A 139529-nucleotide genomic window follows, 5' to 3' on the forward strand; every position below is an offset into this window, starting at 1 on the left:
AAGCCAGGTCTGCAGTGGTGGCCATGGGTTACAGGTGAAGGGCTGGAGCCAGCCACTTTCCTCCACACCATGTTAAACTTTCCTAGAGGCACACATCCAGGAAAGTCCCTCTTTTGAGACAGGGATCAACATGTCCTGTCCCATCTGGGTTGGGTGACATCAGTGCCTGGGGGCAGGGATACCCAGCAGAAAGGTAGGTAGTGGTGGCACCACTGAGAGATGTTCGTGGGAGATGGAGCCACATCACTACCAAGGCTGGAGATGTCTGCTACTGTAGGACCAGGGTGGAATCTTGGGGACCCCCATCTCCATAGTTCCTACAGGCTCTTTAGGGACCCCAAGACCTGAACCTGAGCCAGCCCTATGATCTCAGGATCATACATGGAGTTATGGGAGGGGGTATCCAGTCCCACCCCTTTAAAGTAGGGTCTCCTGTCACCTAGGCTGGCCTTGAACTTAGCATGTAAACAAGTCTAGCCCTGAATTCCAGATGCTCCTCCGCGTCCTAAGCCCGGGGACCACAGGTGTGTGCACGCGCTGTCATGCCTAGCTTAGCTGTGTTTTTAAGCTACCAGTTTTGTAATTTTTCCTCATGAAAGATCCTACGGGAAAACGCAGAGGAATCTGCCAGCCACTCTCGCGCAGCCCGCGCCTGGCTCTGCACGCTTGTTCAGAATCTTGCCACACTTACCTCACAAACAGCAATTAACACTAAAGGGATCTGAAGTTACTCATGGGCAGCACAGGCCTCTTCCCTACCTAGCACACCTCACTAGGCCCTGACGGAGCCCAGTATCATGGTCCCGCCCACGCAAGGCTCGCTGCACTTGGATCAGGCTATTTACCTGACTAAAGCTTTGTTAGACCAAGCACTGATCACGCCTGTAAATTCCTCTTCATCTGCAGAGGCTCTGCACCCTCTGATTCTCACACACACACACACACACCTGAAGGTACTGTTGGCCATGGGACAGAAAGGACATGGCTGGGCAGACCATTCTTGGTACAGATGGGGGGTCTGAGGTAGCAGTCCCTCCTATGGGGGTTTCTTGCACCAAGACCCCACTGTACTCTATCAGGAACCTGAGAAAAACCCTTCTCTGCTCCTTGTATCCTCTGTCCTCTTCTTGGCTGCATTCTGGGGCCAGCAGTAGCCCCTCCTGCTCTGAGCAGGGCACTTAAATAAATCCTTCCCAGGCAGAAAAGCCCTTATGGCTGCTGTCTTGTTCGCTAGCTGCCGCTGGGAACAGCAATAAACTTTATGAACATTGGTTGTTAAGGAAGGGAACCTGCAGGCTGGTGGGGGAGGGGGCGTGAGGATTGGGACGGCATTAGGTGTTGTGTCCGCCTGCATTGTGCATAGCCATTTCGCAGCCTCTGTTGGCCCCTGGCCCTGGAGAAGTAGCAGCAGAGGCCATAAGAGGAGACAGAACCCAGTCTAGATGACGTCGGAGCTTTTTAAAGACATTCCCAGTGGGGCAGGGGAACTTCGGCTGTAGCCGATGAACTTGGGGACAGGTCCAGACAAACTCAGGATGTCCCAAGATTATGCCTGCTGGTTGTTGATGTAGAGAGGGTGCTGGCTTCAGTTTTCAGACAGCATTAATCCCTCTCTGGGCATTCCTGGCACCGGCATAGATGCTGCTGCCCTCTGCTGGGGACTTGCGAGGTGTGCTCACAGGTCGAGTCCCTCCAGAGATAGACAGAGCAGGACTCTGGTAGGAAGGAACACAACTACACCGCATATGCAGCACACGCATGCAAGCACATGCACACACACACATCACGCTCTGCCTGATTCTTGTGCTCTGACCTTTACAGCTGTTGCTGGAGACTGGGAAATGTGCTTGTCTGGTATTCACAAAGCCCAGGGTCCAGTCCCCAGCATGGCATAAATCGGGCATGGTAGCACCCCCTGGAATCCCATAACTCTGAAACTCCACTGCCCATTACCACCTAACGGGTTTCAAATGGGTTTCGGGTCCTCTCATCTCTAATAGATTGAGAAGATGCTGCCTCCGGCATCAAAAGGGCATTGAACGATACTTGTCTCAAAAGCGTGAGCATGAAGTGAAAGCAGGAAGAGCATGAATTCAAAGCCAGCCTGGACCAGAGACCCCGCCTCAAAGACAGAACCAACCCAAATAACAGCAGAACAGGATCTGTTGCTGACTCCACCACACAATGTCATGCTAGCTGCAGGCAAACCCTGTCTCCAGCACACAGACCTCTTGCCCCAGCCCAGAACCGATCCTGTTATGTGGAGAAAGGCACCAGGTCTGGGGAAGGGGCTGGGGGCTGGAGACACGCCCTGGATTTTAGCTAACAGTGTCCAGGGTCCTGGGCCCAGCTTAGTGCTGGGGCAGCAAAGCCTGCGGGAGGGGACTGGTGAGAGAGAAAGTGCCCCAGCCTTGCCTGCCTCCTGCCGTCTCAGAAGCCAGCTCAGAACATTGTAGGAGCTGCTGAGAACGTTTGTCAGAGGCTGAAGGGCTTCCGAACCAATAATCACGGTATTAAAATTGTATTCAGCTCTCAAGCTGAAGGAATGTTGGGAGATTTTAAACGTTAAGAGGAAAAGAAGGGGAAATCCCCTCTCAGAGAATGAAATTGGTGTGGAAATAAGTTTCCGGGGCTGAAGGATGGGGCATGTGTCCCCGAGAGCCCGGAAATCCTGCCTTCCTGGGAAACATGTTTCAGTCACGGCCTGGAAGCTGACGTGTGCAGCTCCCCAGAGTGCTCTCTGAATTGATCCCACCCAGTCAGGGAGCCAGGAAGTGGGTGACGCCCAGGCCTACGCCCCTGAGTTGTTTCAGAATGGACTTGCAAGCGCCATTAATTCCCCTTCTGGAAACATAAGCCTCGGTCTTCCTGGCCTGGATGGGCCCAGATAATGCACGGCCCTCAGCCACATGGGGAGCTCTGAAACTCTCCTGCCCATTACCACCTAAGCGATTTTAAATGGGTTTCGGGTCCTCTCATCTCTAATAGATTAAAAAGATGTTCCCTCAGGCATCACAAGGGCATTGAATGGTACTTGTCCCGAAACGCCTGCTCGGAGAGGCCTGTGAAATGTATGTTAGAGCTTTGGAGACAGAGGGCAGGCCATAAACCACTTGGCTTTTGAATTGTGTGGCCTGCTGGGCCCAACTGCAGTCTCTTTCTTAATAATGTCCTTCACAGAGGGCCCTTCCCCCACACCTGAGATTTTTTTTTTTAGGATGTGGTCTCTATGCAGGCCTCAGTACCTCCATAATCTGAATGGGACTGCCCCCTTCCCAGGTTGAACTAAGGCCCAGCAAGCTTGTGTGTATGTGTGTGCAAGCACACGTGCACACATGTGTATGTATGTGATTTGTGCACTTGTGTATGTATGGGTGTGTGTGTGCACACATGGAGGCCAGGGGGTGATATCAGGTATCTTAATCACCTCTGTACTTTATTTTTCATTTTTTTAAATTGTGAATACAAAGGTTTTGCCTGCTACATGTGTGTGCCTGGCACCAGCAGAGTTTAGTTAGGTCATCGGATCCCAGACGTAGAGTTATAGATGGCTGTGGCCACCATGTGGGTGCTGGGAACCTGGGTCCTCTACAAGAGCAGCAAGTGTTCCTAACCACTGAGCCATCCCTAGAGTTCCTATTTCTTCATTTTGAGACAGGCTCTGTCTATAGCACTGGCTGTCCTGAAACTCACTCTGTAGACCAGGCTGGCCTTGAATGCACAGAGCTCCACATCCTGAGTGCTGGGACTAAAGGCCACCATGCCGGGCAGCCACCTTAGTTTTTGAAACAGGCTCTCACACTAAGCCTGCATCTCTCCAGTTTGACTAGTCTGGCTGGCCAGAACATCCCAGGGACCCTCCTGCCTCTGCTTCCCTGGGGCTGGGATTACAGGTCATTGCCCCCCAGCAGACAAGGCCGGGCTCCCCCCTGCAGCCCCTTCCATTGACCATTCAGGCAGCCATAAGCCCGGCCTAGCATCCCTCCCCTCCAGGCTCCCACTCCTGCCCTCTCCTGCCCTCTCCTGCCCTCCCCTGCCCTCCCCTGCCCTCTCCTACCCTCCCCTGCCCTCCCCTGCCCTCCCCTACCCTCCCCTGCCCTCCCCTGCCCTCCTCTGCCCTCCCCTGCCCTCCCCTGCCCTCTCCTGCCCTCCTCTGCCCTGTCTCTCCCCCCTTTCACACGCACCCTCTCAGCAGGTTCTCGTCAAGCTCCTCAAGGCTAAGCCAAACCTCTCCTCTGCTCCTGGTCACTTCTTAGACACCCCAACTTATGCCTCTCTCAGCCCAATGCAGAAGCCCCCTTAGCCCTTCCATAAGGACTCCCGTTAACTATACAAATAAATAGGATTCGTTGTGCTATTCAAAGTGTGCACGTGGCAGCCCTAATCCACGCCACCCTTTCTGGCCCCCACACCACGCGTACGCTTTCAGGTCGACCTCCGTGTTGTAGGTTTCCATGTGAGAGAACAGTGTCTATTTGTGGTGCTGGAACTCGAACCCAGGTCCTCGTGGATGCTACTCTCTGTCATTCTTGAGCTATACTCTCCACCTCCAGCCGAAAGCATTCATTTTTCATCATAATTTTCCCGTACCAGTAACCACGTAGCACTCATTAGACTGCTAGTATCTGTTGATTGAGAAAACAAATGAAGGCAAAAACCTCTAGGAATCCGATAAACGCCTTTAAATGAATTTGTTCACTGGCAATTATAGTGTTTATGCATGCTTGGGAAATGCCAGGCTCCCCGAGACCTACGCATGCTGGGGTGGCCTGGTGGGGAGGGCCTTGGGGAGTCCTGGGGTCCTCACTGCTGATGGAGCCCTGCTGTCGCCACCCTCAGAACAGGGAGTGTCCCCAACCCAGCAGAGACAGGCTGGCTGCCGTCCAGCCTCACAGGGCTGCGCAGGGAAGGGCTTGTCCTCATGTGGCCAGCCATGGCCTTACTCACTACCGGCCTTGCAGCCACACCCTGGAGGCCCAAGTTAGCCCTGAGGCTGCTGGAGTGGGGCCCAGTGCTGCTTCCTCCAGGACAGGACCCAGCCAGAGGGACAGCGGCAGGGCCACCTGTCCACCTCTGGGGCAAGGGGCAGCTTGTAGCTGCACCTCTTCTCGCTGAGGGTGTCTCCACAACTGCCATCTGCTCTTGTATCCTTGCCTTTCTGATCTCCCTAAGGGCTCAGGAGAAGGAGAAGGCGAGGAATGGGGACCGTGGGGCTTCAGGAAGAGGTGTGGACTAGAGAAACCATCTCTTTCCAGACAGCTAAGGGTCTCCTGAAGGTGTGTCAGAAGGGGGGTGTCCCCTCAGGCAGCCTTCTTGACTTCCTTGCATCCCAGCTACTCCGTCGTCTGGGGAGTCACTTGTGCTGATGCCCACGTGGAAACTCCACAGAGTCTTGCAGGCTCCATCCTCTGAACCTTGTGACAAGGCCATGGCCTCAACACACTTGTGTCTATTACCAGCTCATCCTCAGCCTCAGTGAGCGTGTGTGTGCGTGCCTGCGTGTGTGTGTGTGTGTGTGTGTGTGTGCGTGTGCGTGCTGGCGGTGTCATGATGGATCACAGGAAGAAGAGGCCTGTGGGCCTAGATGTAAGGCCCAGGCAGTTAGATCTAGTCATCTGGGACTTCAGGAGAGACGTGGGAAAATGAGGCCACCTCTGCCACAGACCCAGAGGGCTGCAGGCCACATACAAAGGGAGCAAAAGGAAAAACTTCAGACTCCTTGGGAATACAAGGTCCCGCCTCTGAGGGGCAGAGCCACTCTGCAGCTGACTCCGGCTCTTCTGCCGTTCTCCCCAGCTGCCTCAGAACTGCAGACTGCGCGACCCAGGAACAGAGCAGCCTTGAGAAGTTTCTTGACCTAAAATCCAAGGCCTGCAACAGCAAGTCCCTCACTTTACCTGGCCGTCAAGTGCTGTTCTCAAAGACAGGCTGGCTTTGAGGAGACTATCACTGCCCTAAACCCCAGACGCAGGGCCAAGGCTCTGCCCTCCCAGAGAAGGTGTAGCCAGGCCCGAGCGTCTCAACTCTGGGAGGACAGGAAGGAGCGGCAGGCTGAGGCAGGGAAGTCTCTACTGACAGAGACACCCCCCTACACAGGGGGAGTGGTTCAACCACCCCACCAGGACAGGCACATTCGCCCACTGAGGTGCAGGGACCGTCTAGGTTTGGGGGACAGTCAAGCTTGTCCCAGAACCACCTGTCTTACAGGTGACTCTGGCCAAGTCCCAGCCTCTTTGGGCCTCAGTTCCCTGACATTTAAAGCAGAAAAGGGCATCTGATGGTAACAGTTCTGGCCTCAAGCGAGCTGGGAGCCGGTGAGCCTTGGTTCAAATCCCTGCGTTTCTCACACCAGCTGGTACACACGGGAAAGCCTCTTGACTTCCCTGTGCCTCAGTTTCCTCAGCTGGGAAGTGGGCTGGTAGCACCAATGACCTCGTAGAGTGGTTGTGAGATTTAAACAATCCAATTAAAATACCCCAAATGTTACGTGACACACGGCAAGGGCTGTGTGTGTGGCAGTGTGAGAAAGGACACGGAACCAGGCAGTGTGTGTTGGCAGGCTTGAACTGGCATCTGAGAGCCACGCTTGGGGCTATAAATGAACTCTACAGCTGTACCTCTAGTTACTCTGGGTGCCACTGCCTGGGGACAGGTGAGTCACCACAGGCTGACGTGCAAGTTAGGGGAACTGTATTACCTTAGCCCGTGTGGTTTGTGGGCCTTCCCTCATCTGTCCACATACATCCCCAGGTTCTCTAGGGTCCTGAAAGGCTCCCCCGACACACGCCAGAGGTCTCTCTCTATCTGGAGTTCCTGGACCAGTCCCTCGCTTTAGACCTTTGCCCTTACCTCCCCGAATGCCTCACCTGCCACCCCAACATCCTAAGCAAATGTACAGGTGCTAGGCAAAGCCTACATCCCTTCCCCCTCCAACAGGAATCCACTGTGTCCTGAAGGACATGGGCAGGGAAGGGGAGCCTGTGCGGGGACGGGGATAGCCGACTTGGACTTTCCATCCTGTGGCATGCTGGCAGGCCGGGCGCTTGTCGAGCCTCTCTGAGCTTAGGTCCTGAACAAAGTGCTAGGCAGAGCCATGTGCAGAGCCAGCCAGCCATGCCCGGGGCCTGGAGTGAAGGTCAATTAGAGGGTTAATGATGCCCAGTACTGCCCAGTCGCATGGTAGCCAGGAGTCCAGCAGAGGGAGAAAGGTATTAATAACTGTGGTGAGGGCCCTGCTGTGGGAATGTCCTCTCAGAGGGGACAAACACTCCACAGAAGAGCCACCCCTCACCGTCTCCTTGGCACTCTTCCGAGACAAAGTCACAATGACTTTAGAAACTGGTTTTCTGGAGTTCCAGGTGAGGCAAGTCCAACTTAGGGAGCACAAAGAAGATGGTGGCACTGGGTTCAGGGACCTGCCTGTGTCCTTGTCTTAATCCTGCCCCTGACACTACCTCCTGTCCTTCCGCACAGAGAAACTGAGGCCCAGAAGGCTTGGTAACCTGCAAGTCATAGCAGTCAGCTGTGTGTGCCAATCATAAAGAGAACACAAACCACTCGAGCATAGCACTGCTCTAGAGAAATAAGGCAATCCTGTTGGGGTGGACACCCAGCTGCTCTGCTTCTCCCCGCCCACGCAGAGATGGATGCTTCAAGTCAGGACTAGACCCTGAGTCTGGAAACTCAGATTTGTGTGGGTTGTCTGATAGTTTTAATATTTAAATTCAAAGGGCACAAGGTTAAAGTCTCCCTCTCAGTCTCGATCCATGGAATCAGACTACAGTTTCTCATGACTGATTATTTCAGGAGCAGTACATGCCTATGCACCATCTTATTTTAGGGCTCATGGGTGACACACCCATCATACTCCCTTCTCCATATAATTTCTGTTTCCTTTTTTTTTTTTTTTTTTTTTTGCCAGAGAAGTGGCCTGTCAGGAATCACCCGTAAAGCTGTAAAGGCCGCAAGACAGCCGGGGACCACGGACAGCCCACCTGGTGGTGGCAGCAGCTTCTGTCTCTTGCCTCCTGTGGGCGGACTTGGCGGTGCCGGTGCCATGGTGGTGCTGCACAGCACCGACACGGGGAACAATGGGGTGTGTGTGCCGTTGGAGCCCTTCCTGCACCAGGTTGGCGGCCACCTGAGTATGCTGCAGTACGATGCACACACAGTCTGCAAGCCCCTTAACTCCCAAGAGCAGAAGTTCTACGAGTCCCTGCCCCTGGCCATGAAGTGTTTCACCCCACAGTACAAAGGTGAGTGGTGGGGTCCAGCCTCGGTGGCACTCATAGCTGCTGTCAACGGGCACGGGGTGTAAGGGATGTATGAGAACAGTCCTCTTTCCGACTGCCAGGGTCCCTGTGCTAGCGTGTCTCAGAATTCCTCCAAGATCATGAGTGGTAATGACTTTGGGGATAGGTCAAGTCATGCCACATCCAAGCATTGGGAACGGTATGGAAGGATGCCCAGTCCTAGTGGGTCCTGATGGCATATTCTACTCTGCTCTTTGGGAGTGTGACGTGCTTGACAGTGGCTAAACATAAGACCAAGTAAGGCCTTGGCCTCCCTCTGGACACCCAGGCTAGACCGGCCATGGAGAGTCTGGTACATGACTTGCTTAGAGTCCAGCATGTCCACTCCATACAGGCAGGGCAAAGGCCAGGCTGCCTTCCAGTGTGTAAGCTGGGGAAACTGCAGCATGGCAGTGCGTGTCCTGGAGCCAAGCACAAGGTGGTTGTGGGAAGAGCCGTGCCTGTTGGCTTCCTTGTCTGATTCCCCTGCCCAAATCCAAAGGTTTGGGATTTGGTTTGGTCCCCCACTTGGGGGTTGGTAAATGAGGTCCTGCAAAGTTGACGGCCAGGTGACCCCAAACAAACACACCAGGACAAGACCCTCTAAAGAGTCTTAGTTTTTCATGGTACCTGCAAGGCCATCAGAAACCCGCTGTGGGGACCAGTGACCAGTGACATGCCTCAACCTGCCAAAAAGTGCTTGCCTAATACGCATGCAGACCTGGTCTCCATCCCCAGCAGTGCACCAACTGGAGCGTGGTGGCACATAGCTGTGGTAGTCTTTCTCAGGAGGTGGAGGCAGGAGAACCAGAAGTTCAAGGTTACCCTTGGCTATACAACAATTTCAAGGCTCAGAAAAGAAAGAAACCCATTGCATTCAGGTGTTCGGAACAAATGGGAAGGCCGGATGCATCTGCAGTAGTCTTTCCAAGCATGGGCTTCATCAGGGCTCCTGGGTTCCATTCCAGACCTGCCGAGCAGGACCCAGTCAGGAGTCAGGACTAGGCATCATAGCCATCATGGACCTGAATGGGAAAGTCTGCTAGGCATGACCAGACCACAGGCCTGGCTGTGACTTCTGAACCTTGTTTCACACTGGGTCTCTGGAGAGAGAAGAGGACATTGGGCTGCCTCTGGAGCCCCCAGTCTTGCCTGCCCTGGCCTTTCCCACGGCTTCCCAAGGCCACTTATTTTGTCAGAGAATCCACTGGAATTAATGTCTGTCCCTCTGTAACTGAACTCAACATAGCAAGGTAGCAGGTCCTGCCGGGAGCATTTCACGCTTGCTCGGCACAGCTCTGGCGCTGAGAAAGACTGTGGGGCTGCCCCAGGCAAAGGGGAGTCGGTTCAGGTCCTCAGGGGCCCCTACCTTGCCATGACTCTGGGGGATGACAGGGTGCTCTCAGGTCCTAGACACCCATTCCAGACCTCCACTTCCGGGGGACACCTCCTGAGGGCTCTTCTATTTAGGGCACTAACTCTAGTTACAAGACGCTCCCTGGTTAGAAAAAGGTTACAACCCCAAATAATCATTGTAAGTTTAAAAGACCGTAAATGAAAAATGCATTTAATAGACAGAATCTACCTCACACCCTAGCTTAGCTTGTGGTGTACCCCCGAACCGACTGGGAGTGACAGTCTCTGCCCGGCGTCCTGAGGGGCCTATGTCGTGTAGCACTAGTCCAGGAAAAGATCAAAACCACACAATCAAAGGCTGTTTTCTCCCGGATACATTTCACTCACGCCCCTGTGAAGCTGGGAACTTGGAGGTCAGACTACCCCGCACTAAGAGCTGCCCACACCTCGAGCCAAAGGTTGTAGCTAAATGACGATCCACGCCACAAGATCTAGGTCAGCCTTGCCTTTGGGGTGCTTCTAAACACAGTGGGGGTGAGCCGGGGCAGAGGACCTCCTGACTCCCTGGATAATGGATGACTGCCAGCCGGCCTAAGAGAGGGCTGGGGTGGCACCCCAATGCCAGACTTTGATGAAGAAATAGTGACTCACTCTCTGGCAATGTGAGGAACCCGGGAGGGTACTCGGTTCACTCTTGGGTGTCTGCAGTAGAGCTAGGACAAGGAATGGAGGTGGCTGGTTTTAACCAATAAGAGCAGTGGAGGCAGTCAGTCCATCATGAGTACCCTGGGCCGTTGCAAGAGGTTTCCACATCCCGGCTTACCCAAACCTCACAACTCTCAGAAGCAGACACTGATGGGGAGAGATGGCTCACCCGCAGCTGTGAGAGGCTGGGCCGGGATTTGAAGCCCTGATGTCTAGATCTCAAGGATGGGTTCTTGACTCCATCAACCTCCACTCAGCTACCTGGAGTGTCCCCAGGAGGGAGGAGACAGTCTGCCTCAGAACACCCTATCAGCAGGACAGATAACCTTCTGCTCCCACCTAGGAATAGCTTCCTCAGAGAAGAGGGGCCGTGTCTGAAGCGGCTGCAACACGCCATGGAGCCCACCCTATGCCTTCCCCACCATGGCTAGGGTGCCATTCTAAAAGGAAGTGTCACTTGTCAGTGGCTCGCCGTAGACTTTAGCTAGGTTCACAGCATTGTCACCTTGGGGCTGTGTCCCTCGCCACTCAGTCGGCTTTGTGGGCCTTGGGTGAGTAAAGACAGGCACTTGGGCTCAGTTGGCGGAGGGCTTGGCCAGATTCATATTACAGATGGTGGCGGTGAATGTTCTCATAAACTCAAAAATAAACACATGATACGCTATCTGCCAAGGCTCAGGAAACTGCTTGGTCAAACCGAAATCACTGAGATGCTCTAGGCATGCCAATCGTGGCAGCAAGCACTCTGTCCTCCCAGCTGGCAGACCCTCAGGCTGAGGTGCATGGGAAGAGAGGGGGCAGGCCCTGAGGCTCTGGTAGGGCCTCAGAAAACAGATCTCAGAGCCGTGCGGTGGTGGCGCACGCCTTTAATCCCAGCACTTGGGAGGCAGAGGCAGGCGGATCTCGTGAGTTCGAGACCAGCCTGGTCTACAAGAGCTAGTTCCAGGACAGGCTCCAAAACCACAGAGAAACCCTGTCTTGAAAAATCCAAAAAAAAAGAAAAGAAAACAGATCTCAGGACCCCAGAGTCTAAGCCTTGACTGTAGGGCACACATCCCAAGCCCCAGAGACGCTGGGGTCCCCTGGGTCAGGGGCAGGCAACCCAGCACAGTTCACAAGGGAGATCTCAGGGGGTCAGCTCCAGGGAAGTGCTGTGCTGGGTGAGAGAGGAAAGCGGGAGGAGGGTAGGGTGGGGCTAGGAGACAGCAAACCGTGAGTTCATCAGTGGCTAAGACTGAGCGGCAGGAACGCTGTGCCCATCGTGAGGCCCTGACAATATGAGAAATGGAAATGACTTTTGCATTTTATTAGTTGGGGGTTCTTTGCACCTCCACTCGCTGGCATTTATGCAGGCACTCAGAACCGATGAGATCAGACAGGAATGAAGCCTGGAGCAGTCAGGGGAAGGTCACATTTCTCGTCTCTCTAGGGAGGCCTCTTGGGCACAAGCCGCAGAGAAATGTGTTTTCTGGCAGGCATGTCACCACAGGCCCTCAAGTAGAAAAGGCCAGGGGCTGCCAGATGGGAGCATGAACTTTAAGAGACCCCAGAGGACACTGCTTTTGGCTAGTGGGGTTCCCTGGACCCACTACGCAGCTAGAAGGGCACAAGCTCCCTCCAGGACAGGCACAGGGCCGCTAGCGCTTTAGTCAGAGAGGCTTCATGTTGAGATCTGGAAGGTTCTCCTCCCCAGAACAAACACAGCAACCTCCTGCCCAAGGACCCAGGACTGGAAATGCAAAGCTCATGCCCTCTGTGATGATGAGGCTCCCCTGAAGGCTCCACAGAAGAGACTGGCCAGAGCTGTGTTTCTGGGACCACAGCAGGAGTGTCCCTCTTGCATGCAGAGGTGAACACAGCCTGACTATCTCTGTCACTCCGTGGAGTCCTGGGCAATGTGTTCTAACACGTCCCTTCTTCAGCGCCCACCTGATCAGTGACTCCATCCCACGCTGGCTGTGTGACCTTGGCTCAGACTTCCTGAGCCCTGCTGCACCATCTTATGATGTGTTGTCATTTAGAAGTCACAAGTGAGATGAGGCAATGTCCCCAGCTGGCCACTCTCAGGCACAGCACAGATGAATATGACAGGCACGATTCAGGGTGAACACCGTCGTCAGATAAACGCAAAAGCCAATAGCATTATTACTACTGCTGAGATGTCTAAAGGATACAGGGGCCTGGGAGGGGCAGAGGAGAAGCAGTATTTTTCAGGAGTCTAACAGAACTGAATATTCCTCCTAGGCTGCAGAATTAGGTCACTAGGAATCTGAGATGACGGGACTGGCCCAGGCAGCCCACTGGGCTAGTGTAGAAGACTCTGGAGAGTCGCATGCTGAGCTGCAGAGTGACCCTGGGAACAAGGGTCCACAACAAGGGCTGGGCATGGATGCAGGCAGGAAGATCAGCAGCACCCCCTTGCCTACTCAGCAAAATAGCCACTCCTACTCGGGAGGTGACCAAGGGGCCTGGGGAGAAAATAAATGTTGAACACAAAGAAACACGACCCCACCTCCTCTCCATCTCGGTCAGTAGGAAACAAACCGTGGTCGAGAGAGTTTTTATGAGGGACTAGTTGCAGAAATTCAAGCAAACTTGAGGGCACCCTGAAAATGTAGCCCCTCGGGCATGCAGGGCAAGAGGGAGGAAGAGGAAATCCTATTGGAACATAGCAGTGCCTGACTCACCCATAGATACATGGAGTGGGGGCACAGATGGCTGAACAAGTACCTTCCTTCTCTTACCCTCCCACCCCTGCCAGGGCACCACTGGCCCGAGTAACTGGGAAAGAGAGTGCAGGAAGCCATCAGGGCACTGCCCGTGATCGGCTCCTCAGCACCAAGGGGGTGAAGATGCTGAGAAGTGGGTAAAGAAAGAAACAGCAGAGGACAGGATCAACCAGTGCTCTGTTCTCAAAGAACAGGAGGCTAAGTCTGTGGTGTGGTACCAGGGTAAGGCTGGATGCTAAGTCTGTGGTGTGGTACCAGGGTAAGGCTGGATGCTAAGTCTGTGGTGTGGTACCAGGGTAAGGCTGGATGCTAAGTCTGTGGTGTGGTACCCGGGCACAGCCAGGTAGTGCTGGATGCCAAGCCCCACAGAGGGAGGACACAGAGGGAGGCCAGGCCCTTCCACTACAACACGGACTCTACTGCCTGTTACTGTGCAGTGCTAATGCCCAGCACAGATAGCTTTGTGTCCCACCAGTGTCTGAGGACAATACAGAGTATGTGGTAGATAAGCTTTGGGGAGGTTTTCGCCAGCACAGCCAGTGATTTTCCTGCCGTAATTGCTGGCTGTGGTGGCAAGAGATGGAAACCTCATGTTAGGGAGACCTCAAAGACTCTAGAGTTTTCTCTAAGAACCACACGTACCCCAGTTCTCCATACGCTGGCTGATGTATACAGCCAAAGACGACAGCTGTGCACCAAGGGAAAAGGCAGAGGAAAAGACTGAGGGGAGAGTCCTGAGTCCAGCCGCTGCCTCAGGAAGGCTTCCTAGAAGAAGCTGGCTAGATGATGACAAACGAGAAGAAAGAGATGTGGCGCCCCCCTGCAGGTGGGGAGCAGGGAGGCTCCTTCATGGAGGACTAGCTCTGAGGTCTCCCAGGTTGGCGTTGGATGGATTGGTCCTGGGGTGACTGGAAAGGAGTGCAGGCAGGAGTCCAATTCTAGAACAATGTAGCAAAGTACGAGAAGAAGATAAAGAAGACAATCCTAGGTCACCCCCAGGCTACTTTCTGCAAGCTCCAGGGGGTGGAGGGTGGGAACTGTTGAGGACCAGGATCAGGTACAGGCAGAACCACCCTGGTTTTGACTCTTGAGAGAGGAGCTAGGGAGAGAAGGACGCCGCCCAGGGCCACCAATCTCAACAGTATTGACTTACAACATGTGACTCTGTGTGCTCTTTCTTCTGCCCTGTGTCCTGTAGGTACCATCACGGTGCACCTCCGGAGAGACAGCAGAGGCCATCTCGGCCTGGTCGCCAACCCACTGAAGGAGAACTTGGAGCCTCTCCAAGTCTCCCCAGATTCCAGAGCCGTAGCCATCTGGCAGACACTTCAGCAGCCAGCCAGCAATGGGAGCAGCCCCCATGCCCTGGCTCAGCTGACACACTCACTCAAGGAAAGGTGAGGACCACTGGGCAGGGGACAGAGGGTTGGTGTCAAGAAAATGAGAAACTGAAATGAAGGCTTGGTCTAGAACAGCCAGTGTTGCAAAGAAAGGGGGGGTCTCTTCCACCCTTTCTTGGGGGTTGGGTGGACACGTGTTCTAGCTCATGGACCAATACACAGGCAGGGCTTGTGTCCAGAGCTTGTTTAATTAAATACCTGCTTTGCTGAGACCGCGCAGGTCTCTGGGGGAGAGTATGCAGCTGGAAACCTTGGAATAGTTTATGGAGAGGAAGTATGCCTAATTTCTCTCGAAAGTCGGGTTTTTTAGCCAACTATGGGGAAGAGACAAGAAGAGTGAGTCCCAAGGGACAAAAGAGGCCCCCAGGGACCTAGGGACTCTAGAGAGATCTTGGGTGCCTCTGCTAATGTCAGTTAACCTTTCCCAGGGTCCCTGAGGGCTTTAGACATTTATGGAAGCAAAGGGAAACAGTGACAGCAGCCTCTTCCCCAAGCTCTGGGCTCAGCGTCGCAGCTGGAGCCGAAAGGCAGAGAGGGCTCTCACTCTGTGCGTATGGACTATGTACGGCACTCTGAGGTCTCAAGGATGTAGCCGCGCACCAGGGCATGAATCCAGCCCCCCAGCCTTGAGATTTCAGGTGACGCCATTATCCCTATTCTTTGTCCCCTGAGAGGACCTAAATGGCTCTAACTCTCTGAGGGTAGCACACTTAAGAAAAGCTCCCAAGAGGTACCTGGTGTGATCTGGTGTCAAGTACCCACCCAGTTTGGGCAGGGATGTCCTCGGAATCCTGTGATATCTCTGGTGGCTTGGTAAGAGAGTCCTATGCAGTAGTCTGGGTGGTCTTTGCTAGAGGCCATGCCAGAGAGGCCAAGCAGTGAGCCACAGGCATCCTTCCTGCCTCTGGCTACTGCTGCCCCGGCTGTCTTCAGACGCTTCCCTCCACAGCACAGCCAAGGTGCTTCTGAGCTCTGATTGCCACCTCAGCATGCAGGCCTCCCCACAGGAGGAAAGTGCCAATGGGAGCCAGGTGGAAAGAAGGGGCTTTAACCCTTGGGGACTGCACTGTCACCAAGCCCACCTGACCCGCCTGTGTTCTGAGTACCCAGAGGACAAACGGCACCGTATCCTTACCACTCTTGCAACTGCACACAACTACCTGGTACAGGCATGAGCAGAGGAGGACAGAGAGGCAGAAACAGATAGACAGACAGCAGACACACACAAACATACACAGGGACAAGGAGAGAAGTAGGGTGGGGAGGGAGGAACAGATGTGGGGTGATTTGAGGGTTTGAACCTACAAGCCCAAGGTCTAGAAGAAAACAGATCCCTTCAAAAGAAGACTCAGAGAGAGTGGGGACACCCAGCTAGTGGCTAAGCTGGGCCCTGGCATGCGTGTCTCTGGCACTTCAGCAGGAGGGATGGGGCAGGGTTACTGGGGAGGCAGAGAACGTGATGCTAGCTCGGTTGGAGTGTCTCCACCCCACTCCAACATCTATTCTGCCGCTTCTGTTTCTACCTGCAGCCCAAGAGCCGTGGAGGGTCCTGAGGGGAGGCAGGCCTTTCCTACCCTCCCCACACGCGCGCACACACACACATACACACACATACACACGCACATACACACACAGTTTAGTCATACACACGCACACACAGACACATGCACACGCACAGTTTAGCCACATACACACATGTGCGCACACACAGTTTAGCCACACATACACACAGTTTAGCCACACACACGCGCCCGCACGCGCGCGCATACACACACACACACATAGTTTAGCCACACACGCACATACACACAGTTTAGCCACACACAAGCGCGCACACACACCCCAGTGCTTCCTGCAAACAGCAGCTGCTCTTGCAGTATTTACTATGACACATCTGCCGCCCTAATCCCTAAGAAGCTTTTGAAGGATAATGACTCCACTGGAATTAATATTCCTGCAACTTATCTCCGAGGTGAACATCAACCCCCTTGTCCCAGGAGGTGCCGGCCCGTTCAGCGGACTGGAGGTCTCAGCCCTGTGATTTTCTGTCCTAAAATGTAAATTGGGCATGGCCTGCCAGGAATTGCATGCCTGCATTTAAATTTCAACTCCAGAGCAAAATGGGAAAAGGTTCTCATAAACTCCCCCTAAATAAATGGACTTATTAGAGCAGACTGCCAGTGAATATCTCACATTCTTAATAGCCAGGCTCGTGGGAAAAGCTGGAAACAGGAGGGAGGGGCGAGCGGGAACCTCAGGTGCTCTGACTGATGACCCGGGCCTGCCGGGGCGCTCCTTGACTTAGTGCATCCAGGGTTCTTGCTCCTGGAAAACGTGGTATCACAATACAAGCAGCCCTGCATCCTGGATCTAAAGATGGGGACCCGGCAGCATGGGGATGACGCGTCAGAGGAGAAGAAGGCCCGTCACATGAAGAAGTGTGCGCAGAGTACTTCAGCCTGCCTGGGCGTGCGCATCTGTGGCATGCAGGTAGGTCGATGCAGAGGGCTGACTGGCAGGGGTCGGAAGCTGGCATCCTGGTAGGCCTGGGTGCCACCCACACCTCTGCTTCCCTGCAGAGCCCAGGCTCTAGGGCACTTTCCAAGCAAGGAAGCCTTTTAGGCTAAAATGCTGGGTGTCGGTGGTGTTTTGTTTTAAGATAGGATCTCAGCCCAGGTTGCTTCACACTCCTTAAGTAGCCAAGGCTGACCTTGAACCCCTGGTCCTCCTGCCTCCTCTCTGGAGTGTTGAGATTACACGGGCGTTAAGTTATTTTTGTTTGGTTTTATGGTGCTGGGATGGAACCCAGAGGCTTGGCAGGGGAGGCAAGCACTCTACCACTGCCTTGCATTCCCAGCCCACATGCTGGTTTTCTAAAGAGCACCATGGAAGATTGTCCAAAACTCAGTCTCACTATTTGGGGCAGCTAAAACGTTGTGCGTCGGTCCTGTGGCTCCTACCCATATTGGGAGGGGCTTTCAATGACAGCGTGGGGGCAGGGGTTGGAGAAGAGCTGAGAAGATGCATCTGGTGGCTCACTGAACCCACATGTGCAATAGAGCCGAGTCCTGTCCCCTTTGGGTGGGGTGCAGAACTTGCTCTTTTGAATTCTCATTAGCTAGTCTCTCGTCTATGTTCAGCCTTTCTGCTTCTTTCTGCTGCGTGGTTAGGTTAACCAAGGAAGGTCAGAACCACTGAACCCAGGGGTGGCTTGTCCCCTTACTGCCTGGGTGCCACACCTCTGTACTGAAGAGGCTGCAGCAGGACTGCAGGGAGAGAGGCGGGACTTCACCCCGGACAGCGTGTCTATCCAGTACAAAACCAGGCTCTGCTTTGACGGCAAACGTTATCGCTTTCCTTAATTGAAGCTGCCACCCCTTGAAGCTGGAAGTTGAGTCCATAAATTCATTGCACAGATGTCCCTGGGAAGGCTGGGAATGCAGTCCTCGGAGGACAGAGGAGGATGATTTGTGAAGTAAATGGAGTCTCTCTGCGGACCTCCAACCTTCTGCAAGTGACCTGATTTATCTAGAGAGTGACGCCTGCCACGTGTTTACTAAGGCTGATTTAGCAGCCAATCTCCGGTTCCCCAAAAGCCTATTATAGCCTCCTGATTAAAAACAAACAAAAAAGCACATTATGTAACATGAAGACAAGACAGGCCTCAGACAGTTAGTCAGGCACAGGCGGCCACTGGCTGTTGAGGCTTTGTCTCGGTCTCTGCTCTCCCCTGAGCTGTCTGAGGACTGGGTGTGGCCACCATGGGGTCCCCATCAGCTTATCTTTCCTATCTGCTCCCTTCTGATAGCCAAGACGTGGCAAGGGCAGGAAACTGAGACTGTGGAAAAGAACCGTCCTCTGCAGAGGCAGGCTCTGGACCTCTTTCTGCTTCCTAGGCCCCCGCAACAGGACTGGCTGCCCGCAGGCCCCACCCACACCTGGTCCAGTCCATTTCTTTACCTCTGAGCAATTCACCTGGATGGTTTGGAAGAGCCACCCCGAATGCTTAAAATCTGTGAAAAAGGACCCAAACTTTGTTAGAGAGAACTTAATCGAACTGGCTCTCCAAGTCCGTTGGCCCGATTTCAGGCTCCTACTGAAACTTTCCAGTTTGGGTTTGCTAATATCTGAATTGAAGACTGCCAGAAGCCAAGAATTAAATCACGACTTGGAAGTTGACATCGGAAATTCACAGGAGAGGCGATCCAAACCTTGGAGCGGTGCGCTGAGGGTCACCTCTGCGGGTGAAGGATCTTTGGGCCTTGGGTTGAGAGACCAGACCTGCAAAGAGAATACTTTAAAATGCCGCACTGGAGCATGCATAAGACCGTCTCTTATGCATCTCAACCACTCTTCCCCAAATCACCCGGAAATCACTTCACATACTACGGGAATGTGTGGTGAAACCACCACTGGACCACGGGCAATTTTGATTTGTTTTAGCACAGGTTGGCCTTGAACTCAGTAAGTAGCTGAGGGTGACCTTGAACTCCTGATTCTCCTGCCTCCATCTTTTATATTGTGGTTTTATAGACTTGCACCACCATGCCCGGTTTATACAGTACTGGGGATTCAATCCTGCTAGGCAAGCTCTCTACCAGCTGAGCCACATCCCCAGCCCCCAAGGCATGCTTTTTATTATTATTATTATTACTCTCTCTCTCTCTCTCTCTCTCTCTCTCTCTCTCTCTCTCTCTCTCTCTTCCAATGTAAGGTTTATCAAACTGATAAGAAGAGTTTTCTCTGCAAAGACAAGTACTACGGAAGGAAACTCTCGGAGGAGGGGTTCAGGCAAGCCCTTTCCCAGTTCCTCCATAATGGAACCCGCCTACGCACAGAGCTCCTCGAGCCCATCCTTCGCAGGCTGCAGGCTCTGCTCACGGTCATCCGGAGCCAGAGTTCCTACCGCTTCTACTCCAGCTCCCTCCTCATAATCTACGATGGGCAGGAGACCACTCAAGGCAGCCCATCCGGTGCCCCTGCCAAAGTTGATGTCCGAATGATTGACTTCGCTCATGCGACGTACAAGGGTTCCTGGAATGAGCACACCACCCACGAGGGACCAGATCCTGGCTATATTTTTGGCCTTGAAAACCTCATCGGGATTCTGCAGGATCTCCAAGAGGGAGAATGAAGGTTCTTGGAACTTTCTGGAATCTTCTGGGCTACAGATTTTGCAAAGGGACCTAAGCTAGAGTAGCCTAGCTCTATCCCCTGTAGGTGTCTTCGTAATGACCATATCTACCTTCAAGGGCCATCTCTGTGCATGGCAAACAGCATTGACAGTTGCCACAGGAATCTGCTCCGCAGGCATCTGCCCCTCACCGGGCATCTTCTGCAGTGCAGCTCCTCTTGGAGCAGACAGTAGAAGTGCCACCATTATCAGTACACAGGAGGGGGTAGCCTGGGTCAGAGGCCAGCACTGCAGCGATGCAAGGTGCCTGCATTCCAGAACGCTTGCTTTTCCGTTGCGCTGCATTCCCCAACAGCCAGGAGGGAGAGAAAAAAACAAACCAATCTCCTGGAAGAAGTCTGGAGGAAAATTCTGCTTGTGGGGCTCGGCCACGCCACAGGCAGGCACAGCTGATGCCTCCCACCTCCTACGAAGAGATATAGGTGGGACAGGAGTAAGTGAACCCGTTAGTCCATCCTGCCTGCCTTGTACTCAGGTTCTAAATGGACAAGAGCACTGGCGGGGTGTAGTGGGGTAGCTCAGTAGGAGGCTGAAGCTTGTGTGCAGGAGCTCCTGGGCTCCACAGGGCCTAGAGTCACAAAACAAGAATAACAATGATAACGAATGGGTGAACAAGGATAGTCCCAGGCAGACCCTGATCCTGCCCCCCCCATCCCGCATGTGAGGGGAGGTGTCCCCACAGACTTCTGGGGGGCATGGAATGAGCAGGTCTGCCACACTGTGATCACAGGATGAGCCTGACCTGGAAACGCAGCTTCCAGTGGAGGCGGAGTACACCAACAGAGGAGCCAACAGCCTGGATCCCCCGTTTCTATTTATTTATTTTGGGTGTGGGTAGGGGGAACCCAGAGCGATGTTTACAAGAGCAGTGCAAGCGAGGAAACCAGAGCAAACAGGTCCAACGACAATGTCCTTCTTCTGCAGCATTGAAACTTATTACAATGCCCTGGAGCCCACGGCAATGCTATGCTCCCCAATTAAGGAAATCAATTTGTTAATAAAATTGCTGAGGTCACCAGTGATTATTGGTGTGCCTAATACCCTTTCTGTTTGTTCATTCTGGTCAGCGCGCTGTCCAGTACTTCCAATTTATGAGACGCTGGAGTGTGAGGCAGGAACAGTTCACCAGCTTCCCCAGTCCCTCAGGAAACGCGGTAGCAGCGGGACTAATGAAATATTCATATTGGGCGGGGAGGAGGAGGTTCCGAGAGACCCTGAGTTCCATCCCCAAGACTGCACTGGCTGGCAGGTGGTGCTTGTAATCCCAGGGGAGAGGAGGCAGAAGGATCAGGCGTCCAAGGTCATCTTTGGCTACAGAGTGAGCTTCAGGCCAGTTTCGCCTATATGAGACCCTGATTCAGAAAAAACAAAACTGTATGTGTCTGCAAGCAGGCTCCCAAAAAAGGAACATTGAATTTCAAAACCCTCGAGGGCAGAATTAAGGCACCATCAGGCTCTAATGATAAATGTGATCTTTCCAGAATCCACTCCGAGGAAGAGTAGCATGGACCAGAAAACTCGTTTAGTTGTGCGGCACAGTGGTGCACACCCTCAATCCCAGCGCTCTGAAGGCAGAGGATCTCTGTGAAGTCAAAGCCAGCCTGGTCTACAGCGTGAGTTCCAGGCCAGCCAAGGCTACCCAGTGAGTCTGCCTCAAAAAGGAAAGGAAAGGAAAGGATGGGGATTTCAAAGCAGGTCAGCTTTCCAAATTAACATTTTGGCCAAGGTAACGATGTCATTAATTTGCAAACTCTATGCCCTTGGCAAGAAAATGGAAGCCACCCTGAAACAAAGTATTTGCCAGTGACAAACTGGATCCCTGAAGGTTGCTTCTCTGGTACCACAGCAGCCAAGTCCACGGTTCCCCATGCAGCTGTCACCCTCTCTCAGCTGAGTGACTGGCCTGGGCCACCACCACATAATACCTTCCTCCTACCAAGGCTGGTTTCACAGCGTGCCCTTCCTCTGCGTCTGTTCAAGGCCCAGACCCAGTTCTTCTCAAAGTCAGCCCCAGTGAAACCAGTTTATGATAAGAAAGGAACAAAGCCGGGTTTAGTTTTAGGCCGTGCTTCTGGACCCAGAGTGGTGGCTGTGGTCTGGAAACTCGTCCTGGCTCTGCAGATTTCAAAGCTCAGTGGACCGAGCCTGCCCGGCCCAACCAGGGAAGGAAGAAAGAAAAAGAGGAGAAAAGGTTAGATGTGTCTGTCCTTGGCATCTGAATTTACTCAGAACTAACCCAGGAACCAGAGCACTTAAGGAGCATTGAGACCGATGTCCTAAACCACACGAGACAGCAGCCAGTGAAGCTGAGGCCTAATTTGCAAGGTACAGAGGACTAGGAGGTTAACTGAGAGGATCGGCCTTATTGGAGTTCTGCTGCTGTGATGAAGACCAGGAAAGCCAGGGTTTGCTTGGTTTACCCGGCCAGGTTGCAAGTCTCACTGTAGGAAGGCAGAGCAGGAACCTGGGGGTAGGAAGCAAACAGAAGCCCTGGAACGCTGTTTACTGCCTTGTTCCTCAAGGCTTCTCCAGCCCTCTTTCTCATAGCGGGCACATAGTACCACCCACAGGGAGTTGGGCCTTCCCACATCAATCATCAACCAAGAAAATGTCCTCAACCAATCTGGCATTTTCTCAGCTGAGGTTCCCTCTTCCTGAATGACTCTGTGTCGAGCTGACATAATGCTAGCCAGGCATCCCAGAGTCTGTGGGCGGAGACCTGACTAGCGGTGGAGGGCTGATAGTTAAGGCGGTAGGGAGGTGCCTATGCTTATGGACAAAGTTTAGATGTGACTCTGAGGTGGCGAGTGTCAGAAATAAGGTACAGACCCAGGTGATAGGGACACTTCAAAACCTGGCCCAGGGCCTCACTCATTGCAGGTGATTTCATTAACTAGTCCTTCCTTTCTCTCCTACTGCCAAATGCTTACCAAATCCCTAGACCCTGCAGACCGTGCTGCCTGTGAAACAGGGAGTGTGAACATCTTGATAGTGTCACTAAGAACTCAATGAGTTCACAGGACAGTTAGAACCCCACAGGAGAAAGGGCCATCCGTTCAGATGTCACCAGGAGTTGCAGAGGCAGCGAGGGCCTCACCTCAGGGCATGCTCCTGGAGGCAGCAGCTAGGATGAGCCTGGAGAGTCAGGTCTGCAAGGTGCTGGTCAGGGCAGGTGGCTCCATCCTGGGTGACTGGCAAATTTGAGATGGGGGAGCAAAACCCAGGGGTACCGAGAGTGCTGAGGAGCAGGAGGGAAAGACCTAGAACCTGGAAGATGATGAGCCCAGAGCTAGCTCCCTTCCCGCACACTTGTGGTTCAAGTCAGAGTGGATTGTGATTCTCATCAGCTGGGACCAGTCAGCAGCGAGTCTCAGCTTAGTCATCCGGGACCCAGGCTGCTACTTGCCTGGGGCACCATGATCTTCCCCTCACTGTCCAGACTGTTGCTGTTGACAGGTGCAAGGGAGGCAGTCAGAGGAAGGACATGCCCACACCCCACAGACAAGAGTCATGAGGCCCTGCCCGGATGCCAAGGAGCTGACACGGGCAGGGAGGGAGGAGGGTGATTCACTTCAGAGTCGGAAGTCTCCCTCACTTCTCCATCAAGGTTTTCCAACTTGTATTTTTCCTCTGTTCTTCCCCCACCACACCTCTTCCTCCTCCTCTTCTCTTTCCTGGCCTGTGATTTCTTCTTTTTCATTTCTTATTCATATTCTTCTAAAGGATGCTTTGGTCTGAGAGTCTTCTCTCCAAATTCACTGGTTGGGATGCAATCCCCAGTGCAGTGATTCTCAAAGGCTGTTCAGTGCCCCTTTAAAGGGTGGGATCGGGACTGTGGGGGAGGCCCTGGTGGGATGGCTCAGTGGGTAAAGGTGCTCACCGTGCAAGCCTGGTGAGGTAAATTGGAAGGAGAGAGTTTGCTTTGACCTCCCCGCGCCTCGTGACACATTCCCTGTCATGCACACACATTGGCACAGAAAGGCTGGTGGCGTGCCTATAACCACGGCATTTGAGAAGTTTTCGGGCATCCTTGGCTGCACCGCGCTCTGACAACCAGCCTAGAGGGGCTTGCCCGCCTCCTCCCCGGGAGCACACACAGCATCATTTATGAAGAACTGACTTCGCCAGACAGAATCTGATAGCACTTTGATCCAGCTTCTAGAATTATGAGCAATAAATTTCTATTTATGAGGAAACTTACCCAAAGAAGAAATGATTTTGATGAGAGCCCAGCCTGTCTTTACAATGGCCTCGCTCTCCATTACCGTCATGTCGATATAATACTTGACATGAAGAGATGAAGAAGGAGGGTAAGCAGGGCATGAGGGGAGGCAGGGGCTGCACTACCTCCGGGCAGGTTCTGACTAGGCTTCCTCTAGTTAAATCCTCACACACAGTAGGCTGCAGATATGTTAGGACCACCCACCTCAGTCATCCATGAGACCCTAATGAGGTCCCAAAGATAGGTGACATGAAACAGCATTGCGGGAATACCTCTCCTGGGAGGCACGAGCCCATAAAGTCCCGGCTGCAAACCAAGGCAAGATGCCACCAGAGTTTACCCTGGGAACCTAAGAGTTTATTGGGCTCACTTATAGAGAGCATGGTGAGGGGTTATAGTCACGAGTGTGGGTGACCCCCAAGAAGCCATGCTGCTAGAAAATGTTAACCCCAGTCTGGTCTACAGAGTGGGTTCCAGGACAGGCTCCAAAGCTATACAGAGAAACCCTGTCTGGGGATGGGGGAGAAAGAAAAAAAGAGCAAGTGTTAACCCAGCATGAATGGTGGGGCTCCCCTAATGAACTTCCCCTAGCCTATACACTCCAGCATTCCCTGAGACCCTAAGGACTTGCAGAATAGCAGAATTGAGGACAGCAGTGTTTGCAACTGACTGCTAGGAACTGGAGGGAGTCTGGGAACCCCAGAGGAGGGCTCAGCGGCCCCCCCCCTCCTTCTCTAACCCAGATGATCCCTTAAAAGCAGGCAGGGCTGTTTCCGCACAGAAGATCAAACTTTGCCACAAAGGGCAAACCTAGGTCACCCCAACTCACACAGCAACCTGCTTCTCCCCGGCCCCTCCGCCTGGGCAGCCCCAGAGACACTCGTCTCCAACTGCCCCTCTGCTGTCCCCGGGTGATTAAAGAGGAGGTGGAGGAGCAGAACGTCATTACAGCTTTTTCATAATGCGGTGTTGTCAGGGAGCTCTGGGCCTCTGGGCACGGCTCTGGCAGCCTCATCTCTCTTCCTGGCTGCCGAGGCTCCTAGGCTACTCAGGGAAGGGCAGGCTGCAGGCTAGTGAAAGGAATGTCCCGGCAAGACAGCTAGCTCATCAGCCGCTCCTCAGAATGATCTAAACATCTTCCTTTGGATTTAAATCTGCGCCCTCAGTGGCCAGACACATAAAGCAGAAGATGAGAGAAAGAGAGAGCCAAAAAGAGCACTTGGGTGCCAAGAACTAGAAGGGAGGGAGGGGCCGGAAGGCTGCACTGGGATTGCTGAGTGAGCTCCCACCAAACCCCAGCTTCCTCCTGGCTGCTGTGCACCTCTCACCTCTTCCTCCATAGCTAAGCTGTCCGGAAATGAGGAGAAAGTTTGAGAGCCTACCTAAGAACAAACTCAAGAGGCCTCCTCCTCCCGGTACCCACTGAGCCTCCCTCAGACCAGCGTCGTAGGGGGCCGGCCACAGTCTGGTTTTCTCTTTCGTCCCATTTACTCCACACTCTTCATTACCACAGTTGTTAGGAGCAGAACCTGGGCCCTGCAGAGCTTGGGTCCCGCACTGTCACCAGCCCTCAACAGGCCAACTAAACAGACATGTAGCACCGAAAAGCAAGAGAGGGAGTTATTCGAAATGCTCACATTGGGAAGAGGAGCAAATAAAAGGCCCAATGGGCTCCCCACCCCACGTTTATCTCTTGGAGTCCTGACTGGAGATTTAGTTGTAAAAAGAGACAGGGAGAATGCAAACCCAGCAATCTTGGTCACCATGGTCACTGTGGTCCTGCCCATCACTGACCAGTCAAGGTCTCAGCTTCAGTCTCTCCTACTAGGTGATCTGACAAGCTGTCAGGACTCTATGAAGTCTTTCTGGGGAGATGTGCTCCCCCTCCAACTAGTGTTGGGCTTCAGTCTCTGGGAAACTCCCATCGTGGGGTAAATGGTTTGAACTGTGACTGCCAAGGGGAGAAGCGAGTGTCACTCTAGAATAGAAGCTGTGTGTGTCTGTGTGTCTGTGTGTGTGTGTGTGTGTCTTTGTGTGGTGTGCATCTGTGTGTGTGTCTGTGTGTTGTAGAGGACCCAGGTTCAGTTACTAGTACCCATATTGATGGCTCACAACTGCCTGCAACTCCAGCCAAGAATTGTGCTACCTCTGACACTTGTGCTCTTTCAGGTCAGGGCAGTTATAGCTCCATTGAGTGCCTACCTACTGTGTGCCGGGCTTCCAGACAGCGAGCGCCTACCTACTGTGTGCCGGGCTTCCAGACAGTGAGTGACCTGTTCTAAGAGGCAAATGGTGACATGTGTTGGGACTGTTGCTGTGGAAGAGCAAGGACAGTCTCAGCAGCAGAGTGTAGCACCTCTGGATGCCCAGCCTCTCCAACCTACCTGGACAGCCCAAGCGTGTTTAAAGGTGCCACCCACTGTCAGCTAGATCTTCCTTGGGGACATGAGGTGACTATTCCGATACCTATGCAGGGTCCCTCCCCTTCTCTGGTAACATGTCTGTGTATTGGAGCCAATCCTCCCCTCAGTGGGTTAGGCTGAAAGAGGAAATTGCAGCTAAGCATTTAATTCCCTTTTAATGTTTACATTATTAACACCGGCATTACAGAACGATATTTTTACTTTCACACGATTTAAACGTGCAATTCGATGTCTAGATTACCGGGATCATTACAACTTGGAACGGGAAGCTGCGTCCCTGCTCACAGCTTTCCTCCCTTGCTAATGCCTGGTTTCTATAAAGAGCGATTGGGGTTCCCCAAATACCCATTCCAGAAGGCTGGGGAGGGGGGGCCCAGTGGGGCTGCATTGGCTGTGAATGACTGACAGACAGCAGGTGGGTGTTAAAATGGTCATCAACTCCCCACGAGGCCAGCACCACTGAGCTACATTCCAGGCAGTGCCCATTAATGTGCCCAGAATGGCTCTGGGTGATTGACAAGCTACTGAGCCCAGAATCTAGCTCAAACCACCCACAGAGAGGAAGGGAAAGGGCTCTAGCTAAGACAAGGTCAAGGGGGCCCTGGGGGCCCTTGGAACAGGATCTATAAGAGCCCCCGCCAGGTACATAGCCTAAGCCTGTGGCTTACAGTTACACCTCTGCAAAGATGGAGGGGTTCAAATCTGGACTCGGCCAGTCCCCAGCTGGTGTCCCTGGCCAGTCTTAGTCTCTCCGTGCCTCAGTGTCCACCCCTGGAAAAACGAGGTAATAGTGGCACTTGAACCATCATGGAGGCTAGAAGTTTAATCTGTGGCAGTGTTTGATGCATAGACTGGAGTGGGCGGGCGCTACATTAATTTATCATGTATTCCTGTTTTCTCTATTTATGTTGAGTTTATTTGTCAATTAATTTACTTATTTTGAGACAGGATAGCACTATGTAGCTAGTTGTGGCTGGCCTGGAATGTACTATGTGGACCAGACTGGCCTTGAACTGACAGAGATCAGCAGCCTGCCTCTGCCTCCCAAAGGCTGGAATTACAGGTGTAAGCACCAGGCTCAGTTTATATGGTGTTGAAGATGGAACCCAGGGGCTCATACGTGGTAGGTGAGCGTTCTATCCACTTAGCTGCACCCCCGGCGCTCTTTGTTTGTTTATTTATTGGCCCATGCTGATCTCAAACACACTGTGTAGCTAAGATTGGCTTTGAGCCCCCGACTCTCCCGGCTCACTCTTCCCAGTCTGGGAATCAACCAATAATTCTTGCTTTTAAGATGAAGAGACTTGAGCTCAGGACTGAGGTGTAGCTCAGTTAGCAGAGTGCGTGGCTAGCATGCAGGAGGTGCTGGTTCGATGCGCAGAATCAAATAAATCAAACCTGGTGGCACTGCTGTAATCCCGGCACCGAGGAGGGGAGCCAAGAGAATCACAATGTCATGACTTCCAGGCCAGCCTGGGCTGCACGAGATCTTGCCTCAGAACAAGAAACAAAGAAAGAGGGGCCTCTGGAATGGTGGGCAAAGACACTTGCAGCCAAGCCCGAGGAACTGCGTTTGATCTCCAGAACCCACGACGTGGGAGGAGAAAACTGACGCCCGCTAGAAGGGCTCTGACTTCAATCTGTGTCCCCTACAACGCAATCAAGGAAAAAGGGAAGCTGAGGCTCCAAGCAACGAAAACAACAAAACACGCAAGCCTGGTTGCTGCCCATGGTCTCTGCTGCCCCTCTGCCCGGCAGCCTGCCTTGCCCATCCTCAGGTGGTGTTCTCTGGCATGACTCAGGTCTATGCCAACAACAGCCCCTCAGGGACTGCCCCTCCTAACAATGCCCATTCCATACCCATCATGGCAGGGAGCATGGTGGCACACAGGGAGGCATGGTGCTGAGGAGCAGCTGAGAGTCTACGTCATGAGACTAGGCCTGGCTTGGGCTTTCAAAACCTCTAACAAGGCCACGCCCACCCCAACAAAGGCCATGCCTCCTAACACTTACAATCCTTTCAAACAGTTCCAGGCCCTGGTGACTAAATATTCAAAAATACGAGCCATTTTTATTGTGGGGACCATTCTTATTCAAACCACTGCACCCATCTCGCTAAGTTAGTACGGAGAGAGCGCTATTGTCACCATTGTCCTAGGTTTGCTTGACGGCTGCCCGTCTCCTCACATGGTATGAAATGCACAGGAAGGGGCCTTCAGCTGTCCCCTGCGGTCCATGGCAGTGTGACCTGTGCCATCACCAACACCATACTTCTGCGTTTGTTTGATATTCTGCTGTTACTGTTTTTTTTATCTTAGTTTTCCTAGACAGGGTTTCTCTGTGTAGCCCTGGCTGTCCTGGAACTCACTCTGTAGACCAGGCTGACCTTGAACTCAAACATCTGCCTATTTGCTGCACTTTGGAGGCAGAGGCAGAGTAGAGGGTTCTCAAATCTGAGGCCAGCCTGGGGTATTTAGCAAAAACATGAGTACTGGGGAGATGGAGCCCCGCTGGTGGTACACACCTTTAATCCTAGTACTCTGGAGGCAGAGGCAGACAACCTCCGTTAGTTCAAAGCCAACTGAGTCTATATAGCAATTTCCAGGACAGCCAAGGCTACACCCAGAGAGACCCTTTCTCAACTCCCACCTCTCGACCCCCCAAAAACAAAAAATCAAAACCAAAAAAACCCCACAGAGAATTGGATTTGATTCCCCAGCACTCACAGGGGAGCTCACAACCATCTGTAACTCCACGGGGATCTAACGCCACCAGGTACACACGTGGTGCAGAGATATTCATGCAGCCAGGACACTCATACTGACATGATAAGAATACCCTGGTAAAGTCAAAATGAAAACATGGAAGAAAGGGATGGTTCCATATAGGAGGAAGGTTCGCACCGCCTTAGTGTGCAGTCTCTGATGTTCTCACTACAAAATCTCCTGATAATGCTCTTCCCATGTTCCCCATCGTTAAGCAGAGCTTGGCTGTATTAGGCGGCACTGTGGAGCACACAGAAAGAAATATTACCCACTGCGGAGGGAAATGGGGGAGGAAGAGCAGGGGCGGCTTGGCAGTGACAGGAGGCAAGCCTTGGGCAGAAGTGGGAAGGAGGCAGAGGGAGGGGGTTGATCTGAACCGATCGGTGGGTGGTTTAAACAGAGAACAGTTTTCCACAGCTCCAGGGGTGAGGTTCAGAGTGAGGAGTTATTGAAAGAGAACTCACCTTAGCTGGGGCGCTATGCCAAGCTGAGGTGCTAGGTGGTTCAGCCCCCAGAAAAGTTCCCTGATCACCCCGTCAGGTTCCCACCCCTGCCATAGCTTCACCTTAGCACTCTGGCTAGCCACAAAGTTGGATGGCTTTATTGAGGTCAAAGGGCAAAATTGGTCCATTTACTCCTGGGTTCCAGGCACTGAGGGGGTGTGGGGGGGCTAGAAACCACAAGGCCGACCCCAGGTCGGACTTTGAAGAGCACTTGGCTGGCTCAGCTGACCTGGGAGGCAGGGGTAGGGAGACCTTCTGTCTCAGGCACTAGGAAGAGTAACTTGACGGCAGTGAATGGTCTCTCGTGTCACTTGAGGTACAGGTTGAGAAAGGCCAGGGAGCCAGGGGAGTTTGAGCTGCTCTGCCTCCTTCTGTGGGTTCCCTTCCTCTACCTGCCACATACACAGCCCTCCTATGTTGTTCCCTTTGTTGTGAACGCTGAGGGGTCTCAGGTCTGACAGACGTAGGTTGGGATGTGGTTTTGTTCATTCGTTTATTCAGTCACTCCATAAACACTAATGTCTAGGAGCCAAGTGCAAAACAAAATATGTGAAATTCCTTGTTAAAAGTATGAAGAGGAGACAGGTGGTGGTGGAACATGTCTTTAATCCCAGCACTCATGAGGCAGAGGCAGACAGATCTCTGTGAGTTCGAGGCCAGCCTAGTCTATAGAGTGAGTTCCAGGACAGCCATGGGTACACAGAGAAACCTTGTCTCAAAAGGAAAACCACACACACACACATGAGGGAGGGAGTTGGCCAACAAGATGGCTCACCAGGTAAAGGCACTTCACTGGCGGTATACATGCCTACAATCCTGGGAGGCTGAGTGAGGTGGAGGATCTCTAAGTCAAGGCCAACCTGGATCACGTAGCCAGCACCCTGTTGCTTAGATGGTATAATTGGGATTGAAGAGATGACTCTGCTGGAGGAGGCCGCTAGTTTCTTCCCAGCCAGCCAGAACAGAAACAATCACACAGGAACTGTATTAATTAAATCACTGCTTGGCCCATTAGCTCCAGCTTCTTATTGACTGACTCTTCCATTAATCTGTGTATTCCACGAGGCTGTGGCTTACCAGGTAAAGTTTCCAGCATTTGTCTCTGGTTGTGGCTCCATGGCTTCTCTTGACTCCGCCCTTCTTTCTCCCAGCATTCAGTCCAGTCCTCCCCACCTAGCCCTGCTCTGATATAGGCTCAAAGCAGTTCTTTACTAATGGTAATCGCAGCACACAGGTGAAAATCCCACATCCTGACTCAGTGGTTAAGGGCATTTGCTACTCTTGGAGAGAATCAGGTCCGGTTCCCAAAACCAACACATAGAAGGGATGCACAGCCATACATACAGGTAAACACTCACACGTATAAAAGTAAAATAAATACACTTTTTAAAAAATCTTTTTTTTTTTTACGTTTTCCAGGCTGAAGCAACCTTTCTGGTACTACGCAGGAGATCTATGCATGACGCGAGGATTATTTTGGAGAGGCTGAAGAGAGAGCAATGATAGCTGAAAAACTGTAACAGAGATGTAAGTGGCAGAGACAAGCACGGGGCAAAGTGTGGGAGCAGGGCAGGCATGTGTGGATGATGACCAGTGCCTGCCAGAGGTGAAGTTCAAACACATCTTCATCCAGTAACAACCAGTATTTACGTGCAAATGTTTCTCTTAGGCAAAACAGCGTAAGTCTCGGGGGAAGCTTTTTTAGTCCCGAGCTTGTAAAGTCATTGAGAAGCAAAGCTGTCCCCAGGGTACACTGAGTCTGCTTTGCCCCTGGGAGCTGGGCGAATTCCAGGACGAAGACTGAAGAGCTCAAGGCTCGCACTCACAGGTGAGCAGCGCCCCTTCCTGGAGCGCAGCGAGCCGAAGGCGAAACTGCGCATGTCCGCCGTGGGGGGGGGGGGAGAAAGCCAGCGCGTTTTACTGCGCACGCGCCGCACGCGGCCCCAACTCCTCCCCCGGGGGCGGGGCAAGCGGGGCCCAAGATGGCCGCTCTCCGCTACCGTCGTTTCCTTAAGCTCTGTGAGGAATGGCCAGTGGACGAGACCAAACGGGGCCGGGACTTGGGCACTTACCTGCGGCAGCGGGTAGCACAGGCCTTTCGGGAGGGAGAGAACACCCAGGTGACCGGCGGGAGGGAGGTTGGAGGTGTCGGAGCGGGGTGGGGGGGGCGGCGGGGGGAATCTGCGCATGCGTCGGCCCCGTGACCGGCTGCACGTGCGAGGTGCCCATGTTCCCGCTAGCTGCGGAGTGCGACGCTTGCGGCTCCGTTTTCTCCTTTGTCTGCACCGTACAGTGGCCGGCGAAGCTCCCCTAAGGTCCATATGCCGCCAAAGAATCAAATTCTAAGGCGGGGTTGGTTCTTCCGTAACCCTGTTAATTTGTTTGCCAGCCGAGCCCGCCCCCCAAGAACCCCAGCAGGACTCCGGCCAAACCGTCCTGCCACTCGCCCCCGTAAAACTGCAGGAGCTTTGGGCCTTCCACTCAAGTCCCTCGTGGGAGTAGTAGGCCCCCCCAGCGGAGGTTCCCTTATCAAGCACAGTCATGTGCCACAAACATAGTAAGGTTCCAGCGAGACCGCAGTGAATTAGACAGGGTCTTGCCCCATGTGGCTTTTTTTTGTTAGATTTTTTTTGATTGATTTATTTATTACATGTACAGCTTTCTGCCTGCATGTATTCCTTCCCGCCAGAAGAGGGCACCAGATCTCATTACAGATGACTGTGAGCCACTATGTGGTTGCTGGGAATTGAACTCAGGACCTGTGGAAGAGCAACGGTGCTCTTAACCGCAGAGTCCTCTCTTCAGCCCCGCCCCTCGTGACTTTGAGTGGACAGGACACAAGGAACAAGTAGAAACATAAGACAGTCCCGATCGCAGTAAATGTCACGTTGTAGTGTTCCTGGGGCATAGGTGAGGCTCAAGGCATGAAGACAGCCAACACCCCGTATTGGGAAGGGCGTCCAGGCACTGCCTAGGAAATCAGACTGGCACTGTAGAGAAAAGCAAGCCAGAATGAAGGGCAGTGGAGGCGTGTCCACGACCACTCACAGGAGCCGGGCACCATACAGTGTTTTTGTTTTGTTTTTGTTTTTTTTGGTTTTTCGAGACAGGGTTTCTCTGTAGCTTTGGTGCCTGTCCCAGAACTAGCTCTTGTAGACCAGGCTGGCCTTGAACTCCCAGAGATCCCCCTACCTCTGCCTCTCGAGTGCTAGGATTAAAGACGTGCGTCCGGCCAGTGTTTTTGTTTTAAATGTGTTCAGGTGTTTTACCTGTATGTGTGTCTGTGTACCACGTTGCTGCAGTACCAACGGAGACCAGAAGAGGGCGGTGGATCCCCTGGAACTGGTTTCTGATGGTTCTGAGTCACCACGTGGATATTAGGAATTGAACCTGGGTTTCTTTTTTAGCCGCTCAGCCACCTTTCCAGTCCTCCCATTCAGTCTTAAAGGCTCTGATGAATCGGATCTTACCATAATGCCTGTGAGAAACCACTGGGGGTGTTTAGTCAGGGGTCTGACATGGCCTCATTTTAAAAGGTTATAGAGGGTTATAGAGGGCAAGAGAAGTGAGGAGCTGCAGAGAAGCCTGCTGCGGTACCCAGGAAGAGATGCTGGTGGTTTGGATAAGGGTGGCTGCACAGGAGATGGAAGTAACTGGAAATAGTTTGTAGCGAGCAAGTCACTCACAGCATGGACGTGCTGGATGTGGGGTAAAAGGGAAGAGGAACCAAGGACGGCACCTAGATTCTCCCCCTTTTCTTTTTTTGGTGTGAGCAGCTGGGTGCCATTTACTCAAATGGGAAAGACGAGATGAGGAACAGGTGGGGTGTGGGAAAAACATCGCACGTTTGATGGTAGATGCTGTAAGCTTGTGATGCCAAGTAGACTGGCTTCCAAGTGGAAATGTCAAGCAGGCAGGAGGTTATGTGAGCATGGGGCTTAGGCAAGAGGTCAGAGGTGCCAAGTGAGGTGCCCAGCACACATACTGGCCACACGAACGACCTGTGAAGCCAGACCGTGACCTGCCAAGGCAGGGACCGGGGACACTGCAACTCATCCCAGTCTGGCTGAACCCGCCCACCTCAGTGAGCTAGCGCCACTGCGACCTCTGACAAGATTGCTGTTTGGAACGTCTGGCCCAGGACTCCTAGGAGTCAGGAGAGGTCGCTGTGTGCACAGGATCCTCAGAGCCTAGTGGTCTGCACTGCCCCATATCATGCGGATCTCGAGGCAGGCCCGTGGGCTTTCTAGGGCTGTGCTGCGCTCTGACTTACGGTACGAGCTTCCTTAGACCAGAGGTGCAGCCCCACCCCCACTCATCCACCATGTCCGTGTGGTTCTTGCTCACAAAAGTGTCTGGTGAGCATCTGAATGAACAAGTGATTGGCTGTGGTTTGTGAGGCTGGTCGTCTGCAGTCCGGTGGCACGTGTAGAAGTCGCTGGAAGAAGCGGCAGGATGAGAGAGGGCCGACGCACGTGACAGACTCCGTGGTTTGACTTTCTGTTGTTTGTGGAGTCCCAGGCCCTGCTGCCCCAGGTGAGACCTGCTCAGCTCCACGCAGCTTAGAGTTGGACAGCCAGAGGCTGGATGTCCAGGGGAGAGGCTGACCCTCACCTGTTGATTGTTAGCGTAATTCAGCCAGCCCGATTGTTAGCGTAATTCAGCCAGCAGGGCGGGGAGAGTTGTCCTTTGTCCTCTCCTAGGGACAGGTTCTGATGAGCTGAGGCCCACACAGACTTGAGTCATAGCTGCAGATCTATGTCAGGGCTGCGCCAACGGTTCTGCGACACTGATGGATGTGTTCTTGGTAGAGCAAAGTAGGGAGTCATGGGGGCAGTGGACACATTACTCAGGACCTTTGTTGTAGCTCATCCTGATGCCACCTGAAATTGAGCCTGCCTGGGCTTAGTAAATCTTGGTGATAATCTTTGGAGGGAGCAGCCCTTGGCTGGAACAGCAAACAGTGAGTGAGTCACTCCCAACACCTCCCCCGGATCACTTATAAAAGACCTTGAGAAAGAAAGGTGGTTCTCAGAGACGTGTCATTAAACCGACAGCAGAAGGTGGGATGAGACCCCGGGGGTGGCTGATTGCTGTGTCCCCCACCTTTCTGCCGCTTGTCCAGAAAGTGGAACTGGAGGAGGTGGAGGCTGCTGTGTCGAGCATCCGGCATCCCCTTGACCTTTTGGCTTCCTGTGGTCTAACCAGGGCTATGAAAGGTTCATAGAGCCCTTGGCACAGCTCATCTGATTTTATCCTTTGTGCCACCAAGTGAAGTAGCCATTACTGTCCTGATTCTTACAGATATTGAAATCAAATCAGAAAAGTAAAACCACTGATCCAGGTCCCTTGACAGTAAGAGACAAGTAAAAAACAGGCCAGCCACGTGCCCTGGTCTGCGTGGCTCCCAGGTGTCGGCAGGTCCCCCGTTGTCAGTCCTTTGGAGACACTCCTTGTTAAGTTTTTCTGTGAGCATCAAGTCCCTCCTTCCCTCCCATTCATTGTTGGAGCAGAGAATTAAACAATTCAGGCCCCACTTGTCTCCTTCGCCTGATCTACCTCTCCCGTGAAACAAGAAGAAAGGTGGCACTCGGTGGGACGCCAGCGCAGAAAGGCCAATTAATAATTCAGGCTTCAAACCTGAGCACAAACCCTCTGCCTCTGTGTAAGCCCTTCAGGAGGAGAGATGGCAGTGGGGAGCTGGAACACAAGGAACACTCTACCACCCTGCTTCCTGTTCCCTTTTGAAGCTCATGATTGTGGGTCTTGTCTGCTTTGAGTAGTTTCCTTAAAGGAGTTCTCATTCCATGCAGCACCAAGAGTCTCAGTGTGGGGGTGGAGCAAACAGCTGTGCTGATTGAACAGCAGGCACAGAGCAGGTCTTTTCGGGTGCAGGGTGGCTCAGGGCGGCTCTGAGAAGACTGGAGATGCTGTCGTCTATCTAGCATGGGCTGTGACTGTGTTGTGTGAAGGGTTAGATGGGGCCAAGGGAAAGATGTTGGGCTTTGCTGGGTTTCTAGCAGAGAAAACAGTCCCGGCTCCTCCTCGAGGGGAATCTGAGGCCTGATCCTCGACACCTCATTGGGGCAGGCAGCTTGTTACCCAGCCGCCTGGCACATGGCGGCCACAAAGAGGGCATCTTGGTGATGTTGGTGTGTATCAGGCTTTAGGGATGTGGCCTAAGGACAGGTTGTGCTCTTTGTGACTCGGAGGTGCTACAAAGATGGGTTGTGAGCAGAGCGATCTCCAGGACGGACGGTGAAGTCATTCGTTGTCTTTCCTCATTGAGAGTCTGCTCAGAGTGTTTGGGGCAGAGAGTTGCACTGGTGCGCACGTGTGTATGTGCATGCATGCTTGTGCACGTGCATTCACACACATAATCAAAGGTGTGGCTGTTCCCTCTCAGAGGTGAATGGCTGCTTCCAAAACCCGCCTGCTGCCTCCTAGGCACTGGTGGGAACTCGGAACCTTCAGTGCTCAGCAGCCCTTGGTACCCAGGTCCAGCCTGGCTTCCCAGCCTCAACACCCAGCACAGTTGCAGACTCAGCGCCCTACCCTCACAGGCCCTTACTTTGCCTTCAGAGCTTACGTCTTTATTAATCTTTGAGACCTTGGTGACTTTGAACTGCTGTAGTCCACATCAAAAGCCTGAACCCAGCTTGCCAGTGGTCTGGTGGCTCCTGGCCACTGGAGCCCTCTGTCCTGAAACAACTTGTCCCCCGCCTCTCTCTGCTCTCCTCCCATCTATGATGTGCTACTCCGGCTTGGACTAACTATGGACTGTGTCTGCTCTGGCCCTGTGTGGCACTCCATCCTCACTGCACACCTTTCCTCTTCAGTCTGCAGTGCTTCTCTTCCCTGCCTCTGCCACCCAGCCTCCTGCTTCTCCTTTCCACCCCTCACAGTCTGCTCCCTAGCAGCCCTAGCAGCATGCTCTCCGTAGTAGGTGCTCAGGAAATGGCCGTCTAATTGCATTGACAGGAATGTGCTCCGCGACACATCTTTCATGTCAGAAGTTCATTTCAGAGTCAGGAAACCTTTCACAGAGCCTCTTGGAGCAGAGCCAGCGCGACCTTAATTAGCAGAGCAGTCTGCGCACCCTCCCCAATGTGCTTATGCGTCCCGTGTGGGGCTGGAGTAGGGGCTGCTGTACAAATTGCTGTCACCACCCAAAATTCAATTTTGAAAATTGAAATCAGTGCCTACGGCACTGGTGTAGATTTGTATGTATAAAAGTTTAATATGGTAAAGAGAAATTTACTGACGGCTGAGCAAGGGGATGCAGAGGGAGCGATGGGGTGGTAAAGGGCGCTTGCTTCGGAGCCTCCATTTCATTCGTGTTCAGGGAACAGCCTTGAATTTTTCATAACGTCCCAAAATGTCCATAATCTCATTAGGTACAAATGCAAAACCCAGGTAATTTAAAGCTTTGTGTGTAGGAGTCTTTCCTAAAACCCCGAGGACATCTCATGAGAAATACTGGGGGTTCCTGGTGTTTGTGCTGGAATCTGAAACTGGAGCGTAAGGTACAGGTGGGTGTGCGATGAGGCTTCAGGGTTGAGGCGGAGATCCTGTTGATAGCTGATAAGTAGCAGTCAGAACTGGATTTTAATTGCTGGGCTAGAGTTGGCTATAATATGGGTCCTGGAATGGGCCATGTTCTTGCTGTCTCTCCTTAGTCAATAAGGCTTTGTTAGAAATCGGCATATTGCAAACTCCCACCACCCCATTAGGGTTGTGCAGTCTTCTGTAATTGTGCACACCTGACCTAGTGGGAAATTAGCTGACAGGCAATTTTGTAGTGTTTACTAGACCCCCCAGGATGGCCTTGAACTCCCCATCCTCCTACCTCCCGAGTTCTGAGATTACAGGCTTGTGCCACCATCCCTGGCTCCAAAACATGAACACTGAGGGACAGAGGGCACTGAGGTGGTTGAGGTTCCCAGGGTCACTTCATTTCTGCTCGAGGCCCTGTCCTCTGTGTGCATGCTGTCCGTGCTGCTGCTATCAGAGCACGTGAGCTGAAGACAGGATGAGACTCCCTGGTTGCTGGGGTCACAGAGGAGCAGGGCAGCCTCTGTGGAAATATCGGCAGGGACTCAGGTCTGGTTGGAGTCTAGGTTTGCCCAGAAGAGACCTGGGAAGGAGGCCAAGTGCAGGCTGTCCCTGCTGGGCTCTGGGAAGGCAACCTGGTGGTGGGAGGGGTGTGTGCAGATGAGCAGCCATGAGAACAGCCTTTGGCCAATCCCCCTTCACTCTCCACGGATGCTTAGTACCAGCTGTGTCCACTCTGACCAGGTAAAGCCTCCGTGGTTCTTACCCTCTTACCCCCATCCCCAGTCAAACTCCTGCCAGATGTGCTGGCCACTCGGACCCACTCCTTGGTCCTTCCAGTTCTGTGCTCACAACCCTAAAGCACACTGGCCCCGTTCCCTGACGTTCCAGGACAGGAGCTGCCATGTCACCCCGCACGCCACCTTTGGTGGTAGGGGCTATTATCACTTTTTGTTGTTGTTGTTGTTTGTTTTTTGTTTTTTGAGACAGGGTTTCTCCGCAGCTTTTGGTTCCTGTCCTGGAACTAGCTCTTGTAGACCAGGCTGGCCTGGAACTCACAGAGATCCACCTGCCTCTGCCTCCCGAGTGCTGGGATTAAAGGCGTGCGCCACCACTGCCCGGCTATCACTTCTTTTAAAGTCAAGTTCACCAGTATACCTAAAAAGTGGCAATATAGCTGGGCGGTGGTGGTGCACACCCTTAATCTCAGCACCTGGGAGCCAAAGGCAAGTGGATCTTTGTGTTCAAGGCCAGCACAGAGAAAAACCCTGTCTCGAAGAAACCAAAAAATAAAAAAAGGTGGCAATACATGGAAGATAGAGACAGGGTGAGGTCCAGGGTGAAAGGTGATTGGCACAGGACAGGGGACCACAGAGGTTTCCCCAGACAGTGGCCAGGACTGGGGTGCTTGCACGGATTGTTAGATAATGGTATCGCCCCAGCATCAGTTGTCCTGCAAGACGACACGAGAGAACATCTGGATCCCAGGAAGTGCATGCCTAATGTGACAAGAGGACCTGTGAACAGCCAGATGTTCACAAGAATGGGTGTGAGCAGGGTGTGAGAAAGGAGCGTGGCAGTTTTCTTCAAGCGAATGGACAGAGGGTCGGTGACTTGCCCAGAATCTACAGCTAGTGAAGAGTGGTGCCAGGATCTCCAGGGCGGCTACCCCAGTGTCCTGCAGCCACAAAGGCCCCTGCTCACACCAAGGCCGGGCATGCAGATGTCTGTGTAGGGAGGGTTTGTAGGCAGGCAGTCATCACAGCTGTGGAGAGCACAGCAGAGGGAATGACCTTTCCTATTGGAATTTAGATGTTGGGTGACTGTTGTCTGTGAGTGTGCAGCTGCGTGCATGTGTGTCCGTGTGCGCACGTGTGCACATTGCACATGTACATGAGGAGGTCAGAAGACAGCTTCTGATGTCTTTCCTCCAGTACCATCTACCTTTTTCTTTCTCCTTTTCTCCCATGGTGGGCACCACTAGGGAGGTGGAGACAAGAGCGACATGGCTGGGAGGAGAGAGGAATATAAAGGGGAAGAGACGGGAACTCACTGGAGCGTGGTGTCTGAGGACTCGTGCAGACAGGATCTCGCCCTTTGGGTCTGAAGATTTGGTAGAGGTGAAAGGTCTCTCTAGTGGTTGGCTGCTTTGCTTTTCTGGTCTTGAGCTTGAACCCCAGTATCTGTGCCTGGGTTTTTATTATTTGTGCAGCATCTCTACTTATTTATTTTGAGGCAAATTCTCTCTGCCCTGGAACTCGCTGAGTGGGCCAAGTAGGCCAGCCAGTGAGCCCCAAGGATGCACATGTCTCCATCGGCCGAGCACTGTGGTTAATTTTGAGTGTGTGCTTCCCTGCCCACGTTTACACAGTTCTGGGGATGGGACCTGCATGCTCGTGCTTATTGGTGAGCCGTTCACCAACAGAGCCGTCTCCCTAACCCTGACACGGGAGACAGGGTTTCATTCTGTATCCGTGGCCCAGAGCTTGTGGTTTGTGTGCTGTGTTCTTCTGTCCTCTGAGTCGCTGTCACTCACGCCTACTCTAGAAGCAGTGTGCCAGCGGTCTGATCCTGACATTCAGAAGGCAGAGGCAGGAGCAGCCCTGTGACCTCACTGTCATCCTGGTTCTCCATAGATCCAGGACAGGCAGAACTAGAGACCCTGTCTGCACCCCACACCCTCAGAAGCATCAGGACGCAAGTGCTCCTCCCTGGAGAGCACGGCTGCTGATCTAGTCCTGCTAGCCCTTGTCGGGAGAACTGCCCAGGGAAATGCCAACCCCACATTTTTCCTGTTTTGTGTCCTGTGATTAATGTCTTTGTCACATAGCTGACCCCAGTCTCTATCAGCTTTCAGCCCTCTCCCCGGGTGGCCGTCCTTGCCGACCTTGGCAGGGGCTATGTCTGGTAGCAAGGGAAACAGGCCTGGTGCTGCATCGGCTGCGAGCTGGGCCTCATCTGACACAGGCAGAAGAGGGCTGCCTCGCTGAAGTGCTTGCTTCACTCCTGATTTATTTATATGCTTGCTCTGCAAGAAAGGATTTAGTCAGAAAAAAAGCCATCATTTGAATTCTGGGAAACTATAAAGGAGTTTTGTTGTGGAGTGTTTAGAATCCCTGGCAGAGAAATGTAACGAGATGCAGAGACAAATGGCAAGGGTGGAGAAAGAAAGGGTTAAAGATGGGAGGTCTGAGGGGCAGAAGACCCATCTTCTAGCAGAGGCCTGCCTCCCTCATTGGCCGTGCAGAACGGGCACAGGCTGTTCCCCTCCTCTGTGCTCTGGCTGCACATAGCTGGCGTCTGCCTTGGTCCTGCTTGGTTCACCTGTTTTGCAACATGGCCTCCTTTTCCTCTGGAGACAGTGTCTCCTCCACAGGCCAGGGTCGGCTGGAGCTCTCTGCGCAGCCCAGGCTGACCCCACCCCTCCCTTGCCCAAGTGCTGGGGCTGCAGCTGTGCCGTGCATCTGTCTTTCCCCCTTGAGGTCTTAGCAGCCCCTTGCTTAGAGAGGAAAGTGCTGGAGGTTTCGTTTGTTGTTTGGTTTCCATCAGAGAACATGTAATCCACTTCATGCTGGTCTCATTTCACAGAGCTGTGTCTCCATCTCATGGTCCTGAGCCTCAGGCAGACCCCAGCGCTCCCTTGACAACACCCTGCATCCTCTCCTCATTTACATGGTCCCTTCCAGCCGGAGGACTGTTCTTCCCTGCCATATCTTGAACTTTCCAGATCCCTGGAGCCCACACTGCCCCCAGCATGTCCTTTGCAGCCTGCATCTGGCATGGTGCTTCCCAGGGTGCAGAGAGCTGCTAAACACTTGTTTGCTTGTTGAGGGTCTGGGATCCTGCAGATTGGGGGCGAGTGAGGTGGGGCTTTTCAGCCACTGAGGTGGCTTCTCATAACAGAAGCTGGAGGGAGGTTTGCTTCCCACAGAGCTGAGGCTCCTGTGCCCTCCTCTGAATGCATTATTACACAAACCCTCCCTTGAGGTGTGGGGGCACCTCCTCCACTCACTTCTCTCGGGGTACGCTGTCTTTCAGGTGGCAGAACCTGAGGCCTGTGATCAGATGTACGAAAGCTTAGCACGACTGCATTCAAACTACTATAAACACAAGGTGAGTGGGCACGGGCTTTGCTCTCAGCCTCCAAAGGGAGAGCTGATTATACAGTGTTTAAGTGTAACCAGTCAGCTACGCCAACAATGGTGCCTGGCAGAGGCCTTTAAAGGTCTGCTGAATAAAAGCCACGGCTTGTGTGTGCGAGCGCGTGCTCCTGTTCGTATTTCCCACTCAGTGATGGAACTGATGTCACACGCTGATAAAGACAGAGTACTGGAACAGTCCTGTCACACCAGGCTCTTCTCCTCCTCAGCCTTGACATGATTACTGTCAGAATGCACGTAGCGTGGTTTTCCAGACTGGAAAAATATGTTCAGTAGCTCCACAAACAGACATGGCCAAATGGAAGAGCCTGTGCAGAAGGGAGCCCTTCCAGATGCCACCTACCAAGTGTGATCCTTAGCCCCACTGTGGGTGTCACCTGGGAGCTAATGGCTAAGTGCAGACTTTGCCTCCAGGTGGTGCTGCCCCTCACATCATCAGGTCTCTGGCCTCTGGTGCCCAGGTACATTGCAGCCAGCCAGAGCAAGGCTCCTGTCCTGCAGAACTAATGTGTCCCTTCTCTCCTGCCCCTGTGCCAGTACCCTCGCCCCAGAGAAACCAGCTTCAGTGGCCTGTCCGTGGAAGAATACAAGCTGATCCTGTCCACAGGTAGGAGGCATGACTACCCTCTCTGGTGGGCTCGCTGTGGGTGGGAAGACCTAGGAGAACTGCCTAGTAAGACAGTTGTGCATGATGAGAACCCTGAGGAGCAGCTCAGAGAAAACCCTGAAGCTGTGTTTAAGCCACAGAATACGGAAAAGGTCAAAGGCATTACTTAGAAAATCATCTTTAGTGCTTTTAATTCAAGGCTGGTGCCTGGGAACAAGGGACTACATATTTGCCAAATGGAAGTCATTGGAATCAGAATGGAAGGAAAATAATTTTATTTTTATGGTCCTAAGAGGGCTTTATAAACAATGAGTCTTTTAATTAAAACAAAAAGCCATTCAGTAAATGAGTGTGGGGATATCCGCCTGTGAGTTATCTGTCCCAGGAGATGTGGTCTGCAGGTTCGATATGCGTCTAACGAGGTCTGTTTAGGAGTCCTGACTAGAACCCAGTTGGTAGGAAGGAAGTCCCTGCCAGTCAGCCCCTCCCTACTTCCCCATTTCCATTGTCACTGAAAGGGGTGGCAGGGGTGGGGGCAGGGTCGGAGCAGGTAGGTACTGGAAAATTGCTATTTTTACTGCCAAGGATATTGTCTATATAAAAATAGGCTGGCTAACCTTTTCTGGGAGGGCATGGCCCTGAAACATTGGCTGGCACTCTAGAAATTTTTCCTTCCTTTTGGCAGTGGAGGTTTGACCTTCTAGAATTCTTACCCTTCTGAGCAGATGGGACCCCATGTTGTCTGCTATGTGTCTCAGGAGAGCAGCATCTCTTCACTCCCACATCACCAGCAGTGAGGGGTCCAGAGAATGAACTGACCACGGGCTCAGGTTCCCGCTATCTTGTGCTTGTCCCTTCTGCCAGACCTCAGGAAGCCTTTGTGCGGGTGGTGGGCAGCGTGGTTACTACAGGCCTGTGTTTTTGTTGCAGCTCTGGAGCCAGTACTACCTGGACCGTACTGCCTCCACACACAGGACCAGCCGGGCCTGCAGTGTGCCCACTTGGCCTATGGAGGCCTTGGTGTGTGAGAGGACAGGGACCCCAGCGTCACACTTTGTAAAAGTCACAGAATAGGCGGTTGTGCTGGTGGCTGCCATGCAGTGCCCCAAGCTAGTGTGGAACCACTGCCCATAAGCAGTAATCCAAGCCAGCACTTTTGTTAAAATTGAATCGTGTCTGAGTTTAGTATCTGTGAATTATAAAATGAGATGCCACGGGCTCTCGGCTCAGGAGAGTTCTTGGGCTACTGACTCTCTGCTAGGAGCCGTTCTGTGCCCCACAGATACGAGCCATGTCTGGAGATCCTTGTGGTTGTCACAGTTGGTGGGGTGAGAGCCATGCTGCCTTGGTGGGTAGAAGCCAGAGTGCTGTCGGCTGTCCTGTAGTGCACAGGACCACCCTGAGAAAGACCACCAAACCCAGACTGTTAGCTCAGGGAAGAACTGCTTAGAGCATGTGTGCGTTGGGGTAGTGGTGAGGGGCAGGGTCCAAACAGAGTTTCTCTATGTAGCACTAACTGTCCTGGAATTCACTGTGTAGACAAGGCTAGCCTCAAACTCCCAGAGATCCTCCTGCTTCTGCCTCTGAGTGCTAGGATTACAACTACCTGGCTCGTGTGTGTGGTTCTTAAATATGGCTCTTTGCATGCAAATGTGCACATACATGCACCCCCTGCCGCCACTGTGAGCAGACGACCCCTCCCAGTGTCACCACACCCAGCTGGGGAGTCTGTGCTTTTGTCCTAGTTTTGCAGTTAAACTCAAGGTTCAGGGATTGGGGGTGGGAGGGAGGCACCCATCCTCCCCCTCCAGCTGCTAAGTCTGGCAACTTCTCCTTGTCTTGATGCATCCAGAACCAGGGGTTTGCCTCCCTCTACCTCAGGGCCTATAGCTGGTGTAGACATTAGAGTGGGCCCAACTTGAGTTGGGGCCATTTCTTTGCAAGGTCATGTGGAGTGGGTGAGGCAGTACACATCTGTGGTGCTGAGGGCTGGTCAGGGAGCCCTCGTGGGTCTGCCCCATCACCACCAGTGTGTTTCGCTGTAACCATTGAGCACGGCTTTTCACCATACGGACCCAGTGTCTGGGGCACATAGAAAGCAAAGCGTGCTCTTCTGGGGACAGCCCTGTGACGTCAGCGCTGTCTCTCTCTCCCTGTGCAGACACCCTGGAAGAGTTTCAGGAGATGGATAAGAGCATGTGGAAGAAACTCCAGGAGAAGTTTGCACCCACAAGGCCAGAGGAGAAACATAAATCCTGGACACGGGTCTTGTCTCGCCCACGTACCTGACCCTCATCAATAAAGCTGTCCAGTTTCTCCACTCTTCCAGTTTGGAATTGACTCATCGGCTCCATCGGGGAGGCCTGCCCTGTCTGCCTGAGCAGAGGGAAGGTAGGGCCCTCGCAGCCTGAGGATTCACAGGCTTCCTGTTGTGTCGTAGAGCTGGGGAGATGCCAGGATCTGCAGTTAAGTGTGGAAACGGGCACTGTAACGGCACCAGGTGAGAGGCCGAGACTGGGCATCCTGCCTGGCCCTCTGCCACAGAAGACACCCTAGGTCTCTCACTCCAGCCCTCCAGAGGTACGCATGCCCAGGTAGGACAGCAAAGCTGTAGCCACGCTTGAACTGGGCGCAGCGTGTCAGCATCAGGTAGGTTCTGCGGAGGGCTACAAGCCATACAGGCCACCTTAACTGCTTGAATCTCATGTTCCTATTAGGTCTCACATCCCACAGCAGCCTAGGGGCTGGAGCCCAGTGGAACCAGTCAAGTAGCCAGAGATCTGGTAGGCACTGGGGTACAACACATGGCAGTTAGGAGCCTGAGCCTGAGGGGAGGCCAGGCTGCCAGGGCACATTGGCCTCTGTGGCACCAGCTATGTAGGAAGCAGAGTCCCACTGGTGGACTTGGATTCTATTAATTTATTTAAGGCAATTAACACATTAGTTCTCAGGACATAGGACTTATAAAACATGACACCAAAAAGGGAAAAAAAAGAACAAAATACCACTTTCACACGGCCAGGCCTTGTCCCCGGGGCTTATGGCTCTCGCCTAGAAAGCCGTCCCTCTGAATCCGACTACTTGGACAGGGCCAGGAGTCCAGCACCCTGTCCCCAGCAGGCACAACGGGGTGCAATGACCCCGGAATAAGTTAAGTATCAAAGCCCTAAGTAGCTAATGACAGCAGGCTAGCACCTTCCTGAGGCGGGAGGAAGGCAGAAACAGCCACAATGTAGTGCTTGGAGATGAGAGGCAGCCGCTTGTAACCCCTGCGAGGACCACTGAGGAGTGTCAGTCACCGCTTCCAGGCGCAGTGGTCTGGAGGACCTAGTGTCCTCTAAGGCACTAAGGTAAACCGAGTCTCCTCAAGGGCTCTGAGCAGGACTGTCGGCTGTGTAGCACCCCTGCTGGCCAGGCAGTGCATCTCCTGTGGGCTTCAGTGGCTCTCCTCAGCGGCTCATGCAGTTCTGCACATCCACAAAGCCCAGACGTTGCCTCCGTTTCCGCTGCTCTGTCATCTGAGGTAAACAAATCTCATCAGGTGACCTAGCTCCCTTCTCCACGGCACCATGAAGGACTGCATCTTCCTCCAAGGGCCCAGCTGCCCTTCAGATAGACACCCCTAAACCCCAGGGTGCCCTCCGCAGGTCGAGCCCTTGACTATGCACAACTGGTAAATCACTAGAAGAGCTATAGGGCAGCTGTGGCTACGTGTAGAGGAAGACAGTTACTGCCACACTGAACCCTTGTAGGCCCGGCCTGGCCGCTGCACAAAGGGCCTCAAGTGGAGACGCTTAGGACCCTGAGGTCATGAACTCACCTGCTCCTTGAGCTCATTGAGCTGGGCAGTGAGGTGGGACACCAGCTTCATGGTGGAGCCAAGTTTCTCCTGCAGGATTCGGATCTCATTCTGCTCACCCTCGCCCTCGCTGCTCACCAGGGACATTGCACGCATCCGTGGAAACCAGTCCAGGTTCTTGTTCTGGAACAAAGTGCTGGGGTCAGGACCAGTGAGGCGCTGCACAGGGAAAGCCACACCCTTAACCAGGTGCCTAGCAGGGAGTGTGTCATGGGTCCTCCAGGTCCAGCAGACAGGAGGAAGCCAGAGGTGGGCTTCCACTGCCACAGCAGGCTACCTTTTGTGACGTGGCCCTGTCCACTAGTGCCATGTGCTGGTATCTCTCATCTGCCCACTCCCTGCCACAGCCAAGGCGCAGGAAGGCCAAGACCAGATCACTTCCTCATGCAAGGAAGATAGAGCAACACGGACGACAACAACTGTGCATGCACCATGCAAGGAAGATAGAGCTATGCGAGCCAGGCCCAGCTAGGGAGGGTTAGCACACGTGCCGAGGAAGGAAAGCCATTGTTTCCCAGGAAGGAGGCATTAGCCAGGCAGTTTTCTGGTTCCCTATCACAAGTTGTGAATTCTCAGACCAACAGATAAACCTCTGAGACAAAACCTCACTGCTGCCATGACTATGGAAATTGGAAGGCTTATATTTAATTCCGCCAAGCCTCGTATCTTTAAGCTTCTCTAGGCTTTCTCAGATTGGGACAATGCTGGCTTTCGGAAGCCATTCTCCCTCGCTGTGCCTTCTAAGAGGCCCTGTGGGGCTCAGCATCCCTCAGTGGGGGCTCCCCACTCCACGCAGCTCGGCACTGCTGTAGAGCAGGCTCCTCCAGGGCTGACGGGTGCCCTGCATGTTCTGTTTCTCCTCACACCAGCAGAGTGAATCCCATGGTGGCTGGCTGTGAGCAAGGTTGTGCGCACAGCCAAGGGCTGGCCCCAGCTGCGTCTCCCTTTTTAGCCCAACAAGCGTCAGCAGCTGTCAACCCCCACTCAGGCAGAGGCCAGCAGATGTCACATCTCCTCCCAGGTTGTGAAGCGGCCAGGCCTGGGGTAGCCCGGACACTCACCTTGATCATCTGGGCCACGTAGCTCTCGGGGCCCGTGTAGTCTGTCTTGTTCTTGACGCGGACCAGCACGATGAAGTACAGGTAGTTCCACATGTTGTGTTCCAGCTTGATGTGCTCCTCGAAGGACACGGTCTTGTTGTCAAACTTGTCCCTCTCCAGACCTGGGGCACAGGGAGGAAATGAAGCCACCGTGGTGACGGCTTCCCATGGTTCACCCTATTAAAGCTCCCACTGCTCGGCCAAGGAGATGCCACTGGGCTCAAGCAGCTGCTCTGCAGGAGGGGTGGCAACAGGAAGGAGTCTGCCCTGCAGGTGACCCCTACTCTTTGGACGCTGGTCGCTGGGTTTGGAAGGAGCAATGGACCGAAACCAGAAGCCTAAGACCACAGTGGCCTCAGGTTCCTCTTGTGGAGGCTCAAGGAGTTGAAGCAGTGGTTTCCCAGGTCCTAGCACAGCTGGCTCTGCTCCCTCTATCCTGGGATGGGCCAGCAGCCATCCACCCGTGCGGGAGCCTCGGCAAGGGTGGAACTGGGGTGCCAGGGCATCAAAGGCTCCAGCAGTGCAGCGGGAAGCAGCCAGGAGAGGAAGGGGCTCTCACCACAGATGAAGCACGTGGTCTTGAGGATCTCCTCTTTCTTCTGCTTCTCGCTGCGGAGGTCAGCGAAGGTGTCGATGATCACCCCAAAGATGAGGTTCAGCACAATGATGATGACGATGAAGAAGAACAGGAGGTCGTACACCACCCGGGCAGGGAAGAGGGACTCCTGCACAGCGAGGGGCACCGTGAGGACAGTTCAGCAGGGAAGGTGTGGCTCTGGTCACGCCAAGCCCCAAGAGAAAAGTGTGGGAGCCTAAGGATGGCAGTGACATCATCTGTCAATAGGAGGAGGCCGCGTGGACATTTGGGAAGGGCTGTTGTGTGTGGCGGTTTGTCCTACAGAGTTTGTTCCTGCCTTTAACTTGTTAAAGGGAAGGGCGGCCTTCAAGATGCCGAGCCTCACACATTCCAGAACCTTTGTCGAGCCAGAGACTTCTCCCAAACAACTGGGAGTTGATGGCCTATGCAGCCAACAGCCCTGTGTCCAAGTCCTGAGACTCTTCACGGCTGACCAAGTGTCCTGCTCCACCCTGCCCGCCCTCTGGTCTGAGCAAGCTGGAGAATGATGCCTGGTTCACACCTTTCCAAGCCTCAGAGCTAAGACCAAGGTCACCAAGATGTCCCTTGTCCACAGTGAGCCCAAGTGGGCTGGGCAGCCAATAACTCTGGACAGTGTCACAGAAACTGGCTGAGCATGGGAAGGAGGGACCATTCACACAAGTGGGTGGGATGGTCTGCACGGAGGGAGCCCAGCTGCTGCCTGGCTGGGGCCCGAGGGCAGGGCAGGTTTACTCACATCTTTGGAGGGCTTGCGCAGGATATCACCCACGCCACCACCATTGCGCAGTCCGTGGTTCATGACGGTGACGATGCACATGAGCAGAGTGTCACAGGCCCGCTCCGTGCTGTCCGGCTCCTCATCCTCTGTGGGTGGTCAGTATGCTCAGACCTGGGCTGCCCATTCTGTCCCATCCCGTCCTGCGGGTGTCCCAGCCTTACCGTCTAGGATCTCAGGCACCGAGACCTCTGAGACACAGTCTATCTTGTCCCCACTACATGTGCCCACAAACGTGGCAGCTCCATGTGGCATTCCCAGGGTGCTGGCTGGAGGGGACAGGAACAAGATCACAAGGAGATACAAATGTCTGTCTGCTCTTAGCATATCTCTAGTCTGTCCTGAGACATCCCTGGGAAGTACCCCCACCTACTGGCTCACACTAAGGCCAGGGAGGGACTCTGACTCTAGGCCTGACACCAGGTTCTGCATGAATGGCCAGTCTCCCCTCAGACTGCAGTGAACTAGAGCGTGCCTAGGGATGCAGGTTGGTGTAGGCTAGATGCTCCCAAAACCCGACAGGAAGGCTGAATAGGCATGCCCTGTCTGGTGCCGACAGTTACCTGTGCATGCCCACTGTCACCCACACACACCCACCCCAGAAAGGAAATCCCCAAGACCTCTGGAGTGGTTCCCAGGCAGCCGGTCCACCTCCAGAATGAAGTCATCCTTGAGGAAGAGGAACCCCACGATGGAGAAGAGGTAGACTAGGATGAGGGCCAGGAGGGCAGTTAGCAGGATGGAGCGGCCATTGCGGGTCACGCTCTTGATGACATTAAACAGCGTCTCCTCACGGTAGATGAGGTCAAAGAGCTGCAGGAACAGTTCCTCAGTAAGTCAGGCCCTGCCAGTGGGGTCAGTGCTCAGGCTGAAGTGGAGCAAACTGAGGGGTTTCTAGAAGAATCTGGTTCTAAGCAGGAGAGAGTGAGTGGTGTCACAGATGAGTGAGTGGTCAGCAGCCACTCTGGAAGGACAAGGACGGCAGCTCTTGCTGCACTTCCAGGGAAGCACTGTTTCTCCCGGAGCTGCTCATTGCCCCTGTGGTTCTAGGAGGCTGAGCTGTTGTGAGGCACAGGGCAGAGAAGAAACCTGCTTGGAGTTACACACTGTTCAGGTCAGGGGTTGGGGAACAAATGCCTGGACTGGCCGAGCCCAGGGCACAGGTTGAGGCTTGCGAGAGACCAGAGTTGGGAGCCCCTGTCCCAGCCTAGCTGCAGGCTCACCAGAATGCTGTAGAAGAGCTCATGGGCAAAGAGGCCCAGGACGCTGGTCAGGATGTAGCCTACGTGGTACAAGAACTCCATGTCCATGACCATGGCCTTGTAGCCACGGATGAAGGTGCCACGGTTGCCCACGAAGCTCACCACAAACACAATCTTGTTGGTCAGCTGGATGGGAAGGGCAGGATGCGACGGTCAGCACCCCATCCTCAGCCCTGCCACTGAGCCCAGCCCAGTGGCTAGACCTGCAGCCAGCACCCCATCCTCAGCCCTGCCACCTAGCCCAAAACAGACGCTAGTTCTGTGGCATGAGAAGTGCTGGTCCCACTTGTGAGAGGTGCGGTATCCAAGAATTGGCACACGGGAAACCTGTCCTGTGCACTGGCGGGCAGTGCATGGCCAGCACCCTGCATTTAATGCCCAAGGCTGCCCGAGTTGTCGGAGAAGCACAGAACAGGCCCAAGAATGGTAGGGGTGAACAGGGGGGCCAGAGGACCCCACGGCACTCACATTGAGGGCACCCAGGATGTTGAGTGTGGGCCCAATGCCCAAGTAGTAGATGGACCGCAGGATGAGCGCCACGATGAGGGGGCGGACACTGTAGCGCTTGGTGAACAGCGCCGCGATGGAGAAGCAGATGAGGATCCAGAAGAGCAGCGAGATGAGTGGGGAGCCCAGCACGCCTGGAAGCAGTGGGCAGGCGTGAGCTGGCCCCCGTCTGAGTCCCGGAGCCCTCCGAGCCTCCCCTAAGGGCCGGGTAGACCTGCTGCACCCCGCCTCTGGCTCACATACCCACAGACCATCTCCCAGGAGGACAACCCGTCTGTCCCGTGAGCCACACTTGCCCCATGACATGCAGAGGGCTCACCTGTGGACGCCCCCTCTACGTAGGGGTAGAAGAAGGCGATGATGATGTTGATGAACACAGCCAGGTTGAAGGAGATGCTGCCCCACAGTGTCATGCGGCGGGAGAACCAGTAGATGAGCGGCATGCCTGTGGAGACAGTATGGCGTCGGGGCCCAGATGGACAGCCCCTCTGCCTGTGGAGACAGTATGGCGTCGGGGCCCAGATGGACAGCCCCTCTGCCTGTGGAGACAGTATGGCGTCGGGGCCCAGATGGACAGCCCCTCTGCCTGTGGAGACAGTATGGCGTCGGGGCCCAGATGGACAGCCCCTCTGCCTGTGGAGACAGTATGGCGTCGGGGCCCAGATGGACAGTCCCTCTGCCCCGGGGCGCCCCAGGAAGGGGAGGGTGCCCCCGGTCCTCACTGCGAAGCCGGCGCTGCCACTCCATCTCATTATGCAGGAACGAGGACTGGTCGAAGAAGTCGCTCACTTTGCTTCCCTGCTCGTCCTGCTCAGTGGTGGTGAAGAGCCGGTGCTTGGTCTCCTCTGTCAGAAACTGGCAGATGCCAGGCACGGGGAACACAATCTGCTCCATGCTTCGGTCTTGCCGCACAATCTGATGGGTCAGGCAACACCTGGTCACGCTGGGAGAGGCCCTCACTGTCCCCAGCTCACGCCCAGCGTCCTCCGCCTCACCTCAATCTGCGAGGTATGGTTCTCATAGTATGCCAGAGGGTCTTCTTCCTCCTCCTGGGCAGGCACCGAGGACTTGAGCATCTGGGACAGCTGCTTGTTGTTGAGACTGAGCTGGGGGCAGAGGTGGGGACATTGGGTCAGCCCTGCAGCCATCCAGAGTGCTGTTCACAGGGGTGGCCAGTCAGCCGGCCCAGACATAGCTCACTCAACCGTGATGGGGGAGTTAGTGCCCTCTTCAGCCCTGCCTGAGGTTCTGTTAGAATATTCCAGACATGCCCCAGATGCAAGGTCTTGCTTTCCCGTCTATATCAAGGTTACAGCACCACACCCCAATCTAGCTGCAAGCCCCACTCACAGCCTCTAGGCTGGCTTCAGAGGAACACAGCTTGCTGTCTCTAGCCTGCTCCTAACTTATCCCACATTCCTGCCCCCAGGACACAGCTCTGTTCCTTGGCAGACACCAGTCCATCCAACCCCACCAAGGCAGGCTCCACCCCCAGACTCTCAGCCCGCTACCTGCCGTACCATGGAAGAGATGCCCTCCGCCTCCTCCTCCTGGATGCGCCTCACCGGCTTCAGCAGGTGCTGCAGCTGTTTATTGTGCCTGGAAAGCTGCAGAGGGCAGGACAAGACAGCTGTGAGCACTGCTGCAGGGGACAGGACAGCTGTGAGCACTGCTGCAGAGGGCAGGGTTGCAGGGGGCGGGGCCTGGTACCTGAAGTGCTAGAATGTAGATGTTGTGGCCCACTTCACGTGGGCTCACCTCTGAGTTCTCCCGCTCCTCCTCCTGCAGGTAGGCCTTCTTGATCACATCCACCTGCAGGGGCAGGGAACAGCAACACTTGCTGTTTGTCATGCCCACTCCTGGGGTGCTGACCCCCATCCCTGTACCACCCACACAACCCTCTCCTGCTGCCAGCCTGTCCTCACCAGCTCCTGGGGCCGCAGGCTGATGAGGATGCGTTCTGCATTCTCACTATCATGCCGACTCTCCATCAGAGCCAGGAGCAGCTTGGAGGCGTTGTCCTGGGCGGGTACAGGAGGCAAGCCGAGTCTGAGAACCCCATCATGGTCCCTTAACCTCCTCACACTTTGCTCTGAGGCGCTGGTATGCTGAGAAGTCTCCAGTGTATCAACCCCAGCCAGCCTTACCCGCCCTGGGCAAACATGTTTGAGCTCCCAGACACACACAGGAAGTCCTCAGGGGAACCCAAGATGACTATGATGTCTGTTCACACATGTACCCCGTGTAGCCAGTGCAACCTGCACACGCACAGAAGAGCCCGCCCCCCCATACAGCACAATCTAGCACATCTGCTCAGCACCCTTGTCACTCACAGGAGCTCACCACCGGGCCCCACCTTGAGCTGCAGCACCAGATCCATGCGGTACTTGCAGAGCGGGCTGATGTCGTTGAGAATCAGAGCTGTTATGATATCGATGCCGTTGGACTCATGAGTCACAATGCAGGTCTGACGGGAGGCGGTGGGAGACGCATTAGTGTCGGGGTGGCCCTGCACCCCCCGCCCCCTCACTCAGCTCCTTCACAGGCACCACTGCCACCATGAGGCTGCTCACCTGGTTCTCGTGGCATGGGCCCTGGCAGTACTCTGTGAGGGTCTCCAAGGTCTGGATGACGAGGCCCACGTTGTCCTCATTGATGTAGAGCCCCAGTAGCCCCAGCCCTCCTGTGGTACTGCCGCACATGATGTCCAGGAACTGGAGGGTCTCACACACCAGGTTGTAGTTAGTCTTGTTGTTCTGACAGCGCAGGAAGTTCTATGGAGCACAGGCAGGGTGGGCGTGGCACAGCAGTCATACCACCAGGAGGACATCAGTGCCAGCGGCTTTGCCAGGCATGCTGGCTGACTGGAGTGGGGGCAGGCGCGGGCGGGGCACTCACCTGGAGGTCACGGTTGTGATTCTCACACAGCAGCTGCAGGAAGCGCAGGATGGGCCGCATGATGAGCACGGCCGTGCCCATCTCGTTGCTCTGCACGCGCTCACCCATCTCGTGCCCCCGGTGCAAGCTGGGGCCCAGTGAATAGCGGGAGGAACTAGGCATGGAGAAGGATGCCACACGGCCTGGGGGGCAAGGCTTGATAAGGCCGCGGCTACTGGAAGCCTCTCCCTGTCAGTGAGACCCCTGGCCCCTAAGGTCTCGTCCTGGGTCCCCCACACCAGGTCTGCCTGGAGCTCACCTTTGGTGGTGGGGTCTGCTGGCTCACGGTCCTCGCGAGGCTGGCTGCCCAAGTCACTCATGTTGACAGCAACTGTGGACTTGGTCTCCTGCTGGGCTCGCTTCATGCGGTCATGCAGCACCTTGAAGAAGCGCTCCGACTTCTTGTCACTCATCATCAGATTGTAGAAAGATTTCTGGAGGTGGAGGGGAGGTGGCAAGCAGCCTCAGCACTGTGCCCGGCTCTGGGTGGCCATGGTGAGCCTCACAACCCTAACCTGCAATCGAGTGGTGGCCGAGTGTAATCCTAACCTAGGCGGTGGCAGCAGGAGCATCAGGAATTCAAGGGCCTCCTTGGCTACTTACTGAATTTGTGACAACCATCACTCAACGCCGAGGAAGTCTGTGAGGCACGTGTACCCTGAGACCCCAGCAGTTAATAGGGGAGGCCAACCCGCTATGACCACAGTGCTGGGGAGGGAACACTGTGGGCTGCCTTCTGCCCAGCCCCTGCTGGCCACTGCCTCCAGGAGCTGCCCTGCACTGCAGCAAGAGGGATCCCTTAGAGGCCTGAGTCCTGTCCTTCTAGTGCATGCAGCCTTCAGTGGCTCCGTCTTCCTCGGAGGAGAAGCCTCAGCCACTCAGGGTCACGAGGCCATGGGAGAGCCTGTAAGGCCCCAGGCCTTCCCTCCTCCGGCCCTTCATGGCCGCCCCACACATTCTTCTCCCCAGGCCTGTGCCTCTGTCCCCTAGGCTTGTCATCACTGTTTGTTGGTTTCCCCTTCTGTGCTAAGGATGAAACCTAGGTTACCATACACTAGGTCACCAGCCCCATGGCTTATCTTTTAATTTTTTTTTCTTTTGAGATAAGTCTCAGCATAGCCCTGGCTGTTTGGAACTCGCTACAGACCAGGCTGGCCTCCAGCTCACAGAGATCTTGCCTGCCTCTACCTCCTGACTGACCACTGGGTGGCATGCACAGCCACCTATTGTTTCTTTATACTAAGGACAAGCATGAATGTCAGTACCCAGGCTGCCTTGAAGTTGCTCTGGAGTCCAGGCAATCCCTGAGCCTGGGATCCCCTGCCTCGACATCCTTAGTCGCTGAGATGGTAAGTCCATCCACTGGGCCCAGCCTATGGCTCTCTCTAACCCAGCCCTGTGTCCCGCACTCCATGTCTGCTATCTCAGGTCCTGCTGCCCACTGTCCGTGACATGTTTGCTGCTGAGTGCTGAAGAGACAAGTGTGAATGAATGAATGAGTGAATGAATGAATGGGGTCAGAAGAGTAGGCAAGTATGAATGACGGAATGAATGAATGAATGAATGAATGAATGAATGGGGTCAGAGGAGTAGGGACTTTGGAATAATGAGGCCTGGGCTCCAAAGCTGAGGAGGATGGAGAAGAGGCAAGGACGAGCCTGAGCAGACACCGAGATGCCAGAATGGTGGCCCTAGTGGGGCAGGACAGAGTCGGTAGGAGGCAGGTCTGGATAGACTCAGAAGGTGGAGCGCCCCACTGTTTATCCCCAGCACCCAGGCCTGCAGCCTCAGCACCGCCAGAGAGGAGGCCTCTCTGCTTCAACCCCGCACCTGGATCTCAGTGTTGCCTCCGTCCAGCAGGCGGATGGCCAGGCCGATACTCTCCTGGAAAATCTTCTCATTCTTGGTGCTGGTGATGAGGTCGCAGACCAACTTGGTGGCCCCCTCCTTGTCCAGGCGGCACTGGGTGGCTGCGATGGCCGACCAGTCCTGGTCTGGGCCTTGGGGAGACGCTCGTATGAGAGGCAGTGGTTGGAGGCAGGAGCCAGCACACAGGGCAGGACAGGGCAGGTCCATGGCACTGACCAGAGCCTGTGGGGTCAGGGAGCTCGCCCCGGGAGCTGGACTTCCGGTTCTGGAGGTAATTCTGCAACAGCATCTTCCGCAGCTGGTTGCCCTGGAAGGTAAAGACAAGGTGCTTGGTGAGCAGCATCCTACATCCCGAGTCCCCGCTCCGGCCTGGTGCTGTCAACACTCACCCGGTCCCCATACTTGCTCTTCTTCTGCAGCATCTGCTGCAGCGTGCGCAGCACCTTCACACACAGCTTCTCCTCTGACTCCATGAGGCCCTTGGTGTGACGGATGAGCCTAGAGCAGAGGCAGAGGCTTAAGGGGCCACCCGCCCCAGGGTAGCCCCAGACCCAGTCACCACACCCCTCCTTCCCTGCTCACTTGGACAGGAAGCCCCCACTCTCGCAGCGCTGGTAGGCCTCACTGCCCTCCAGAAAGAGCAGCTCGGGCCAATGCAGCATGTCCACCAGCACCGAGAGCTCAGCCTGCACCAGCGGCTTCAGCCGTTCTTCTAGGGCCGTGATGATGTCCTAGGAGGGAGGGCAAGGTCACCACCTGGTCAAGATGACCAAGGTGTGACCATATCCCATCCCCCAAACACTGTACACCACCCCCTCCTCCCCAGAGCAGGCCCAGACTAGGGGCCCAGGTAGCCACTCCCACCTGCAGCTTCTCGATGATGTTCTTGTAGTCCCACTGGTTGGCGGTGGGGATAACACGAGGGAAGGTCCTCGTGGCCGTCTTGTAGTTGGCAGCACTGCGTTGAGCTGCGGCTGCACAGCTGCCCCCACTGCTGAGCAGGGCACTCATGTGCGCATCCAGATCCATGGGCAGTAAGATGGCCCGGCTCTTGGCTACGAGAGAGGGTAGAGCTGGAGGAAAGGAAGAGGCAGGCAGGCCAGAGTGGGGCAGGCATGAATATCGCCTGTACCCCCTCAACACACAGGGGACCCAGCACCACCTCTTGCCTGGATCACTTGTAAACACATCAGCAAAAGAAAACGAGCAACTCCAGCTGGCCACGACCGCCCTGGGTGATGTTCACGCTCAGGGATAAGGTGGTAGCTATGGGGTTAGCGTCCCTAGCAGGGCGCACTGGGAAAGGTCCGGCATGGGTACTCACCCACCATGGCGAGGGTGCGGACACAGGCCTCCACGGAGCCTTTGTGTTGCTGCTGCAGCCACGGACACTCCAGCAGCCGCGTGGTGGATTGCAGCAGCTGCACCACAATTGTCTGGTGTGTCTGCAGGAGAACAGAACTTGAGGCAGCTCAGCCACCCCACTAAGGTGGGGCACCGGCACCCTCACTACTACCGTATGCCTTTGGTCTAGACAGAAAGTCACCAATTGGTTTAGCACTGAACAACCTCCCTGACCATACAGGGCCGCCACGTGAGAACTCCTCCACAGCCACGCACGAGACTGAACACAGCGGCACACACCTTTAGACCCTGCTCTCAGGAGGCACAGGCAGGCAGATCTGTGAGTTGGTTGACCCAGTCCCAAAATACAAAGTACAATTAAAAACCAAACAAAAAATAATAAAAGAAAAGATAGACTCTGGGCCAATGAGATAGCTTAATAGCTAAAGGTGTGTGTCGTGCAAGCCTGGTGACCTCAGTTTGATTTCTAGAGCATAGGGAAGGCTAAAAAGGACCTGCCTCACAGCATTGTGTCCTGACTGCTATCTGCTCACCCCTTATCCAGCACGCACGCACACGTGCACACACACAATAATACTGATACATTCTAAAGGTCTATTTTAAATTCTACTTTGTCCCATTCTACAGCTAGTCTGAGGCTGTGGGGGAACACATACTTTTTTTTTCTTTTTGAGACAGGCTGGCCTTGAACTCAGAGACCCACCTGCCTCTCCCTCCCAAGTGCTGGGCTTAAAGATGTGCGCCACCACCGCCTGGTGTTCCTAACCTTCTATTTACTCCTCTCAGAGCTAGCCTGGTGCCATTGCTGGTCTTGAACCCATGGTTGCCACTTCCACTGGGTTCTTCCCCATCCTCTGGGTTTATAATTTAGGCAGTGCCTTGGAGCCTTCCTCAAGGAGACCTGGGACTCTGCCGTGGTTCTCTGTGACCCAGGTCAGCCCCTGCACGGTGATGCCAGTGAGACACGGGGCTGCCTGCCTGCCCAGCACCCATGGACAGTGCAAGGGTTCTGCGGCCCTGGGCAGCGGTCACATGCACCTGACTGAGGGATTCCTGTGTTAATCTTGTCAATCCCACGGGACCTCCTAAGTCAGTGTGGAGTGTGTCCGTAGGGTTTCCAGAAAGATGGAAGACCTATCCCACACATCCGCTGCACCCACCCATGGGGTAGAAGCCCAGCATGAATAAAAAGGAGAGGGTGAGCCGAGTGCCGGTATTCATTGCCCTTTGCTTCCTATGTGACTGTGGATGAAGTGTGACCAGTCACCCCTGCTCCTGCTGCCAGGATGGACTGCACCGCTCAAACAGCCAGCACTGCCCCCATTCCTTGGATTGTTCCTAGTCGGTTACTTTGTACTGTTCCCACTGTCTATCCTGACCCACGTCTGGGGCGTTTGTTACATGGAAGATGACTGATATACTGTATTTTGCTGCGTCTTCTCGTGCTCATGTAAGCAAGGCTGTGCTCCACGGGAGAGCCATGAGAGTGGCCATGTTTGATGCGGGCTGCTCACCTGCAGCGACGTGCTGTTCTCTGAGAACGGGGAGCTGAAGAAGGCACTGATGGTGTCCAGGACCACAGTGAGCACGTACTTCTCCAGGGTGGGGTCCGCCAGACGCTTCTCCCGTTTGTTGCAGACCTTCGGAGGAGTCATACGGGGAGATAGAGCTACGTACAGGTCATCCCTCCACCCAGAAGCCCAGCCCTGGCCCCCGGAACAGACCAGAGCCATGTCCAGGGTGAAGTTCTCGAAGAGCGTCCAGATGTGGTTGCTGGTGTAGATCTCCTTCATCTCCACCTCCGTGTCCACATAGCAGTGATTCACGAAGTTCACGTACGCCATTTTAACCTGGGCAGCAGGCAAGGTGTGTCAGCAGTGCCTGCCCAGACTCTCCCCTCTGAACCTGCCGACTTCCCCACAGTCCCTGTCCTCTGCCAGTCCCCCAGTGTGGCTACACCACAGCCGTCTCCCGGCTCTGCCCTCCTCACAGCCCGAGTACGCACCTCCGTGATGCAGTCCTCATGGGTCACCACAGACACCACATCCTCCAGAGGCAGCAGGGAGGTGCACTTGATCTCCGTGTAGACATTCTTGCCCTCGGCACAGGCTGCCAGCAGGTCCACCAGGGAGATGTGGTACATGAGGGGGCTGTGGTCCTCCACGCCATCCCGGGCTGCCTTCATCATGTCCAGCAGATGGGCCAGGGAGGCCTTGTCATTGTAGAACACTACCACGTCGTCACCCGCATTGGTCAGCTGCGATGGGAGACGGTGCGAGTCAGAACCCTCGCCCAGCAGCCCCAGGCACCACCACTGTCCTGTGCATGTCGGGGTAGGCGGAGACCATGACCCCACGACCTGATACCCATTTTGAAAGTTTTGGCTTCTAAAACAGTTTATATAACCCAGGGTAGCTTTGAAATCACTATGTAGCTGAGAATAACCCTGAACTCTTTTATTGTTGGTTTTCACTTATTTTGTGTATATGGGTGTTTTGCCTGCATGTGTACAGTACCTACAGAGGCCACAAGAGGGTGTTGCATTCCTTGAACCTAGAGTTACAGATAGTCTTGAACCCAGGTCCTCTGGGAGAGCAGACAGTGCTCTTAACTATGGAGCCATCTCTCCAGCCTGTTCTGAATTCTTGGTCCACATCAGCCTCCTAAGTGCTGGGGTCACAGGTGGGAGCCATCTTGCCTGGCTTCCTGCCTAAGTTTCGGGTTCCTTGACTGATGTGTCCAGCCCTCTTCCTTCAGCAACCTTGGCCGTGGATCCAGAAAGTGTTCAGATCCCCTCAGCCTCCAGAATGTGCACTGGACTAAGACGGGTTCCGCCTCTCTCCTCTCCCTCAGTCAGCGCTACCGTGGCCAAAGTAGACTGCTTCAGCTGTAGGTCTCATGTGACATCACCGTCTGTCCCTGCCCTCCCCAGCCCGCTGTGAGATACTCCCAGGGAACAGTCCTCCCAGACTGGGATCAAGGCTCAGCCCCCGCTCTCCCTGTTTTGGGTGAGCGGATGTTTGGGCGTTCTCACCATGCGCCAGGCCCAGAAGCCCAGCTTCTTCCGGCCCCCGGGACCCCCCGCCCAGCCCCCTGTGGCCCAGGCCGCCCTCACCTCGGTCATGATCATGTCCTGGCACTTCTTCACGTACTTGCCCTCGGCTTTGATGACCGTGTGCAGGAAGTCCAGGTACTGCACGTGGCGCCCGTGAGTGGCCAGCAGGTGCACAAAGTGCTGCAGGACGGGCTCGCTGATCTCGGAGCACAGCTGGTAGTTGTTGAGGAAAATGTGCTGCATGGTCTCTGCCTCCAGGAGCTGTGGGGCGGCAGAGGCCATCAGAGAGGGGTGCGGCCCATCAGGGACCCTGCGCAGGCGCCCGCCCATCCGCGCATGCCTCACCCCAGGCGTGAGGAAGAGCTGCAGGTGCTTGTGCAGCAGGGCCTGGTTGCCAGGATTCCCGGCGCAGAACTTCTGCAGGAACTGGTGTGTGTAGCGCAGGATCTCCAGCATCTTGTTGTCACTCTGTGTGCAAAGAGAGGCTGCTGGGCCGCCAGGGACGGACGGACGGACGGACGGACGGACACACACACACACACACACACACGTGCGCAGGCCTGGGTGGCTGGAAGTGGTCAGGACCCAGTAAGTCGCTAGACCAGGGTTAAAAAGCACAGGGAATGGCAAGTGTGGTGCACGCCTTTAATCCCAGCACTCGGGAGGCAGAGGCAGGTCAGTCAGTGTCCGAGTTCAAGGCCAGCCTGGTCTACTGGTTCCAAGCTATAATGGTTGTTATGGGTAGTGCCAGCCTGAGCAGGTGATCCTGGGTTGTATAAAAAGCAGGCTGAGAGAGTCATGGAAGCAAAGGCAGCAAGCAGCACGCTTTCCTAGCCTCTGCTTCAGATCCTGCCCACTTCCTGTATGATGGGAGATCACATGCATCTCCTATATGCTCTGGGATTCAATAAACCCCTTTCTCCCCAGGATGCTTTGGGTCCCAGTCTCTGTTACAGCAAGAGAAAGCTAACTAGGATGCTTCTCTAGCCTGGGGTGATCTGGGTTTGACCCCTGGAACCCATGGACAGGTGGGAGGAGAGAACACTTGTCTGCTGCGCGTGCATGCACACACACATTAATTTAAAAAAGTCAGGGTAGCCGGGCGGTGGTGGCGCACGCCTTTAATCCCAGCACTTGGGAGGCAGAGGCAGGCGGATCTCTGTGAGTTCAAGACCAGCCTGGTCTACAGAGCTAGTTCCAGGACAGGCTCCAAAGCCACAGAGAAACCCTGTCTCGAAAAACCAAAAAAAAAAAAAAAGTCAGGGTGCAGCCTGAGACTTGTAAGATCAGCTCAGGGGCCTGGAGTGATTCCCAGCCATTAAGGGCACATGCTACTCTTTCAGAGGACCCAGGTTCAACTCCCAGCACCCAGACCAGATGGCTCACAACCACCTATAAATTCCATCTCCAGGGGACCCGACACCCTCTTCTGAACACTGAGCATGTGCACACAAACACAATTATTAAAAAAAAAGTCAGCCAGGGTGAGGGGCTGGGGGTCAAAGACAGACAGAGGCTAAGTGAGGGAAAGAGACGGACAAGGTATCATGGACCCACTGGGATAAGGAGCTGAGGGGCAAAGGGCCAGAATTGGGACCCTTTCCTAGCGCTGTGACCTTTAACACAGTTCCTCATGTTGTGGTGAGCCTCCACCATAAAATTATTTTGTTTCTACCTCATAACTATAATTTTGCTACTGTTATGAATCGTAATGTAGATGTGTTTTCTGATGGCCTTAGATGACCCCTGTGAAAAGTCCCTTGATCCCCAACACAGAGAGGGGTCAAGACCCACCGGTTGAGAACCACTGGTCTAGCTGGAGCTAATAGACAAGGTTAGCCCAGGAGGGGAAGGAGGCTGAGGTGGTGGTTAATCAAACTCAAGGGCTGTGTAGCTCAGAGGAAGGATGTGAGCCTTACATGAGCAAGGCTCTGAGTTCGATGCCCAGCTCCACTGAGAGGGGGAAGGGGAAGAATCACAGCAAATCAGAGCAAGAGGTTGGGGGAGGGGCAGTATCAAAGGTTGAAGCAACCGAGGAGCAACTCAAAAGAGCAGGTGGGCAACAGGCTTGGCTGAGGCTGGCCCGAGGGCTGCGGTACATTGGTCTGGAGCAAGCGGGCTGGACGCCAGTCACCTTGTCATAAGGGATCTGCAGCAGGTCCAGCATGACCTTGTGGGCATCCATATTCTTCAGCAGCCTCTGCTGCTTCTTCCTCATCTGCTCCCCGACCCCGCACATCTTGTTCAGCCTCTCCAGGATCTGTGAGGGAGACAGGGAGATGGGAGCCGGCTGCCTCCTCCTCAGGGTGCCTCCTCCACCTGGTCTGCCGCAGGGACAGGAGAGGGGAAGGCCTCTGGGCTGCCGCTGCTGAATCAGGTCATCCCTGCAAACCAGCGAATCACTGAAATCCCATCCCGCCCCTAAAGTGCAGTGCAACATGGCCATGAAGCGGAATCTCATTAAATTCCTTCGGCTTTAAAATCACACTCGGGGCCTTGGCGGGGCTGTTTGGAACACGCCAGAAAGCTGAGAGGAGCCCCTTCTGAGTCAGGTTGGAGCCAGCTGCAGGACACTTCCCGCCCCTCGCCCGCCCACCAGCACCCTCGCCACTCACGCCCTTGACAATCTGGTAGTTCTCACTGCTCCTCTCCCCATGCGGCTGCAGAAATCCCTCCTCATCCGAGGGCCGCTGAGGACACAGAAGACAGAGTCATCCAGGTCCCTCACTTTGGGGCACCCTGTTTGGCTCCCAGAAGCCAGCTCACCTCCTTCTTGTCCTTGGTGGCACCCGCCTCCCCCTCCTCGCCCTTGCTGCTGCCCTTCTTGTCCACCCACAGCTCCGACTTCTCCACCATCGTCCGCAGCCGGTCCAGCTCTGACTTGATCACCTTATAGTTCTCCACATCCTGGGCTGAGATCAGCAGCTGGACCTGCACAGGGAGGGTGTAACCAGGCTCGTGGGGCATATGTCCCCACGTCTGCTGTCATGCAGGGAGCTACAGTGCCTCTCTAGACCAGGACCGCACCCAAGCGTCACATCCACCTCCACCTGTTACAGCCCCCTCCTCCAGGAAGCCCGTACTCCCCGCCCTGTGCTAGCACATGGACTGGATATGGTTACTGAGATTCGGGTCACACACCACTGTGACCTGTCACTGGGCCACTCAGATGCCGAACAGGCAAGGGGAAGCGCTGTTGGGTCACTGAACCCTGAGCGGAGAGACCCAAACTCTAAGGACCAGGGCCTGCACTGGTTTCTCCTCCCTCTCCCTGGGCCCAAGCCTCATGGCCTCTTCTCACGTGGGGCTGGGAGAGGGCGCTGGGCCATGTTCTTTTCTCATGCAGGGCTGAGGGGGCGTCACGTTACTGAGAGAGTTGGGGAATTCTGGAGAATTGAATACGAGCTGGTGCCAAGGACCAGTTCATGAGCACTTGCTAAATGCCTACCCTGATCAGCAAGCATCTTGCGGGAGGCTGTCAAGGGGCCATGATGCCACAGTGACAGACACCAGGCAGCTCAGTGAGGGAAGCCTGCAAGCCAGACTTGGTAGGGGATGGTGTGCCTAGAAATGAGTCGGGCCCGGAGGTGCCAAAGGTGGCTGAGGCTGGATCCTCCCCTGCAGGATCTGAGCAAGGCTAAAAGTCCTCAGGTGAGCCCACTGTCCTGTCAAGCAATGAGCAACTAGATCCCTGTGGCCCCTCACCTGCTTGAAGGTGTGCATGGCCTCCTGGCGCTGGCTGAAATGCTTGAAGAGCAATTGCAGGGCACCGGAGACAAGAGGTGCGTAGTCGTGCATCGTCAGATGCAGCAGCACACGCAGGAACATGCGGCCACCTTCATCATCCACTTCTAGCATGCTGCTGGTCTTCCTGCCAGCACGGGTGGGCAGGAGTGGGAACCAGTGACCGAGGGCATGGGTGTGCCCTGCCACTGCAGCAGAACCACATCCCAGGTACCACTCGCTCACCGCAGCTGCCTTTTCCCGCCCGTGCGCAGAGAACCCCCACCAAGGGATCCTCGTGTCTCCTGGGCATCCTCAGGATAGCCCCAGCCCAGGCCCGGATTGCAGGAACCCCTAGTGTGAGATCCACAGCCTCCTCCCCCGACACAGAGGATACCAGCTGAGCCTGGGAGATTGCTACCAGTAAAAACCAGATATTTCTGCATCACCTCAGAGTTGTTAATGACAATTGTGAATTACCATTTCTGTTCGCTGCAAGCTGAAGTCACGCTGCTAATTACACCCACCCGTGCAGCTGCTACTTAACGCACTAACAAAGAGCCACACACGTAGCTGCTACTTCATTTGCTTCAGCATTTTGATAACTGTTTCAAGGCATTTTTCCTTATAAATTTGTGAGCTTTATTTTATGAATCTATTATGTACTATTACTAATGTGTTCTAGTTTATCTTTTGAGACAGGATCTCATGTAGCCCAGGCTGGCCTCAAACTCACTCTGTAGGGAAAAGTCCCCTTTGGGCTTCTGATCTGTCTGCCTCCACCTCCTGAATGCTGGGGTTACAGGTGTGCAATGCCACACCTGGCCTATGTGGTTCAGGGGATTGAACCCAGGACTTAGGATTGCTGGAATCAATCCTAGCACTCTACCCACTGAACTCAATTCCCAGCGCCTATCTTATGAAGACAGTGGAGTTCGGAGAAGAGACCCACTGTGTGCGGGAGATGCTGAGGAGGGCTGGCGCCCAGGGGCGGAGGTTCTCGATGACTCATCCACTCCAACACTGAGGGGTGGGGTGGGGAGCACCATGCTGCAACCCCCATCTCACCCTGCTGTGAGACAGGACAGCTACCCTGCACGAGGTGGGGAAGCTACCAGAATGGCTAGGACCTGAACTTACCCTATGCCATCTATACCATAAATCAGGGAGGGTCAGAGCCTGTAGCGGGCGAGGGTCTTCTGGGGGACACAGTGGAGGCAATGACCAGCCCTCAACCTCAGGAAACCCAGGTTGTCCAAATAGGACAACCTGTCCCCGACCCTGAACCTGAGCCCACCTCAACCCCAGTCTCACCCTACTCCAAACATGGCCTCTGCCTGCTCCCCGATGCGGTCCAGATTCATGTTGGCAGCTGTGGGAAGAGTGACAGATGTGGGCTAGAGAGAAACCAGGCCCAGACGCTCCCGCAGTCCCTTCTGCTTGTCCCCCCCTTTGTGAGGGCACAGAGCTTCCAGACTGGGAGCATAGGGCAGGACACTTAGCAGCCCAAGGAAGCCCAGGCCCTGGCCAGCTCCTGGTGGGATATGACCAGGACCTTAGTCAAGTCCTGGCTTCCCCACTGAGGAAGGGTCTCTCTCCTGCTCCTCACTGTGGCTTCCCCACTCGGGAAGGGTCCCTCCCTGCTCCTCACTGAGGCCATCAGAGGGACAATGGAATGCATTTGGGGAGGGGAAAGGATGGGCTAGGAGCTGCAGACAGCGGTGGTGGCAGGACACAGGAGAGGCGGCAGGAAGCAAGGCTCACTGGTGGAGTCGAAGGCGGGTGCCGTGCCGTCCGCCCCGCTGTCCTGCATGGGAAACACCTCCACAAACTCCTTCTTGAAGACCGACAGCAGGTAAGAGATACGGTAGTCCAGACGCACATTGAGGATGAACTAGACAGACAGACAGACAATGTGAAGACCAGTTTCCCGGGGAGCCCTGCCGCTCCAACAGGGGTGAGGGGGCTCCAGAACGGACTCTAGCACCCCGCCACTCAGGATGCTCCAAGGCACTGAGACAGAAGTCCTCTCCCTGGTTCCTGGCCCAGTGATGGTCGCCTCCTCTCGGCATGGGGCAGTGAGCCCCTCATCTGCTGCTCAATCCCCACACACCCTAGGCCAGACAATGACTGGACACACATAGAGATTCCCCAGGTCAGCTAGCCAAACTGTCCTTCCAGCTACTCTGCCAACGGCCTCTCCAGGAGGGAGAACGGAGGTACAAAGACAGGGTTTGGGGACCCATGACTAACCTGTCTTCACAGGACAGAAACCCCACCCTTTCACTTTCCTGCGGTGTTCGCTCTGCCGCCCTCATGGCCTCTGGTCACCAGGACCTCGTCATTAACCCTCTATAGGGAGCAATATGTCTGTGTGGGGCTCAAGTCCCCAAGTAACGTCAGTGCTGCTGGTCCAAGAAGAACCTTGAGGACCAGTGGGCTGAGCTAGAGCAAAACCCTGTGATCCTGAACACCAAGGGCCCTGCCCTGGGACCTCCCACCCACCTGCCCAGCACCTGCAGGATCTCCAGGATCTTCAGCTTGGTCTCCATCACCACAATGTCTTCATTATCCTCAAACTTGCTTCTGTCCAGCGGCTCAGGGACACCCGCTCCGGAAGGCAGGCTGGAGGCACCGAAGACAGACTGCTTGCGGCTCAGCACCATCGTAGACACCATGTGTCCCACGCCCTGGATGGACCTCCGCACGTTCTTGCCTGTGGGTCACAGAAGGGGTCACCGGGGTCTCTGCTGAGGGACAACGGCTAAGAAGGGACAGGGTCAATCCAGGCAGGCTTGGGGGGGGGTTACACCGAGTCTGGGAAAACAAAAAGCAAGTGGGTAGCGTGGAGAAGGGGAAATTCTGTGTGAAGCTGAGAGCCACTACAAGAAAGTGCGAGGGACTGCGGGGACACTGTGCCAGCAAGGCTGAAACCAGGGACCAGACCCCAGCATGGTTCACATGACTGTGTCCTGGCTATCAGGGAGGCTGCAGACAGAGAGCCCCTGTCCTCTGCACGCCCTTCCCACACGGTGATTGGGCTGCACCCTACTCCACTCCAAGGCTAAGCAAGACCCCGGAGTGTCAGGGCACCTGGGCTGGAGGATGGAGGGGGCTGGTGGCAGGGCCAGGAAGCAGGTAGCGCCAGGGGTACCAGGAAAGAACTGAAGGGGGCCACGCCTCACCACCGGGCTCCTCGTAGGCCTGCAGCATGGCCGGGGGTGCCTGGACACAGTCAATGATGCCCAGCAGAGTGCGTGTGAGCCGCAGCAGCTCGCTGAAGCTGTAGAAGCCGAAGTAGATGAGATTGTGCGCCAGGCTGACCACCTGTGGAGGGGTGGGGCCAGGTGAGGGTGAGCAGAGGCTTTGTGGAGGGAACAGACCAAGGCATACAAAGGTGTGGCTGGGGGCCGGGGGGGTAAGTGGAGCCGGTGCCCATGGTGGCAGTGGGGTGTGTGTGATTTTGTGGGCACAGATCAACACATCCAGAGGTGTGGCTTTGTGGGGTTAGAACAGTGTACTGGGGGCCATGGTTTTCAAGCTGGTGATTGTTCAAGGGCAGAAGTGTGGCTGTTGGGGTCCAGACAGGATGGAAAAAACCATTATGTAGGGATGTCCGGAGGATGGAATTCCCAGAAGGGCAGCGCCCGGGAAAGGCAGTCCCTGGCTGATGGGTTGAGTGGATTCAGCCTAGCCGCTCTCTTCTGGGCACTGAACTCCGGGGAGTCTGTCCACTGGGGGGCTTCAGCTATCTACAAGATTCCCTGGTAGGCGAGGGCACCAGGAAAACGGGGTCATGGATCCTACAACCCGTCCCTGGATGTAGACCAAGGCCCAGGGAGGTGCAAACCACAGCCCACTACCCGCCAGTCCCAAGCACCCACGCCCACTACCCGCCAGCCCCAAGCACCCACGGCCCACTACCCACCAGCCCCAAGCACCCACAGCCCACCTCAAAGGTGAGTGTGTTCTTCTCCTCGTTGGCAAAGGGCACGGCCTCGCTGACCACATTGTTAAGGTAATCTTCCACAAACTCCATGGTGCTGGCAAATTTGTTTTTCTTGTCATCTCGGGAGGCGTTGAGATTGGAGTCATAGCTAGAGATGGAAGGAGGGGGCGTGAGGGTCCCTGTGCTCCGCCCCACCACCCTGTGCCTCTCCCCTGACCAGCGACTCTCACTCCTTGATTGTGATGGCCGTGGGGATCTCTGTCCAGAGGCGGGCAAACTTGACGGGCGTCACCAGCTCCTGGGGGTCACGGTCCACGTGCACATGCAGCATCAGGTGACAAAAGGAGGCCCGCAGGTCGAAAGGCAGCATCTCATCCGCCATGCACAGGAAAAGCAGGTCCACGCCCAGCTGCTTGGAGATCTCGTCGATGGCCAGATACTGGCGATCCAGGCACATGCGGGCAAAGAGCTTCAGCTGGTACCTGCAGGACACAGTGGGTCAGAGAACAGCACTGGGCCAAGGGCAGCAGGCAGCTGTTGGCCCTGGGGAGGACTCCACAGAGTGGCAGAGGACCAACACCTGACAGAGAGGACCTCTCCCCCTCCTGGTAAAGGAGGCAGATATTTTCTGACTCAGCTAGGACAGGAAGCAGCTGGCTGGGAGATGGGAAGAGCCTGCTAAGCCAAAGGTGTACGACAGAGATGAGAACGGTAACAGAAGCTTCGCTCTGGGTGGCGTCACGCGTCTTCCTCCTCTGCACACTGCGTTCCTCTTGGGGTCCTGGAGCCAGGCCACCCTGGGTGGGTGTGCACCGTGGTCATACCCCGGGAGAGCCAGGCCACCCCCCTGGGTGGGTGTGCACCGTGGTCATACCCCGGGAGAGCCAGGCCACCCTGGGTGTGCACTGTGGTCATACCCTAGGAGAGCCAGGCCACCCCGGGTGTGCACTATGGCTCATACCCCAGGCTAGGCAGGCCACCCTGCGTGTGCACCATGGTAATACCCCAAGCTAACCAAGCTACTCTGGGTGTGTGCACTGTGGTCATACCCCAGGAGAGCCAGGCCACCATGGGTGTGCACTGTGGTCATACCCCAGGTAAGGCCTTGCAACCTCTGTGCTTATTTCCCAACTTTACAGGGTCAGTGTTCCCCACTGCCCAGGGTACCAGGTGCGAGTAGTGCCCTGAGAATGGCCTTCAGTACCCAGCACAGCTTGCAGTTAGCAAGAGTCTTCTGTGCCACTGTGGAAGACATGTCTGGGTCGGGTGTGGTGGCTCACGCCTATGATCCCAGCCTGAGGGAGGATGAGACAGGAAAATCCCCTTGAGCTGGTCATCCGGGGCTAAAGAGTGAGACACTTTCAAAAACAAAAAAGCCAGGCGGTGGTGGCACACACCTTTAATCGCAGCACTCAGGAGGCAGAGGCAGGAGAATTTCTGTGAGTTTGAGGCCAGCCTGGTCTACAGAACAAGTTCTAGGACAACTAGGGCTACACAGAGAAGCCCTGTCTTGAAAAAGAAGCAAAAACCCCAAACAAACTAAAATACAGGCCAGATGTGATAACTCATGCAGAGGCAGGAGGACTACCATGAGTTAGAGGGTAGTCTGGTCTACACAGTAAGACCGTGTCTCAAAAAAAAATAAGGGAACTGGAAAGATGGCTCAGTGGTTAAGAGCAGTGGCTGCTCTTCCAGAGGACTCAGGTTCGATTCCCAGCACCCATGTAACAGCTCACAACCACTTATAATTCCATTCCCAGGGGATTCAATGCCTTCCTATGGCCTCCACAAGCACGAGGTGTGTACAATACACACAAGCAAAACATCCACATGGAAAAACATAAAATAAAAAAATAATCAAGAGCCAGTCAGATGCTCAGTGGGCAACGGGTGCTTGCTGCCAAGTCTGAGGACCTGAGTTCAAACCCAGAAACCACCCCTGATCTTATGTGGAGAAAGGCTTTGTTAGGGCCAGAGGGTGAGGGCCAGGCCTGCACAGGCAGAGGCCCCGACAGCACTGGAACTCGAGGGGAGGGGCTGGGGTCCACTGCCCCCACCGGCACCTGTAGTAACTGAGCACGTTCTCGTCATGCGCGTTGCCTGCCCGCGCCTCCTGGGCCAGCTGCCTCACACTCTTCTCATGGTGTTCGTTGTTCCTGTCGGTCCACGTGAGCCACACTTCCTCTTCTGAGTACTCGATACTGAGGTACTCGTGAGACTGGGCCATCTCCTTCACGGGCCGCAGCCTGCAGCCAAACACCACAGTCAGGGGAGCACCTCTGGCCACCCAGAGCCCTGATGTCCCTTATTTACTTTTTGGCACAGGTTCTCACCAGATCTAACCCAGGCAGGCTGACCCCAGGTGCCCACGCCACCTTGTGTGGAGGACAAGCCGGAACTTTTCAGGATGGGGCTATGGCTCATTCCCCCCAGCCTCCCACACCACCCAACACACCCTGTGCCGGGCACCAAGAAGAGGGGTGCCACCACCAGCCTGAACCCCAGTGAGCCCTGGGGATGGGGTGCCACTCACTCCGTCTGGATGAGAATGTCGCTGTTCTTGGGGTCCAGCACACACTTGCAGATGAGTTCCTGGGTGACAGGGATGGCGATGTGGTTGGACACACACAGGTCTGAGAGGTAGTCCAAGAACCTGGGAGGGCAACAGACTCAGGTCAGAAGCTGCCCTGGAGGTCAGAAGCCTAATCGCCTTCCTTCCCAACTGTCCAGGGGCAGCAGCCCACGGCACCTCCCTGGGACAGGGCAAAGAGATGAAGTGCGGGGTTGGGGAAGGCACAGGCTAAGGTTGACATTCAAAATATTTAACAACCAGTTCAGGCAGGTACTGAACGACTCAGTCGCCAGGATGGGTCTGGGGTCTCCATCCGTACGGGAACTTGTGTCTGTCATGGCTACACTGAGCCAAATCTGAGAGTGTTGTTCATTTGTTCGCATCCCGTGTTCTGTGCCCCACCCCCCTCTGGCACTGGAGACAGTGCACACAGTGCAGGTGTCCGGCAGCTACCAGCACCAGAAGCCTTTAACCTCAGCACTCGGGAAGCAGAGGCCAGCCTGGTCTACATAGTGAGTTCCAGGACAGCCAGGGCTACATAGTAAGACCCTGTCTCACAAAAAACCAGGGCTGGAGAGATGTCACTGGCTGCTCTTTCAGAGGTCCTGAGTTCAATTCCCACAACCACATGGTGGCTCACAACTATCTACAGTGGGATCTGATGCCCTCTTCTGGCATAAAGGTGTACGTGCAGATAGAGCCCTCATATAAAATACATCTTAAACCAAAAGCCCAGCAGTGGGGCCTGGAAGGAGGCACAGGAGAGGCCGGGCGCAGTGGGGCACCTGGGCTCTCGGTTCTTGCGCACAAGGCTGACGAAGGTCTCCACCTCCGTCTTGGTAATATGCTTCTCTAGCAGCTTCCGGTTGTTGTGTAGCAGGGCAGTGATGGTGTCCTCAGCCAGGATGTCATAGCCAATCTGTGACTGCATCATCCCAAACTGCTTGGCGATGTGCTCCTGGGGAGAGGCAGACGGGACGGGGCGTCACTAGGGCTGTGGACGAGGGACGAGGCTGCTCTGCTGCAGGGCCTTGACCCCCACACACCCCAACTTCCAGATCAGGACCAACACAGGCAGGGGCCCTGACTGAGCTGGATGAGAGCCTGGCATTGCCTCCTGTGTAGCTGGGGTGACATCCAGTCCTCCTGCCTCCGTGTCAAGATGCTGGGATAGCGAGCATTTGCCACTGTGCCCAGTTCACATGGTGTTGGGAATGAACCCCGGGGGTTGAGCCATGCTAGGCACACACTCTACCAACTGAGCCTCCTGTTGCCTCTGTCCACCTAATCTCGCAGCCTTCCCTCTGGAGCCCAGGAACCCTAGACCTGACCCATCTTTGTGATGGGACTGAAGCAGTCCCCAAGCAGCAGGGAACCTGCAGGACAGGTCACCCCTAAGATAAGAGCAGTTATCTAGGTGGCAAAGCTACACCCTCGACCAGACTATCTTGTAATCTATTGTCGGGCCTGGGCTGAGTCACCAGGCAGGCCCAGCTATGTGTCCCAGTTCCTCCTCCATTTAAACCTAGAGCTCAGCTTGGCAGCCAGAAACAGACTTGGGGAGTCACTGAACCCTTTTATCTATCTTTCGTCCTAATGAGGCCACAGTGACTATATCTGTTTGTCTATCTCTGCTTTTGACCATCACTGGTCTCTTTAATAACAGAATAGGTCACTGAATCTAGCTTGTCGAGGCTGCCAGAGCCAAGCGTTTCTTTTAAAAATCTCCAGTTATAGCCGGGCGATGGTGGCGCACGCCTTTAATCCCAGCACTCAGGAGGCAGAGGCAGGCGGATCTCTGTGAGTTCAAGACCAGCCTGGTCTACAGAGCTAGTTCCAGGACAGGCTCCAAAGCCACAGAGAAACCCTGTCTCGAAAAACCCAAAAAAAAAAAAAAAAAAAATCTCCAGTTAGGACTTTGGTGAACTAGACGGAGTCTGTGCCCTAAAGAAAAGGGCAGAGTTAAGGCGGGGAGGGCCAGGCTTCTGTCCTGTGCTGTTATCTCATGAGCCCGAGTGAGCGTCTCTACACCATAGGGAAAATGGATCTGAAAAGCCCATTTCAGGGTAAGCCGCGATCAGAGCAGAAGGGCGTCTTGTCTTTACATGGTTTCTGAGCTGTGCTCAGGGCCTTGTCTGCCTAGAGAGACTGGCTACATGGTACAAAATAGATAGCGAAAACATGGTTCAAAAATGAAGAATTTTGGGGTAGATAGTGACATGCCTTCAATCCCAGCACTCAGGAGGCAGAGGCAGGTAAATCTATGTGATCTATATAGCGAGTTCCAGACCAGCCAGATCTACATGAGACCCTGTCTCAGTAAACCAAAAAAAAAAAAAAAAAAAAACGAGGAAGAGGAAGCAGTAGTATTTTAAGATAGCAACAGCAGAGCCCAGGGCAGCCTGGGGTAAGCACCCAGCCACACCAGAAGCCAGCCCCACCATCTGGTGCCCTCCTGTACCCAGGGCTGCCAGCCTCTGTGCCCAGTGAGGAGCGAAGGCAGGATACACGCCCAGCAGGGACCGTCCTGCACTCACCTGGTTCTTGCGGTAGTCCTCCTGGGAGTGCCGCAGCACCCGATAGCAAAGGCGGAACATGTACTGGTAGGGGGCATTCTTCTGGTCGGACAGTTCCTCCAGCCGCACCAGCGGGCCTTCACCCCCCTTGTCACGGAACGGAGCCTTCAGGATGCCGAAGATCTGAGGGGTGTAGAGAGTGTTAGGGACTCTCCCATCCCACCTGCACCCCGCCTCATCCCGGAGCCCCAGCCCTGGCTGACTCCGTCCTGTCACAGGAGCCCAGAGCTGTCCAGCTCAGGACTCCAGCCTCTATGGGCTTCAATATAATGAGGGCCACAGTTCTGCAGGAGGGGGTCAAATGAGGCGATTCCTATAAGGTGCCCACGGCTCAGATACATCTTTCCTCCAGTGCTGGGTATGGCACCTAGGCCCTTGCCTTGAATATGCTAAGTGAGTGCTCTCCCACTGAGCCAAATCCCTACCTCCCCACTGGTGGGTCTAGGCAAGGACTTCCTTCCTAATCCATACCCTGAGCCCCTCAACTGGTAAACTCTAGCACTTACCACCGATCTATGCTCTCAGTTCCTCACTGATGTGTGCTAGGCAGGTGCTCTCCCGCTGAGCCACGCCCCTCCACGATCCCCCCCTTCAGTAGAGGCCCCTGGAGAGCACCCACAGGCTCTCCTGCTGAGCCACGCCCCTCCACTATCCCCCCCCTCACTTCAGTAGAGGCTCCCCGGAGAGTACCCCAGGCTCTCCCGCTGAGCCACGCCCCTCCACGATCCCCCTTCAGCAGAGGCCCCTGGAGAGCGCACACACCTGCTTAAGTATGTTCTGTTCCCGCATCAGCTTCTGCCGCTCTCGGTTGGGCTTGGTGACCATGATGTCCAGGACATTCTGCCCATTGTTGGGAACATCGCTGACAAAAAACACCAGGTCCTCCAGCAGCTGGATAACAAACCTGGCCAAGGACAACACGGGAAGCAAGCATGATATGATGAGCTGAAGGCAGCTCCCCAGGGCCCAGCCAACATGTGCCCACACAGGCTAGCAGCTCTCTCCAGAGTCACTCACTGGTACTGCTGCCCAGCCCAGCATTAGCCCAGCCCCCACCAAACTGTTCTTAGGAAATGCCTCACACCCTACCTTCCCTGAACCCCAAACTGCCCCAAGACAAAGCTCAGAACATTGCAGAAAGAGGTGGGCAATGGGAACTGGGGGCAGTATGTTTGCTATGAAGGGATCTGAAGTGTCCTGATTCTACCACTCAAAGCTATGTGACCCAGAGGACATCTGACTCCTCCGAGCCCCAGTGGCTCCATAAGGCTACTTCTGGGATGATGTAAGCAGTGAGACTGGCTCCCTACGCCAGGATGCAGTGCTAGCCTGCTTCCCTGGTTTCTGGCTTGCCGCTCCTCTGTAGCCCTAGAGAGAAACTCAGTCATCTGCCAGGTTCCATGGTCTCCTGCTGCCCCCCACAACTCCATCCCTTGCTGTGGAATATTTCCTTAACTATGTAAAGATGTGTTTAACTATGAAGAGGTGTTACGTTTGAGTGTTACATTTGTTTCTGCTCCATTTGTTTAACTGTGTGAAGAGGTGTTACATCTGAGTGTTACATTTGTTTACACTGCGTTTCTTTAACTATGTAAAAACATGCTCTTGTTTCTGCTGCATTTGTGTGACTATGTGAACATGTGTTGCATTTGTTTCACCTTGCCTGCCTAAGGCACCTGATTGGCCTAATAGAAAGCTGAACAGCCAATAGCTAGGCACCCGAAGGATAAGTGGGGATGGCAAGCAGAAGTAGGAATCTGGGCTCCAGAGATGAGAATGAGAAGAAAGAGGGAGATGCCTGAGGCCAGAGAGACAGACACAGAGGAAGCAGGAAAGAGGGACATAAAGAATGAAAGGTAAGAAGCCCCAAGGCAAAACGCAGATGAAGAGAAACAGGTTAGATTAAGCTATAAGAGCTAGTGGGACAAGCCTAAGCTAAGGCGGAGCTTTCATAACTAATAAGAAGTCTCAGTGTCTATATATGGGAGCTGGTTGGTGGCCCAAAGATAAAGCCTACTATATATGGTGTCCAACATGGGGCCCAAATTTCCGCATATAGCCTGAGAAAGCTAGGAAAAAGAACAAAAACAAAAATCAAAAATGGATATGGATCCTTTGAGGGGCTCTGCCATACAGCAAGCACTCGAGCAGCCAGCATGTTAAGTAAAAACAAAAAGCTAAGTAAAAATGCCCGCCACAATGTGGGCACCAGCTTCCTAGAACTGGGGCAATCAGGTTAGATGAAGCTCTCGACCAGACAGACACACTGGCATTAGACTGGCTCTCATGGACCCAAGAAGGGGGGGAGGAGGCAGAACCAGACACCACAGCCGCGGCAGAGGGCCTAGTTGCCACTTAGCAGTTTAAGGTTTGGCTTATGTGGTCAGAAAAGGCTAGATGGTGTGGGAGAATTGTCTGTATTCTGTCAATCATGTCATAAATAAATGCTGATTGGCCAGGCAGGAAATATAGGTGGGAAAAGGAGACAGGAAGTAGAAATGGTGTAATGAGAACAGGAGAATTCTGGGAAGGAGGAAGTCGATTCCTCCCACTCCTGCCCAGATCACCGAAGCATCAGGATGTGATCTGTCCCACTGAAAAAAGGTACTGAGCCACATGGCTAACATAGATCAGAAAAATGGGTTAATCAAGATGTGAGAGTTAGCCAGTGAGAGGCTAGAGCTAATGGGCCAATCAGCTTATAATTTATGGAGACCTATGTGTGATTTTCTTTGGGGATAAACAGTTGTGGGATACTGGGCGGGACAAAAACCACAAACAACAAGAGGGCCTGGCCCTCCATGTTACAAAATGGCGCCCCCCCCAACAACAACAAACAGGACCCCCGTTCATGTTACAGCTAGAGACACACAGTAAAGACAGGTCCAGACAGAAAAAAACCTCTGAACAGGTTACAGTTTGCTTAAAAATGTGTGTAGGCTTAAGAAAGGAGAAAATGGGTACAGACAGGCACAGGAAAAATGTTTAAAAATAATACTCTTTAAAGAGTAAGTAATCTAAAAGAAAGAAGCCACGTGAAGATGGGAAATACACAAGGAGTCTGGATCCTGTGTGGTGTTGTGATTGTAAAAGGAACTGCTGAATGAAACCAGCCTAGATACTTTAAGGATGTCTTAACTTTAAAATGGAATTCAGAAAACATACTGTGTTGGAGGAGAGGTAAACAAAACCCTGTGGATTCCTTCAAGTTAACAGAGACCAGGTTAGATGGGGGGGGGGGGGCCTCCTGAAAATCTTGGCTACAGATTAAACCAAGAAATATTATTAAAGATTATTAAAGAAATAAACCAAGCAACTACAAGACAGATGACCTATTTACAGAGCCTCTGCATGGCCACAGTTCTGAGACTGACAGCAAATGTTACAACTAGTTTTCCTAGGGCCTGACCATTATCTCAGTCTTCTCAGGGTCCCCTAAAGATGTCACTGCCCTCAGAAAACAGGAAGCAGTCTAGAGAACACGACACCCACATTCCCAAGAGGTAAAGTGGGCGGGTTTTGGTCATTTGAGGGGATATAATGTTTGTGATTGTTTTTAGGGGGGTATAGGAATATAGAATAAAAAGATAACATTAACCTCAAATTTTTTACATTGGTATGGGTTTTGGTATATTGATATAAATTTAAAGTTACTTTTGTTATGCTGTATGTTTCTACTCCAGGGTATTGGGTCCATGCCAGCTCATTTAAAAATGTAATGTATAATTAAAAATTCAGGTTAGTAGTTAGTCATCTATAATAATCAAACTTGTAGTTATATTAGGTATGTTTTCAAGGTTAAACATATATATTTTAGATAGGTGATCTTCAAATGCTTCAGAGAACTACAGAATATGGCATTTAAGATGTTTAATAACATGGCTTTTCGTGACAGTGAGACATGTCTGCTCCTGACAGTACCAATTTACTTCAGAAAGAATGATGGGTGGGCTGGAGAGAGGGATCAGCGGTTAAGAGCACTGGCTACTATTCCAGAGGTCCTGAGTTCAATTTTCAGCAACCACATGGTGACTCACAACCATTTGTAATGAGAACTGGTGCCCTCTTCTGGCATGTGGGCATACATGCAGGCAGAACACTATACACATAATAAATAAATCTTAAGGGAAAAAAGGATGATGAGCATCACTGTGGCAAGGCCAGCCATTTGGACAAGAAACTGTGTTGCAGAATTTCCTGCTAGTCTGGCACCAGAGATTTAGCAACTAGCACCAATCCACACTGGGCCATACCTGGCCTAGCTCTGGAGTTAGCACACAGCCCTAATCCATCCTTGTGTTACTGATACCTTTTGTTGCCCTGTGTGAATCTTGTCTGAAGGTTTCCCATGGATACAAAGCCTATGCAAAACTTGATTAGGGGCAACCCGGAAAACCACTGTACCTCCTGAAGAAGGTGTTCCCACCAGGCATTGTGGGTTTGGAAGCTTCATTCAGGTTGTTTTGAGCATAGGGAAATCAACTGGCAGAAGTGTAAATATGGGAAAAGTAAAAATGTCCCGGGCAAGGAAAAGTGCTTCAGTTCACTGAGGCTGGGGACCCCTGCGGTTGGTTACTAAGGCTAAATTCATTCCCAAAGTGTCTCTGAGTCTTAATTTCACAGACCCATGTGAACCCATACACCCACACCTCAACATCTGCAACACAACTGTCCTTGCCTTGACTGCTGACAGTATGCTGTACAAACTGGACAGGCAGGACACAAAGGAAAAAGATGTCAAACTTTGCCAAAACAAGGCTGACAGTCCTTCATAATTCCTGCTTCATAAAAAAGTCTCAAATATCCTAGGCCTGTAGGCCAAAGATGGACGCCCCAATGCTGCAAAGGAACCTTGTGTGACTGTCCAGGCAGCCAGCTGTCTCTGTGATTTCTATAGTTTTGGAAGTTGCTTGCACTGCACTTCCTGTTTACCAGGTAATATATCCTTCTGGGGTCTTTGATGGAGTCGAAGACTAGATTACATTTGTTTATGTTGAAGAGTATTTCTTTAACTATGTAAAAATGTATTAATTTGTTTATGCTGCATTTGTCTAATTGTGTAAAAATGTGTTGCCTGCCTAAGGCACCTGATTGGTCTAATAAAAAGCTGAACAGCCAATAGCTAGCCAGTAGAGGGATAGATAGGTGGGGCTGTTGGGCAGAGAGAATAAATAGGAGGAATCGAGGCTCAAAAGAGAACTAGGGAGAAAGAGAGGAAGACATCTGAGGCCAGGAAAGGACATGAGACAAAACAGATGAAGAGAAAGAGGTTAAAGTCACAAGAGCTAGTACGAGAAGCCTAAGATAGGACCACACATTCATAACAAATAGTAACTTTCCATGTTGTGATTTGGGTCCAAGAAATCCTGCTCCCAACACACCTGCGGTCGTTCTGGCTGATGAAGCCATCATTGAGTTTCTCCACAGCGCTGGCCAGCATGGAGCTGGCATCATTGGCAAAGTCCAGGTCACGAATCTCAGACACGGGCACCGACACAATGGCAAAGGCCTCCTTGTCTTCCTTGGTGGGGCACGTGCCCAGCTGTAGAGACAAGGGTCAGCAGGATGCCAGGGACCCTCCAGCAGGACCCAGCCCCACCATGAGGTTCCGCACCATGAGCCGGATAGGCCTCTCCTCTTCCACGTCGATGGGCGCATTGGTGCTCTGGATCCATGTGTTGGTGCAGAGGTGCCGCAGCCGCACATAGGAGTTCCTGGTGAGAGGACACAGAGCCAGTGAGGGAGGGTGCCACAGACGGCAGGCACTCTCAGCTCACCAGTCCCCAATACCATCCGCTTGCTCTGCTCTCCATGGTGTGCACGCCGCACCTCCACAGCGTGGGTACTGAGGATGGGTGAGCCCTGGCCCTACTGTGGTGTACCCCTAAACCAATGTGTGCTGATGGGCAAGGGGCCAGCATTCACCTGAATAAACCAAGCCCCCAGGAAGTGTCAGGTTAGAGACTAGGGGCTAACGGTTCCTCCATTATTCCCCAGAAATCCTAGTGACAGACCTTGCTGTTCCCCTTTACAGATGGCAGAATGAGGCAGCATGGTGGACACATCTACCTGAGGTCTCATGGCCAGAAAACACTGAGGCCCGGATGACTCGGGATTTTTTTGCTTCGAGGCATGCACATGTGTGTACAGACTTGAGTGCATGTGTGTGCTCAGAACTGGAAGTTAGCATCAGGCCATTTCCTCCACCGCCCGCCATCTTTTATATGGAGGCAGGGTCTCTTGTTGAACCAGGAATGCGACACGTTGCAGCATCTAGCTAGCCGTGCCAACTATGGAGATTCCCAGTCAGCAGGCCTCACTCCCACCCAGCGTTCACGTGGGTTTTGGGCATCCGGACTCTGGTCCTCATGCTTGGACAGAAAGTGCTTTATCCGCAGAGCCATCTCTACACCCCTGTGATATTTTCTTCATTTCTCCTGCAGCCCTGGCTTCAAGCTCACTACGTACATAGTAGAGGAGAATAAGACTGTCCTCCTGCCCCCATCTCCGGCATGCCGGAATCACAGGTGTGAGCCGATGCCCCGGTCTACACAGTGCTAGATACTGAGCCCAGGCCTTCGTGCCTTCTACCAGCCAAGCCTCAGCCTCGGTCACAGGAATGTGACAGCCTACATTCTCAGGGTTGGTGGGACCTTACAGGCGTGGCAGTCTGACCTCCCAGACAGCATCTGGGTTCTCCAGGTGCCTGGCTGCGACAGACCAGTTCACTCTTTGTGCTCGAGTACAATCAGAGGGTGCTCTTTCATTCCCAGCTGCCTAGACCTGAATAATCACATAGAAACTATTAACTACAACACTGTTCAGCCTCTTAGCTCAGGCTTCTTATTAACTAACTCTTACATCTTAAATTAACCCATTTCTATTAATCTGTATATTACCACAAGGCTGTGGCTTACTGATAAGTTTCTGGGCTGTCTGTCTCCTTCAGTAGCTACATGGCATCTCCCTGACTCCACCTACTCTCTATATATACACCTTGCAGCCTGGCTCTACTCTGCCTGCCATAGGCCAAAGCAGCTTTATTCATTAACCAGTAAAAGCAACACATATACAGAAGGACCTCCCACAGCACTCGAGCGCCTGCTGGACTGGGCCAAGAGGCTGAGAAGCAGCTCTGTAATAAAGACAGGGCAGACCCCAGCACAGCAAAGGAGGCTGTGCCTGCACACAAGCCACAAACAGCTCTCAGAACGGCAGACCCAAGAGGTCCCAGGAACAAAGGGCCTCAGGCAGATGGCGCACACCTACCGGGGCACGAAGGAGTCCGTTTTCTGCAGCGTGGTGGGGTCCAACTCAAACAGAGAGGCAATGTCGTTGCCGTGTGGCACGGCTACCAGGCGGTACTTGATCTTCTCGCCTGCGTTCCTGCGGCCTGTGCGGCCCTGGGCCCCCTGGGAGGAGGACCCCCGGGTCAGGCGAGATCCCACCTATTTCCCAGGTTGCTTGGCCTTGCCTCCTGTCCCACACCACTACCGCCACCCCCCTCACCCCGCCACTACCCCCCTCCCCCAGCCCAGGCAGCCGCCCTGCTCCACTCCTCACCGGTCCTGCTGCTTTGGGATCTGAGGCATCGCCTTTGTAGCTGGGGTTTTCCTGAACAGAGGTGCAAGGTGAGGGGGATTACTATGCTATCAGCACACACACCCCCAAACACAGGATCAAACCCAGAAGGCACCCCAAGATGGTTAGCCCAGGCCACATGACTCCTGGAGGAGCTGTGCAGAGAGCCTCTCATGGTCCCTTCTCCATAGGCACACACATGAGCAAGGTGCACATGCTCCCTGTGTCCAGGCACACACAGATGCCATGCCCACGTGTGAGCAAGCGTGAACATGCTCCTTGTGTCCCAGCACACACACACATGCCATGTTCATGTGTGAGCAAGCATATGCATGCTTCCTGTGTCCCCGGCACACACAGATGCCATGTCCACACATGAGCAAGGTGCACATGCTCCCTGTGTCCCTGGCACACACAGACGCCATGCCCATGTGTGAGCAAGCGTGCACATGCTTCCCGTGTCCCCAGAACACACAGATGCCATGCCCACTCCACCCCTCGCTCACCTCAGCAGCCAGATAGTTGCCTGTGGCCAGGTGCTTGAACCGGTACAGACCGTTCCAGTGTCCCGCTCCTCCTCGGCACGGGTCATGGTGGACCACCTGGGGACAGGTAAGGGTGAGGTGGGGAGGAGGGACCAGGACTGAAAGGGAAGCCCAGACCCTGGGAGGCCTGTGGGGATCAAAGTGCCCAGTCCTCCCCGGCCTCTTGGCGATCATGGGGCCAGGGGAAGGATGGGACAGACATTCCACCCTCGCGGGTACCGGGAAGCGAACACAGTGCGGGCTCTGACCTCCACCTCCCAGAGTGCGTTGGAGCTGGTGGCTGAGGTGGCCGACTGGCGCAGCGTGGTTCGCAGGAACACCTGCAGCTTGCCCTTGTACTCGTCGCAGGTGAGGAACTTCTCCTGCTCCGCATGGAACAGCCGCACCACGTCTCCCTGGGGGCGGGGTGGGGGCGGGGTCAGACGTTTCTGTACTCCAAACCCTCCTGGCACCTCCTCGCTCCTGGCACCTCCTCCCTCCTGGCACCTCCAAATGCCTCTGTCAGGAAGGCAGGAAGGAGTCCTGCTCTCAGGCTCCCAGCCTAGGGCCACCCCCTCCCTCCAACACCCCCCACCCCACCCCCCCACCCCCCCACCCCCCCACCCCCGCTCCTTTTACTCTCTGTGGCAGCTGGAGGGTGGTAGCCATGGCTTGTTCACCTCTAGATCTTAGACAAAATCTTGCTGCCCCATGCTATGAGGGGTGGGATTTTTTTTGGGGGGGGGGGCTCAAGATAGGGTTTTTCTGTAGTTTTTTAAGCCTGTCCTGGAACTAGCTCTTATAGACCAGGTTGGCCTCAAACTCACAAAGATCAGCCTGCCTCTGCCTCCCAAGTGCTAGGATTAAAGGTGTGAGCCACCACCACCACCGCCTGGCCTGATATATTCCTTATTTGTCTATGAGCCTCAGCTGTGCCTTCTACAGAATGGAGCCACTCTGGTTTCGGCAGAAACGATCACAAGTTTTGATGGAGTACTGGAGTACCACTGCGCTACCCAGGCAGAGAAGGGAGGCATCCTGCCAAGAGCCACGCAGCCCAGCCCAGAGCAAGTGGGAGAGTCCCTGCCTCAGTCCCAGGGCCCACACCTTAGTCCCGCCTTCACACTTGCTCCCCCTGCGGCAGCCACTCAGCAGGTTCTCGGAGCATGGCTGTCATCCCACGATCATCTAATGGCAACTCTCTGTCTTCCTGCATTGAACCTGGCTCTAGACGCAGTGCTCAGGGGACCCTCGGGTGGACATGGAAATGAGCTATGCATCCGCACCCAGACTGCATCAGTCCCTACAGCAGAACCCAGAGACACTGTGTGGCCAGTGCAGGGAAGGCACAAACAGACGGGCTTTGAGGAGAGTGCCTTGCTTCTAAGCCTGCCTGGAGCCTAACCCCAACACCATGACAGCCTCGCCAGATCTCACAGGGAATGGCGGAGAGGGGCCCGAAGCGAGCTTGTCTAATACACGCTACCCAGAGCAGGGACTAGCATGTGTCACTGGGCAGCTTTGGGGAGGGGCACCTGGGCTGGACTCTGGCTGACGCCTGGACAACATGAAGGTTCCGTGAATAGAGGGAGAAAGCCTTTGAGCAACCCAGGCTGATGGGGGCAGCCGGGGCAATCAGAGCGATGAGGGAGGCATCTTGGAAGAAAAGGGGTGAAGGGCGCCCCTGGGGCTTCTGAGCAGGGAGCAGGCTGGCCTCCTCATGGTACCTGCTTTGAGGCCTCACACCCTCACACCCAAGACTATTCTAGCTGGGGTGCCTCACTCTTCGTTACCCCACCCCTAAACTGCCTCTCCATCAGAAGCTCGGCTTTTAGATTCTCAGACATTCTCCCCTGTGCCTCAGTATTCACTACAGGGGCACTGGCTGCTCTGCCTGTTGGGCCAGCCCCTCCCCGGCCTGGCGGCCACCTCCTCTCCCAGTGTACACACTGGCATGTCTGGAGACAGGGAAGAGGCACCGACCCCCATGGCAGGTGGGCAGGCACTGACTCCTGGCAGCAGGCAGGAGCAGCCTTTTCTTGCCAAAGAAAGCTCAGGGCACAATAAGGGGCCCACAGAGTAAAAGTCAGAGACAGGAAAGGGTGCTCCACGGATGTGGCCACCCTGAGGTGGAAGACAGGGTAGGGAGGTCTCTGATGTCCCTCTGCAAGAGAAGAAAAGGAGGAGAGCCAAGAGGGGATGAGACAGCTGGACACATGGGGGACTTCTGGGGGCAGAGGGAAGCTGAAGGGAACAGAGCTGTCATTTGACAGCGAGAGAAAGGGGCCTGCTGGGAGGGACTCGAACTTACCCCCTTCAACACCTCCTCCAGGTGGTCCCGGAACTGCATGAATAGATTGATCTTCCAGCTGGTATTGCAGTTGACAGAGTTGACCTGCGGGGGGGGGGGGGGGGAGGCAGGCTGGTGACACAGCTGGTCTGCCAGCTGCCAACCATGGCCAGCGCTGAAGACCAAGGGGGGGGGGAGGGAGAGGGGAAGGGAGAGGGGGAAGCCAGCCCAGCTCCTGTTGTGGCTCTGGGTGCTTCCCGAAGCCAAGATGCCAGACCTAGCCAGGACCCTTGTGGCAACTGGCCAATGGGGTGAAGGATGAGACTGAACACTGGGAGGCAGAGCAGGGAAGCAGTGAGGCCCAGGGTTCCGGCCAGCACCAGAGGCAGAGATGTGCAGGGAGGGCCACATACATACACACACACACAGCCGGGGATCTGGCTCAACCCCAGGACACGCCCCTCGTCCTGCTCACCTCCTTGCAGCCAGCATTGTCACTAAGCTCATAATTGCTGGCATGTAGAGGCTGCCCTGCGTTGACAGGATTCAGGATCACCTTGTCCCCCACAACCACCTTTGGGACAGGACAAAGTGAGGCAAGAAGATTAAAGCGTTTTCCAGCAGGGTCTCCGCCCTCTGCTCAGTCATGCGATCCCTCTGGAGGGTGGGCCACACCTCTGCCCAGCCCCCTCCTGCCCTGGTCTTGTGCTCACATTGTCCCCATTGCTCCGCAGCTTCCAGAAGGGCTGGATGAAGAGCCAGGAGCCCTCATTGCCTGTAGCATCCAGCGTCACCCGCATGGCATTTTTCTCCAGCAGCGCCGGCAGCCGCTTGTTCACGGTCAGGTACTTGTTGCTTTTCATGTGAAGGAGCTGAGGCAGAGGTGCGGAGGGAGTGAGGCCAGGCCCTCAGGGAGGAGGTCACACAGGACGTCAGACACACTGTCGCAGGCTGACACGCATCGACACACACACACCTTGTCACAGAGAAGCAACTCGTCTCAAAACTGCATGCCAGGTCAAAGTGAAGCTCAGCAGGAGACGACCCGCCAAGCACGCACCTCCACGAAGAAACAAATTATGCACATTTTAACTGGTGTCATCGCTTCTCAGACACAGTCCAGGATGTCTGGGAGTTCTGACCCTCCTGCCTGCGCCCCTCAGTGCTGGTCTGCAGAGATCCACCTGCCCCGTTTATGAGACTCCAGGGTTTAGCCCGGGCTCTGCGCTCGCCAGGCAAGCACTCTACCAAGTAAACTCCATCTACAGCCCTAGCTAATCTTACACAGAATCTTACAATCCCACAGGCAAACAATGAAGGGTTAAAGTCTCAGGTGGGCTGAGAGGCTTGGCACAGAAAAGCTGTGGACTGTTAGGGTCCCAGAGGCCTCTGGTTAGAGCATCGGCATATCTCCCAGTGGCATCTACACTCTGAGATGGCAGGGGAACTGACGTGCAGATGAAACCTCCCAGCCCCTTTCCATCTGAAGCCCAAGCACACTGTACAGACTTCTAGAGACTTCAGAAGTTAGAGTTAAAGGAACAATTCTGCTTCTGAAGGTGCCTGTCTGCTTTTGTTTCCACGTCACCTCCGTGATCTAACAAACGCTATCACTGGCCTGCTTTAAGATTTATTTTTATTTTATGTGTAGAAAGGTATTTCCTGTGTGTATGTATATGCATTGTGTGCATGCAGTAGCATGCAGTACCCACAGAGGCCAGAAGAGGGCACTGGATCCCCTAGAACTGGAGTTAGGCAGCCCCATGTGGTAGCTGGAAATCTAACTTGGGTCCTCTGCAAGAGCAGCAAGTGCTCCCATCCTCTGAGCCATCTCCAGCCCGACTGGCCTGTTCACCAGTGAAGTAAACAGGGAGTTAAGGAATTTGTCTGAGGTCACCACACTATTGAGATCAGAGCCTAGCTAAGTATGTGCTCATAACCCTGAGTTAAAAACACTCCCCTGGGGGGGACTGGAGAGATGGCTCAGTGGTTAAGAGCATTGCCTGCTCTTCCAAAGGTCCTGAGTTCAATTCCCGGCAACCACATGGTGGCTCACAACCATCTATAAAGAGGTCTGGTGCCCACTTCTGGCCTGCAGACATGCACACAGACAGAATATTGTATACATAATAAATAAATATTTAAAAAAAAAAACACTCCCCTGGGCACAGTACAGTATGGAAGTGCAGTTGAAAAGGTGGTAGCAGCCATCCACCGGAAATATCACACACACACATTCACTCACACATATACACACATTCACTTGTGCACACACACACACTCATATGCACACACACACTTGTACACACACTCGCGCACACACAGGGGGGCAGGGAGTGCTCTGCACCAAGGCCACACCTGGATCACACTGCCGTACTTGACCACGTCACCGTGAACCTTCTTGTTCTCCGTGTCATTCTGCTTCTGCTCCATCTGGGCTGCATGCTGCAGACATGGGGCGGGGGGGGGGGGGCTCAGAAACTGCTCCAGAGGAAGATGACGCCACCATGCATGTGTGTGCGTGCACAAACACACTCACCCACCCATCCTTGGCCCTCCTTCCTCCCACTAAGCAATGGCCTGAGGTCTCAAATGCAGAGGACAGCCGGCGATCTCACGGCTCAGCGTGGCCGAGAAGTCTGATCCCACCCTAAGGACCTTCCACGAGGACCTTGAGCTCTAGAGCTCTCAAGCCTTTGACACATCCAGTGACTTAGCCTGTATCTACTCCTTACTCCCATTCTTCAGACTAAGCTGGGCAAAGGCCACTTGCCATCCCTCCCCGACCCCTCCAGAGGATCCCTTCCCTGCTGCTCCAGCTCAGATGGCCTCAAGGATAAGTAAGTTCCATTACCTCTTAAGGGAGCCCCTATAAACTGGGCCATCAACCCAGACCCTTGATGAGCTACAGTGTGAGGCTCTGACTCGGGAGAGGAAGCCGGGGATAGCCCACCCTGAGACCAGAGCTCAGGCAGTCCCTTCTGCCCTCCCTCCACGGCCTGGTCACAGCTATGAGATGGGGGTCCACCTAGCTATTCCAGTCCCACGGCCCCAGGGCAGGGGCCTCAGAGGCTCGCCACAGCTGCTGCCCCTACGGGCGATGTCCGCACTGGGCCACACCTGAGCTATGCTCAGAGGACACTCTGAGTGTGTGTCCACCAGGCCAGTGCCACAGCACTGTGCATGTGTCCAAGAAGGGGAGTCAGAGTCCTAGGGGCTGCCTCGGCTCAACCAGACCCACAATATGGGAAGATGGGTCCCAAGAGCCTCAGGCTGCAGCTCTATAAAGCAGCGGGAGATTAAGACGAGACCCAGTGTTCTCCGGTGAAGTTCGCTGGAGCCACCACCTCAGGAGCCACTGGTAAGTCCGAGTACAGTTGTTTGGGTTGCCCGCATCTAACTACCTAGTCATGTGCCCTGGCACAGGGTTAAGCCCATCTTGGAACTGGCAGGAAGGATTTATACAGACATTGGGTTCCTAGACGGGCACTCCACTCCCTGTCTGCCCCAAATCGTGGACTTTTACACCAGTCTTCCCCATTAGGGTTTTCAAAACGCTCATCTCATACATGAAGCTGCCACTGACTCTGAGGAGTGGAGGCCCTGTCGTATACCCAGTGCCATGCACCCAGTCCCTAACGCCCCTGTACCATGTGCCCCAGCCCTATGAGCCCCCGTACCATGTGCCCCAGTCCCGTACACCCCACTGCCTTGTGCCCCAGGCCCATGCGCCCCACTGCCTTGCGCCCCAGCCCCATGAGCCCCCGTAGCACGTGCCCCAGTCCCGTGCACCCCACTGCCTTATGCCCCAGTCCCGTGCGCCCCACTGCCTTGTGCCCCAGCCCCGTGAGCCCCTGTACCATATGCCCCAGTCCCGTGCGCCCCACTGCCTTGTGCCCCAGCCCCGTGAGCCCTTGTACCATGTGCCCCAGTCCCTGTGCACCCATGCACACACCTGCAGCTTCTGCAGCAGTACCACGTCTGCGATCTTCTCTTTGTCCTGCTTAGTCTGCTTGGCTTTCCAGTACTGTTTCTGTGCCGAGTAGCGGTTCATAGGGCAGACTTTGAAGAGGCAATCTGGGTATGACAGGAAGAGATGGGGACTCAGAGCTCCCTGGCAGAACCCCAGTCTCCACCTCCTGCCCACTCTGTGGGACAGCACAGAGCTAGAGACCCAGGGGCTGAAGACATGGCTCCGAGCTTAGGTGCTTGCTGAGCACTCATGAGGCCTAGAGTTCAGCTCCAAGCACCCATGTAACAAATGGGGCAGCCACACAGACACCTGTAACCCCAGCCATGAGGCAGGGGGAAACAGAAGAGCCTTCCAGCACAGCTGAAACACAAGACCCAGGTCCAAGGGGAGCCTCTGCCTCAAAGGAATGGGTGAAAGCATAAAAGGAAGATATTAAGTGCCACCTTCTGGCCTCCATACATGTGCAAACACACACACACACACACCTTCTGGCCTCCATACATGTGCAAACACACACACCTTCTGGCCTCCATACATGTGCAAACACACACACACACCTTCTGGCCTCCATACATGTGCAAACACACACACACACCTTCTGGCCTCCATACATGTGCAAACACACACACACATGAAATAAAACTAAATCTTAAGAAATTTGCCAGGTGTGGTGGTACACCTATAATCCCAATACTCGGGAGGCAGAAACAAGTGAATCTCTGTGAGTTCAAGGCTAGCCTGGTCTACAAAGTGAGTCCCAGGACTGTTATACAGAGAAACCCGGTCTCAAAAAACAGAAGAAAGAGGAAAAAAGAGGGAGAGGGAGAAGAGGGAAAGGGAAGAAGGAAAGGAGGGAAGGAGAAAGGGGGAGAGGGGGAGAGGGGGAGAGGGGGAGAGAGAGAGAGAGAGAGAGAGAGAGAGAGAGAGAGAGAGAGAAGAAAGAAAGAAAGAAAGAAAGAAAGAAAGAAAGAAAGAAAGAAAGAAAGAAAGAAAGGAAGGAAGGAAGAAAGGAAGAAAGAAATTGGAGCCTCCAGGATTCTGCTGAGTCAGTGGTGAGGTCTCAGAAAACTGGGGTGTGAGGTCTCCCTTTTCCCTCTAGGGAAGCTATCAGGTTCTTCACCTCCAAGGCCTCACTCCATGCCGTCTGTGCCGGCTTTTGCAGGTGTTGACAGATATTCCTCCTGCCGTATTCCTTACCAGATTGCCCTGCCTCCCTGGCTCACCCCACCTCACAGCTGACTTGGACATCACACAATCCCACTGTGTGAGGGACAGCTCACAGCCCCAGTCTGCTTTGGGGTGAGGCTAGACCATTCGCCCAGGCTGGACTGTTTTCCCAGCACCACGTTCTGCTCAGCTTCTTCCCACTGCCCCCAGATGACAGATAAGAGTCCCCCACACACACTACAGTCCCTGGGGACCCTTATACGACAAGCTATGCTTCTCGGCCTCTTGATCTGGTCAGAACAGAAATCAAGGTCCAGAAACAGAAATCGCGACTGAAATTTTCATTTTGGCCAAGAAACAAAATACCTGTCACTTCTGTAAGTCCAAACTCCAAAAACCGGTATCCTAAATTTCTACTAAGCTAAAGGAGGCCTCGGCTGGAAGAGCCTGAAGTTTGAGGGGGAAGAGTGGGCTCCGGGGACGGATGGGCTGTGCACACTGGCGGTGTGAGACAGCAGCCCTGTGCATTGTGAACACTCCAACATGGCAAGAGTCATAGCCTCGAGGGAAGCTGGCCTCGGTTGCCCCAAGAACCCTCTACAGCTAGGGCTGAGCATCAGACTACAAACTCTGGGGACAGGGCCAGCAGAAGACATGAATGGGCCAAGTGCAGGGGGTGGGGGCAGGAGACAGGAAGTCACGAGGACAGGATCCCCCTCCCTCACCCATCATGCTCTCCCTATGACCACATCCTTCTCGAGGTTAGGGCGGGCTATCAGGGGATCTATAGCAGATCTGATCTCCCATCAGCCTATGGGGTGCAGAGGTCCCGGAACTGTTGAGGAGAAAAGTCAGGAGAGGCCAGTGTTGTGGAGGAGGAGACCAGAGGGGCAAGCAGCGATTCTAAAACAGAGAGGCCTCCAGGGCTACGCACTGAGCCCATCTTGCACCCCAGCATGAGGGGTGGCCCTGCTACAAAGATGCTCCCCGTGTGTTTGAGGGCTCTGCTCAGTCCTTGGGGTGCAGCTGGGGTCTTCCTGCTTCTCCAGGCCGTGCTGAGGCTCCACCTCACCCCAGGTCCCCTGTTGTCAGGGTTGGTGGCAAACCCCTCTCCACACTGATCTATTCCCCAGGGGATGGCTACACATGAGTGCAGTTCCTGAGACTGCCAGAAGAGGGCGTCAGATCCCCTAGAGTGGGAGTCACAGGCAGGTGTGAGCTGCCTGACATGGGAGACAGGCACTGACCTCCGGTCTCTGCAAGAGTGGTGCGCCATCCCCGGCCCCTTCCCCAACTCTGATGGTTGCCTAGCCCCCAGGAAGGGTACATGTCACTAAAGAGTCAGAACCTGTGTGGACACAAACCATCTTTGCACCCAAGAGAGGAGAAGTGAGGCACCTTCACACCCTGGTCCTGAATCTTCCCTGGAAACCCCCAAAACTGTGAGGTCCGTCCATTTGTCCTACACGGAACCTCCCCAGAGCCCTACCCATACTCTATGCCGCAAGGACCTATGGGACAATTTCTGTGCACTGTGCTTTGCCCAAAGGCAGATGTGTCAGAACCCGAGGGATCCAGAAGCTTCTCACAGCATAGGTGACAGGAGCCTACAAGCATCACAGACCACAAGGAAAGGCTGAGGGTAGAGGAGTGTCCAGGGGACACAGGGCACGGCCCGCTGCAGAAGGCCAGGCAGAGCTGGGGGTGTGACTCAGAGGGCAGAGGCTTCCAGGCATTCCCAGGGCCTGGGTTCCACAGTCCCAGCACTTAGGAGGTGGAGGACCTGGGGCTACAGCGGTTCTACAGCCATCTGTCCACATTCACCCTTCACAATTGTCCCTGGGATGAGGCAGCCTCAAGCTATGAACACTGCAGGTCCCAGAGGTCTCAGGAAAAACCTAGAAATACACTCTTCTGTGACGTCTCTCAGGAAGGAACCCAGGGCCCCACACTCTGCCTGAGCCACATCCTCGGCCCTTGGGATAAGCATGTTTTAAACATTTTTTTATTTATGAGCATGTGTGTGCCCTGTGTGAGGGGTGCCTGTGGAGGGCAGAACTGGAGCATCAGATACCCTGACCTTGGCTTTACAGGCAATGGCTGTTGGAAACTGAACTTGGGTAACCTTAACCACTGAGCCATCTCTCCAGCCTTGGAAGGGGAACTTTTAAAGTTGGGTAGCCAGGGGCTTGGAGGTGGCTCGAGAACACTTGCTCCTAGGGGGACCCGGTTTTGACTCCAGCACCCATGCAGCAGCTCACAACCATCTGTGACTCCAGTTCCAGAGGTCGAATGCCCTCTTCTTACTTTCTTGGGTACCAGGCACACTCCCAGGGCACAGAAATGCATGCAGGGAAACACTCAGACATATTAAATAAAGCAAGTAAACCTTTCTTTAAAACAGAAGGGCGGCTGGAAGGGTCCGGGCTTAGTGTGAAAACAGTTTACAGCCGCATGCGGTGTTGCTGGGGGCAGAGCAGGCAACACAAGTTCTCAGCCACCCGACAGGCCCCGAACATGAACTGTGGTACAGCGATGGGAAAGCAGAGCCTTCGAAGGCGCAGGCGACTGGCAGGAGGCGACAAGGTGGTGTGCTTAGGCTGCTGTGCTGGTGGGGTGTGGAAGGGGGCGTAGTACAGAGAAACTTTGGGTGACTGTCCAGGCAGCAAGATGTCTCTGACATTTCTAGAGTTTTCTTATTTCTTGTTTACTTAGGTAATATTATATCCTTCTGGAGTCTTTGATGGAGTTAAAGAATAAACAGATGTTATAGTTTTCCTTAGTTATGATAAAAGATAAAGTAGATATAAATATTGTAACTGTAATTCTTGCTTGATAATTGTTTTGTTATATGTAATTTTACTATGTTAAAGTTAAAGCCTTTCTTTTTTGTTTAAACAGAAAAAGGGGAAATGATGGAGGAAGGTCATCCTTCTATCTGTTGCTTTCATTGGTTAATTAATAAAGAAACTGCTTGGCCTCTGATAGGGTAGAATTTAGATAGGCGGAGTAAACAGAACAGAATGCTGGGAGAAAGAAGAGTCAGGAGTCGCCATGATTCTCCCACCCGACACAGACGCAGGTTAGGATCTTACCGGTAAGCTACCACATCGTGGTGGTACACAGATTATTAGAAATGGGTTAATCTAGATGTGAGAGCTAGCCAATAAGAGGCTGGAACTAATGGGCCAGGCAGTGTTTAAAAGAATACAGTTTCCGTGTAATTATTCCAGGTAAAGCTAGCCGGGTGGTGGGAAGCAGCCCCGCCGCTCCACACAAGTGACAACACAGATGGAAGCGGGGTGTTCTCCACATTCTGTCACCCCGGATGGCACCACCACAGGACTGGTGTCCTGAGCGCAACGGGACAAAAAGATGGAAAGCAGCCCGTGGGGCCCCCGGTGGGTACCCCGAAACAAGTCACGTTGGAAAGGCACAGGGAGGCCACACAGCAGTGGGAGAAAAATGGTTTCAGGTGACTGTAGCACCATAGGGAGGGAGGGAGGGAGGGAGGGAGGGAGGGAGGGAGGGAGGGAGGGAGGGAGAGGAGCAGGGAGGGAAATGTGGAAGCTCTGCATGGAGGTACATGGTTGTGATGCCAGCAGTTCACAGGCTGAGGCAGGGGGATTGCTGCCAAGTTGGAGGTCAGCCTAGGCTACACAATGAGTTCAAGACCAGCCATGAATACAGAATTAGGACCTGTGTCACAACAAACAGAACCCCAGACAGGGAGAAAGAATGAGATAGAGACAGACAGAGACAGACGACAAATATCCTGGCCCTCACCACACACACGACACGGATGGACCTATAACCCTTCTATATGCTGTGACTATATGCTGCTCTTGTTGGCTGATAATAAAGGCTGCTTTGGCCGATAGCGAGGCGGAATATAGCTAGGTGGGAAAGCCAAACTGAATACAGGGGGAAAACAGAGTCGAGGGAGACACCAGACAGCTACCCAAGAAACAAGACGCTAGCAGACCAGTAAAATCCACAGCCACGTGGCAATACATAGATTAATAGAAATGGGTTCATTTAAAATTAAGAGCTAGTTAATAAGAAGCCTGAACTATAGGCCAAACAGTTTGTAATTCATATTAAGCCTCTGAGTGATTATTTAGAAACAGCAGGACAGGGCGGGGTGAGAAACCTCTGATTACACCTTGAGGACATCACGCCAAGTGACAGACCGGGCACAAAAGGGCATGCTGTTTCCACTGACAGGAAGTTCCTAAATGGCCAGAGTTGGTGACAGACCGGGCACAAAAGGACATACTGTTTCCACTGATAGGAAGTTCCTACATGGCCAGAAAGCAGAATCGAGAGTGGGGTGACAGCAATGGCTGCACCGTGACATCTGGAATGCCATCAAACTAAATGCTTGAAAATGGTTAAGATAGAGTGGGGCATGATGGTGGCTCAGGTCTGTGACTTGGGGAGTGGACAGAAGGATCAGAATTCAAAACTAGCCTTGACCATCCCTCTAAACACACAAATACACAAGCACATGTGTCCACGCGAGCGTGTGCGCGCACACACAGAGCATAGATCTTTTTTTCCTTTTATAGACTTTTTTGGTTTTTTGAGACAGGGTTTCTGTGTGTCGCTCTGGCTGTCCAGGAACTCGCTCTGTAGACCAGGCTGGCCTCGAACTCAGAGATCCGCCTACCTCTGCCTCCCTGTGTTGGGACTGAGGGTGTGCTACCAGCACCCGACTAAAGATGATGTATTTTTAATTATGTGTATGGATGTGTGCACGACTGCAGGTGCCCACAGAGGCCAGAAGAGGGTGCAGGGCCCCAGCGCGAGAATTATAGGCCATGTGAGCCGCCCACCATGGATACTGGAAACCCAGCCCTTAGAGCAGTCAGTGCTCTTACCTGCCGAGCCATCTCTCTAGCTCTAGCAAGATTTTTTTGTTATGTAAATATATATAATATATATTTCGAGACAGGGTTTCTCTGTAGCTTTGGAGCCTGTCCTGGAACTAGCTCTTGTAGACCAGGATGGCTTCGAACTCACAGAGATCCACCTGCCTCTCCCTCCCGAGTGCTGGGATTAAAGGCATACGCCACCACCACCCAGCATTAAGTATATTTTACCACAATTAAAAGTAATTTTTTTGTTGTTGTTGTTGTTTTGAGACAGGGTTTCTCTGTGGTTTTGGAGCCTGTCCTGGAACTAGCTCTTGTAGACCAGGCTGGTCTCGAACTCACAGAGATCCGCCTGCCTCTGCCTCCCGAGTGCTGGGATTAAAGGTGTGCGCCACCACCACCCGGCTTTAAAAGTAATTTTTAAAAAATAATTAAAGCTATGAAATTTTAGCCAGACAGTGGTGAATTGTACAAATACTATATTCACATCATTTCCCAAGAAATTGAGCCAAAAAGAATGAATTTTTAAATGAAAAAGAGAAAAGAGGAGCTGGAGAGATGGCTCAGCAGTTAAGAGCCCTGGTTCCTCTTGCAGAGGAGCTGGGTTCAATTCTTAGCACCTACATGGCTGCTCACAACTGTCTGTAACTCCAGTTCCAGGAGATTTAGTGCCCTCTTCTGACCTCCACAGGAACTGCACACATGCAGTACACAGACAAGCATGCCGGCAAAACACCCCTAGACAGAAATAAATCTATCAGTGGCAGGTGCCTTAAATCCCAGCACCTGACAGGCAGGGGCCCACGGATCTCCATGAGTTCAAGGCTAGCCTGGTCTACATAGAAAGTTCCAGGCTAGCCAGGAGCACATAGTGAGACTGCCTCAAAAATAAATAAGCTAATAATAATGATGATAAATATTTAAGAGAGAGGAAAAACTGAACTTTTAGGAACTGAACCCGGGGTCTTACAAATGCCGGGCAAGCAGCTGTCCAACTGTGGGCTTCTGGGAGGCAGCTCGGTGGGAAAGTCCTTCCACACAAGTGTGAGGACCAAGTTCAGTGCTCAGCATCCACGCCAGGCACAGCAACAGATGCCTGTAATCCCAGCCCTGGGAATGCTGAGACAAGAGGAGACCTGGGGCGTGCTGGCCAGCGAGAGTAGCCAAACTCAGTGAGAGACCCTATCTCAAAAGGCAAGGTGGGGACCAAGTAAGGAGCACACCCAGTATCGACCTCCAGCCTCTCCATGTGAATGCAGACCCCGCACTAGAGATCTGAAAAACCAACTCAAGCCCAATATGGATGACGCTTGCAGCCACGGCATGCATCAGTAGTCTCTGACATGGCCTTCTGAAGAAGGAGCATGGACGGAGGCATCCTCGGGCAATGGAAAGCCGACTGTCCACAGCCTAGAGTGGACAGAATATAGTATCACCCAGCCACTCCCAAGAGTGCGCCCTCTACTGGTGGGGTGAGCCCTGGTACCTGGGTGCCCCAGGCAACTAGTCAGGTAGGGTGTCCACCTGTGATCTCAGCACTAGACAGGCAGAAACTGGAAGGTCGCAAGGTCTGGGCTGGCGTGAGAACAACCTTGTCTCAAAACCAGAGTCCAGAGATCTGATTCAAAAGTCTCCCAAGCACGAGTCCACGGGGTCGCCTCAGAGAAAGGCTACAGGGTCATTTCTCAGGACCAAGTCCCCTCATGGGAACTCAGAGAAACCCTGGCACATGAGCCAAGGAGACAGGTATGGAAACTGAGCTCAGCACTTACTAACAGGCTAGCCCGTCACGGAACACTATACAGCAGCTAGGCTGCGGCCTCATAGGACAGCAGGACAGGCCAACGGATCGGCACAGAGGGCACCGTCAGCCCAGGTCAAAACTGCCCTGTGTGTTCCCGCTCTATCCCGAGGTCAGAATGGCAAACACTTTAAACCTGGCCCCCGAACAACAGAACCAACTTCACAAGTGCGTGTATGTGCGCGCACACGTGTGTGTGCACGTGTGTGTTTTCATGTGCGTGTGAGCTAACTCATGTGGTGACCAGAGCTAGTTATCCAAGTCTTCCTTGATCATTCTGGTTTTTTTTTTTTTTTTTGAGACTGGGTCTCACTATGTAGCTCTGGCTGGTCTGAACTTGCTGTTTAGACAAGGAAATCAGAGATCCGCTTGCCTCTGCCTTCTGAGTGCTAGAATTAAAGGTGTATGAGACCCATGGTCCACTAGTCTTAACCTCCCGAGTACAGGGCTGGAGAGATGGCTCAGTGGTTAAGAGCATTGCCTGCTCTTCCAAAGGTTCTGAGTTCAATTCCCAGCAACCACATGGTGGCTCACAACCATCCGTAATGGTCTGGTGCCCTCTTCTGGCCTGCAAGCATACACACAGACAGAACACTGTATACATAATAAATAAATAAATAAGATTTAAAAAAAAAAAAAAAAAAAAAAACCTCCCGAGTACAGAATTACAGATACAGGTCACTTCCTCTGGCTTTGAAGTATGTTTTGTTTTGTGACACTGAAGACTGAGCCACTGCCCCCAGCACGCTAGGCATGCGCTCTACCACTGTGCTACCTCATCAGCTCCCGAAGGGCTTGGGGGTGCTCTGAAAGAGCAGGGGTGAAAGCTGGAGGAGGGGCACCCAGCTATGCAAGCAGAGGAATTGTCACTGCAGCCCCTCCTCCCACCAGTCTGAGCAATGAGGTGACCTCAGCACACTAGTCCAGGTGTCTGTGCCCGGAGGCCTGCACTCTGAGCGTCCCGAGCTTTCCCAGAAGCTCCCACACTGGCCTCGCAGGAGGAGCAAGGGAACACACCATCAACACCCACAGCAAGAACAGCCATCAGGGGGCTGGGCTGGGGGGAAGCACCACTGGCACCCGCAGACTGGGCCTCCCAGGCCCTTGCCAAGTCTGGAAAGAATTCCCCAGACAAGCTGAGGCTTGGGATGAGGCAAACAGTGGATGGAGTTGAAACCACAGAAGCCAAAGTAGATGAGGGCTCACGGGAAGGTACATGGGGCAGGGACTGAAAGGCACTGGGCAGTGAGCTGTGGGCAAGAAAAGTCAGCAACGGCTGGGCTCATCCCAGGATGGGAGGGCGGAATACCTGGGGATCCCAGAACAAAGTCCATGAGGACCTGGCAACTTCCAGATACCTGCCATGGCCCCACACCCTGCCGTGGGAGGGCCAAGGTACTGCAGGGAAGGAAGCCAGGGAGCCAGCAAATGGCAGGCCTCGGGTGGGAGGCACTTGCCTGAGCTTCCGTCTGCAGAGGCTGGAGTCCTGCATCTAATGTTAGTCCCAGGATCTAATGTTCCAAACTTGCACCTGCCAGCCAGAAGCTGCAGAGCACGGATCCTTTCCAAGGCTGCTGGCATCATTCGGGCCCCAGCAGGACCACAGGGACATCTTGCACCCCCCCCAAAGCACCCAGAAGGTGGCAGGTGGACTCCGGGTCACTCTGTCATACTTCACTGTACAGATCAAGAGGACCTCCAGGGGTCCTGTAACCAAGCCTTGAGAAACCACAGAGAAGGAGCTGGAGGCGTGGGAAGAATGCAAGAAGTCAAAAGGGTATTTGTTTTACTAAGTGGCTTTTTGTTGTCAAAAATTGGCCCCAAACTGTCCACTGGACGCCAAGGGCATATCTTCCCCTACCACGCCCACTTCCCTGTCACCTGCCAGTCCACACAATCCCTTCCCTACCCTGGCAGCTGCCAGGGGCCCCAAGGGACCTTCACTTTTCTCTGCCCTCTCCCATCTCTCTCTCTCTTTCTTCTTCTCCACCCCCCCCCCCCCACTGAAACAAAAAAGAGCTAGGAGGCAGAAACTTCCACTAAAACTAGAAAAAAAACCCTCCCTGGGAGAGCCAATGTTCTGGTAAGGGGCACAAATGACAGCCAGACTGGAGTTCAATCCCAACCAGGACAGAAGATCCCTAGACGCTGTTCTCAGACCTCCACACGTACACAGTGACCTGCAGGCGCCTACACATACAGTGGTCGAAATCCCAGCACTCGGGAGCTAGAGCATTTGGTTCAGAACCACCTTGGCTACACAGTGAGCGTGAACTTACCGAGCTAAAACCCCGAGAGAGAGAAAGAGAATAAGCAAATCACACGGAACACAGAGCGCGCTGGAGTCAAGCTATGCAGAAAACTAAACAGGACCTGGAGCCAAGAGTCAGGGGCGGTCACACTGACACCAGGAACAGCCACTGACACTGAGGAGAGCAGGGTGAGGTGAGGGTGAGCAGGGCGGAGGGCTGACCAAGTGCAGAGGTGAGGGGTGGCTAGTCACTGGGGGAGCAGGAGGTGCTCGGCCTGAGGGGAGAGGGAGGGAGGGCAGCCCAATGCAGAACCAGCATGGGGCAGAGAAAGGCTGGTTGGCACCAGAGGTCATCCCACACAGCTGCTGAGACACGCCTCAGCCTATGGCATCCGCTTAGACAAAGCCCCGACTCAGGGGTCATGACGGAAGCATGGATGGAGAAGCACCGAGGCAAGGCCCTCTGGGGCCAGGAACCCCTACCACTCCCCACTACATCCCCGACAGATAGCAGGCCGCCACCTCCACCCCGGCAGCAGTCAAAGGATGCCATCTAGGTCTCTTAGCCCCACCCCTGCCCAGCATTTAGACAATGACGTCTCCCATCAGCCTCTCCCAGAAGAGCAACCACACTGCAGCCGACCTGGTGGCATCATCTGGCATGTTCTTGCCTGCTCCCACCACGCCCAGGCTCCGGCTGTCTGGTGCATGTCAGCCTCAGCCCTCACAGGCAATCCCTTGCTTGGCCTTCGTCCAGCCCTGTTACTGCCGGGGCTGTGGAGCCCACTACCAGGGAGGACAGGAGGCCCCTCAGGGACAGCACTTGACTGGGTCGTAGAACACGGTCATGTCTGGGCTCTGGGGTTCCATCCAGCAGGAGCCACACACAGCCCAAGGCAAGTAGATACCCAGGATTAAGATGTCCAGTCCCTTCACCTCATGAATGGGGAGACTGAGGCACAGGGAAGGGCTTTCCCTTGGCCTTCTGAGGCCTGAGCCATTGTCTTTCCCTGCTTTATTCCCTTTAAAAAAAAGTCACACAGACAAAGAAAGCCCTGTGAGTGGCCAGGAATTCGGGGGAAATGGGCTTCTGGCCAGAAGTGGGTGTGCCAGGGGAGGGATGTGGTCTTGGAAGGAAAAGCAGAAATGTGCCAACACCAAGACGATACAGTGCAGGCCAAGGTCGACGCGGACCAAAGAGGGTGGTCTCAGGCAGACTGGAGGTGACAGACCCAGGTCCAGGACCCTGCGGCCCTGGAGGGGATGCTAGTGTGGAGGTCTTACCTCGGAACTTCTTGGGGGGGTTGTCCAGGTCCCCAGCTGCAGGCTCCACCACACAGCGGTCATCCACCAGCCTAGGGGACAGAGCAGCCCAGTTAGAGGGAGGAATAGGCACCTCTCCCTTGGAGCAGGGAACTCCGGGAGCACCAGGGACCACCCCTGGTATTGCTTCCATCATCCACCAAGGGTCATTCTCTTTCCTGGCACGGCCACTAAAAGGCAAGGTCTCTGAACTGCAGCCACCCTCTGGCTCACATCTGGACTCTCAGACAGTGCAAAGGTAACTCCTAAGACCCTGCAGCCTGGGCAGGAAGGACAGGGAGAGGAACGGAGGTCAAGAATCAAAGACAGTGGGAGGTGGGAGCCGATGAGGGACAGAGCACGGGAGAGAAGGTCAAAGGCAAGAAGAGTCTGAGAAAGTGAGGACAAGAAGCAAATGTGATGAGAGACTGCAGACAGACAGACAGACAGACAGACAGAATAAACCTCAGGCTTCCCAGATTCAGCCAGGACCTAAGCTAGGGTCTGAAATTCCCTCTTAGAACCATGGCTGGGAACTGAATCCTGAATCTCTGGGGGTGGGGGTGGGGTCCATCCATGTGCCAATCCTCACCTATCCATCCATGCACTCACTTACCCATGCATCAATCTATCCATGCATGCGTCTATCAATCCATCCTCTACCCACGCGCCTACCAACTATCCGTGCATCCACCCATGTGTTGACCCTACTCTTCATTTACCCGTGTTCCCACTCATCTATCCATCTACCCATCCATGCACCTACCCAACCGTCTCCCCATTCACCCGTGCAACTACTCATCTACCTGTCCATGCACCCATCCATGCACCCACCCACCCATCTCCCCATTCACCTGTGCAACTACTTATCTACCAGTTCATGCACCCCTTCATGCACCTACCCAATACATGCACCCCTCCATGCACCTACTCAATACATGCACCCCTCCATGCACCTACCCAATACACGCACCCCTCCATGCACCTACCCAATACATGCACCCCTCCATGCACATACCCAGTACATACACCTGTCCATGCATCTACCCAATACATGCACCCATCCATGCATCGCATCCACCTGTACATTAATCCATGCACCTACCCAACCATCCATCCATCTATGCTTCAAGTTCTCCATCCCAGTCTCCAGGAAAGAGATGGTCATGGACCACTGTCAAGACCAGCTCTATCTCAGCACTGTGTAGCAATTATTCCTGAACTTCCACCAACTTCCCAGTGAAGAACTGGTCATTGGCACCATTTCACCAAGGAGAAACCATCATCTAAACATTAAATGACTTCCTGAAGTCATAAGGCAAGTTTCAAAGCCCACTCCACTTCTGCATACCCTGATTGGCTAACCAGGTCTTAGGATATGACCTCCACAAATTCTCTCAGGGGCCTGTTTCCTTGCAAAGCCCCACGTGATCCCGGCATCCCTAGATACTCTCATCACTCCAGACGTGGTCACTGCACTGTGGTTTTGAAGGTTCCTACACTTCAAAAACACCACTCTGCCAAAGCCACAAACCGTAAGCTTAGGAGCCCTGATGGCCCAGTCGGCTTTCTAGTGCTGTGACAAATGTCATAACCAAGAGCAGCTTGGAGAGGAGAGGGTTCATTTGGCTTACACTTCCCTGTTACAGGCCATCACTGAGGGAACTCAGTGTTGGAACCGTGGAAGAATGCTGCCTACTGGCTTGGTTCATAGCTCATTCACTTTCTTTTTATACAATCCAGGATGACCTGACCAGGAGCAACACCGCCCACAGTGGACTAGGCCTTCCAAGATCAATCATTAATCAAGAAAACGCCACACGGACTCGCCTACAGGTCAGTCTGATGGAGGCAGATTCTCAGTTAAGTGATATCTTCCCATATGACTTGGGTCAAGTTGACAGAAACTAATTGGCACACCTACATTCTCCACCCTGGTTCTTCTCTAAGCAGCCAAGGCTTCCCAGCCCCGCCCCGTGGGCATCTCGCCCGTGCCCATAGTCCCAGCAGTCGGTGCCCCATTGAGCTCCGTGGGAAATCTGCACATTGCTGTCCTGGTCCTTACTGATAGGAAGAACCAATATAGGAGCTTCATTCCAGCTTCCGGTGACAGCCCCAACCCTAGCACCTTCGTGACTGGGGCAATGGATCACCTTTATTGTCATATTGGATTCTGCCCTGAGTCTCTACCCAAGCTCCAGAGCCACAGGAATGGCAGGAGGTCGGTCAGGTACCACGCCTTTCACCTGGATTTATATTAATGACTTTAGGAAAGCCCCTGAGGATGAGTCTGGGAAACCGTCCTGTGGTTAGAGACAGAAAGTGCAGCCCTGACTTCCTCATGTGTTCCTGGAGGAGGAGGGGGCACAGAGGGTATTGATGGTCAATCAGTGATGTCATCAGTCATACACTGATGGGTCAATACAAAAGGACTGAGCTCAGGGAGTGTCGGTCAGTGGTGACCGGAGGCTAGCGTGACCTAGAAGGGCATTTCTTCGTCCCATCCCACACCTTGCCTTACCTATCTCTCCTGCTGGCTGATCTGAATTACTCTCTCGTTTTCTGACACGGGGTCTCTCTGCATACCCCTGGCACAGACACGTGGGGCCAGAGGATATCTTACTGAAACCATTTCCCTCCTTCTACCACGTGAGTTCAAGATCAAACGCAGGTCATGGGGCTTGGTAACAGGGACCATTACCTTCTGAGCTATCATGCTAACCCTGCAGCTGTGTTTTGTTTAAATCTTTCTATGTGCATATGTACGTGTGCAGGACACATGCGGAGGGCAGAGATCGACTTCCACCTTCTGGGAGTGGGTTCTCTCCAGCCACCATGTGGGCTCACTTCTCAACTAAGTTAGCTCACCAGACCCTTAAATCAGTAATTATTAATTAAAACACTCCCCTATTACATTTATTAACTCATCATGTGTGTGTGTGCGCGCACATGTGTGAGGCAAGCACCTTTACCGACTGTGCCTTCTCACTGGCCACAATAAATAGCTCTGCTGAGTTCTATGAGCCAATGTGGCAGGTCACCAAACATGAAGGCCCGTTACAGGGTCCCCAGATTCACAGCTATCAGAAAAGCCAGAGGCCCGGACCGGTGACTTGTCTGACATCGAGAGTGGGAAAAGGACCCTCAGCCCGTGTCGTCTGGCACTAACGCCATACAGATGGTGCAGGAGTTCAGTCAAATACTAGGCCGCCCTGCCGGTGGCCCGGGGAGCTGGAGAGCTGCCTGACGTTTGCATACACTATTTAATTTTCTAAAACTGCTTTGCTATTATTTCCATTTTGCAAGCAGGGAGCCGGGGCATGGAAGGGTAACAGAGCTGGCCCTTGAAGCCAAGCTGCCCAGTACTAGCAGGTGCCAGGAAAGCCCTCGACAGCACCAGGCAGGGAAGAGGGCACAGCCTCCCGGCCTCGGGCACTCTCTGCCTCCCCATCAGCACTTCTGTCACGCCGGCCACACTCACGGCCCCAGAAGGGCTAATATGTTCCCTGGCAGTTCCTACACTCCTGTCCCAAGGACACTCTCTTCTCAACCCAGCCGCTCTCCTCAGAAGTAAAGGCACGGATGGAGTCGGCACAGCTGGGCTCCTGTTCGTCCACCAAGTGGTCCTCATGCTGTCCCCATCACGACAACCCCACCCTTGCAAGCTCTTTGGCCAAAACTTCAGACCAACCCCAGCGGTGGCATGCAGATCCCGTAAGGACAGGGGTGCACATGTGCCCTCTGCATACCCGGTGCCCAGACCTGCAGAGCAGGCCGCATAGAACACATACTGAGTAGGCGAAATAATTCCTTCTACCAGCTGTGGAGAGACCTGAGCCAGGAAAAGACGGGGTCCCTGCCTCAGGGAGTTAAGACTCACACACTGAGACAGGTAAGGACAGAGGGCATGTATGCACTGGTGCCAACTGGTGGCACCACTGCGGTGGGTTCTGTCTGGACCCGGGATGGGGAAGGTCAGAGTGCAGCCAACAGACCAGGTGTGTGAGGACCTGGGAGCCGCTAGGGCCTTGAATAATGCATAGAATTTTCTGTAAGACAGCGTATGAATCAGGCCAGCTGGCGGGCTCTCAGCAAAGCCAGAAGGGAGGGGCACAGACATTGTGGCAGGAGGGAGAGACACTGACCAGGGTCTACACAAGCCCTGCCAAGCATTCTAGAGCCTGCAGGATATGTGAAAGGCACAATCAGGGGAGCGTATGGCCAGTATACAAGGCCTTCTGGGAAGGGAGAGTGGAAAAGGTCCAAGCACCCTCCCTCAGTAAAACCTACCTTGACCCAGGACCCCTCCCTTCATCCCTGAGACCCCACCTGGGTCACTCCAGCAGGCTATGCAAATGAGCGTACACACGTGTTTGTCTAGTGGGCGGCACAGATCAGCCTGGCTAGTTTACATGGCTGTCTATCTGTCCCTGTCCCCATCGGTCAGCTTCTGAAGCCCACACAGAGCCTGGGGTCTTCCGAGCAGGGAGAACACATGAGGCCGCTCAGAGCCACACATAGGCAGAGAAGGAAATCAGCCCAGAAGCCAAGGGCTCGGGGCCAACAGCAGCCGTGGAGACACAGAGGAGGGGCAGGGGATCTTCAGGGCGAGAAGCCCAGCACCCTACTGGGATCCATCAACACCCCCCACCAGAGGCATCTCGGGGATGGTGCCCTGCTCTTCTCGTTTTAAGATTTATTTTATTCATTAGAGAGATAGCTCAGTGGTTAAGAGCACTGGCTACAATCCCAGGTTTGATTCCCAGAACCCACATGGTGGCTCACAACCATCTGTAACTCCAGACGCAGGGAATCTAACGCCCTCTTCTGGCCTCCACTGGCACCAAGCACACAAGTACTACACAGACATACATGTGGGCAAAACATCCACATACATAAAAATAAGTATTAAAAACTAATAAAAATGCCAGGGGTAGCACACGCCTTTTATCCCAGCACTCGGGAGGCAGAGGCAGGCGGATCTCTGTGAGTTTGACGTCAGCCTGGTCTACAGAATGAGTTCCAGGACAGCTAAAGCTGTTACACAGAGAAACCCTGTCTCTAAAAACCAAATTATAATAATAAGCTCATACGTATGTGTGCCACGTGTGACCGTGTGCGAGCTGTGCCACACATGCGCAGGTGTGAGCGTGTGCCACATGTGTTCAGGTGAGAGCTGTGCCACATATGCAGGTGTGAGCTGTGCCATGTGTGTTCAGGTGTGAGTGTGTGCCACTTGTGCACAGGTATGAGCTGTGCCACATGTGTGCAGGTCCCACGGAGCCCGTAAGGGGGCGTCTGACCCGCTGCAGCTGCAAACCCAGGTAGTCGTGAGCCTCCACATATTCATGCTGAGAACTAAATCCCCATCCTCTGCAAAAGCAGAGCACACTCAACCCACTGCTGAGCGTCTCTCCCTTTCTATTTAAAGGGCTTCTACAGGCTCCAGAGAACCCCAGAACCTCTACAAGCCTCACCTCTACTCTTCTTGAGCAGTACAACTGAAGCACCCCAAGCCAGTGCTACCTGACCAAGCGGGAGAGGGTGAAGTCACTAACAGATAATCCGGAAAGCCCTTATCAGATGGGCTACCGGGAAACCGGGGACCAGAAGCAGGCCTGAAGACACCAGACAGGTAATTTTGGTGACAGACGAGAAAAGGGCCCCCAGATTGCCAGCTGGGCCTTGGTTCCACACACCCCACCCAGTTGCAAGCGAAACTCCCCACGTTCAACCACCCACCATCACTGAGGGAGGTGAGCATGGCCTCGCCCCAGCCTGCCTCAGCAGCTACAGCCAGAGCACTGAGCCTGGGCTGGATGCCCAGAGTGGGTGGAGACCCACAAAGGCTCCCCTACTTCTCACCCAGTGGTACTGCAGCTCTAGGTGCAGCACCCGTATCCCCTCGTGGGGGGCAGCTGTGTTTATCACACCAGTTCAGCCACAGGTGCATCCCTGGCACCAGAACCCATGCCAACTCCTCAGCTGCCCTTCCTCCCCCAGGATCCCTCTGTCTGAGGTTCCCTACTCTCCACCCTGATCTTACTGTCAATCCCCCTCACTTAGTCAGGAGTCTCCTCCAATCCTGCCCCCTCCACGGGCTGAGCTGGACCCCTAACACCCACCTACCCTCAAGCTGGCAGCCGACAGCACCCAGATAAGGTCACATCAGATCGACCCTCCGATGTGCTGAGTTCTATAACCTACACATCATTTTTACATTCGGTTTCTCACTCTTTGTGCCATCCAGGGTGGCCGGGCAGAAGCCACCTGGGCCATACAGTTGGTGAGACCGATGACGGGGTGCATGCGTCCACACACAGACAGCCAGACTCTATTCATCAACAAAGCCTTGGTGAGAGCCATGATGTGCTTGGTGGGTGTGATCTACCCTCAGGGAGTCGTGCCCACCCCGCTAAGTGCCCAGAGGTCAGGATGCCCATGTCCACACCTGCTCATCAGACCCCGACCACACAGAAGCCCTAAAGACAGGCCCTGCTGCTAGCCTTCATCCACAGGGCAGCACAGGCCTGCCTGGACACAAGACGGAGGGGCGGGGATCCTAGGCGGAGGCCCACAAGCAGAGCCAACCCTGGACCCAGAGAGGACCCAGCTTGCTCTAGAAAGTCAAGAAAGCACCCCCTGAAATACTCAGGGAGCCTGGACCCCAAGACCTTGGTCTAAGGGAGGAAGGCTTCATCTCAGGACCTGCTTGGCCCATTTGGCACACAGTGGACTTTGAGATCCAGGTGGAAGCCATGGGAAAGGCAGCCGGGTGGGTCAGAGCAGGCTGGAGATTAGATAAGGAGGAGGAAGAGCTCCAGAGAGAAGTAGGGCAGTGCCTGCCTCCCTGGGAGCCTGACTCAAAGTCTACACTGACCAGCTTAGCCACCAACAGAAAACAGCACAGGCAGCAGGAAGCCCCCAAGAGCGCCCCCCCCATCCGTAGTGGACCCAGGGAAGGAGAGAACCATAGCCGAGCTTCATATAAGGTACACACAGTGGCAGCTCCCAGCCCAGGTGTCCTACACACAAGCCCAGGGCACTAGCTACCCCTCCAGAGCCAGTGGCGCAGAAGGCCACTTCCATCAGCAGGTAGCTGAGACCATCCAGATGGGTTGTAGGGATCCGGGGAGATCTGGGGAGCCCTCTCCAGTCAGAGCTGTGCCTGTTGGATAGGATCTGATGTTGGAAGAGAAACTCAGACTCAAGCAGGGCGGTGGTGATGCACGCCTTTAATCCCAGCACACGGGAGGCAGAGGCAGGCGGATCTCTGAGTTGCAGGACAGCCAGGGCTACACAGAGAAACCCTGTCTCAAAAAAGCAAGAAAAAAGAAAAAGAAACTCAGACTCATTGACTGGAGTCTTAGACTACTTCTCTCTCTCTCTCTCTCTCTCTCTCTCTCTCTCTCTCTCTCTCTCACACACACACACACACACTCTCTCTCTCTCTCACACACACACACACACAGCATCTCTTTCTTCACCTACGCCCATCAGCACAAAAGAGCCACCCTGTGGCACGTGAGGGGCCAGGTAGTATATGGAACTTACAGAATTCAACATCAGCACAGCTCAGGGCTTCAGGGAGCTCAGGGACAAGAGGGGACAATAAGCCCTGAACTCTTAGTCTTCCCAGAAGGGCCACAAAGATGGCTGAGCTTGGCTCAGAAGTAATAATTCCAGTCAGGGTTCCAGCTCTGAGGGCTCCTCTGCCACGGGCCAGGGCCGCTGTGTGCACAGGAGGGCACAACTATGAGGGGCACCAGAAGGAAAATGGGACCACAGGGAGGAGGGACTCTGCTGGCCTCTCCTCAGCTCCGAGCCCTCCGGGCCTGCAGTCCATCACTCAGGAGCAATGCCCAGCTTACCCCATCTGCAGAGTAGGCTGAGGGTGCCTCAGCAGGGCAGAACTTCAGGCCCTGCACACCCCCTCCAGACCGCCTCAGAGTTCTCTGGGAAACTGACAGAGGCATGGAGCACAAAGCCAGATGCTGGGGACTCAACGGCAGGTGGGAGGCATAAGGGCCAAACACTGACCACGCAGGATCCCGGGTGAAAGCGGAGGTCCAAGGCACACTGAGCGACTGGACCATGAACTGAGATCACGGGATGCTGTTAGGACCCAGCACTGTGGGTCCATATGAATATAGAAGTTTATTTCTTTTGAGACATGGTCTCACCGTGTAGCCCTGGCTGGCCTGAAACTCAGAAATCCACCTGCTTCTGTCTCCCGAGCGCTGGGGTTAAACACAGAGGGGTTTTGGTGAGACGGATCCGTGTAACACAGCCTAGCTGCAAAGGCTGACCTAGAACTCACGGTCTCCTGCCTCTGTCTCAAGTGCAAGGATTGCGGGTGTCACCACACCGTATTTTCTAGGGTGCTGGGGATGGGACTCAGGGTTCCACATATGCCTATAAGCACTCTACCATCTGAGCCACACCCCCAGTCCCACCTAGAGATAGCTTTCCCTAAAATGTAGGTGGTTCTCAGCTGCTAGTGAGGGGCTCAAGAGACGGCAGAAGCTATCCATGATTGACAGCCCGTGACCACAGTCATCCACGTCACTGGCGTCATCCTGAGGATATCTGACTTTCCTTTTCCTGACCCATGTCACCAAGTTATCTCCTACTGGACACTTGGAGACTGGTTGTCCCAAAGACTGGAGGAAGGGCCGATGGCCAGCTGGCTGAAGGAGAGATACAGGAAGGATTTGCTAACCAAATAAGCACCTGCAGCAGCTGCAGGCTGAGATTTGTTTGCTGCCCCTGCCTCTGCCCACCTGCCGGCTAAAACCTACTTGCAAATAGGACCGGGCCTGCAGCGGGTTCTCCTGCCACCTCAAGGACAAGTCTCAGCAGCGAGGCCCCACCCGACAGCCTCCACCACAGGGGGGGCTAATGTCACTTCTGCCCCCACCAACTCCTCTCCCACAGGCCCTGCAGCATCCCTCTGACGTCACAGCCTTACTACCTGACCCCAGGCTCCCAACAGCCTGGCATCCAGGCCCTGGGCTGGGCTGCCTGCTGGCTCAGGGACCTCAGAGCTCACACTCCTCAGAGCTGAAGCAATAGAGATTCTTCTCCCTCCCTCAGGCCTCCACCCCTCCCTGCTCCCAGCCCCTGCTCCAAGGGAGGGGCCCCAGCTGTCCGCAGAAGGCAGGGCTAGAGGTGGACGTCCCCACAGATTCCAGCTGTGTGTACAAGATTATCGAAACCCAGAAACCTGCCCCCAAGCTGAAAACTGGTGCAACCCCACCCTTCAGTCCGGCTTCTCTCCCCACCCCCAACCCAAGCCACCACCCATTGGGCCGAGCCAGGGAGGGGACATGGGGTCAAGAATGTAGGGCAGGGCAGTGTGGGCACTGACTAAAGCAGAATTTCTCAAGGTCAAGCTGCTGGCTTCGGTCAGAGACCCTGGAGTCGCCAGAGACCCTGGAGTAGCGAGGCAGAAGTGGGGGCTGCTCCATGTTCCACAGATCCCTTTGCCACCCCGCAGGGACACTGCACTCTTGTGCCGCTGCACGGGACCTCCACCACACCCAACCAGGAGGGCAGAGGCTTTCACTCCCCAGCAGCCACGCAGCAGTCATAAGTACATGACATGAAGTGGGTCAGACTCTCGGTGGCACAGGCCTGCCTCCGCCACCAGACAAAAGCATGGCACGAAGCTAGGAGCTGCGGAGAGGCAAAAAGTAGGCCTTCCCTTTGATCTCTGTCCAGCTAACTGAACAGGTGTCCAGACATGTGAGCTCCAGGATGCTCAGGGCAAAATCTGAAGATTCACAGGCAGCTCAGGTGGTTGATACTGGGGGGTGCTCTCCCGAGTTAGGGCCCTCCTAGCACAACAGAGTGCTAGCTTGGGAGAGGGCAGTCATGGCCACAGAAGTCAGGGTACAAAGCAGGGGCTCAGCTTGGCTTGTTTGTAAATGCTTCGAGCTCACAAGCTAGTGGCCCAGAAAGGGCGCCCATAAGCCACGGCAGCACCATTACAGACAGCTCTTAATTTGAGTTGTTTCCATTTTCTCCAGGGAACAATTTTTTTTCTTAAATCAGGAAAAAAAAAATGTTTGTTTTTTTTTTTCTTTCAAAACCCAAGTTTGCAAACATGGGGCTGGCTGAGGCTAAGCCACTGCCTGGGCCTAGGAAGTGTAGTACCTCCTCCCAGTGGAGTCAGGTCTGAGACACACCTGGGGAACACAGGCAGTTTGGGGGGACGTCCTTCCTCCAGGAATTATAAGGCCTCACTTAAGGCCCAAAGGGCCCAGGAAGTTATCGTATCAGCTCAATGCTACACAGGATGCAACAGGCTAGAACCTGGTCCAGAAACAGTACCCGGCACACAGTAGGCACACAGTAGGCACACAGTAGGCACCTTGATGAAAGCTTCCTAAACGGCTTCATGAAGTCCTCCAAGAGCAAAGACTGTTCTGAGCTGAGGAGCGGGGCAGCCCATGCGGACAGGCTCCTCACAGCCTGTTTAGGGCCCCAGGGACACATGCAGGAAACTGGGCAGGACGGTGCTCACCTGAGATCCCAACACATGGGCGCTCCAGGCAAGAGGACAAGGATGAGCACAACTTTAAAGTCAGCCAGGGCTATGCAACAAGGCTATCTCAAAAGACAGTCTCATCTAAGGGGGTCATCTGTGCTGTGCTCCTCAGTGACGCGACCCAGTAAGGGCTTCAAATAATAATAAATATAAGTAAAAAATAATCCCAGGAGTCTAAAAGCTTCAACAGTACCCACAGTTGAGTACCCGTCATGGAGCTGGGACAGACTGTGGAGCTGGGAGCTGAACCCTGCACTCACTTGGCCAGCATTCTCCCGCCAAGCTGCAGTCCCAGCTGCCTTTCACCTTTGACCTTGCAGTTAGTCCTCCTGTGTCCATCTCCTGCGGAGCTGGGATGACAGGCCTGTGTCACCATTGCCGCAGCTGGGAGCTAGATTATCCAAGACAGTCCCAGGTACAGCCTGAGCACCTTAGGGAATGTGCAGGGCAGAGCTGCAGAGAAGGCCCAGCAGTTAAAAGTGGTACTGCTCTTGCAAAGGACCCAAGCTCAGAGCCCAGCACCCATACTGGGCAGCTCACAATCTCGTGAACTCCAGCACCCACGCTGGGCAGCTCATAATCACGTCAACTCCAGCACCCACCCTAGGCAGCTCATAATCACGTTAACTCCAGTGCCAGGGGATCCAATACCCTGTTCTGGACTCATATGCATGCCCCCCCCAATGCATATACACACATTCATTTATTTTCTCTCTCTCTCATAATTAAATCTTTTTTTTCTTCCTTATACGGAGCCTCACTATATAGCCCTGGCTGTCCTGGAACTTGCCCTGTAGGTAGACCAGGCTGTCCTTGAACTCACAGAGATCCGCCTGCCTCTGCCTTCAGTGCTGGGATTAAGGGTGTGCGCCATTACACCCGGCATTAAATCTTTTTTACAGAGAAAGAATAGATACACAGGGTGTGCTGGGGATGTAATCCGTCTGTCAGAACCCTAGCATGGGGTCTGATCCCAGAATGGGGGTACAGGGGGTTACTCTGAGAAGGCAGAGTTGTGGAAATACCCAGTTAGTGAGAGGTCCCAGTCCAGGAACCATGTAGGAACCTGAACTCCCCACTCACACTTCTCCTCCATGCCTTTTAGGGGCCTGATTTCCAGTACCCACACTCCCAAGATATGTTAGGTAAGAACAGAAGGGACAGAGGCTGCTACAGGAGGGGCCCTCAACCTTATGTGCCGACTACCCCACGATGGGATGACCCAGGTGCTGAGACCCCCCCAAATGACCCCAGGCCTTTCATGGGCAGCAAAGGTTCCCTGACAAACTTCACCTGCGTCCCAGCTCAATCCCTGGAGGCCTGCAGCCACCCCTGGGGACCTGACATGTCCACCCTGCATTCTCACGGCAGCTTTCTTGGCAGCTGGCCTGCGGCCTCGCCAACCCTTCCCCCTCCTCCTCCTGATTGGCAGCTCTGGCCTGCGCTGCCTCCACCTGGGTGAGGGGCAGGCCAGCCATGGCCACGCTTCCCTGCCAGGAACAGGTGTGGGCCGCTTCCCTGAGTCTCTGCCTCCTCCAGGATCCACTCCCCAGACCCCTCCCAGCCTCCCAAACCAGTTAATATACAATCTTCATGGGACCTCTAATTACCAAGAGGTCTGAACTGGCTGTCTGGAGTGCTCAGGCCCAAACCCCATGCTGTACCTCAACCAGAGCTCCCCCCAACCTCCCCAGCCGGGGCTGCCTGTCTTCAACAAACTCGTTCCGCAGACTAACAGAAAGACAGACACTGGGCACTGAGAGAGGCCAGGAGCTCCGTCATACCAGTCCCAGGGGTTCAAGACCCTGGGCACCGACAGCCTTGGGAAAGACTACAGGACCAGAGTTAAGGATGGAGGCAGAGAGACCCTGAGTGAGACAGAGAGCCTCTGGGAGCCTTTTCTAGCCCTGGGGATGTAATGAAAATGCAGTATTGAAGCCCAAGGTACAGCTCGGTGGCAGAGCATGGGACCCTGCCTGACAAATGCACCTAGCATGCACACTTAGCATGCCTCAGACCAGGGTCCACATTCCAGCACTGTGGAAAAGGCACCAAAAGCATGGCGATCCTGGTTTAGTCAGACTGAACATGCAGGCTCTCAGAGTCTGTCTACTAAGTTCGACCTTTTAGATTGCTGCTGTTTCTGTTTGCTTGTTTAAGGACAAGCTCTTTATAGCCCAGGCTAGCCTTCAGCTCCTTATATAGCAGAGGCTATCTTTCAATTCATGATCTCCCTGCTACCACTTCCCAGGTGCTGGGATTACAGACCCCACTCCACAGGACTACGCAGTTCCTGGGATGCTGCGGCCTGGGACTGGAGAGTCCGCTTTGGGTACAGTGAGTGAGTTAGCTCATTCTCCATTGCGAAGTCTCCATCAGCTGTAAGCCCGGCTCTCTTCTTCACAGGTCACCGGCACGGTGCAGCCTCTGGGATGGCACTGCCAGCGCCCACCCTGCGCTGCAAGCATTAGCCAGGCCTATGGGGAGGGGGTATCGGGGGGGCTACAGGCAGCCTGATTCTCACCAGGGAACAGCTTGAAAATGTCACAGAAAAAAAAAACAGGGTTAATTTTGCCCTAGAAGGTGGGGTCTCAGCTCTTTCAAAAGAGGCCACTTTGGGTTAGGTCTCAAGGGTGGGACAGATTTACTCAGGTGGCAGGCACACTGGAGCAAAGGTAAAGAGACCAGGGGGCGGTTCCAGGAAATGCACCTGAACTTCTGGCCAGGTGAGCGCAGATTAGGCCTAGGCTTGCACACCAGGCAGGCAAGGCTAGGAAGGCATTTGTCCATCTTCTGGGGGGAGCTGCATAGGAAATGGCACCCTGGGGTCAAGGCTCTCAGATGTCCCTGAGGTCCAGGTGGACTAAAGGTAACAGTTTCTGGGGCAGGAAGGGCTGGCGGGAAGAAAGTGCCCGGAAATGGGAGCAGAGACTGAAGGCATGGCTCAGAGCTTAAGAGACCAGCCTCTCTGGCAGAGGACCTGGGTTCATCACCAGCACCCACAAAATGGCTCACACCCATCTGCAACTCCAGTCCCAGAGGATCTGACACTCTCTTCTGGCCTCCACAGCCACCAAGCAGCCACATGGTACATAGACATACATGTAAGCAAAACACCCATACACGTCAAATAATTTAAAAGAAAGAGCAAGCATACAGAGGGATTTCCAAATGAGGGAGACAGTCTGAGGGTGGGAAAGGGAGCTTAGACCCTTCTCTTGGCTCCGTTAATCTTCAAATGCTTTAATGCCATCCACTCAGTGCTAAGTCCTGAGCCAGACACATCAGTAAAAGAAATAGCTATTTTTCCAAAATGCTGCAGAGTTCGGGGGGAAGGGGGCCTGTCCCACAGATATGAAATGCTGACTGTGGACCTCTCCCCGCCCCCCAGGGCCCTGGCACTACTTTCAGCCAGGCCCACAAAGATGCCGGCCCAGATGTGGCTCCACCCCTCCTCTCCCGGTAACTTCAGAAGAGAACGCTGATGGGGAGGTGTGTGTAGGAATCTACGCTGACCCAGGAGGTGTGCAGGAGAGCCTGAAGGATGCTGGGAAGGACAGGAATGTTGGAACTCCCATCTCGGCCTCCTCTGGCAGAGAGGCCCTTGTGGTTTCTCCTCCCTGCAGCACACTGAATTCCAACCACGAAGTGGAGAAACCCAGTGAGCAAGGAGCTTCCCACCTGCTAGACCAGTGTAGGGCTAACCTCGGATTGAGGCTAACCCCCCACACACACACTTCTAAAGCACCCCCAGAGGAGTCACCCTCGGGCAGCTGGGTGTTGCTGGGAAAGATGAGACCACAGAACATTCTCCCCACACACACTCCCCGTGAGCACTGAAAATGGGCGAAAGAACTAGACCCTGGCCTGCACTCCCCTCCAGCCTCCAGCAGCAAGGTGCCCAGGGCTCTCCCAACTCTCAGGCCTTGCCCCAGCCTGGGTCGGAATCTGTCCCTGCTTACCCAGCGCAGACCCTGGGGGGTGGCAGCCAGAATTAATTAATGTTTGCAAAGCGCTCTAGAGAACCTGGGACCAGGGGCGCCAGAGTTGCTGCACAGGAAATTGACGGGGAGAAGGGGGGGAAGAGAGGGCCAGCTGGCCAAGACCTGGGTTGCCTGGACCGGGAGGGTAAAGAAAACACTCCCACGAAAGCAGGGATGGGGCACAAGAAGAGTAAGAAGGTGCTACCCATCAAAAACCGATTCAGGATGGGGCCATAGAGGTGAGTGCCAGGCTCCAGCCTGAAGCAACCCTTGTACCCCACCCCCAATCCCAACCAAGCACACCCAGGCCCTCTCCAACTCAGGCCCCAGACACCTGCCACCTGCACCTCCCCGGGACCACTTGCCGAGGAAGTTCAAATCCGTCGGTCACCGGTAAAGAAAAGAAGTGTGCCAGAAGTGGCGGGCTTAGTGGGCCCTGATGCCTACTGAGAACTCCCTAGGGCGCCAGACTGCTACCTGAGCAAACAGCGCACTTCCTTTCTCCAGAGAGGGAGGCCAACGTCCCCTCGCTTCTGGAGTCTGGGGCGCCCAAGCCCACCATCGAGGGGCAGAAACTGGGCATCAGGAGACACGCAGCTGGTACAGTGGCCCCGACGCCCCCCTCTTTGCCCTAGGCTCACTCACCCCAAAGTGCTGATGAAGCCATTGACTGAGCCCTCGGCGTACAGAGACACTATGTCCCCGATGTGAAGAAAGCTAGACATTTCGTTCATGGCTTCGGCCCTCCGGGGCTCGAGGCGGCAAGGTTGCCCACGAGCGAGCTGCCAGGCTCGGCGCAGAGGACTGCAGCGCGCTGGGCGGAGAGGGGCGCAGTGCCACCACGCAGCCCGGCGACCCGGACGATCGGGGCGGCCAGGGCAGGCTGGCGGCCACCGGAGCGCAAGGAGGCGCGGTGCGGCCCGGGTCCGGGTGAGGAGGTGCCCGCGTCTCTGCGCGCCCGGAGCCCTCCAACCCGGCCCGGCCCGCGCGTACCTGCAGCTGGGAAGGAGCAGGAAGTCTGGGGCCGCCACACACATGCAAATCCCGCCCGGGAGGCGGGGAGGCCACACCCCGGCCCGCCCCCGCTGCGGCTCCCACGTGCACCCGCCCCTGGGGCTTTGCCTCCCCGACAGCCTGCGCGCGCGCCTTGATCCCCAAAAGCGTCCCGCGCACTGCCGGAGGACCCCGGGATCTAGCGTGCTCCCTAGACGGCTGTCCGCCCGCACCGCGCTGCACTTCGCGGCTCTCCACCCTCGGAGATCCCCAGAGCGCCTCTCCCGTGGCCCACGCGGTGGAGCACACCGGGAACTTGGCCACGGTCACCCTGCGGCAACCGCACCCAGCTGAAAGCCGTCTTGAGCCTGGACGCACGCTCAAGCCCTTAGCGTTGCAAATCAGGATTCATTTCTCTCAACATGAAAAGCCTTTCATTGCACAATAGAAAGTGCTTGGACTTGGAGGGGAAATGAACCAAGGGGGTGGGTTTTATTTTTGTTGTTGGGTTTTTTTTTTCCTCTCATTCTGTCTCCCCGCATTCCTGTGTACAAAGAGATTCAGCTTCCGAATCAGTTCCCCTCTCCAGGGGAGAAATTGGCTCCAATTTCTCTTGACTCCTGTCTTTTTTAAAATAATAGTGGGAGGGGGAGAACATTATCTCTTCCAGTTAAAAGTGCACCCCTGCGCCCACAGAAACAAGTTCCCGCAGCCGGCTGGCTGGGGCAGCGCGCCAGGCCCTTGCTCACAAAGTTCGCCCTCAAACTCATCCCCAAGTCGCCTACTTTCTGTTCTGCTCCCGCGGAAGCTGGGCGTTTGCTTCTGAACCTTTCGTATGAACTCCTGAGATAGGAGTGCCCCCTGCCACCCCACTTCTGTCACGTTTGCTCCCTCTCCCCCCCCACCACCCCGTATTTCCTGAAGGGCGGGAGTGGGGGCGTTGGGAGGAAAGAAGGAGGGGACTCGAGACAGAAGCAGGAAGAGACTCTGGAGGGGTGGAGACAGCCGCCAGCCGTGAGACAGCTGCTGATCTGGACAGAGACTCCTAGAGCGGCCGTGAGATTTTTACCAAGATGTTTAGAGCCGACAACAGTGTTGGGGAAGAAGAGGCCGGAGGACCAGAAATTCATGGCCACGTAGTAAGTTCGAGGCCACCTGGGCCACTTGAGACTATGATTCAAAAAATAAAAACAGGGCCTGTAGAGAGGGCTCCCCCGGTTAAGAGCACATGCAGAGAGAGGATGAGGGTTGGGTTCCCAGTAATCACATGGCAGCTCACAACTGTCTGTAACCCCAGTTCCAGGAGATCTGACACCCTCTTCGGACCTCAGCAGGCACTAGGAACACTCCTGGTACAAGACCACGCATGCAAGCAAAACACCCATATACATAAAATAAATACAGTTTATAAAAACCCCAAGAACTTGAACAGGGCACCCCCTCCAGGATTTCTGAGTCCCGATTCACTAGCGCCCACAGTCCCATCAGAGTTGCCTCTGCCTTGAGGTACATCTGAAACTATTTTTACAAACAATAGTTTGAATGTTTGCCCTAACCTACTAGGTTGCTTTTTTAAGAAAACAAAAATCAAGGTCTCAGTAGTGAAGGCTGGTCTCCAGCTCTGGTCTTCCTGCACCGACCTCCAGGCTCAGTTTATGCCTTGATGAGAACGGGACCCAGGGCTTCAGCGATGCAAGACAGCTGTGCTTCATTCCCAAGCATATTGCTCTAGTTTGCTTGTTTTACCGATCCAGGCTTTCTCTGTAGCTTTGGAGCCTGTCCTGGAACTGGCTCTTGTAGACCAGGCTGGTCTCAAACTCACAGAGATCTCTCTGCCTCGCCAATGCTGGGGTTAAAGTCTTGTGCCACCATGCCCAGCTTCTAGTTTGCTTTCTGTTGCTGTGATAAACAACTCAGGGAGATTGGAGGTGTTTATCTAGCTTACAGGTCACCCTCGGTCCTAGTGGAAAGCCAGAGCAGGAGCTGAAGCAGCGGCCATGGAGGAAAGCTGCCCACTGCCTCACCCATACTGCTTCCTTATAACCCAGGCCCATCGGCCCAAAGGCGGCACTGCCCACAGTAGCCTGGGCCCTCTCACATCGATCACTAATCAAGAGAGTGTCCGATAGGCCAATCTGATGGAGGCATTTTCTCAACTCAGGGTTCCACTCCCACATGACCCTGGCTGTGTCAAGTTGTCAAAAAAACTATATGGTACATGCGTCAAATAAGTTGTAAGCTAGTTTGGAAAAAAATATTATCTAATGGGCTTTCCCAAAAAGATGACCACAGGTCAGAGAAACACCAAACAGCCCAAACACAACAGGTTTCTGGAACTGGAATCAAAGCTAAGACCCATTACTCAGCAGTGTCTGGTATAGCCAGGGCTTCTGGGTTCTCAGACTGTGACATGATGGGAGGGACCAGCCCCTGGGATGGCTCCTCTTAGCTCACACTCTTCCCTGGGGTTCCAGAGGGAAGATATACATCCCTTCCAGAAGCATCTGTTGGATTCCTACTGTGGTTCTTTGAATAAAAATGGACCCATAGCTTGGTGGTGGTGGTGGAGGCAGCGTGGCAGTGGGCAGTGCACACCTTTAATCCCAGTACTCCAGAGGCAGAAGACAGATCTCTGTGAGTTCAAGGCCAGCCTGGCCTACAGCGTGAGTTCTAGGACAGACAGAGTTTCACAGAGAAACCCTAAGTCAGGAAAAAAGAGGGAAAAAAAAAAGAAAAAAAGAATGACCCCATAGGGTGGTGCTGGCTCATGCCTTTAGTCTTGGTACTCAAGAGGCAGAGGCAGGCAGATCTTGGAGTTTGATGCCAGCCTGGTCTACAAAGCTACTTCCAGGACAGCCAGGGTTACACAGAGAACCTAGCAAAAAAAAAAAAAAAAAAAAAAAATAGCCCCATAGGCTATTTGAATACTTAGTCACCCGGAGTGAACTCTTTGGTAGGATTAAGAGGAGGAGGATTAGGAGGTGTGGCCTTGTTGGAGAGAGTTTGTCACTGGGGGTGGGCTTTGATGCTTCAGAAGCTCAAGCCAGGCCCATCTGTGTCTGTCAGCCCTCGATTGAATGCTTTCTTTTATAAAGTTGCCGTGGTTGTGGATTATCTTCACAACCATAGATGAATGTTAAGACACCTACTATGTGCAGGGCCTCTGCTCCCCATCAGTTCCTGATCAAGCCCACCTTTTTCTCCTTCCCTGAGCCATGAGGATGAAAAGCCGTGGTTGAACACTGGCTCTCTGGCGACTCCAGACTCCCACCTCCCCCGCCTGGTCCTCTGGAGACTCCGAAAGATGTCACTACAGCTCCGTCACTGTCTCAGAGCAGGCAGAGGACGTGCCTCCATGTTGGCCTCCAGGTCTCCATCAACCCCAAAAACATGGCCAGGGAGCACTCCTCGCCACCCCGCTGAGGAGGAGATGGGCTGCCAGCCTCCTACCATGCCTACATTCCAGCTCCTAGGAATTCTACAGGAGCACCCCAGCGCTCGGGCCAGTTGCCTGCTCCTGTCAAACCCGCTCCACTGTGAGCTCTCTAGTGAGTTCTGAGGTGGTAAGTCTTAAAGAAAAGTTCGGCCAATTTTTTTAAAAGGCTATAGATGGTGGGGTTGGAGTGCAGTTGAGTGGTAGTGTGTGCTAACCTTCTGAGAGCCCAGCCCCCCAAAAAACCCTCTTTAAAGAGAAACCAGATGGACTCCTGCTAGCTTGACCCATGGCCCTGCAGCTTGACACTCTCCAGAAATTCCTGCTGCCCACAGAACAGGGTCTGCAGAACGAGCCCAGTGGCCAGACGTTCAACCCCCCTCCCCAACTGTCTCTCCCTCCCCAGTGCAGAACCAGCCCAGTGGCCAGACGCTCAATCCCCCAATTTTCTCTCCCTCCCCAGTCTTGCACCCTCTACAGAGACCAGGCTCGCCTTAAGAAGGAAGCACGCTGTGACCCAGCCCAGAGTCCAGGACTGGGTCTGGGATGTAGCTCAACCAATAGAGTGCTTGCCTAGCAGGCCTGAAGCCCTGGGTCCATCCCCTGCACTGCAGTCCGCCATGGTGTAATCTCAACACCATGTGGGTAGAGGCAGGAGGATCAGCAGCTCCTCAGTTATGGAGGAAGGCTACCAGGGATGTTGTCTTAAGAGAGGAAAACCACGTGGCATCCACCTCTACCAAGCCCAGCAGTGAGGCTAAGGACAGCTATGAGGTCCAGGCTAGCCTGGGCTACACAGTAAAGGCTGTCTCAAGAATAGCAATACAAGCTAGACATGGTGTTACCCTTGACCCCAGCATTGGAAAATCAGAGGGCTCTCTCTGAGTTCAAAACCAGCCTGGTCTACAAGATGAGTTCCAGAGCAGCCAGGGCTGCACAGTGAGATCCCATCTCAAAAAAAAAAAAAAAAAAAAAAAAAAAGACTTGCTCTTACAGAGAACCCACGTGGTGGCTCTACCCCTCCTCCTAAGGCCCCCAAAGACAAAATGAGCTGCCGGTCCCCCAGAGTTCACCCAGGGAGTTTATTAGGCTTACGGACAGAGCATGGCTGACCTTAGAGCAGCTGTAGGAGATCTGGACATGGCAGGGTTGATAGCCTCCCGGGGATAGATCAGCTGTTCTCAACCTGTGGGTCGCAACCCCACACCAGATATCCTGCATATCTGATATTTACAACTCATAACGGAAGCAAAATTATAAAGTAGCTACCAACATAAGTATATGGTTGGGAGGGGGTCACCACAACAAGAGGAACGGTGTTGAGGGTCGCGGCATCAGGAAGATTGAGAACCACTGGCCTCCACCAAGACCACAGGCAATTAGGGTAGAAACTTCACGCGCCTAATTGGTAAGGGCAGCTGGACACTAGGTTCCCCGGGCCTCCTCACCCCCTCCTTCCGTGTGAGAGAGTAAAGAGTCAACACGCCCAGCTGAACTCCCCACCATGGCGGTGGCCCGGCTTGGAGGATAGTTCTACATAGCATCAACCATCCGTAACTCTAGTTTGGGGATCTGTTGCCGTCTTCTGACCTTCTAGGGAATCAGGCATACATATGGTGCACATACGTACGTACATACATACATACAAAGTACTCATACACTTAAACAAATCTAAAAACATATTGAGAGAAAGCAGTGTTGGTTGTTGGGTTGTTTTTTTTTTTACTCCAGCCCCAAGCTGGAATGCCAAAATGCTGTTGGCTATTTTACTCTTTTGGCTTTTTTTGGGGGGGGGGCGCCACTCAGCTCCCAAATAAATCACACAGGAAATCTTATTCTTACTTATAAATGCCCAGCCTTAGCTTGGCTTATTCCTAGCCAGGGTTTCTTAAATTATCCCATCTACCTCTGGGCTTTCATCCTTATTTCTGTGACCCTTACCTGCGTTCTCATTGTTGCCGGCTGCGCAGCTGACCCCAAGTGTCCTCCTCTCCTTGTTCTTGTTCTTCCGAAGCGTTCTCCTCCTTTTTATCCTCTCTGCCTGCCAGCTCCGCCTACCCTTGCTCCTGCCTGTTTTTGGGCTTTTGGCCGCTCAGCTCTTTATTAGGGCTATCAGGTGTGTTAGCAGACACAGTAACGCAGCTTCGCAGAGTTAAACAAATGCAGCGTAAAAAAAAGCAACACATCTTTCCGTTGTTAAACAAATGTTCCAGAGCATAAACAAATGTAGCACAGCGTAAACTAATATTCTACAACAAAGATGACAAAAAGGAGATTCACTTTAATCGATTATGGCATCATGGGGTCCTAGGAGATGCTCCTGGCTGGCTGCGAAGGGCTGTGCCTGCTGAGGGGACTTCCTCACTGGCGCTCGCTACTAGCCCTGTTTATACCATACAGTCTTCATTCTCCTACCATCAGAGAGCCCGTGGGCTGTAGCTCTGTGCCCTTTCTGCTTCCCACCGTGGACTGTGAGGCCCTGATGGAGCAGGCTGTGTCTACCTCACTCTGTGTCCGCAGGACGGACCCACGGAAAGGTGGAATGAATTCCAGTGAACTGCAAAGGATACAAATTAACCCAGAAACCAAACCCCCAGTGATCTGGGAGCCCCAGCTTGACCTGGTGTGAGATCCCCCGTGGGGCTACAGAAGATGCCTAAGGAACAGGAAAGAATGTAAAGGAACTCAACTCTGCTGAGTGGCCATCAAGATAGGACCAACCTCAGACCCTGTCCCCAAGGAGGGTCAGCTTTGCCCAGGGCCCAACCTCAAGGGCTGGGTGTCTCCTAGCACCTGATGGTCCCATCTCCCAGAGAGCAAGGGAAGGGAGTGGAGGATGGCACCAGGTTCCAAGTGGAATTCCCAGAAGCCAGACTTTATATTGAGGATCAAAACCGCGACCTCGTGCATGCTGGACAAATGTTCTACCACTGTGCCACACCCTGGCCATCTTTTTAAACTTTCTATTGAGAGACGGGATCTCAGTGGTATTGCCCAGGCTAACCTAAAGCCTGGTCTGTAGCCCAGGCAGACTTGAACTTGTGATCCTCCTGCATCAGCTTCTGAAGCTGCTGGAACAGTGGGCCCACGTTCCCAAGTCCAGCCATTTCATGTTGTCTTCCTTTCTTCGTCTCTTTAATTTCAGACAATGGGAGTCTGGAGCCTCAGCCCAAGGATGAAAGCATTCAGAAATCACAGCAAAGCTCGGAGTGCCCACAAGCAGCCGTCTTCCCATCCAGGCTGAGAAGAGGGGGCCTAGGAGGAAGGGGGTGGGGCTCAGACTTCTCCCTGGATTCCGAAAAGGACCGTGGTATGGGGCACAGCCTGGAATCCAAGTTTCCAGCACCAGTGTCCCCCACAACCACACACAGTCCTGGAGACCTGGCCCAGCTCTGCTGTGTTGTAAAAGGCGCAGAACCCTCCAGGACCCAGGGTCCTCCTGGTAAACCGGCCTCACGTCAGCACCGCAGGTGTCACCATGGCCTGGCCTGGCCCTCACTGGCCCTCTGACTGTCTCATGTTTGGGGACAGAAGATGAGGGTCGCCTTTACCCCTTACTTCAAGACACAGCAGGATCTGGAGCGGAAAGAAACCTGGAGGGGGCGGGCCCAGGATGGGTGGAACCAGAATGGGGCGGGGCTCAGCCGCCGCTGACTCAATGTGGCAGCCACTCGCTGGGTCACCCCCGCGGGTGGGGTGCCAGTCCAGGCCCGCTGGGTTCCCAGAGAATTCCTTCCCCATGTCATCAGCTGCCCTGGTCGGGTACCCCACCCACAGCAGGAGCCCCTCAGCCGAGATCCCAGGAACCTTCATGCTCCCTTGCTCTGGGCGCTCACTCATGCCCTTACCCACACAAGGAAATCCACGCTCAGTGTCTTGGGAAGCCAAGAGCTGAGACAGGGCTTGCGTTTTCCTTCACCCCACACCCTCATCGAAGTTTTCTGTTTCTTCCAGACATTGGGTGACCTCCTACGCCATACAAAGGGAGCGAAGTGGGAATGAAGCCAGAAGACTGGACCACAAGCTACGGTTCAGTTCCAGTAACACGGGAGATAAAAGAGATCAACGGTCCCCACCACCACCACCTCCAAATGGGGCCTCTCAGAACACAGACTCTGGTCTGGAGCCCCCAAATCAGACAGCCTCTATCTCAGACCTTCTGCTACGACTCTCAGACACAGCGAGAGCAGAGCCCGGCATCGGATCATAGAAGCTCTTCTCCAGTCACGCCATGACGCAGAGAGAAGCCTTTCCCATGTCTTAGTGTCCCTGAGAAAACAAAACAGAGTGGCGCCAGTCAGACACCGGCACAAAGCAGCCTCACGTGCCCAGGAGTGATTCAAGAGAGGTTAAGGCTGGACAGGCCTGCAGAGGCACGGCAGGGTGCAGGAGAAACCAAGATGGTGAGACACCCTGGAGCTGACCACTGCGAAGGGCTGCCCTCCTCCCTAGGAGGGTGCTCCCAATTGCCAGGCTCACCGTGGCCAACCCGGTGCGGCAGAGAGAACAAACACCCCCACATCTTTCTCTTCCAGCCCTTGTCCCCCTATCAGGGCCTTCCCCTAGCACAAACTGCCAAAGGGGAGCTGGGTAACTCAGACCCTAGAGCACAGCCCGCGGGGATTCAGAGCAAGTGCACATGAGAGGGCAGTGGGTCTGGGGAGCAAGGTAGCTTCTAGGGAAAGGGATTGTTCTGCAGAGCACTCTCGGCTGGGTGTGGTGGCACACACCTGTAATCACAGCAGTGGGAAGCAGTGGAACCGCAAGATGGAGGCCAGCCTGGGCAACGCACCAAGACCCTGGCTCAAAGAAGCAAGGAGTCTGCAAGATGTCTCGCCAAGCCTACCAACCTACGTGCAGGCCCCAGAACCCACACGGAAGGAGAACCGACCCCCATAAGTCGTCCTCTGACCGCCACAGACTCGCCATGACACACTCGTGCCCACACATACATACACAGGAAAATAGACAAATAAAATTAGCTACTTAATTGCAGGCCAGGGCAAGATCTTGTCTCAAAAAATCAAAACCAGGGCTGGAGAGAGTTAAGAGCATTGCCTGCTCTTCCAAAGGTCCTGAGTTCAATTCCCAGCAACCACATGGTGGCTCACAACCATCTGTAATGAGGTCTGGTGCCCTCTTCTGACCAGCAGGGATACACACAGACAGAATATTGTACACATAATAAATAATTTTTTTTAAAAAAAAAAAATCAAAACCGGAAAAAAAGGGACAAAGAAAGAAATGGCAATGGAGGGGCTGAGGAGTTGGCTCAAAGAGTAAAGGGCACACTAAGTTCCAGCACCCGCCTAAAGCTAGGCATGGTGGTGGGCGATAGGAGGGTCCGCCAGGCAATCTAGCTGAACCAGCGCCTCAATATTCCGGGAGAGGACCGGTCTCCAAATACAAGGTGGGGAGCGATAGAGGAAGATGCTGGACATCCACCTCTGGGCCTCTTGCATGCACAAGCGCACAAATACACACACATTCGCACACGCATACACACACATCTCGCACACACATGCACACACTTGCACACGCATGCACAAACACACAAACATGCACACATAAAGGCAGTCTAGCCATGGAATTCGGGTTGGATGAATAACCAAGGATTGGGCTTTTAAAGACAGAAATGTTATCAAGAGCTCCACAAACCAGGCCCCAAATCCCCTGGATTGTTGAATAAGTCCGGGGGACACGACTTCACGGGGCTAGGACGTTCCAGGACCTAGGCTGAGCTGTGAAGGTGAGGTGTCTCTGTTAGGGAGTGGAGAGGATGCTGTTCAGGCCACCCTCAGACAGATGGACTTAAAGGAGTTCCCAGGGGGAGGGAAACACACTATGTACCCGTGTGCACACTAGGGTGTGTCCTGGTCTCTGCAGAACAGCCAAGGAGGAGTCAGGGAAGAAGGAGGACACGGATCCTAGGCCTTGGAAAACTTCCCAGGGCCTGGCCGGGCAGGGAGTAGGCCTTGATTGACAGGGGGCAAAACACTGACGCCAAGTCTACCTGGGATTGGCTCTGTCTCCAGCTGCACCCACACGTACCTTGGCAGGAAGGAAGCGTTCGTTCGAGCCAGTCTTGTCCAGACTGCCTGGCCTGAACTGAAAACTGCTAAGCACGTGTGCATCCACTCAACAGGTCCTCTCCCACCCCAAGGAGGCTGGCCTGTTTCTAGATCCTTTATCAGGCAGGGGGTCAAGAGGAGGGTGTGTCATGCCCCCCTGAGGGGGCAGGAAGGGGTCACAGTCCAGGCACTCTGACGAGAAAGGAGAGAAAAGCCTGCTGTTTGTTCCGGAGCTGAGCAGACACTGGGGCTCTTGTCCTGGGGTAGCGGGGGAGGTCCGTGGCCAGATGGAGAGCAGCCGGCCTCTTCCTCCCACAGCCCACTCAGCTCCCAGGCCTGCAGGTCTGATGAAGTGCAGCCCTGACCCCAGTCAGACACCAGGAGCTTGTAAGGTCTCCAGGGGGCTGGGATGCTGAGCCATGAGCGACCTTGCCCGACCTGTGAAGACTCTCAGACTGCAGAAAACAAACGCAGCTTTGGACTATGGGGCTGGGGGGCGGGGAGGGGGGGGCTGTAATGTGTGCTGGCCGCTCCAGCAAGTGCCAGAGTGCAGGGAGAGCCTAGAGCACACACCCTGCCCTCTTGGAACTGGGGTTCCAGTGCAGATCCAGGTCACCCCTTTGAATTATACGCAGTTTTACTGTGCGCTGTGGAAGTGTGGGTGGTGGTGACACAGGAGAGGCTGGGTCCTAGGGGACGGGTGGGGAGAGGCAGAGGACATCCCGGAGAAGGTGATGCTTTAACTGGCAAGCCAGACACAGAAAATGGAATGTGAGTTGAGATGCTGCATGGGTCAGGCCTGGGCGCCGGAAGAGGGTTCAGCCGTTAAGATCCTTGGCTGAGCTTGCAGAGGACTTGGCTCTTGGTTCCCAGCACCGCCATGGTGACTCAGCTGCCTATAACTCCAGTTGGGGGGGTCTAACGCCCTCTTCTGGCCTCGGAGGGCACTGCATGCTCCTGGTACACAGCTAGCTGCACATACAAGCAAACACTCATACACATGAAACAAACATAAATCATTTTTAAGAACGAGATGTGGGCAGTGCAAGGCAGCTCACACCTGCAAAGTAAGAAGTTGGGACAGAGCACAGGATCAGAGTTCAGGACACACTTGATAAGATGATTCTCCACAGCCAGGCTATGTGAGATCCTGGTTTTGTTTTCAGTAGGAGGGTCTCACCGTGTAGCCCTGGCAGTCCTGGAACTGACTATGTGGACCAGACTGGCCTCGAACTCACAGAGATCTACTTGTCTGTACCTCCAAAGTGCTGGGATTAAAGCCATATGCTACTATGCCTGGTTGAGATTCTGCTTCAAACAAAAATAAAAGAAAAAAAATGAAAGAGGCTGGGTGGTGGTGGTGCACAACTTTAATCCCAGCACTTGGGAGGCAGAGGCAGGTGGATCTCTGTGAGTCTGAGGTCAGCCTAGTCTACAAAGTGAGTTCCAAGACAGGCTCCAAAGCTACACAAAGAAACCCTGTCTCTGGGGGGGGAGGCGGGGAGATTTGTTTTTCTTCTTTGTTTTTTTTTTGTTTTTGTTTTTGTTTTTGTTTTTGTTTTTTATTTTGTTCTTGAGACAGGATTTTGTGTAGCCAAGACTTGCCTCAGTCTCAAACTCACTATGTAGCTGAGATGGCTGGAACCTTCTGGCCCTCCTGCCTCTGAGCCACGTCCCCCTGGGTGCTAGGATTACAGGCCTTTATGCCCACCCTAGGCTTTATCTTTTAGAACACTTTGTCTTCCCGAAGCCCTGAGTGATGGCTGGGCACGTAGTTCAGTGGACACCGTGCGTGTCTAGCGTGGAGGACTCCTTCAGCACAGCCTAAACTGGGTAGGTGCTGGGGAGGTGGAGGCCGGATGGTCATAGTTCAACGCTACACAGGGACTTAGAGCCCAGCCCCACACTGCCTCAAAGCGGGAGGACTGGGCTGCAATGCAGAACTCCCATAGCCAGGCCTGCAATCCCCTACTGCATCATCCCCTGGTGCTTCCGCTGACTCAGCTGGAGCCCATGTTTACGACAATGCTCACTGTGTAGTCAGGTCTGTGGGTTTTAACAAGGCCGCATGTCCACCCGCACAGCATCATACAGAAGTTCCCTGCACAGTGAGAGCCATCCCAGGGCCAGATCCACAGGGCTTCCTGAGTCTGCATCTGGGTGTCCGCGCCATTAAGATTCTTTGGTGGGCAAAGGAAAACCTGACCCAGAGAAGTTAAATGTTCAGCCTGCTGGAGTCTCACAGTGAGTGACAATGGTCTGGGACCTCATTTCTTTTGGGTTTCTCCAATTCAGACCCTGAGGCTATGCCTTAGGGAACACTTTACACAGGAGACCACAAGAAGCTCAGGCCAGCAGGACCCCAAAACTTTCCCTGTGCCCAGTGGGTCCCCAGGACTTGCCCTGTGCCTAGGGAGTCCCCAGGACTTGGCCTGTGCCCAGGGGTCCCCAGAACTTGGTCCGTTGGCTGGCAGCGCTCAGACTGTGCAGTCTGATTGCTCCACCCAGGGGTGGAGAAGCCTGCAGGGAGCTTATCCACCAGCCTGCACGCCTGGGGTCAGTGCCAGCCTTGGGACTTTAATCCCAGCCTGTCAATTTGCCTGTGCAGAGTGAGGAAGCCCTGAGGCAGGGAAGATTCTAGAAGGTTTCAGTGAAGGAACTCTGTAGCGCTGGGTCATTGGCCAGTCCAGGTCCTCTGGCTTCTCCTCTCCTCTGGGAGTCTCCAGTTAGTCACTCATCCACACGCCTGTTTGCCAGGCCTCTGCCCAGCCCAACTAACAGGGTCACCCAGCTACAGGAAACAGAAAAGTTCAGCATCCTGGGGTCCCTGGAATGGGCAGCCCAGACGGCCAGCGTCCTTGAGGCTGTAAAGATATATTCTTGAAAGACAGAGGCGGTCCCCACAGAGTGTTGTACCCCTCAGCCTGCAATCAAAGGCTAGCCAATCCCAAAGGACATAGGGGCCACCTTTTGAGTGGGGATCCAGTTCCCTCCTCCCAGCTAAAGCTTCCAGCTTGCTGTGACTCTCAGCCCCAGCTCTGGCACTGGCCTTTGACAAGCAGGGGCTGTTCCCCCCGCCGCCCTCTCTCCTTACTTGAAATAGGGTCTCCTGTAGCCCAGGCTGGCCTCAAACTCTCCATCTACAGCACTGGTTCTCCTTCCTGATGCTACGGCCTTTAAGACAGTTGCTCATACAGCCCCAACCCTACAATTATTTTGTTGCTACTTCATAACTGTAATTTTGCTACTGTTATGAATCAAAATGTGAATATCTGATGTGCAGGAGATCTGATGTCTGACCCCCACAGCTTGAGAACTGCTGATCTACAGCCTAGCCTGGTCTCAGACTCTTCATTGAGGATGACCTCCTGCCTCTGCTTCTGAAGCACTGGGCCACAGGCCTGTGACATCACACCCATTTTACAGGATCAGCTCCTGGCACACGCTCGGCTCGGCTGGCACTCTGCCAACCAAGCCACAGCCAGCCAGCTGCTTCATTGATTGGTTTTTGTTTGGTTTTGCTGTTGTTTTGTTTTTTAAGATTTATTTATTTATTACGTATACAGTGTTCTGCCTGCATGCATGCCTTCTTGCCAGAAGAGGGCACCAGATCTCATTACAGATGGTTGTGAGCCACCATGTGGTTGCTGGGAAACTCAGGGCCTCTGGAACTTACCATGCAGGCTGGGTTGGATCCTTCTATCCCAGATGTGAGCCCCCCCTGACTAAACTCACACTTAAATTTTTTTTTTTTTTATTTTGTGTGATTTTCTTTTTTTGAGACGAGGACTCACTATGTAGCCCAGGTTGGCCTAGAATTCAATATATAAACCAACCTGGCTTTAAACTAACAATGAACCACCTGCCTCTGCCTTCCAAATGCTGGGATTAAAGACCTGGGCCACCACACCTGGCTTAGCTGGGCCCATTTACAGACAGGGAAACTTACTTGCAGGCGTCCTGCCCCTAGTGGGCATCCCGTTCCAAACATGGCTGTTGACCATACAAAGCTGACCGCACGACCCCTTGACCTTGCTGTTACCATGGTGCAGCGAGAGGGGTGTCCCTCACCTCTTTGGAAGACTTGCAGCGGAAGGAATGTCACAGACGGCAGGTCTGGAGCCCAGACTCAGACCCACCTGAACCTTCCTGTGCACCAATCAGGGAGAATCCACAAGCTAGGGATGCCCAGACGGGTAGGGCAGCTGGCAGAGACCACTCCATTGTTCTCATGGTGGCTGAGATGACCCCCAAATCAGGACATGGACCCCATCAAGATCTGTGTCCCCAGCCTCCTCCCACAGCAGCAGGCTCTGCTTTGGCTCCAGCTTCCCATGGGGCCCAGCCAGCTTCCTCTGTCCTTAGCTCTGGCCCTCTGCACCTGCATGGGCTCCCATCTGTGGATCACATGCAGGACCCCCTGCCCTGGTTCCACAGGACTCCAGAGTCCATGACAGCAGCTCTGTCCCCATGGACAGAGAGAGCATAGCAGCAGAAGGGGTCAGACAACAGGAAGGTCTTCCTGGTAGAGAGAGGCACATGGGCTGCAATGGTGGAGCACTTTCAAAAGGGGACATGCAGGCCGCCTATGCAAAACCTCAAACTTGGGACGTGACAGCTGCGACTTCCAGACCCCTAGCTGTACACAATCCAGGTGTGTCGACAGACACCTGTAATTCCAGCACTCCGGAGGTAGAAGCAGGGGGATCAAAAGGTCAAGATCATCCTTGGCTACATAGGAAATTTAAGACCAACTTGGGCAGCACGAGATCCTGTCTCAGGAATGAAGGACATGCATACACAAAGAAAATTATACCAGGAAGGGAGAGACGCTACGCCGTCTAAGGCTTCATTATGATGGACCTCAAGAGCTCACTCATAGCCGCTAATCTCATGATCTGCAGCCAGCCTGGACGCATCACCACCTCCTGGTTAGCCACTGCTTGAGGCTGCTTCTGAAGCCACTCCCTGGAACATGAAATGTGGTCATGCCCAGTCACCCCGCCACAGCCAGAGCAAAGCCCACCTGACAGGCAGTTACAAGAGCCTTCACAAACGACTACACAGGTGGGGAAGAAACCAACGTAAGATTGAGAATGCTGCCAGGGCAGTGGTGGCGCACACCTTTAATCCCAGCCCTGGGGAGGCAGAGGCAGGTGGATCTCTGAGTTCAAGGCCAACCTGGCCTACAAGAGCTAGTTCCAGGACAGCCAGGGCTACACAGAGAAACCCTGTCTCGAAAAACCAAAACATACCCACACACAGAAAGAGAGATAGAACGCTGTGCTTGGGGCCGGGCGGTGGTGGCGCACGCCTTTAATCCCAGCACTTGGGAGGCAGAGGCAGGTGAATCTCTGTGAGTTCGAGACCAGCCTGGTCTACAAGAGCTAGTTCCAGGACAGGCTCCAAAGCCACAGAGAAACCCTGTCTCGAAAAACCAAAAAAAATAAATAAATAAAATAAAGAAGAACGCTGTGCTTGCAATGCCCTCTCTCAGATGCCACAGTTGCTGGTTCCGAAATGGTTTAGCGTCAGGGTGAGCCCAGAACATCTGCTCTCACGGGAGCTGCCCACCAGCCCCCTGCCTGTGTTTTCAAAGCACAGGCGTGGTTCCACCTGGGAGACGGGGTGGCCAGAGCACACAGGACGACTTGGGGCTTCAGGGCAATGTTCCCATGGCAATTGCTGCGTAACAAACATGCGAGATTTAACGGTGTGAAACCCTCATTTAGCACAACTGCTGTAGATTGGGAACGCTGGAAGGGCCTGTGAGGTGCTTCTTGCTGGGGGTCTCACCCACAGGCACTTTTGGGATGGTGTGCACCATGGCTCTGCCTGCAGCTGGCTGGTGGATCTGTTCTAGGCTGGAGGCCATGATGGAAGCCTAAAGCCATTGTTTAGCTCTGAAACTTCAAACACTCATGGCATCTGGACTTCGTTGATGTTTCTGAGACAGGATTTCATGTAGCCTAGGCTGGCCTTGAACTTCTGATTCTCCAGCCTTCACCCCCTGGGTGCTTGAATTACCACAGTGCACCACTACAACCAGTGAATGGCGCGGATTCAACTCGGGGCTTCGTGCACACCAGACAAACTCTGCCCTCCCTGTGTGGATAGGAACACAGCCCTGCTCTCTGGGTGCTAAAGATGCCAGAAAATATGGGGGCCAGAGTTTTCTTTTGGTTTCGGTTTTGTCTTTTGTTTTTAAATTCAGACTCTTACTCGGTAGCCCAGGCTGGCGCAGACTCCTCCCGCCTCAGTCTCTTAAGGGCTGGGTTTTAAAACCATCACAACTGACATCTCCAAACATGTCTCTATGCTAACTGAGCCTGTGGCTCGGCACAGCCCTAATTCAGATTCCAAGACTGGGGACTAGAGAGCCCTGAGCCTGCCCTGTGGGCTGGGGACAGCGAGAGGCTGGCTTGGGGGGGGGGGAGAGGCCCGTGGGGGAGGGGCTGTCACGTTGCGTCTGTTCTCAGGCTCAGATAGGAGCTGCAGAGTCATCATTATAGATACCGATGGCTCCTTGGTGGCACGTGGTCAGCCACAGGAGACACTCTCCAAATCAGGACATAGGGAAAGTCCTATGACGGCCCTCAGTGGCATGCTCTGAGGGGGTGAGGGGCAGGGAGGCTGGGGTCAGTGTAGCTGCCCTGCCCTCCCCACCTCTGCGCAGGACATCCAGACTGGCTATGACCAGGCTGCAAGCACGAGTGCCCAGCCCCAGCCCCATGACCACTCCCAAGGTCCACCCAGGCCCTCAGGCACTTCCTGAGCAGTGGGGTTCACCCTGCCCTCCAGCTGCAGAAGGAGCTGTGTATCCCACATCCGAAAGGAAGCACTACTTTGTCCAGGCCTGGTCCTCTGCCCAGCTGGAGCTGCCATGTCCAGGAGCTGGGTAAGCAGGGCAGAGCCCGGTGAGGGAGCTGAGAAGTCAGGGTAGAAGGGCCGGCAAGGGTATGGCTCTGTCCTGAGCTGTCAATCCTTTCTGGCTTCCTTCCTGCTTACAGTTTCACTTCCTCTACCCATTCCTGACTTCAGGTAGCGATTTCTCTCATTTCACTTACCCAGAATCCACCCACTCATCTACCCACCAACCATCCATCCCTTCATGTACCCACCTGCCACCCACCCATCTACCCATTCAGTCCAGCTAAGTTTAAAGGCCACCTTGTCTGGGTGTATCTTTAATTCCAGCACTTGGAAGGCAGAGACCAGAGATGTCTGTGCATTCGAGGCCAGCCTGGTCTACATGGCAGGTCGTGGGCCAACCAGAGCTACAGAGAGGCTCTACCTCAAAAAGGAGGAGGGGGAGAGAGGGAGAGGGAGGGAGGGAGAGACCACCTTTTCTGTACCAGCTAGGCTGATTCTAAACTCAGGGACCACAGCAGCCAAAGCAAGCGACATAGAAACCCATGGCACTAGGGCTCCAATTGAGACAGACAATATGAAATCAATTAAAAGATGGCAGTAATTAGAGAACAAACACAGCCAGGCAAAACAAAACCCCAAAATAAAAATAACATATGGCGGGGTAGCCCGTGCCTAAAGCCCCAGCACTTAGCAGGCAGAGGATGGCTACCACTCCAAGGCTAGCCTGGTCTATAGAGTGAATTCCTGGTCTGCCTCTAATTTAGTGTAAACAGGTGCCTTGCTTTCTTTTCTCTATACAGAGTGACTAACGAAAGAAGAAAGAAGAAACAAAACAAGAATTAAAAATAGCCGGGCGTTGGTGGTGCACGCCTTTAATCCCAGCACTCGGGAGGCAGAGGCAGGCGAATCTCTGTGAGTTCAAGTCCAGCCTGGTCTACAAGAGCTAGTTCCAGGACAGGCTCCAAAACCACAGAGAAACCCTGTCTCGAAAAACCAAAAAAAAAAAATAAAAAAAATAAATAAATAAAACTTAGAAATACCCCTGACTCGGGGTGGCGTCCGTGGCAGGAGCATGTGCAGGATGCCCCACTGCCAGCACTGGGAAGAAGAAAGAGGGGGAGAGGAGGGAGGCAGACTGGCAGGCAGCAGAGCAGAGACTTCAGGGATCAGGCATCTCTGGAGTGTCACACGGATCCCCAGAGTCGGAGCCTCCAAGGGCAAGTGTGAGCAGCAGGTGCAAAGGCCCTGGGGGCCGGAGTAGGCAAACTGTGGTCAGGGAACAGCAAAGCAGGCGGTGTACACTGAGCACCAGGCAAGAAGAATAACCAGAGATGGGGTTGAAGACACAGGAAGAGCCAGATGGCCGGGGCCTTGCCAGCCTCGGGAGGACTCTGGTGAGAGGGACCCGGGCCAGGGCTCCGAACAGAGGGTTGCTGTTTTCAAAGGACAGTAATCTCCAGTTACACAGAGCCTGTGTGTGTTAGCTGTTCTCCACACTGGCATGCAAGGAGGTCTCTAATAACCTGTGTGAGACAGGAAACAGGATGTCCAGAGCAAGTGAAGCAACTGCCTGGGGTCACACAGCTCCAGACGACCCCAGGTGGCTAGCCTCCAAAAGCCCAGTCTGTCCTCAGACTCACCACTTACCTGGAAAATGACCTTGAACTCCTAATGTCCCTCCCTCTACCTCCTAACTGTACCTGGCTGGCTACCACGATCCCTCTGCATTGTGCTTCTCAGCCTGTCTGTCTCCCGATATACAGCCCTCCATAATTCCTGCTGCCCAGGAAATGCCAGCTGAGTCACCGACATTGGCTTGGGTCGCGCTGTGAAACTGGCTGCTGCTGTAGGTAGCCGAGTGGTTAACATGATGGATGACCTCTCTGGCTCCCCACCCCCTCCTATCCTGGAGTGCCCCCTGAGAGCCACCCTCTACTTATGAGGTCCAGGACCACCCAGCAACCCTGCCATGGTGTCATGGAAACAGCCCTGTGTGCCTACCACGGAGATCGATGGCCCTGGGCTGTGACTGTAGATCCTGTTGGCCCAGGAGCCAGCCTGGTAGCCAGGAATCTTCAGGCACAGCAAGGGTGGAGAAGACAAGCAGGACCTGTATTGCCCCAACTCCAACAGAGAGGGGGCCGAAATCCCCAGAGCAGAGTGCCCTGGGCTTGGCCACTCCACGGCTAGGCGAGGGAACTGGGGTAACTAAGGGCCCCAGGCCAGACGCACAGGGGAATCCTCAACTGGAGAACTGAGTGAGGAGGCCTCCATGTACATGTGGTCAGGAAAGCAGCTGGCCCTGGTGATGCTTGCCCATCACCCCAGTATTTAGGAGGTGGAGGTAGGAGGATCAGTTCCTGGTCATCAAATCCAGGGGTGGGGCAGTGGCCCTGGGGTGCACAGGCACAGACTGGATCCTTCGCTGTCACTTACAGTCCCTGGCTAGTCCGCTCAGCCCCCACCTACGTGGCTCACGACTTGACTGGGAACTTTATTTGCAGACAGAAGCCCCTGCAGCCTGCTGACAGGCTGTGTTCATCTGTGCCTTGGGCACCAGAAACCACAGCAGAAACTTGCACGGTTGGGTGGCTGCATCTGCGTGGGTGCTCACGCTTCTCCGTAGATGCTGTGTGACCTGCAGCCCGCCCACCACTCCCCAGCTATGGGCCCACACATGTGACCCTTGCAATGCTCCACGCCCCAGGCCTTGTGTTCCACACTCTGCAGGGCAGGGGACACCATTCAAGGAACTAGATCACCACTTCATACAGGTACAGCCCAGGGGCATCCCTGTGGTAAAAACCGTCAGAGGCAAGCCAACCTAGTTCATTTGTTTGGAGGGGGGTTGAGGCAGGGTCTCAGGTAGCCCAGGCTGGCCTTCAAGCCCTGGGGTTGCAGGTGTGTGTGCCCCTATGCCCAGCCAAAGGTGGAGGACTTTGTGTTGTGCTCCATCGGACTCCACTCTCCAGTGCCTAAAACTGAGCGGGGTGCAGGGCTCACTAATGAGTTGTTCTGAGGATCCTTCTGGTACATACTGCCATTCTGGTTTTTCATTTTGAAATACTGCTTGTTTGTTTTGGAGATATCCCAGGCTGGCCCCAACTTGCTGTGCAGCCAAGGGTGACCTTGAATTTCTGATCCTCCCAGTGTGTTGGGATTTTAGACGCCACCACCAGAGACCACCATCACCAGAGAGGCTGTCATCCCCAGAGGCCACCATCACCAGAGAGGCTGTCATCCCCAGAGGCCACCATCCCCAGAGGACACATCACCAGACACTCAGGTCACATTGTGCTGGGTTGGAACCCAGGGGGGCACTGTGCCTTGCAAGCAATCTCTCTAACCCTGAGACACAAGTGTCCTCTCTTTAAGGACTGTCTGTGAGGCAGCAGGATCCTTCTTGGCTCTTCACCAGCCTACGTGAAGAGCCTGAGGTTTTCCCATTTCACGCTCATGAACACAACACGGCTTCAGTGTGTGTATGTGGGGGGAGGGGACTGGTCTGCGGTCACATGAGTTGGTCACAGTGAGAGTGGCTTCCAGAACCTTGATGTGTCCTGTCATATTGTCCTGGACCCTTCCCACAATTCTCACCTCCTCGTCCTCCTCTCCAGTTGGAGATGGGGGGCTGGTGGCTGCTCACTCAGCAGGAGAGGCTGGCAGAGGCTGGGGCCCCAGCTCCCCTAGAGGTCCTGCAGACCCACCAGGCCCTCAGCTCCCAAATGCCCCCACCTGAGGCCTCCACCGAGGCCCAGAACATCTCTAGTACAGACTTGGAGTTGCATTAACCTTCCACCGCACGGTACAACACGGTACAATATGGTGAGCCGCACACAGGGGCAAGCACGGGCAGAAACTCTTGGGGTCCAGCAGAGAGAGACAGAGGTGGGAGAAGCCTAGAATGACAGGCTTAGCATCCTCTGTCCCCAGCAGCCCAGTGCTACAAACCTGACCACAGGCAGCCCTGTTGGTTCAAGTGAGCAATGTGGAGGCTGCTCCCTGTCTGGTGTGCTAGCCAGATGCCAGCCATGGAGCCTGCGCAGTGACACCAAAGGCCTCCTGGATCCCACACCCAGCTTTGAGACCCCCTAGTCTCCAGGTTGGACCCAGGGGTGTCTGCAGGCTTCTGCTCATTGCCAGGGACTCCCCAGTCTACAGCAGCTCCTTGTTCAGAAAGTCTGCCATCATTGCCACGTGTGCCAAGCCAGGCCTCCCTCAGAAGCCAGTCCTGGACCCCTCAGGGCTGGGAAGAGGCCTCACGCCTGTGCCAACACACATACACACACACACATACACACACCCTCTTCCTGCCCCTCAGACAGCGACAGCACCAGCGCCCATGCCCATGCCCCACAGTCTTTGTGGTTCACGGAAACCCTGAAGAGTGAGACAAACAAGGGGCTACCCCACAGACGCAGCAGGGGAAGAGGAGGAGAGGAAAGGGCCACAGGGCGTTGCACACTGAACCAAGCCTTTGCCCCAGGGGGTCTATACGCTCCCTACGAACTGAACCCTGCTGCTAGTCAAGGCCTCGCCCTTCCCATCGCGCCCCCACTTGAAGGAAGTGATTAGCAGAGCAATTAGGGCACAGGTGAGTCATCTGGTCACAAGGCGGCCTCCTGGTTGACTCAGCACAGCTGGCCCTCCACCAGCCTCCAGTTCAGGACTCTGAGTCAAGGCCTCCATGGGCCCTGGCCAGGAAGCCTTGGAGAAAGCTCCTGGCCCCCAAAGTGTCCCTAGCTGTTTCCAAACATCACCTACCTCCCCCACAGTGATGGCTGGGCCATAAATGGGGTCCCCCACCCCCTTCAGCGAGCCAGGCAGTATTCTACTGCCCCAAGTATGTGGCCCCTCACCAGGCACCAGCAGACAGCCACTGTGATTGGTCACTGTGACTTCAGTGTGGCCAAGCCAGGCACGGTGGCACTCAGCTGGAACCCCAGCACTCAGGCAGAGACTGACCCCAAGGCCTGCCTGGCTTCCTTCCTCAGACCCAGCCTCTGACAATAGTGTGCCTTAGCTGATGCTGGTCTTCAGCTCTGTAACCGACTGAGGTGGGAGGTGGGGGTGACACAGAAAGTTTCTGCAGGGAGGCTCAGAATCTGGGCCTGGGAGAGGAACGGGTACCCTCTGTGATAGCAGGGACATCCTGGACCACAGCACTTACTGGTATCCCAGGAAGCCAGGATGGAGACCCCCCTCCGTGCCCAAGTTCCCTTACCTCTGAATATAGGCAGCACTGGGTCTCTATACTCTGGGCCTCCCCAGAAGCCACATGGCACCCCTCTGTCCTCCCTCAGGAGCCCTGAAGTGCCCAGTCATGACCAGGGGTCAACATCTAGTCTGGAAGGACATTCTCCCCTACCGTGAGGGAGCCCTGAAGTGCCCAGTCACGACCAGGGGTCAGCATCTAGTCTGGAAGGACATTCTCCCTACCGTCTGTTAGTTTCAGGTGTCATTTGACACACCTGGGAAGAGGGAACCTCATCTGAGGGATTGCCTCCGTCAGGCCTGCCTGTGAGGATGCTTTGGAATATTTTCTTGATTTCTAATTGATGCCAGCGGGCCCAGCCAGCTGTGGGCAGTGTTTTGCTTGGGCAGGTGGTCCTGTGCTGTGTAAGAAACACACTGCTCCTGCGGAGGACTGGACTCTGATTCCCATCAACCACATAGGGGCTGCTTGCAACTCTCTGTAACTCCAGCTCCAGAAATCTGACACCTTCCTCCAGAGCTGCGGCCACCTGTTCTCAACAGATGCACACACCATACACACGTGTGTACACATGCACATACGCATACATACATGTGCGCGCGCACACATACACACACATACGCACGTGCAAGATTTAAAATAAATCTTGGGGGCTGGAGAGATGGCTCAGAGGTTAAGAGCATTGCCTGCTCTTCCAAAGGTCCTGAGTTCAATTCCCAGCAACCACATGGTGGCTCACAACCATCTGTAATGGGGTCTGGTGCCCTCTTGTGACCTGCAGGCATACACACAGACAAAACATTGTATACATAATAAATAAATAAATAAATAAATAAATAAATAAATAAATATTTAAAAAAAAAGATTTAAAATAAATCTTAAAAGAAAATAAAAAGGTAGCTGAGAAACGCAGAGGAGATAAGCTCGTAGGACTGCCCCTCCCTGGCCTCGGTTCAATTCTTGCCTCCGGGTTCCTGCCTTGAGTCCCCGCCCTAACTCCTCTCCACAAGGGACAGCAAATTGCAAGATGGAATGAACCTGCTTTTGGCCAGTGTTTTATGACAGCGGCAGAACAGAAGACACACCAGGTTCAGGGGACCCTTCCTCGCCTGCTTCCCCCCAGTAGCCCTCCTGGCCAGCTCCCCTGAAGCAGGTCCTGCAGTCCAGGGCCCCTTTCCTGGCTTTGTCCCTGAGCTGGCTGGGCAGGAACTTCCTGCTGGGAGAATTCCCGGATCCTCCTGGTGAGGACACAGAGAAGCCTGGGAACAGAGAGAGGGAAGTTGGGGACTCTCCTTCTGGCTGGCTGACTGGCAGGCAGCACCTCCAGTTTAGCCCAAATCCTCCCGCCCTCTCTGCCCCTGTGCCCAGAGGTGGCCCCCATGCTAGCTGTTCTGCAGGCATGAATTAGGGACTAGATAGAGTGAGGCAGACGGGTGGTGGCCAATGACAGACAGCCCAGGAAGCTAATGGCAAACTAAGCTTTTACTAAGAACATCATCTACCAGAGTTTGACGGGTAGAGACAGCGCTGGGCAGGCCCCCCCCACACACACACAGGATGTTATTCATCCCAAAGCCCAGGGCCACAGGGACTCCTTGGATATGTCCCAGGAAGAGACACATGCTGGACTGGGGTCCCAGGAGTGTGGGCACCGTGGGCTCCTGCCGGCCGGGGCCTCACTCTGGAGGAGGCCAGTTCCCCATCTCATCCATCTCCTCCAGGAGCAGGTGCTGTGGGCAGACACAGGCAAAGAAAGATATTCCCTGCTCTGTATTCAGAACCTTCCCATCTCTACCCTCCCTCAGCTCACCCCGGCCACCTTTTCCAAACTTTCCCCACCACCCCAAAGCTGACCCCAGGTTCACCAACCCTGAGCCAACTACCCCCATAATGCAGGAATACTTCAACCTCTGGTTCCTTGAAAGCTAGGGACCTGGACGTTCCCCCTTCCCTTTGTCTGCATACTCTTTCTTTCTTTTTTTTTTTTTTTTTTTTTTGGTTTTTCGAGCCAGGGTTTCTCTGTGGCTTTGGAGCCTGTCCTGGAACTAGCTCTGTAGACCAGGCTGGTCTCGAACTCACAGAGATCCGCCTGCCTCTGCCTCCCGAGTGCTGGGATTAAAGGCGTGCGCCACCACGCCCGGCTATGCATACTCTTTCTTGAGCTGCCTTAACGTCCACCCCTCAGGTCCCTGGCATTTCCCAAGAGCTGAGTGGCAATCTCCCCACCGCTGCCCCCTTAGCAGTGGCTCTAAGGACAGAGGAAAGGAAAATGTGGCGGGGAGGGGATGGGACTTTGAAACACCCACTGTGGAAGGCAGGAGTCGAGGATGTACCTCTGAACCCCCAAAGAGAGGACTGGGGGCCCCACGTGCACCATCCAGGAGCTCCCACGTCTCCTGGTGCTGCCAATGCTAGTCCAGGACTGTGAGCACAGGACGGGTAGGGCAGGTGCCAATACTAGCCCAGGACTGGGGGCACAGGACAGGTAGGCTAGCCCAGGACTGTGAGCACAGGACAGGTAAGCTAGCCCAGGAATGTGAGCACAGGACGGGTAGGGCAGGTGCCAAGGCTAGCCCAGGACTGTGAGCACAGGATGGGTAGAGCAGGTGGGCTCACAAGGTCCTAGAGGAGGACAGATCCCAGGATTGGAGCCCTTCTGTATGAGGGGAAAATCCAGTGCCCACACAGCTGGTGTGGTTAGGGGTGTGGGGGCATCAGGCTCCTGAACACGGGCATGAGGGCAAGCTTAGGATGTCCTTAGTGCCCACCAAGTGTGAATTCCTGGCAGAGCCAGTCATTGTGTCCTCATGTGTAGACCTGTGTCCCCCTCCACACCCCCTCACCACACACAGACACACACACACACACACACACACCACACACTGAGGAGCCTGTGAAACCTGTCACAGAGTCTCAGCCGGTCCCTAAAGAGGTCAAGGACCAAAGTCAAGATGACACAGCAGAATGGTCTGACTGGACTCCCCTGTGAGTCCGGGACTCTTCCCTTTTGTGAACCACAGACCATCAGGGCAGAGACTCCCATGAGTCATAGAGGGGACGGAAACTGACTCGGAACTGGCGCGGTGACATGCGGTTGCTCCCCAGAGCCTGTGTGTGTCTGTGGGCTTTGGTGTGGATGGGAGGGAACAGGAAAAGATACAAGTAGTTCAAATGCAAGCCCATCTTGATAAATCTCCCCGCCCGCCAGTAAATCCAGCCCTGGGGAAGTAGAGGCAATAGGAATAGAAGCCCAAGGCCAGCCTCTGCTACTACAGTCAGACTAGCCTGGGCTACAAGAGCCCAGCTTAACAAACAAACAACAAAACAGGGACAATATTGGTTCAAGTGAGAACTGTTAAAGCACGTGTGTGTGCATATGTTTGCACTTGTGTGCATGTGTGTGGTGCATGTTCGTGCATGCGCGCACGCGTGTGTGCACTACTCCCAGAAAGAGGGTAGTATCTCAGACCCTCCTCTAGAAGAGTCTAGGCAGTAGGGGCTGCAATCAAGGACCAGGGTCCTGTGAGGTAAGGGGCCCTCACCCTACTTTCATGAGTTAGCGGATTAGATGGGCACCCAGGCATACCTGACCATCTACCATGCCAGCCTCCTCCAGCGTGATGTCTGGCTGGGTGAGCAGCTCCCGGCCCTCCGGGTTGCCCACCTTCCAGAGGCGGGACTCCCGTCGTACTGCCAGAATCTTCTTTAGCTCTGACTCCACGAAACCTTTGAGGCAAAGAGGTAAGCTGAGTATTGTGGGGACAGACGTCTGGACAGACATCGCTGCTCCTCTTCCTGGCATGTGTCCCACAGACCCTCAAAAGCCACCAGGTTTCCTGTGACGCTCATGGTAACCAGCTCTTCTGCAGGCAGCTGCAGGTAGGGTGGGGGAGGCTGGTCCCCAGAAAGACTGGGACAGAACCCTGGGACCTTCAGCTCCAGAAACTGAGGCAGAGTCGCACAGTGGCACACGCCTTTAATGCCAGCCCTTGGAAGGCAGAGGCAGGCAGATCTCTGTGAGTTCGAGGCCAGCCTGGTCTACAGAGTGAGTTCCAGGACAGGCTCCAAAGATACAGAAAAACCCTGTCTCAAGGAAAAAAAAAGTTGAGGCAGGAGGATCACAAGTTCAAGGGTAGCTAGACAACTTCCTAAGAATGTCTAAAATAATAAAAACAGATTCCTCAAACCCTAAATCCCATGAGATGCTCAAAGAAGTTATTTGAAAAGAGCAGAGACTCGCAGGACCCTGACTCCTGGCCTGGGCTTGGCATCAGGGTCTAAAGCAGAGGGCAGTGTGCTCGGATCTGCTCAACCAGCAGGGAGCTGGTGCCATCTCCAGTAAATTGTGTGTTTGGGGCTGGATAGGCTAGGAGGGTGCTGGCAACCTCAGAGGGCTCTGTATTGCTGGTTAACTGGTGTGTGGACAATCGAGGCCACACATTTGACATGACTGAGCGAGCATGCAGGAGAAATGGGGTTTCTCGTCCCTGCATTCTCAGAGTATGGGGCAGGCGGAGCCTGCTGGACAATCTCCACTGTACCCCCTTCCTCAGCTCTACCACCCAG

The 139529-nt window shown here is 54.2% G+C and overlaps 4 protein-coding genes across 8 annotated transcripts in view; 2 read left to right on the plus strand and 2 right to left on the minus strand.

Moving 5' to 3' along the window:
• Positions 1–7972: 7972 nt before the first annotated feature.
• Positions 7973–20685, plus strand: Ip6k3 (inositol hexakisphosphate kinase 3). The gene is made up of 5 exons (XM_057751528.1): positions 7973–8255; positions 14280–14478; positions 15431–15606; positions 16796–16971; positions 19196–20685. Exons 1-5 carry the CDS (start codon positions 8057–8059, stop codon positions 19613–19615), a joined length of 1170 nt encoding a protein of 389 aa, XP_057607511.1. The 5' UTR covers positions 7973–8056; the 3' UTR covers positions 19616–20685.
• Positions 20686–31549: 10864 nt separating this feature from the next.
• Positions 31550–44232, plus strand: LOC130861899 (ubiquinol-cytochrome-c reductase complex assembly factor 2). Its single transcript, XM_057751202.1, has 4 exons — positions 31550–31708; positions 41181–41255; positions 41840–41909; positions 44071–44232. Exons 1-4 carry the CDS (start codon positions 31571–31573, stop codon positions 44196–44198), a joined length of 411 nt encoding a protein of 136 aa, XP_057607185.1. The 5' UTR covers positions 31550–31570; the 3' UTR covers positions 44199–44232.
• An 8-nt stretch (positions 44233–44240) lies between these two features.
• Itpr3 (inositol 1,4,5-trisphosphate receptor type 3) lies at positions 44241–113383 on the minus strand. Of its 5 annotated transcripts, XM_057751200.1 has the most exons (58): positions 113024–113383; positions 97826–97896; positions 86428–86549; positions 84831–84917; positions 83186–83344; positions 82948–83046; positions 82494–82577; positions 80452–80598; positions 80165–80260; positions 79641–79691; positions 79347–79489; positions 77692–77791; positions 77459–77619; positions 72840–72981; positions 72039–72200; positions 70287–70459; positions 69463–69582; positions 68993–69175; positions 67160–67411; positions 66933–67077; positions 66166–66307; positions 65497–65696; positions 64745–64874; positions 64295–64352; positions 62963–63128; positions 62024–62188; positions 61873–61947; positions 61392–61517; positions 59603–59725; positions 59318–59518; positions 58208–58459; positions 57927–58052; positions 57717–57842; positions 56162–56282; positions 55702–55892; positions 55420–55568; positions 55227–55335; positions 55054–55144; positions 54799–54968; positions 53228–53402; positions 52930–53111; positions 52605–52805; positions 52388–52498; positions 51957–52052; positions 51742–51843; positions 51552–51638; positions 51027–51137; positions 50754–50946; positions 50351–50476; positions 49993–50165; positions 49486–49650; positions 48883–49075; positions 48427–48531; positions 48224–48351; positions 47428–47593; positions 46830–46990; positions 45730–45891; positions 44242–45427 (listed from the first exon to the last, which is right to left on the minus strand). In XM_057751200.1, the coding sequence occupies exons 1-58, from the start codon at positions 113110–113112 to the stop codon at positions 45359–45361; spliced, it is 8013 nt and encodes a 2670-aa protein (XP_057607183.1). In that variant the 5' UTR covers positions 113113–113383; the 3' UTR covers positions 44242–45358. The 5 variants fall into 5 exon arrangements, 4 of the variants coding, with proteins under 4 accessions (XP_057607182.1, XP_057607183.1, XP_057607181.1 ...); XM_057751199.1 differs by having other exon boundaries at positions 44241–45427; positions 55054–55135; positions 57717–58052; XM_057751198.1 differs by having other exon boundaries at positions 57717–58052.
• A 23205-nt stretch (positions 113384–136588) lies between these two features.
• LOC130861852 (gametogenetin-binding protein 1-like) overlaps positions 136589–139529 on the minus strand; it is a 6609-nt gene continuing 3668 nt past the window's right edge. The window contains exons 5-6 of the mRNA XM_057751106.1: positions 138550–138689; positions 136589–136693 (exon numbers count right to left, since the gene is read on the minus strand). Of these exons, the coding sequence (XP_057607089.1) occupies positions 136640–136693; positions 138550–138689 (194 nt within the window). The 3' untranslated portion in view covers positions 136589–136639. The remainder of the gene's footprint in view (positions 136694–138549; positions 138690–139529) is intronic.

This window comes from Chionomys nivalis, chromosome 19 (assembly GCF_950005125.1).
Source record: "Chionomys nivalis chromosome 19, mChiNiv1.1, whole genome shotgun sequence".
Classification (NCBI taxonomy): Eukaryota; Metazoa; Chordata; class Mammalia; order Rodentia; family Cricetidae; genus Chionomys; species Chionomys nivalis.

Excerpts from the sequence above, each read along its gene's own strand:
- Ip6k3 (XM_057751528.1), top strand. The coding sequence starts at position 8,057 with ATGGTGGTGCTGCACAGCACCGACACGGGGAACAATGGGGTGTGTGTG. Across the intron at positions 15,607-16,795 it reads CCCAGAGGACAAACGGCACC|GGTTCTTGCTCCTGGAAAAC; the intron begins GTATCCTTACCA and ends TAGTGCATCCAG. Across the intron at positions 16,972-19,195 it reads TGCGCATCTGTGGCATGCAG|GTTTATCAAACTGATAAGAA; the intron begins GTAGGTCGATGC and ends TTCCAATGTAAG.
- Itpr3 (XM_057751198.1), bottom strand. The coding sequence starts at position 113,112 with ATGAACGAAATGTCTAGCTTTCTTCACATCGGGGACATAGTGTCTCTG. Across the intron at positions 77,792-79,346 it reads ACGGACTCCTTCGTGCCCCG|GAACTCCTATGTGCGGCTGC; the intron begins GTAGGTGTGCGC and ends TCCTCTCACCAG. Across the intron at positions 52,806-52,929 it reads ATCACAACCGTGACCTCCAG|AACTTCCTGCGCTGTCAGAA; the intron begins GTGAGTGCCCCG and ends TGTGCTCCATAG.
- LOC130861899 (XM_057751202.1), top strand. The coding sequence starts at position 31,571 with ATGGCCGCTCTCCGCTACCGTCGTTTCCTTAAGCTCTGTGAGGAATGG. Across the intron at positions 31,709-41,180 it reads GGGAGGGAGAGAACACCCAG|GTGGCAGAACCTGAGGCCTG; the intron begins GTGACCGGCGGG and ends GCTGTCTTTCAG. Across the intron at positions 41,256-41,839 it reads CAAACTACTATAAACACAAG|TACCCTCGCCCCAGAGAAAC; the intron begins GTGAGTGGGCAC and ends CCCCTGTGCCAG.